This window comes from Phyllostomus hastatus, unplaced genomic scaffold (genome assembly GCF_019186645.2).
Source record: "Phyllostomus hastatus isolate PE091 unplaced genomic scaffold, TTU_PhHast_1.1 phas_contig_148, whole genome shotgun sequence".
NCBI lineage: Eukaryota > Metazoa > Chordata > Mammalia > Chiroptera > Phyllostomidae > Phyllostomus > Phyllostomus hastatus.
This window is the reverse complement of record NW_025333607.1, coordinates 2,630,915-2,765,622: the sequence shown is the minus strand read 5'-3', so window position 1 is coordinate 2,765,622 and position 134,708 is coordinate 2,630,915. Positions and strand designations below refer to the sequence as shown.

At 48.2% G+C, this 134,708-nt stretch overlaps 2 protein-coding genes, 1 long non-coding RNA gene and 1 pseudogene across 9 annotated transcripts; all 4 read left to right on the top strand.

The window, feature by feature from the left end:
- The first annotated feature begins 19,878 nt into the window (after positions 1 to 19,878).
- Positions 19,879 to 23,725, top strand: LOC123804930. Of its 2 annotated transcripts, none has more exons than XR_006783255.1 (3): positions 19,879 to 20,010; positions 21,827 to 21,915; positions 22,696 to 23,725. It is a non-coding gene; the product is annotated as an uncharacterized LOC123804930 (long non-coding RNA). The 2 variants fall into 2 exon arrangements; XR_006783254.1 differs by having other exon boundaries at positions 19,892 to 20,025.
- Positions 23,726 to 41,956: 18,231 nt separating this feature from the next.
- EDARADD (EDAR associated death domain) lies at positions 41,957 to 94,484 on the top strand. Of its 2 annotated transcripts, none has more exons than XM_045858979.1 (6): positions 41,957 to 42,107; positions 51,679 to 51,737; positions 54,876 to 54,915; positions 60,075 to 60,133; positions 78,829 to 78,874; positions 91,307 to 94,484. In XM_045858979.1, exons 1-6 carry the CDS (start codon positions 42,077 to 42,079, stop codon positions 91,687 to 91,689), a joined length of 618 nt encoding a protein of 205 aa, XP_045714935.1. In that variant the 5' UTR covers positions 41,957 to 42,076; the 3' UTR covers positions 91,690 to 94,484. The 2 variants fall into 2 exon arrangements, with proteins under 2 accessions (XP_045714935.1, XP_045714926.1); XM_045858970.1 differs by having other exon boundaries at positions 91,163 to 94,484.
- Positions 44,629 to 44,741, top strand: LOC123805753 (annotated as a pseudogene).
- Positions 94,485 to 104,810: 10,326 nt separating the features above from the next.
- LGALS8 (galectin 8) lies at positions 104,811 to 127,909 on the top strand. 5 transcript variants are annotated; one of them, XM_045860742.1, is made up of 10 exons: positions 104,811 to 105,025; positions 106,416 to 106,561; positions 110,188 to 110,276; positions 112,145 to 112,355; positions 113,675 to 113,857; positions 119,782 to 119,838; positions 120,606 to 120,632; positions 121,351 to 121,439; positions 122,208 to 122,373; positions 126,030 to 127,909. In XM_045860742.1, exons 2-10 carry the CDS (start codon positions 106,520 to 106,522, stop codon positions 126,177 to 126,179), a joined length of 1,014 nt encoding a protein of 337 aa, XP_045716698.1. In that variant the 5' UTR covers positions 104,811 to 105,025; positions 106,416 to 106,519; the 3' UTR covers positions 126,180 to 127,909. The 5 variants fall into 5 exon arrangements, with proteins under 5 accessions (XP_045716698.1, XP_045716675.1, XP_045716707.1 ...); XM_045860719.1 differs by having other exon boundaries at positions 104,813 to 105,025; positions 106,411 to 106,561; XM_045860751.1 differs by having other exon boundaries at positions 104,816 to 105,025; positions 106,411 to 106,561; positions 113,675 to 113,794.
- The last annotated feature ends 6,799 nt before the right edge of the window (positions 127,910 to 134,708 follow it).

Here is a 134,708-nt window from a genome sequence, read left to right as displayed (position 1 = left end):
TTTCTCTGCTTTTGGCCAAAGCTTTTTGCTTGGAGTCCACGCTCTCTGGGGAGACTTTTCTCCTCTGCCCTCTGGTTTATAGGACGCATGCCAGCTCTGCCTTGTGAAACTTCCCGTATTGCCTCGAACTCGACCTCGAACTCGACCTCAAACTCGACCATTTACGAGGCTACTTGCCTAGAAGTACCACCATCAACTCCAAGGACAGACCGCATTCCGGCGCAACCAGGGTCTGCAGCAAATCCCTGACAGTAACCCATCGGACAAACCCAGCATCCTAATGAGAAAATGGGGGGTGGGGTAAATAGACCAAAATACCATATTTGGAATTAGAGAGAGTGGAGTTCATATCCCAGCACCTGCTTTTTTTTTTTTTTTTAAGTAGTGTGACTTCAGACAAATCAGCTGGATTCTCAGAACCCCCGTTTCCTGTATTTCCAAAATAACATTTTTCCTATAACAGCGAAAACTGCACAATGCGCTAAGTATGAGCTCATTTAATCTTCACAACAACCTCATAGACAGGGATTTTGTTACCGGCATTTAACAGCTGCGTTGAGCTCAGTGGTGAAGTGAGCGGGGGAGTCCGAGTTCCAGCGGGCAGTGGGCGGGGCCCTGTGGCTCACTAACCGCAGCAGAGCCTTCGTGGGCTCTGCTCCCGCCCGTGGACCTGGCCCTCACCCCGCACTCCCAGGGAAGCAGCGCTCAAGAAGCCAAGCCCTGTGCAGTGTACGGGAGCAAAGAGGAGTTCGGGGAATACCCAGTGACTTTCACGCTCCTCGACCCCTGGCGGAAGTCCTCTGCAGCTCCCCCAGGATGGCGTTTCCCTCTGGAGGTTCACTGGTGACTCTGGGAAAGGACGGCCTCTGCTTGTTCCAGAAGTGCGGGAGTGGAGCGAGCTGGCCGAGCCCATGACCACGCGTCGTCGTGTGCAGAGTGATCAGGGGTCGTCCACCAGGGGCGGAGGAAAGTGGCCGCCCTTGTCTTCAGACGCTTCCGCTTTGGGAAAAGTGTTGTTGTGAGGGTACCACACCGGTGTCCTGTGGCCTCATGTGGTCCCACAAGTAACCTGTTGGGCTTGCAGATTGTCGATCTACAGACTTTTTAAAAAATGTAATTAGTTGTCAACACTTAGCAATGAGGAGAGTTCACATTTATGTCAAGTTGCTGACCCACTGAAAACCTCAAGATCTGAGAACAGTTCCACACGTCAGGCGTCAGCTGGGGCTCAGCAGATGCTGCTGGCTTGAGACGGGCATGTGCCCCCCTCCCCTGCGTCACTACCCCCCACGCCACATTTCCCTTGCAGCCCATTTCACTAATGTGATACCCCCCCGGACTCCTAATAGCGGCTGAAGCCGCAGCCCCCCTTCTAGCCTCTTGGGGCTCCCCCCCCCCGACTTCTGCCCCATCACAGCTGCCTAGCACCCTTCTGCTTGAAAGCTGCCCCCATCAGCTGATGAGGGACTGTTTCCAGGTTAAACAATAACCTAGCCTTTCTACAACGCAAACATCTCCTCAGAGGCCATTAAAGAAATGGTGTTAATAATGAGGGTTTCAGGCATCCGGAATGTCCATTTTATCGAATAGCCTTTTGGTAGGGCTTGCTTGATAATAAATCATCTTCAGAGCACAAAATATATACATTTTAAGACTACAGATTTTTTAAAGATTTATTTCATAAATGAACCTTTTGAAAAATGAATGCCAAAAATACCAGAATTTCCTGGTTAATATGCTCCAAATGTCATGTCTTCAAAAAGTAAAATGATGATCAGCTTGTAGCTAACTTAGTAAGGGACTGCTTCTTGACAACTCTTGAAATTGTATGTACATGAGGGGATAAAACAGAATCTTTCATAGAGAGAATTTTCTTCATGATCATTTTTCTTGAGAAAATTTTCTAACCTCTGAATGTGGCCTGAGGTTCTTTTATGATTTAACACTTTCTAAGAGACTATTCTACTCTGGATTACTTTTAGACGTACTTTGCTATGCATTATTCTGGGCTATAGTTAAAACATTCAGAATCAAGATCTCTGGAAAATCTGGAACTATAGTTCCAATGTAGTGAAAGTGCATTCAGATGTAAGTGGATGGGAACCAACGTAGCAGTGCCATCAAAGCCACCACTGGGAACATGGCTTCTCCAATTATCAGTCAGTGACTACAGGCTCATGACATGGTCAGAGTCTCTTGGTGCACACAGTACACAGTACAGGAAGCATTATGAGTTATGTCTCCAGTAGGGGCAAGAAAGTGCTGTTGACAAGAAAGAAGTGTACATGGTAGTCTGAAGTTTTATATTTTCTACTTTGGTCCTTATTGTGCAACATTTGACACAAGAGTATTCTCTGTCCTTTTAATATTTATACAGCAATCCATGGTCTCTGTTTACCTTTAGTCTTTACAAAATAGCCACAGTGCACCAGAAGGAATGAGGGCAGCCGTCTGCTGAGGTTTCAGAGGACACTCGACATCACTGGGCTTTGAGGGCCCTGGAGGCACAGCTGCCTGGGGGACACAGTGCCACCTCTCTTGCCTTGGTGTCATTTCAGTTCATAACATAACACGTCTGCAAAATACAACACCCACTCATGATAAAAATCTCAGTAAAGTGGGAATAGAGGAGACATATCGCAACATCATGAAGGTTTTAGATGAAAAACCCAGAGCTAATACCACAGTCAATGGTGGCAAGCTGAAAACGTTTCCTCTAAGATCAGGAACAAGACAGGGATGGCCACTCTCACCACTTCTATTCAATATGGTACTGGAAGCACTAGCCATGGCAATCAGACAAGAAAAAGAAATAAAACCCATCCAAACTAAAAAGAAAAGGTAAACCACTCACTGTTTGCAGATGACATGATACTATATAGAGAAAACCCTAAAGACTCCACCAAAAGCTACTAGAACTATTATACAAATTCAGTAATGTTGCAGGATACAAATTAATATACAGAAACCAGTGGTGGTCTACGTACTAATAACAAACTATCAGAAAGAGGAATTAATAAAAGAGTCCCACTTACAATTCATTAAAAAAAAACCCTAGGAATAAATTTAACCAAGTAGGTAAAAGAACTTTACTAAAACAAACAAACAAAAATAACAACTATGACATTGATAAAAGAAATTGAAGAAGATACAAAGAAATGGAAGCCTCTATTATAACCATGGATAGGAAGAATTAATATCATTAAGATATCCATATTACCCAAAGCAATCTACAGATTCAGTGCAATCACTATTAAAAGTCCAATGACATTTTTCACATAACTAGAACAAATAATCCTAAAATTTATGTGGAACCACCAAAACCCCAAATAGTAAGAAGCAAAAGACCCAAATTAACATTGAGAAAAAAGAACAAAACTAGAGGAATCATGCTCCCTGATTATAAGATATACTATAAGGCTATAATAATCAAAACAGCATGGTACTGGCATGAAAACAAACACAGATCAATAAAACAGAAATGGGATAAAGATAATCTGTTCAATAAATGGTCTTATGAAAACTGGACATATACAAGCAAAAAATGAAGCTGGACCACTTTATTATACCATATATGAAAATAAACTCAAAATAAATTAAAAATTAACTGTAAGAACTCAAACCATAAAACTCCTACAGGAAATCATAGGCAGTAAACTCTGATATCAGTCTTAGCAATATTTTTTTTCAGATACGTCTCATCAGGCAAGGGTAACAAAAGCAAAAAAACCCCAAAAACAAAAATGGGACTATATCAAACGAAAAGGCTTTTACACAGCGAAGAAAACCATCAACAAAATGAAACGACAACTTACTGAATAGGAGGAGTTATTTGCAAATCACATATCTGATAAGGGTTAATATCCAACAATAAAGAAATTGTGCAACTTAACGCCAAGAAAACAATCCAGTTAAGAAATGGGCAGAGGACCTGAATAGACATTTCTCTGAAAAAAGACATACAGATGGCCAACAGACGTGAAAAGATGCTCAACTTTACTAATCATTAGCGAAATGCAAATGAAAACTACAATGAGATGTCACTTTACACCTGTCAATAAATCCACAAACAACAAGTGTTAGTGCGGATGTGGAGAAAAGGCAACATTCATGCACTATGGATAGGAATGCAGACTGGTACAGCCACCATGGAAAACAGTATAAAGGTTTACTTTAATACTATAATACTATAATGCTATAATACTGTGTGTCAAGTATACTTCAATAAATAATAAAAAACTTTAAGAAGTCTGCAGGCACGGCCACATTGAGAACCACTGCTCTGTCATGTCAAAGGATTTCTTATCTATTTGTATAACTTAACAGGGCACCATTGGGTCCAAGTTAGCAATAACTAACCCAGAAAACTATTGACATATATGGCCAACTCTTAGGGTTGGCCTACTGCGTGCAGGCTGCAGTGATAATATTGATAGCTACTCATTTCTCTGCACTCAAAATTAATCCTCTTAGTAAAACACCTTCAAAATCCAACAGATGTTCCCCCAATTTTTGAGAAATAAAGTAGTGAATTATTATAGTTTCTTTTTTCCCCTTCCTACCCTGGACTTCTGCAAACCATCACCATGCTGGGGCTGCGCAGGGACAAACCGGCTTGCGTAGCAGACACCACCTCAGTCACCACCACTGTCGCCACCGCTGGACCTGCCACATGCCAGGCACCGTCCTTTTCTCGTTACAAGTGTTAACTCACTGAATTCTCTCAACACCCCATAGGGTTAGTCCCACATACCAAGAAATTAAACAAATTGCCCCAAATCGCCTCCCAGATGAGGGGCAATGCAGGGAGTGCGGCACCCTTTACTTTGTCTAGTGAAACAGGCAACTCCTGGGCTGACGCACAGGGTGGGGTGACAGGGGCAGGGAGGTGTTCTCTGTCGCCTGAGTCCTCGACCAACAGGAGGGGTGAGGCCTTTGTGAACAGGCAAACGTTTGTGTAATGTTTCCCAGATTCCTTTAATTTGATTTTTTTTTCTGGAGCCCTGTGTACTCCTTGTCCCAACCCTAGCAGATAAGATCATGAGACGGCAGGTCTTTTACTAGCAGTTGTTAGGAAGATGTTCTGAAGTAAGAATACCATTCATTGGTCCAGGGGGTTTTGGGAGACAAAGTTCTGAGCAGTGCACAGTTCACAAAACTGTTAACCAGATGGAGGCCAGGATTCGGGACTGGCTGAGAGGAAGGTCGGACATCCTGACGCACACTGAAACAAAGCACCGGACATGGGGCAAGGGGCAGCCTGGCCGACCAGGACAGGAAAGAGACCGGGGGTGGGGTGACCTCACAACGGCCACGGCCCCTGCCTGCAGCTCTGGATGGGGCTAAGAGATCAATCATGTATGCTTCACCTTTTCAAAGGGATATTGTGAAAATAGGCAGATCATTCCATTTAAAATATATTCAGATCTAATTTCCCACCTACTAACACATACGCAGATTCACTGCAGATCCTTTCTCTGGAAATACCACCCTTTTCCCCTCTTCAATGTTTGCTGTTCCCTTCCCTCCATCCCACCTGGCCCTTGAACTGGACCAGGTCCTTGTTCCTGGGCCCTGGTCCTTCAAGGCCCGCTGTTACCCTGAGATGCAGCCAACCCCTGGACCACAGGCCAAGCACTGTCTCCCTCTCCTCGGAAGGCCAGTGGCAACTGGAGTGCACAGCATGCACAGTGCACCTTGGGAACTTGCATCATCTTTCACCTGATGATTTTTCACAGAACCTAGATGCAGCAGCCAATAAACATTCGTTGACTGAATCGTTAATATTGCTTGAATTTTCCATCCAATCCCAAAGGATATCCCCAATGACCATCCTAGAATTGGTGCCCCTTCTGGAAAGAGAAAACTATAAACCCTAAATACTTGATTTCGATCTTACTAAACTTGAAGCCACAGGCCAAAAAAAAAAATTAGTCCAATATTTCTTTGAGAGGATAAGAGGAGCAATGTTGAAACTTTTGAGGATGCAACATTGAACTTGTCATCGCCCGTGGACAGAGAAAAAGGAGAAGACCAAACAATATTCACTCATCAGTCACCATCGCAACATGAAGAGCATTAGCCGGCGGGGTGAAGGGCTGAATGTATTCAGATCTTTAGCTTTATGAAGCTGAGTTCTTGGCTAATTTTTTTCTATAAAGGGCAAAATACTCTCCTGTAATAATCTAGTTTTAAGTGCACTTATATTCTTTTTTTTCCCTCTCTGTGAAATGTAACCCTTAACCTTGAGTTCAGGGTTACAAGTTGGTTGTAAGATATGCATTTATTATGTGTTCTTGATAAGAAAATAGAATTTTAAATTCATGTGTCATAGAACTTTAATTAACTCAGCCAAGCTTTATGCATACACCATGACCATGATGGTTAGTTCACCATCTATGACCTTATATGTTGTTCTGTGACTTCACCAGAATGTACGTCACATAAATTCACTTTCTAGGCAGAAAGCACTAAGACACTTTGTCTTGACGTACTTTCTCAAGCCTGTTCAGAAAAATAGATTTTATGATTTTAACAGACTTCTTGAAGTAAAAATGTGATTCTTGTTTCTCCAGTATCCTGAAAATTTATTTGTTTATTTTTATTTTTAAGTATATTTTATTGATTATGCTATTACAGTTGTCCCAATTTTTCTCCCTTCTATGCCCCTCCACCCTGCACCCCCAACCTCCAGCATTCCTCTTCCCTTAGTTCATGTCCATGGGTCATACATATAAGTTCTTTAGCTTTTCCACTTCTTATACTATTCTTAGTCTCCCCATCTATTTTGTACCTACCATTTATGCTTCTTATTCCCTGTACCTTTCCCCTCCATTCTCCTCCTCCCACTCCCTACTGATAATCTTCTATGTGATCTCCATTTCTGTTATTCTGTTCCTGGTCTAGTTGTTTGCTTAGTTTCTGTCTTTGTTTTTTAGGTTCAGTTGTTGGTGGATAGTTGTGAGTTTGCTGTATTTTACTGTGCATATTTTTTATCTTCTTTTTCTTAGATAAGTCCCTTTAACATTCCATATAATAAGGGCTTGGTGATGATGAATTCTTTTAACTTGACATCATCTGGGAAGCACTTTATCTGCCCTTCCATTCTAAATGATAGCTTTACTGGATAGAGTTATCTTGGATGTAGGTCCCTGCCTTTCATGACTTTGAATGCTTCTTTCCAGCTCCTTCTTGACTGCAAGATTTCTTTGAGAAATCAGCTGAGAGTCTTATGGGAACTCCCTTGTAGGTAACTGTCTCCTTTTCTCTTGCTGCTTTTAAGATTCTCTCTTTATCTTTAATCTTGAGTAACTTAATTATGATGTGCCTTGGTGTGTTTTTTCTTGGATCCAACTTCTTTGGGACTCTCTGAGCATCCTGGACTTGCATGTCTAGTTACTTCTCCAGATTGGGGAAGTTTTCCTTAATTATTTGTTCAAATAAGTTTTCAATTTCTTGCTTTACTTCTCCTTCTGGCACCCCTATGATTCAGATGTTGGAATGTTTAAAGTTGTCCCCGAGGTTCCTAAGCTTCTCCTCATTTTTTTTGAATTCTTGTTTCTTTATTCTGTTCTGGTTGGATATTTATTTCTTCTTTCTATACCAAATCACTGATTTGAGTCCCAGTTTTCTTCCCTTCACTGTTGGTTCCCTATATATTTTCCTGTGTTTCTCTTTGTATAGCCTTCATTTCTTCCTTCATTTTAATTGAACTCAATCAGTTCTGTGAGCATCCAGATTACCAGTGTTTTGACTCTACATCTGATAGGTTGGCTATTTCCTTGTCACTTAGTTCTTTTTCTGGAGTTTTGATCTGTTCTTTCATTTGGGCCATATTTCCTTGTCTCAGTGCATCTGCTACATTGTCTGGGGTGGAGCCTTAGGTATTGGCCAGGGCAGGGTAATCCACGTCACTGCAATTGTAGCTTTGTCTGTGGGGGAGGGGTCCAAGAGGGAACAATGATGCTTGTTCAGCTCTCTGCCAGATTTCAGTCACTTTCCCCCGCTACCCACAAGCAAATTGGCCCCTTCTGGTGCTAATTCCTGGGTGGGTGGGTTTGTGTACATTGTAGGTCCCTGTGGGTCTCTCCAACAAACTCTCCTATGAGGCTGGGGGTTTCTCCCACAGCGGTAAGTCCCACAGATTCTTATAGCCAGAAGTTTTGAGGCTTTATTTCCCCACACTGGGACAGTGGACTGCATGGTGCATCTTGCTCTCCAGTTATTCTTCCCAGCTTATCCACCCATGAATGTGGGAACTCCCAGCCACCTTGCTGTGTGTCCTTATTGCCCTGGCTGCCCGTCTCTGCCCCTCCTACCGATCTGGATAAATATTTCTTCTTCAACTCCTCGGCTGTTAGACTTCCATGCAGTTTGATTTTCTGGCAGTTCTGGTTGTTTTTTTGTTTTTAAATTGGTTGTTATCCTTCTTTTGGTTGTGCAAGGAAGCAAAGTGTTTCTATCTATGCCTCCATCTTGGCTGGAACTCAATTTCTCTTTTTAAAATAATTCTGTATGCAGTCTTTTAAAAAAAGATTTTATTTATTTACTTTCAGGGAAAGGGGAAGGGGGGGGGAAAGAGGGAGAGAAACATCAATGTGCCAGAGAAACGTCGATTGGTTGCCTCTTGCTCACTCCACACTGGGAACCTGGCTTGCAACCCATGTGCCCTGACCAGGAACCAAACTGGCCACCTTTCAGTTTGCAGGATGCTGCTGAACCCACTGAGCCACACCAATCAGGGCCTAAAAATTTCTTTTAGATGGCTTAAACATGGCATTATTTGAAAAGGCAGTAAGATAGAAACTGATCTTTCATTAACAAAGGATATATGGCTTCTTCCAAAAAGGCCATGAGCCAAATGTCTGAAACATCACCCTGCATGTTGGCGCCAGTGCCTAGAATCTCGTCAGTGCCAGGTTTTCTCTGCAGCACTATTTTTTAAAAATACTTTATTTATTTATTTTTAGAGAGAGTGAAACAGAAGGAGAGAGGGAGAGAAACATCAATGTGTGGTTGCCTCTCACGTGCCCCACGCTGGGGGCTGGACCTGGCCCACAACCCAAGCATGTGCCCTGACTGGGAATGGAACCAGCGATCCTTTGGTTTGCAGGACGGCTCTCAATCCACTGAGCCACATCAGTCAGGCTCTGCAGCAGTATTTTTAATGGCTAAGGGTGTTTCTATAACAGGGCTTCAGAGCTCCTCATGAGCTTACTGAGTGATAAGAGATGGTGAGAGTTAAATTGACTGTTCCCATTTCCGTGACGCCAGCCAGTGGACTGCCATTCGACCATGACTGTTTTGGTTGATTTGTCACTGTAACGAATGAGGAAAAATCTATGTCAACCTAAGGTGTTGCAAAGCGTAATAACACACTTTGTATTTTTAATAGCCAGATGAACTTGTACTAATGAGCCAGCTGGACATTGGGGCTTCCCATACTGTATGTAGAGGATATACCAGGGGTTTGTTCCTTAGACTTAGATCAGTGACTTACATGAGTGATGTTTTGCTTGGCATTAGGTTTTCTGGCCTTTTCTGAAGACACTTCTCGTTCTTTTGAAAAGGAACAAGAACAAAAAGTTACCGAAGTGAAAGAGGCCCTTTTCCTCCTGAAATATATATTTTTAAAATTCTTGTTTATTCTATCACAGTTGTCTCAATTTTTCTCCTTTACCCTTCTCTGTCCAGGCCCAACCTCCCTCCAACCCCCACCCCCGGCTCCTACAGTCTGTCCCCACACCATCGTCCATGTCCAAGGGTCATTCATGCACATTCTTTGACTAACCTGTTCCCCTTCTTTTCACCTGGCCCCTCACCCTGTTTCCGCTGGCAGCTGTCAGTCTGTCCCTTGTCTCCATGTTTCTGGTTCTGTTTTGTTCGTTAGGTTAGTTTGCTCATTAGATTCCTCTTAAAAGTGAGATCATGTGGTATTTGTCTTTCACTGACAGGCTTTTTCTACTTAGTTAATACTCTCCAGTTCCATCCACACTGTTGCAAAGGGTAGGATTTCCCGCTCCTTTCCTTGTGCTGCATAGTATTCCATTGTGTAAATGTACCGTAGTGTTTTAATCCACCCATCTGCCAATGGGCACTTAGGCTGTTCCCAGCACTTGGCTGTTGTGTGCAGTGCTGTTATGATAACGGGAGTGCCCAAGTTCTTCTGAACTGGTGTTTTAGGGCTGTTAGGGTGTATTCCCAGCAGTGGAGTCGGTAGGTCAAACGGCAGTTCCATTTTAAATCTTTTGAGGAAATTCCATACTGTTTTGCACAGTGGCTGCACCAGTCTGCATTCCCACCAACAGTGCACTAGGGTTCCCTTTTCTCCACGTCCTCACCAACACTTGCTGTTTGTTGATTTATTAATGATGGCCATTCTGACAGGTGTGAGGTGATATCTCACTGCGGCTTTAATTTGCATCTCTCTGATGGGTAGTGATGCTGAGCATCTTTTCATGTATGTCCTCCTTGGAAAAGTGTCTGTTCAGGTCTTTTGCCCATTTTTTAATTGGATTGTTTGTCTTCCTGGTGTTGAGTTATGTATTTTGGAGATTAAACCCTTGTCCTGTGTACCATTGGCAACTATGTTCTCCCCTATGGTTGGTTCCCTTTTCATTTGGACGATGGTTTCTTCAACCGTGCAGAAGCATTTTAATTTGACGTAGTCCCATTCGGCGAAAGTATTACTATGTGGGATATCTGAAGTTTTACTGCCTATGCTTTCCCCTTGGACTTATGTGGTGTCACGACTTAGTGTTTGAGTCTTTTATCCATTTTGAGTGTATGCTGATGTATGGTGTCAGTTGGTGGTCTAGTTCATTTTACCAGCCCCTGGAAATATTTCTTGAGTATGAAAGTTTTTTCTCTTTACTATACTTTTACTGAACAGAAAGTTGGGTTCAGCTGCCTACTGTCACCCACAGGAAAACTCCAGAGGCAGAGGTTTGGAAAGAGTGGGAAAGAGGTCTTTTACGTCAAAGCTACAGAGTCTGGGAGGATGGCAGGCTCCTGCCTCAGGACCCATCCCCCCGCCCCCCCCCCCCCCCCCCCGGGAAACCCAGAGGAAGCCCAGCCACGCTCTGCCAGACCAGTGCCCCGCTGTGCTCTAAGTTCCTTCTCCCATTCAAAACACCGTCCTTTGGGAATTGCAGGGGGCCAACACGTGATCATCCAAGCAGCTCAGCTTCTTTCCCGCCACTGCCAGGCCTCAAGCTCCTTCCTGGAGTTTGCGTGTGGGGCCAGTGCCACCAACCTACTGATGCAGTTGCTTCCCACGCCAGGGCCCTGGGGCCACTGCCAACTGCTGTGGTTGGCCATTCGGGGGCTCCACTGTGCACCCACCTCCCAGCCATGTGGCTTCCAGGGCCCGCCAACCGCAAAGCACCCGCCCACGCGTCCATGCTGGTGGGTCCCAGGGGAAGAGAGACTCTCCTCCAAAACTCGCCTGCTTTGGGACCATCCAGCACCCCCCACCAATCCAGTCCTTTTCCAGGGCTAGACAGACGGGTTTTTCTGGGCACAGCACTGCCCCCTTCTGCCACCTCCTACAGGCAGGGAAGGAAGTAAGAGGGCTTTTCCCTTATCAGAACGTTTCACTGGCCTCAGACTCTGTGAAAGGCCTCACCCTGCGGTCTCTGCCTGGGTGGGGAAACCTGTGGACACCACGCCGCAATGCTGGCTTGTGAGCCTGGGCAGTGCGGCTTTGCTTGCTGCCTGCCTTGGGGGAGGGGCGGCATTTCCTACAGCCCCCCCCCCACAATGCCCCACCCCCTCGGTATCAATACAACATACAAAAACATGAAATAATTCAGGATCATTAATAACTCTCAGATTTTATATAATGAGAAATGTCAGGTAGAAAAAGATCTTTTTAATAACCAACTTCCTGTGCTTGGCTAGAGTTCAATGTTCAGGAGTTGTTAAATTCAAAACCCTGGCAAAACTCATACCACCATTCTGGCCCGTTTCTCCACAGTTAACTTCCAGAATGCAGATCTTAACAAGATGAGCAGGCATCGCAGAGTGATGCAGCAGAACCAGCAAATGAGGACCCGTTTCTTACCTCCTACCGGGTGCCTACTCTGGTCCGCTCCACCCAGGCTCCCGGGGAGGCCACAGCCAGGGTTTCCACCACTGAGGTTTCGCCAGGTGAAATGAGTGTCATGGGGAAGGGCCGAGGAAAAGGTCACGCAGAGGGTGACAGTGCAGAGCTGCACCAGTCAAAGAGGAGGTGTCGTGTTGGGACTGAATGTCTCCCCCTTGTCCAAGGCCTGGGGGACCTCCTAATGCTGGGTTTCTGCACTAGCCCCGAACTCTTCAAGTTCAGTGCCCTTTCCCTTGGTTCATTCACAGCCACATTTACTGATTCCTTTTTGCTTTGTGCTGCTGCTTCGCCAAGGGCTGGATCTGTCACCTTAAAGAGTCTGGTGCCTCCTGTGCCACCCAGGCTCTGTGGGGTGGGTTTCTGTTCTGGGCCACCTGTGCATCACATCTCACTCGGGGTTAGAGCCCCTCTGTCCCTGCACTACTCGGGATCACTGGTTCCATTCTCCGATTCCCTTCAGGGACTTGCAGCTTCTCCTTAAGAAGACTGTAGCTTACATGGCCAACAGGAGGCACAGCTCCCGCCCGCGCTGGGGTTTGGAAGGAAGGCAGCAGAGTGCACGTTCTGCACGGCTTTACAATAGTCCTTTCCACTGGGTCCTCGTCAGGGTGCTCACGGGATTTTCATTCCTCAGCGTCACTGATGGGAGTGCCTCCCAGGCCGACCCACACTGCGGGGATGGGCGTGCCCCTGTGTGGAAAGGCTCATCTGTGTCACCCCTTTCCTCCCAGGCTCTCACCAAATGTCAGTTATCCAGCACAGTCACTGGGTGATTTCTAATATCGTGATCGGGCTCTTTTAGCATATTGAAAGTGTGAATTTTTAAAACAAAAATTTTAGTTTGTTTAAGAAAATACAGAAAACAAAGTATCATGATAAAATATAGATCATATCATTAGCTAAATTATCCATAATTACATGTAATTATGATGTATTATTATATGTAGTTCTAATAATTATTACATACAGTTCTCTATGTTATGGTTTTATGGACATATAAATTAAAGCGAGTGCCCTGTAATGCCTGGTGACAAAGACAGCCGCGTGGAAAGTCAGTGCAGGGCGAGGGAGCGGCCAGGCGGAGGCACTGTGGAGGCGCTTGCACACGGCTGGTCCTGACTGCAGGAGAGCCCGTGGGCGACCTGGGCAGTCACCGAAAGCTTCCCGAACGAGGGGCACCTACAGTGCAGGGAGAGGCAATGGCATACCTGGCCCCTCACACTCCACTCTGGGCACAGTGAGGGCAGATAATCCCTGGCCGTGGCGGCTCTCAGCTGTTTGCGTTTCCTGTGTGCAGGGCCCTGTTCTTGGCACTTTCCATGGACCGAAACATGTTAATTCTTGAACTAGCAACCCCAAGCGCTCTCTTTCCTTGGAAGAGTCGGCTTGCCCAAGGTCATGTTCCGAGTACCTGGTGGACCTGGGGTTTGTTCCAGCAGTCCTGGGCCCAAGTCCAAGTGTGTGCTTGTACCTTCGTGTGGGGGCCTCTCTGTCATTAAAACCTCACACAGAGTGTTTCCTTCTTCTCAGGGGGTAGCGTAGGAGGAGGAGGAGGAGGCACTTAAGTCCACAATATCCGTGACTCACGGAATATACCAGCACTGATTTAGAAACAAATTCTTTTAATTGTTGTTTTCTTTTCAACTTTTAGCAAACAGGGAAGAATTTTCTTTGAAATACATGAATCTTGTCTCATGCCTTTAGTGTTCCGCTGGTTACGTCGCCTTAGGCCAGCGGGGCTGTGAGGTGTCCAATTCCAGAGACAGGCTGAGTGGGCGGCCGGGGTTCACGCTCTCAGTCCTCTGCCTCTCCAAACACGTTTCCCTTCACCTGTCACGACAGGTGAAGCCTTTTCTGCTTCCCTGTCTACAGGCGGGACACACACACACTCCCAGGCTGCTATGGCCTCCGTCGTGGTCATCATTCCAAATTCTCAGCCAAGTGACTTTGATGAGTGCAGCACAGACGGGTGCCAGCTTCTGTACCGGAGTCTGGGTTTGGGGCGAGGCCACAGGACCCAAACATGGCCGCTCCCTCAGCAAACCTCAGTTATGATAGGGGCAGAGGTTGGGGGCAGGCACCGGACGAGGAGGAGCAGACTACCCAGGAGGGACCTGCTACACTGAGATTCCACCGACAGGCCAAGGAGAAGCAATTTGCAGACCCATCTCCCCCTGAGCCCACCAACGTAGGCTCAGCTTTATGAGTTCAGAGTAAGCAGTGGTTATTTGATAGCATCCTTTTAACCCGAGGGCTCTGGTGGCCTTCACTAATGCCTGTGAAACGCAAACAGAGGACCCAGAGAGCACAGTAAGCTTTATTAGGTTTCCTTAAATGGAAGGTGATCGTCTCATTCTGTTAGAAACTCAGCTCCCAGCACCTTCCCTGACACACGGAGAGCGCTCAGTGAAGACTGTTTTCATCAGAGCGGAGGACACAACGCGAATAGCAGGAAATGCTGGTGAAGGGGTCGCAGTCCTCTCAGCACCTTTCTAGACCAGGGCCTGTAACAGAGCTAACAGCTGACCGTGCTCAGTGAACGCAGCCTTGTGATGACCTGTGTCTCAGAATAAGAAAACTTAGCACAAGGAGATGAGCATTTAAAAGGCCGAGATTATATAAACCATGTTGTATGTGAAGATGAAACTCCTAGTAGCCTCTACTGGGTGTTTTCTTCTAATAATTTGACATCTTTTCTTTTGATACCTAACATGCCAGTCTTTTTAGTATGTTATAATCTGTTCATATGAATTCCATACAACCCTTATTATTTGCTAGGATCTTGAAGCATTAATGTCACAGTTACTGTCTAAAATTTAAAAGTAAATATTAATTAAAAATATTTTGTGTCTATTTGTACATTAATTCAAATAGGTTACAGACACTTCCCAACGAAGTTCTGTGATGTAGAGCAGGATGAGGCCCCAAGAGGACCTTGCCCGGCAAGCCGCTGCCACTACCCTCGCCCACATCCAGCTCTGCTCCGTGACTGGCATAGGTCCTGGTCAAAATCTGGGTTAGAACAAGGGTGGCGCCTTCTGCCCTGTACTGCTCAGGGATAATGGCCTCGGCCTGCTGGGAACCAGGCATTCCACCACCTACGCCAGGTGAGAGAAAGCAGCTCTTCCTCCACAGTGAACTCTGTTGAGGTAGAGAGGCCGTGGACGGCTGCCATAAACAAATAAATCAAGAATTATGGACACACCAAGGTCACACACGCAGCCAGAGGGCAAGGCAGCACTCTTTGATTGACATCGCAGCACAGAACTTCTCAGCGTGCAGCTGACTCCAGATGTCCCCTTCAGCCCCACAGTCTGTCACTTGTTGGCCCCTGGCCTTCTGGTCACTATTCACTTAGGCATGACCCTAAGTTGCCAACAATTATTTGGGTTTCCCCGAGCAGAGGACTCCTAAATTTCTCTACCCTATCCACAGCCTTCTCAGATATCCTTGCCTATGACTAAAAATTCCAAAACCAAATGCCAGCAAGATCGGTGTATTAGTTTCCAGGTGGGGAAAAACGGCACAGCTCAGCTCTCAGGTCAGAGAACGCTCTGGAGTGCATTATGGGGGCACCTCAGAGCGTGAGGGCTGCAGGGAGGCTGCAGAAACTGTGGGTGCTAGGGTGGGAGGTACAGGGGAGACACCCCGAGAAGAAGCTGGGGGGACATTCTTCGGGAAATCAAGACACTTAAAAGCACCTACATAAACAGGGGTGGGGGTTTAAAAAGCAAACACAGGCCCAGGCGGGACTCATGCCCAGAGAAGACCTGAGAAGACTTTAAGCTTCTGCGCCGGGCTGATGCCCAAGGCTCAGAACGTGCCCTGCTGGTCGGTAAAGGTGAACCCCTGGCCCAGCGCCAGTCTGCAAAGCCTGGGAGAGATGCCTTCTTTCTCCAATGCCCAATTTTCAACAGAAAAATTGCAAAGTATACAAAGAAACAGAAAGACGTGGCCCACTCAAATGAAAACAAAACAAAACAAAATAAAACACCAAACAAACTAAAATCTGGCATTGAAGAAGCACAGACGTTGAACTTGCTAGACAAAGACTTGAACTGTCTCAAATACGCTCAAAAAGTCAAAGGAAAACGTGGACAGAAGCTAAAGGAAAACAGCCAAGTAATATATGAATAAGACAAGCATAGCAACAAGGAGACGGAAATTATTTTTTTAAAGGAGCAAACGAATTCTGGAGCTGAAAGATACAGTAACTGATTTGAAACATTCACTGGAGGAGCTCAGCATCAGACCTGAGCACACAAAAGAAAGAATCAGCAAATATGAAGACACGCCCTTTGAAATCTGAGGAGCAAACGAAGAAAAAGAAGGACGGAAGTGAGCAGAGCCGAGGGACTGAGTCTGCCTTCTCTCAGGGGCTGTACTCTGTGCTGCTTTTGCACAGAGCCTGGCAACGATGTCCTCATATATTTTGTCTCATTTTATAGGATTTCCCGTCGTTGGAAGAAAAGAAGAAAAGAAGCGTTTCTTTTAAAAAAAAAATCCTGGTGAGATCTAATCCTGTCATAGGCTGTCCTCGATATAAGCCCACAACTCTGGGGATATTATAAAAGAAAACAATCCAGTGGAAGAACAGGGATATAAAATGGAAACATAATAATCCAGTATTGTTAGTTCAAGCCTCGCACACCATCTTCATGTGACACTTTTCTACAAGAACATATCTGAGCTTTGGCTGGCTCTGCACGCCCTTGACCTGAAGAAGCCCTGCTCAGGAGGTACAAGCAGGCTGAAAAATTCTGACCTCACCCTGAAATTTTTTTTCAATTTTATGTGGATTCAGAGATTTTTGGTACTGATAGGACTTAGGCTAATAATCACAAATTGCATTTCATCAGTGTTCAGAGATTTTGATTTTAAGATTGATGTTACAAAAGCCTTGAGTAAGACCTAGAGAGTTGGATAATCCTCTCCTTGCTAGTTTAAGCATCAGTGTGGAAAGAGGAAAGGATATTCTATGTGATTATCTGAAGCCTACTCTCATATCTACAAGGTGATTTTAAAAATCAATTCTTTATATATTTGACAAAACAAAGCATCTTTTTCCCATGATGGCTTCTGTAAAAGGAAAAAAGTCATGCTGAATATTTTTTATGCTCTCCTTTGATGTTCCCAGAATAGATGCCTGCTTACTTCTCAGTTATGAGGAAGAGACAGCTAAAATTCCACTTTTCAGACGCCTCGGGTGATCCCACCACCACCATGAGATCCAGGTGAAGACTCTGCCCCAGGAGTGCTTTGTGCCTTGCCGTGGGCCAGGCAGCAACCCAGGAGGGCCTGTCTTCAGGCAGGTGCCCCTTCCACACTGCCCTCAGTGGTGTGGGCACCAGGACGCCAGCCTATCAGGGACTGCCGAGCCCAGAATGGTGATTGAGCAACAACCGCAGACATCTGAGGAAAGCCAACACCACGAAAGGGAGACAGCGATCTAGACTGGGTGTTGAGAAAAGGTCTTGCAAAAGAGAAGTAGTTTTTAAGGTTAAAGAATTCACCAGATGCTCCGGGGTAAATCAGTGAACAGGAAGGTCAAGCGAAGGACTTGTTCCAGAACACCAGGCACAGAGGGAAGATACGAAGGAAAATAGAGACGCAAAGGACGAACCCCGTTGCCAAGAAGTTTTATCGATGTTGCCGTCATTTCCTTCCTGCGTTTCTTCCGACCCCCAAATAAATCACCTTAGCCAGCCCTTTCCTCCCCGCAAGTGTGGGACCCTGCGCAGCACCCGCCGGGGCTGCGCGAGCTGACACCACTTGAACTTCCACTCTAGACCACGACACCTTCTTGTGCCCTGTGGCGCCTGGCAGTCCCTGCCTGTGGACCCCGGTCAGCCACTCGCCTTGCTGGGTCTCAGACTAAAGGTTGCCCCTGGAAGAACACACGGAACTGAAGGTCAGGAGCGCCTCCCTGCATGGCGTCTCCAGAATTTTCCATGTAAAACTCGGCCTGTCCTCAGAGCTGGCAGTCTTAGTATGTGGCCCACACTTTCAAAACTAGGGAGGGAGTTGGATTCCTTCTCTCTCTTTCTCTCCTAATAACGCGTGGGAGCTCTTAGAAGTTCCGTCAGTAACTTCTAGGTGTAGCTTCTGCACCATTTTCCCTGAAAGCCCAAAGGGCTTTTTCCTAATCACCACCATTCAAACACACATATAAGCAAATTAAAATTTTTAAATAAACAAACCAATGTCTGTGAACCTTTGGGGACAGCTCACCCCTCGGAGGCCGGTGGCCGCAGGCCAGGGTCACAGAGCCAGCCCCCGACCTCTGGCACTTTCCACAATTGCAAACAAATGTACCGAAATCTGAGGGACAGCACTCTAACTCTGCAAGAGGGAAAATGCGGCAGTAAGAATGTGAGGAAAGTACTGGAAGAGGAACAGGCAGCGCGGCTGTGGACTAGGTGTGGGGACAGGCTCAGAGGAAGGCAGGGTCGAGCTGCAGCTGCAACACCAGGACTGCTTCTCTGATTAACACCTGCCTTTTCCCCAACGACACTCAGACCTGTGTGCTATCTCTAGGTATCACTGGGGATACCCAGACCCCGTCCTGGGACAGCACCCAGTATGGACTGAATGTGTTCCCCAAATTCACATGCTGAAAGCCTAACCTCCAATGTGACAGTGTTAGGAGGTGTCATCTGGGAGGTGAGGAGGTCATGAGGCTGGATGGAGCCCCCTGGAGGGGGCCAGTGCCCATACAGGAGGATACACAGAGCTTGGTCTCAGGGTCCGCCCCTGGAGACCCTCCAGGCATGGCTGTCTGCAGGTCAGGAAGCAGACCCTTGCCAGACAGCAGAGCTCTCAGCCCCTGCATCTTGAACTTCCGGCCTGCAGAAATGCTTGTTGGTTAAGCGCCCAGTGTGTGGTCATCCATCAGCAGCGGAGTAAGACAGCAGCAAACCTGACAAACCTGCTTCTAAGGGTCCACCTCAGAGACAGCAGCCAGTCCAGCCCTGGGTGGTACGGCTCAGCAGACCAAGCAACGAAAGGTCGCCAGTTAGATTCCCAATCAGGGCACACGCGTGGGTTGGGGGCCAGGCCTGGGTTGGGGGTGTGTAAGAGGCAACTGATCCCTGTTTCTCTCACATGTTGATGTTTCTCTCCCTTTCTTTCTCCCTCCCTACCCCTCTTGCTGAAAATAAAACAAAATCTTAAGAGGAAAAAAGAGAATCAGGCGGCCAGCTCAGAACTGACCTCTGTGTCCCTCAGCAGCCCTGCCTCAGACTCCCCCTGGGGACCAGTCCTCCCAAAGGCGCTGCTCTCCTCCCTCCTGGCAAGCGGCCCTCTGTGCTTTGTCATGTCTCCTTCCCTGTGCCAATCTGTGGGCCTGCTGTTAGCCGCCTGCAGGCCGGCCGGTGGGCCTGGGAGGTGAGGCTTCACCTCAGAGATCGCGGCCTCGGGAACCAGGGCACGCATCTCTGGATCCTGTTCTGCCCCGTCTCCTGGCTCTCCTCGCGGCTTCACGGCCACCACAAACCCTCCCAGGTGCTGGTGCTCACAGTGTTCACCGTTTGCCTTACACGGTCCCCGCAGGACAATTCTGCTCTAATCAGTTCTCGGCAAAAGAGCCGCAGGACAATTCTGCTCTAATCAGTTCTCGGCAAAAGAGCCGGGTGCAAAGTGCGCTGATAAGCAATGCTGGGGGACGGTGTTTGTGCGTTTGCCGAGCCCGGGGGTTAATAAATGTCTGACAGGGCGGAAACATTCAAAACCCAGAACAGCCCACAAAGCCTAAATTCTGAAACAGGCCCAGAGCCCAGGCCCAGAAGCAGCAGAAAGAACCAAGGGCCAGGAGCAGGCAGCTGGACTCCGCACCCGGGCTTACACAGTTGGCACCGGGACAGAATCCTGGTTTCCAAGCTGCTGCAACCTTGTCACGACCTTGGGTAACCTGCTCATCTGTAAGGTTCAGGTGCTTTAAATTAGGGATGTTCTGAATAGAAACAGACTGAGATAGAGAACAGATTGACAATTGGGGGAGTGGGGAATTGAGGGACTAGGTGGAAAAGGTGAAGGGGTTAAGCATAAACAAACAAGAAAAAACTTCATAGACATAACAGTATGGTGACTACCAGACGGAAAGGGGCTGGAGGGAGGTAGAAGAGGGTAAAGAGAGAGAAATGGTGACAGGAGGAGACTTAACTTGGGGTGGTGAGCACACAATACAATACACAGATGATATATTATAGAATCGTACATCTGAAACCTGTGTAACTTTATTAACCAATGTTATTTACTGTGACAATGGCCTTCATTCATTTGCTCTGAGTTTAAGTAATCGTACGAATTAAGAAAATTGCAGTGGGCACTTTCGTCTCCACAGTACAATCAAGGATATTGTTTTTCTATTAAAATGTTGTACGGTTCCTTAGTTAGAAATCAGCTAGTGAACAGTTCTATGTCAGTGTCAAGGTAATGGCATAGAAATGCCACCGACAATTTGTGTGAACTTCTGGGAATAAGGTGGATTATGATTAACAAGTCAGCTGGGCTCTGGTAACTACCGTATTTTGCCGTGTATAATGCATACATTTTGCCCAAATTTTTGAGGGAAAAGTAAAGATGCAAATAAAGATACATGGGTGGTGCTAATTCCATATCTATGTTAATGTTTTAAATTATTTTACTTATGCTTAAGACTGTAACTCTAGAAAGCAATAATGATATCCGTATGCAAGATAATACCCTGGAATATGATAATCGGTTTTGTTTCTACATATAAGTAAATAAATAATTATATTAAAAATTTAAAACAAAAGGTCCTTTTCCCTGAAAGTTTGGACCAAAAATGTGATGCGCGTTGTACATAGCAAAATACGGTAGTTCTATTTACTCAGACTGATAGAGACGAGAAGCTGGGTGAAGGCTTCTGAGGAGGCTGCTGATTTATTTACAGAGAGACATCCTGACTGAGGTGTAAACTGGGATTTGTGCTTGGTGATAAGATTTCTGATATTTACTTTCTGCTTTCTTTGGCAAGTCAACAGGATTAGAAAGTAACTAAAATGAGTCCACTCTTTCTCCTTCATATTCATGGAGCTGTCAAAGCCCAAGTTTTCTTTGCAGAGTAGAGCAGGGTTAGGTGAATCTGGGATATGGCCTGCGTGGCCTGCGTGGCCTGCATTGCTCAGAGGTTGCAAAGTCAGAAACACCAGTTTGAAGAAAGCCCATTTGTATAACCACATACTGAACAGACAGAAGAGTAATGAGTGTTGTGCTGAGAACGGCAATGGTAGTGATTCAGTGGCTGGTAAAACGTGCTCCGTAACTCTGCCCCTCTGTTCACGGTGCTCTTCTTAGATTAACAATGAATCTTTTGGAAGAGTAGAGAGACAATATAAATTAGAGGGCAGTTCTCAAATTCAAGCCATCATTAAAACTCCATAAATCATATATATGCACATGGGGTCTAGAAAGGAAACAATCATTACTCCTCCAAAAAGTTTGATTTGTTGGTGGAGTATGAGAGGAATTTTTACCTTCTTTAGAATTCTGTTATTGGGGTTATATTATCTGTAAAAGAAAAAGACAATAAACTCTAAACCCAGTGCTTCTTTTTGGTGCCGATGAGTGAGACAGAAATGAAGGCCTGGGGGTGGGGGCTGTGCAGGAGGCTATTTACCAAACTTTTGTACGGTCCAGTGCAACCTGCTCAGGGACCAGGCCTCCTTGTCACCATCGGTTCTTTTGTCCCCACTCTAGGAAGTGCACTAACAGGTTGCTGGGATGAAATCCTAAAGCCCAGCGTGCACAACACCGTTACTTTTTGGAGAAGACTCACAGGTCACAAGGTAAGAGGAGCCCTAAGGAAGCCAGAGTTTAAAATGACAGCATGTTCATGGGGGTAAGTTAGTCTCCCCATCCAAGTGAGGGCAAGTCCGTGGGGGAGGAGTAAACAGAGCACTGGTGGCAGATCTACCGGGGTGATGAGCAGTGATGTCACTCACCATCCTCTCTGCAGAGAAGATTCTGGGTCCACAAACCTGAATTCTGGAACTGACCAACAACATCCAGGTTGCTGGCAAACTTCGGACAGGAATCTGACCTCTCTTTTTTCTTAAAATCTCAGTTCTGACATGAGAGTAGAAACACTAGTTCTCTTCAAACCTCAGAAAGCTATTTCCAGAGGAAAAGAATGTAAGACAAATACAGGTAAAAATATTGGTACTATCATCAATGATGTAGTGATCCTGACCTACTGGCCCCTTGGCTCACAACTCCTTTTGTGATGACAGTTTTTCCAATGACCGTTTGCAACAGATGGCACTTACTGAAACGAAATCGTACTCAGAGATATAAGAGCTGGAGACAGTGTTCCACATGGGAAAACCGTTTTTGCCTGGCCTTGAGCACAACTGTATCCCCAGCACCTAAGCCAATTCCAGGAACTTGGCAAGCATTTTCCAACAGTATTTGTTGGGTGCATGATCGAATGAAACAATGGACATGGAGGGGGGTCTGATATTTTTGTACTAGATGAAGCTGACACTGAAGGTCTGAAATCAAGGCTCTGTGTTCTGTCTGAAGTGGAGGGTGTGTTCACATTAAGAAATCCTGTCCATTGCTTACAGGTTCCAAATCTGTATGCAATGCTTTAACACGGAAGCCGTATCATGCCAGTATCTGACAAGGAAATGGCTACAATGACCTCATCTGGAATTTAACTCCTAAGAGAATTACACAGAATTAAGGACTATAGCTCCTGAAGCCCCTGAAGGTGTTGCTATTTGGTATGTTGAACTATACCGACGCACGATGGATGGAAACATCCCTGCGTCTGGCGCAGACTGGCAGTGCTTCTGCTCTCACTTCACTGCTGGGCTCTGGAAAAAAAAGTTCCACAGCAAAGTCTGAGCTAAATGAACCTCTCCATCAATGTTTGAAATTATGTATTTCTAGCCATTAGTATTACTAATACTAATTAGTAACAGCTAATTACTTAGCTATTAATATATTTATTGTATCTTTTATGAATTGGTCAAAAACCCAAATTTTGCTGGGCAGGGTTTTCTTACCTGTTGAAAGAGATGGGGAAAATGGAAACCACAAAAGAATTAAATCTGAGAATGGATGAAGTCTGCTCTACACTGCACTGAGCTGAGTCTGGCAGGACTTCCTGACCTAGGTATCTGCCTACTGCCAGGAGAACAAACGCACAGGCATCCAGTGTGAGGATGAGGCGCCTGCTACGCCTTTGCGCACGGTTCCACCGGACTGTGACGTCACTCTGGGCGGGAGTGCAGATGCCAGCCTCGGTATGCTGAAGCCTTTATATGCTGCTATCATTTAATCATTTGTTTTGCCTAAAACTAAACAAAATCCTTATTGTTGTACCCAAAAAATGTTGAGAATCACAGCTGTCAATGAAGTAAATGCTGAAAAAAAATAGACCCTCAAATGTATTAATTAAAAAAGTGAATATTCAAATTTAAAATGCCCATTAACAACAAGGATTCGAGGCACAGATAGGAGTTAACCTAATAATTGCATATGATCAGTGTTCCAGTTTTATCTTTCTTTTTTTAAGTATTTTATTTATTTATTTTTAGAGAGGGGAAGGGAGAGAGAGATGGAAACATTAATGTGGGGTTGCCTCTCACGTGTCCCCCAGTGGGGACCTGGCCTGCAAACCAGGCATGTGCCCTGACTGGGAATAGAACTGATGACCCTTTAGTTTGCAGGCCAGCACCCAATCCGTTGAGCCACACCAGCCAAGTCTTTTTTTTAATGGATGACATTTCCTTAATAGAACTATGACAGAGTTATCACATAGGATATGAATGACCAACATAATTCCACAGTGCCTCGCTCTACCAAGATATAAAGTGTACAAACATCAATGATTGCCTCCAGCAATTCCTTGTTTAACATAATGTTAATTTTGACAACTTATTTATATGCAATACAAAGAATGGGTCTTTTGCTATTTCTGTGGCAAAGTTATTCCTGGTAATTTTTTCATTCATCTTTGAGAGTTGGGGTGAAATGTGCGGTTCCCTTTTAAGTAATGAAAAAATTATTTAAACAAAATTTGGGAAGCTTCTTCTGGCTACTCTTTCCTACCATCTCCACTTGTACATGTGGAAAGGGGGCTGAACACCTGGCGGGGGGCAGGGGAAACCGAAAGAGTCACTGGCTGAGCTAGTAGAACAGGAAGGTTCACAAAAACATTAACTTCTCAGGAGACAGAAAATGGGACCTCTGCCTCAGCTGTGAGTGCACAGCATGGGAGCTCGGGTTATGGAAACAATGATTACCAGGCTCAGGAGTGATGGGGGTGCCCCCAGGAGACCACTAGGCTACAAATCTTCACTCTTTCCACTTTCATTAGAAAAAAGACAAGACCCCGGCAGCACCATGCTCATCCCCCTTCCCCACCTCTTCCTGCAAAGAGAGTAAAAAAACAGGGAATCTCAGGTACAAAAACAATGATTGAGACATAAACCAGTAATCACAAACATTACAGGAAAACTAAACAATGAAAAAAAACCCAGCTCTAATATATTTTTCCTTTCTTTTTAAAAAAGATTTTATTTATTTTTAGACAGAGAGGAAGGGAGGGAGAAAGGGGGAAAGAAACATCAATGTGTGGTTCCCTCTCGAGTACACCCTACTGGGGACCTGGCCTGCAACCCAGGCATGTGCACTGGCTGGGAAATGAACCCGTGACCCTACGGTTCGCAGGCCAGCATTGAACCCACCGAGCCACACCAGCCTGGGCTTTCCTTTTTCTTGTAAGAGAAAATTTGCACCTGAGAGAACTTTTAGAAAATAATCAGGACATTAAAATCAGTATAATTAAAATAATCATAGGGATAAGCAAGAACATCACATCATGCACTGAAGGCAGTTATGAAAAATATTGACCAGAGATCTTGGAAATACAAACAGCCATTGACATAAAAAAGAAACCTTGCACAGATGGGCCAGGGTAGCAGAGAGGACACTGCTGAAAACAAGACCAGAGGGCCGGAACGGGAGCCAAGGTTTCCCCCATAAGGTCATCCAAGGCACAAAGCGATCCAAGCTACGAATGCCAGGTAAAGAATGATGGGGGACAGAGCTACGCGTTCCGGCCCAGTCCACAGATGTCCATTCATGTGACTGCTGTGTTCCCTGCTCCTCTCCGCCAAATTAAAGCACCTAGCAGTGGGCTCTTCCCAGTGACTGTTGGCCTCCGCCTGCTAGTGTGCGCAGGTCTGGGCCCAGTCTCCCCAGGCCGGGACTCCCCTACAAGCACCTGGAATTTCCTGGGCCTCAGACAGGCTCCCCGGAAAACCCACAACCACCAGCAGCCTCCGTATAACTCAGTCCCAGCCTGCGCCTCCCCAACTGACACTTGGGCACACCCCCGGCGGCGAGGGGTTCAGGGTCAGAGGCCAGACACCAGCCTAACGCTGACAAAACGCGGGCGTTCCAGGATGGCCCAGCCCCGCGCCAGGCCCCGCCCTGACGGCGGGACCACGCCCCCGAGCGCGGGGCCTTGTGGGAATTGTGGTCCGCTTGGAAGGTGACCGGGACCGCCACTGCGGAAGCCGCTCCGCCCCACCCCGCCCCTTCCCCTGGACTCGGGCTCCACGGCGGCCAGTGAGGCCGGACCACGCGGGCCCGAAAACACGGGAGGCGCGGGCGTGGTTTAGGAGGGACCCCACTCCAACGGCTTCCCACGTTTCCCGTCACAGGCCCAAAATGCAGCGCTCCCGAGGCCTGACCTTGCGCAGCCCTGATTAGGCCGGACCCTCCGGAAACTGGGCTCTCTTCTCCTCGCCTTTGTTTTTCGGGCCGCTCACTGACAGGCTCTTACAGGGTACACCCTCCCGACTAGTGGATTCTACGTAGGCGCAAGTGGAGGGTGCGATCAGCAGCAGGGCACTCGCGCGGCCCACGTGCAAACAGCAGCGCTATCTGCAGGGAGTCCTGCTCGCCTGCCGCCCAGGATCCCGCAGGCTGGACCCCACGGGGCGGGGAGGGGGGCGCCCGCGCCAGTCCGAGGCAGAACATTGGCGACACACCCAGTTCAGGTTTAGTTTGTAGAAGTCCATTCCCAGCTGATTTTCCGCAGCTGGCTGCTGATTTTGGCGGGAGTATAGAAAGCGCTCAGAAGCGCTTTTCTGTGTGTGTTTTCCTGTATCGTCCCAATAAACAATCGATTTTAATCAGACTGTAGGGGGCGAAAATACCTTTTCCTTCTACCCGACTAGGGTCTCCAGCCGAGGGTCCTGGAAATTAAACTGATAGAAGACATTAAGTACATTTCACGTGGGAATTCCACAGTGAAATGTACTCAGGATGGTGGCAGTGATTGAGGCTCCCACAGCTCAGCCCGTATTTATTCTACTTTTCTTCTGATATTCCCATGTACATACACGTTAAACTTTTTGTAGTTATCTCCAAGTTCTTGGGTATTTTGTTCCTTTTTTTCTACTTTATTTCCATTTTGGAAATTGCTAATGGCATCCTCAAGTTAAGAGATTCTTTCCTCAGCTGTATCTAGTCTACTAAGAAGCCCATCAAAGGCATTTTTCATTTTAGTTGCAGTACTTTTATCTCTAGCATTTATTTTTTTTATTCTTTTTGAGAGTTTCCACTGCTCTTTTTTCTTATGTTTAACTCCTCACCAGAGGATATGTTTATTGAGTTTAGAGAGAGAGGGAGAGAAAACCATTGATGTGAGAGATAAACATGGATGGGTTGCCTGGGGTAAGCACCCTGACCAGGGATCAAACCTGCGACCTATTGTTTTTTTCTGTACAACAGCCCTTAGTTGTCTTTAACTTCATTCAAAATAATTTTGTTAGGTTGTATTGTGACAGCTGTCATATCAGCGCACATTAAAGAAAACTTAACCAAAATTGGTGAATTTTTGTGCAGCCATTTTAATACTGAAGATGGAAGAAGAAATGCAGCATTTTAGGCAGTTATGCTTTACTATTTCAAGGAAAGTAAAAATGCAACTGAAACACACACACACACACAAAAGATGTGTGCAGTGAACGGAGAAGGTGCTGTGACTGATCAAACATGTCAAAAGTGGTTTGCAAAGTTTTATGGTACTGTTGTTGTTTTGGCCAAATTATTTTTTGTTGTGGGACTCTTATGCATTGGAACATGTTTAGCAGCACCCCTGGCCTCCACCCACTAGAAGTCAAAGCAAGAGATAGCTGACATAGTAAAGTTACTGGTGAAAATGAAAAACGTGTCTTTTATTCAACAGAAAAAAATGTAACAGATGTTTTGGCCAACCCAATAGATATGTGCCCTGACTGAAATTCGAACCCACAACCTGTGGTATACAGGAGGATGCTCCAACCGAGACACCCAGCCAGGGCTCCACTCCTCTGTTTACATTGTCTGTTCTTCCACACCGTGTAGCCAGAGCCCTTAAATTATCAATCATAGTTGTTATAAATTCCCTGTCTTATATTCCAACATCCTTGCCATATCTGGTTTATACTTGTTCTGTCTCCTCAAATTATGTTGTTTGCCTTTTTGTTCTGGGTAGTGGGACGTGGTGTCCTGGGTAAATGAACTGCAGCAAATACCTCGTAGTGATGTGGTGGTGTGGTGGGGGGAGGGGCCCCTCTACACTGCAGGGATCAGGACGGTGCTCTTCAGCAGCTCCTGCCTCTGGACTGAGCTTCACAAATGCTTCTCAGTCCCCACTCCCCCTTCAGTAGGACGGGATTGCTAGAGCCCGCTGGAGTTGGGCGTTTTCTTCCTCTCCCATTGGACAGGCTCTGATAAAACCCCAATAGTTTAGGCTCTTGTGAAATACTTTCTCTGGAGGGCAGGCTGTGTTAAGAAAAACAAAATGCTCTGGGTCTTTTAAAATCGTTACTTTCCCCCTCCCCCTGCTGAGAGTCCTTGGGAGAACCTGGTCAAACTTCTTGAGGTAAACCTCAAAGAAGCGAGAAGTGGCCCTCCAGCCCATGGGCAGCCTTCGGTTTGTCAGCTGCAGCTCAGATTTCCTGCTGGGTCCTGCTCCCCACAGAGGTGTCTGCTTGTGAGTTTCTGTTCTGGGAAGTCGGCTCTCTCTGTATCCACCTGCTAGTTTCTGATTTTGAGGGCAGCAGTTTGCCCTATGACATCACGTCTCTGATGATTCTAAGAAGAGCTGTTGGTTTTTCAGTTTGTTGGACACTTGTCAGGAGGGAGTGATGACCCCAACTTCTTACATGCTTGTCATTGTCAAGTTTTTAGTATTTGAAAGCAAAATAACTTTTATTTATTGAAATACTTTTGTGATCATCATTGGTGTACTATAATGCAACCGTGCTACTTTCATTGAACCATTAGGTGCTACCACTTGTCCTTTTTTCTAACTTATATTTCATTACTTAACATTACTTTTTGTGAACTTAAACTTATTCTTCCTTTGGGTTATTTTTTCTTATATCCAAAACTCAAATCCATAATCCTCAGTCCCAAACTCCATTAAACAGTGTGCAATTTAAACTTCTCTCCATGTTAGCAGTACCAAGTGTAACTTACGAAAAAGCACAGAAACTTACAGTTTCTTTCAGGGTCCCAGCTGTGGGTTTCAGGTACTTCAGGCACAGATTGTCCTCACTCTTATGTGCCTTTAGCGCCCCCTGCCTTCCCTCTTGGTGCACTTCCCTCTTCTTGCTTGTGATTTTCTCCTTGAATGTTCCAGTTCCCCAGAGAAAACCTGATTAAAATAATTGATAACAGCATGAGATTATTTGAATTTTAAAAGGGATCAAAATGTTGGCAGTGGTGAGAATGGCACCAGGTGTTAGACCAGTGCGGTCAGGCCAGACCTTGGTTCAGCAACCTTGGCACTTGAGTTCTGGCTGGGAAATAATTCAGTCAAGACTCAAGCTGTAAGAGAAAGTTTATTTAGAAAGTCACAGAGGTAGAAGAAGTGAGCCATAGAAGAAATGAGCTTTAGAAGACAAGTTACAGAGACAAAAGAAGGGTCCTTGGACCTTGGGAGAAAGAGAGAGGCAAGGAAAATGCACCTGGGGGACAGGGGGTAAAGGGGTGGGGAAGAGACCCGCACTGGGTTTATCTGGAGGTCTCAGGGGAGGATCCCAGTAGACTATTCATCAGTTTTCCAGGTGTGTCCTTCCAGGGTCGTGGTCTCTACTGACTGGTTGGCCCCAGGGCAGGGGGCATTAGTCAGTGCAGCTGGCCCTGAGGTCAGCCATGGCAATGCTTGTCTGGTTTTGCTGCTTTTCTGCCTAGATGTATCTGATGTGGGTCAGAGCCTGACTGTCCTGCAGGCTCAATGCTTAAGGGCTGTTCTTCAGCCCCCTTGTTCATTGCCCCTCTGAGGGGTCTTACCCACATGACTAGCAGCATGCCAGGGAGGAAAGGTCAGGGGGTGTAAAGATCATGACCAGCATTGTGCTGAGGGAGGAAGGTCACCCTGCGGGGGAGATCCTTGTTTTCTCAGTTTTGACCATTGCTGGGCACCTGGGACTTTCCTCCCTGATGACATGTATCTGACCTGTCGCCCTTGCTCTGCTCTCATAACAGCCTACCACAGAAATAGTGTGACATAAAGGAGTATGTCATTGCCATTGCCAAAATGCCATTGGTGTAAATAAGTGAGGAGAAGTCTCAAATCACAGAAAATATACTGTCCACCACTTACTCTGTAAAACAGAAAAAATCAACTGTTACTTTCATATTTGCTTAAACGTTTTATAGTCTGGAAATCTTGTGGGGGGCAAGCAGGTCAAGACTGATTCTATGAAGCAGGCACCTTTGTGAAAATCATTCTTAAATTTTCTATTTAAAATTATTTTAAATAAAATATACATGTATAACTTATTCATATGTAAAATTTTTAGAGCATTGCAGACAAAGTTAAAGTCTCTTTAAGCATTACTCTCTCCCAGTCCCGGCCCTTCCCTCAGTGCTGGTTGATAGCCATTATTAACTATTGTATCCATTCTTTTTTAAAAAGCCACTTTACTGAGGTATAATAGTCACACAACCAACTGCACATATTTAACTGAACAGTATGATAAGTTTCAGCATATGTGCACACCTGTGAAATCATCACCACCAGGTCTGTGTGACAAACATACCCCTCATGGCCCAGGGTCACTCCTTTCCTGGGGTCACCACTCTGTGGTCTTGCTTCTCTCCCCATCGGCAGCTCAGGCCCCCACTGATCTGTCACCGTGGCTGAGGCTGCATTTAATAGGTTCAGATAAATGGAGTCACACAGTATGTGCTCTCTTTTTTCTGGCCTCTCTCACGCATCCAACTGTTTTGAGAGTCATTTGCATTGTTATGGGGATCACCAGGTCCTTCCTCTTACTGCTGAGCCACATTCCATTGTCAAGGTATGCCAGAACCTTTTACCCGCTCACCTGCTGATGGGCATGTGGGCAGTTTCCACTTCGGGGCTATTACAACTAAAGCTGCTGTGAACGTTTTTGGAGGCGTCTTTGTAGGAACATGTGCTTGTAAAAAACACATGTTTGGGTAAAAACATGGAATAACAAGATCATGTGGTAGGCATAGATTTGAATTTTTAAGAAACTGTCAAATGGTTTTCCAACGAGGTGATACCCACGTTACGACCACCAGGGTGTGAGAGTTTCAGTTCCTCCCCATCCCTGCTACACTTGACGTGGTCAGTCATTTAGAGTTTAACCATTCTGTGGTAGGCAGTCAGGCGAGCAGAGCAAGGGCAATAGGCCAGGCACAGAAGGTCACCAGGGAGGAAAGCCCTGGGTGCCCAGCAATAGGCAAAACTGAGAAACAAGGATCTCCCCACACTGGGTGACCTTCCTCTCCCAGCACACTGCTGGTCATGACCTTTAGACCCCCTGACCTTTCCTCCCTGGCATGCTGCTAGTCATGTGGGTAAGACCCCTCAGAGGGGCAATGAACAAGGGGGCTGAAGAACAGCCCTTAAGCATTGAGCCTGCAGGACAGTCAGGCTCTGACCCACATCAGATACATCTAGGCAGAAAAGCAGCAAAACCAGACAAGCGATGCCATGGCTGACCTCAGGGCCAGCTGCACTGACTAATGCCCCCCTGCCCTGGGGCCAACCAGTCAGTAGAGACCACGACCCTGGAAGGACACACCTGGAAAACTGATGAATAGTCTACTGGGATCCTCCCCTGAGACCTCCAGATAAACCCAGTGCGGGTCTCTTCCCCACCCCTTTACCCCCCTGTCCCCCCAGGTGCATTTTCCTTGCCTCTCTCTTTCTCCCAAGGTCCAAGGACCCTTCTTTTGTCTCTGTAACTTGTCTTTTAAAGCTCATTTCTTCTATGGCTCACTTCTTCTACCTCTGTGACTTTCTAAATAAACTTTCTCTTACTGTTTGAGTTTTGCCTTTGAATTCTTTCTTAACCGGAACTCAAGTGCCAAGGTTGCTGAACCATGGTCTGGCCTGACCGCACTGGTTGAACACCTGGTGCCTTTTCACTGCACCAACAGTTTTAACAGGTGTTGAGTTGTAGCTCATTATGGTTTTAATTAGTATTTCCCCAGAGACTAGTGATGTGAAATCTATTCATGTGCTTACTTGCCATCTTACTTAGTGAAGTTTCCTTTGAATGTTTTGCCCATTTTTATTGGGTTGTTTATTTCCTTATGACTGAGGCTGAGGATTCTTTTTATATTTTTAGATTCTATATATTTGCAAATATTTTTTTCTAGAAAAGCAAATTTTAAATTTGACCAAGTCCAATTTTTAATTTCTTATAGGTGTATTTTTTGGTGTTATATCTTACATATTTTTGCATAAGCCAAAGTCACAAACATTTCTTCTATGTTTTCTTCTATGTGTTGCATAGCTTTAGGTTTTACATTCATGTACAAGTCTTTTAAACATGCTGTCAGTGCTCTTGGGTGAATAACTAAGGGTGGCATGGCTGGATCATCTAGTATTTGTACACTTAATTTTTTAAGAAATTGCCTGAGCATTTTTCAAAATTTATTTATTTATTTTTAAATATTTTATTTATTTATTTTTAGAGAGAAGGGAAGGGAAAGAGAAAGAAAGGGAGAGAAACATCAATGTGTGGTTGCCCCTCACACACCTCCCTACTGGGGACCTGGCCCTCAACTCAGGCATGTGCCCTGACTGGGAATTGCCCTGGCCACCCTTTGGTTCACAGGCCTGAGCTCAGTCCACTGAGCTACACCAGCTAGGGCTAAAATGTATTGATTTGAGAGAGAGAGAAACATTGATTTGTTGTTCCATTTATTCATGGACTCATTGGTTGGCCCTTGTATGTGCCCTGATCTATCATCTCTGAGTTCATTTTGTCTCCATTATTGCCTTATTAATTATAATGTTTATTTGTGTTATTTTGTTGGTTGCTTTAGTTTCTTGTCTACATCTTTAATATACCACAGTATGTCTCTAAGTGATAATATAAGAATTTATGCCTAAGAACCTTAGAAGAATATACTTCCACTTTTCCTGTCCAGGCTTTTGAGTCACTATTGACAGTAAACTTACCTCTATTTCTATTATAAACCACACATACATTTTGCTTTAAAATCTATTAGCTTTTCAATACACTTAAATAATATGAAAAATCCTTTCCTATATGACCACATGTTTACCATTTCTGGTGCTTTTCATTCCTTTGTGCGGGTCTGCATTTCCACCAGTGATCATTTTCCATCTGCCTGAGGGATTGCATTTCCTGTAGTGCAGGTCTGCTGGAGATGAAGTCAACTTTTGCACCTCTGAGGAAGTCTTTATTTTGTCTTTGTTTTTGAAAGGGCCTTCTGCTGGGCATACAATTCTAGGTTCAGGTTTCTCCTTCTCAGCCCACTGAAGTCACTGCCCCCCTGTCTCCTGTTGGCTTGGCTTCTGGTGGGAGACCTGTCGGTACCCTCATCGTGTCCCTCCGCGGTGCCTGTTTTCCTCTGGCCACTTTAAGACTCTGTCTTTGTCCGTGGCTTTGAGCCATGTAATGATGCCGTAGCTTGGTGAAGCTTTCCATGGTTCTTGTGCTTGAGAGTTCATTGACATTTTTGGATCTGTGGGTTTAAGGTTTTCAATATATTTGGGAAACTTTCAGGCATTATTCCTTCAAACATTTTTTGGTCTGCCTCTCTCTTTCCAATTCAGGGCATTTGACATTGTCCCACAGTATTTTCCATTTTTTAAAAATTGTTTTCCTCTATAACTTTTATTTTCAGTACTTTGATTGCTATGTCTTCAAGTCACTAATTTTTTCTTCTGCAATGTCTTATTTCCTTTTAATCCCATTCAGTATACTTTTTATCTCAGGTATTAGAGTTTTACTCTCTGAAAGTTCTATTCTCAGTTTTTTAATAATTTCCTTGTCTCTAGTTAGCTTGTGGAACCTATAGAATGCAGTTATAATAAAAGCTCTATGTCCTTAATTCTCACATCAGTGCCGCTTCTGGGTCAATTTCACTTTACTAATTTTCCGCCTCATTAGGCACCTGTGTTTTCCTTGTACTTGCAAGCCTGAAAATTTGCATCCCCGACACTGTGCATTTACCCATTGAGTACTGGGTATTTCAGCATTTCTATAAATCTTCTTGAGCTTGTTAGGATAGAGCTAAATTACTTGAAAGATTTTGGTCCTTTAGGGACTTGCTTTTCAGATGTAAAAGGGGAGGACGCCCGCCCCCTGCCCCACCACTGCAGCCACAAACCAAAATTATCTTCTGGAGGATGGCCCTGTAGTACAGGCTTTCCCCTCTAGGCGAGTGTTCTAGGAACCCATCTGCATCAGTGCACCAGCTGGTGTTGTGAGAGGCTGCGTTCCACTTCAGTGCTCTTTTTGTTTTAAGGCTCGGTGTGTTTTCCCATTTCACGATGGGTGATTTACCAGCGCACCCACACTGAGCTCAGAGTTCAGCAAAAACAGCATGACCTTCATGACCCAACCTCCCTATTTACCTGATCTCACCCAGAGCGACTTTTTTTTTATTTCCCCAGATGAAAAAACTTCACAAATGGAAAACATTTTGTCCATGTAGAAGAGGTGAAGCGATAAATGGCAGAAGCACTAAACGTCATCAAAACCAATGAGTTCAAAAACTGTTTTGAGCAGTGGAAAAAAGTCTTGATAGGTGTATTGCATCAAATGGAGAATACTTTGAAGGTGACTGAAGTTTAAACATGTCAGAATAAATAAACAATTTTTTACAAATAAATTCTGGGTTTTGGGGGTCCCTCCTCGTATTCGGTGGGACCAGGGCAATGCTTGCTCAGCCCAGGTGAGTTATTCCCCAGGACTGAGGCAAGACCTCCACCAAATGCCCACGAGTTAGGAGGTTCTTTCCTGGTCTGGTTGGTAGAAACAAGGATGATTAATGGCACTGAGCGAGCACCGGGTTCTGCTCCCTCTAATCCTCCTTCCCCATCCTTGTGTATTTCCCCAAAATGAATGTACCCATCATTGTTATGCTGAGTGGTCAAGGCGGACTTCCATGCATCACCAGGGGCCTTTCTGTGAAGTCCTCACAGCACTCTGTCCTGTGACTTCTAGCTGCCTTGGTCTCCTCAGATTTTCACATATATCTCTTCAAATTAGGGAGTCTGTTGGGCTCTGCCTGGGGTCCCTCTTTCTGCCCTGCAACCCAGAAATTCCAGGGCAGTAAGCTGAGGCAAACCTAGGAATCAAGTTGTTTATGTCCCAGCCTTAGGGACCGCTATCCTTCTTTGCCAGACTTGCAATGCCTTAAAACTGTTGTTTCATATAATTCTTTTGGGTCTCGTGCTGTTATTGTTTTAGGCTGGAGAGTAAATTTGGTTCTTGTCATTCTAGCCCTGGCTGCATGGCAAAGTTGACATGTATCCATCTGTGATTATAGAATACTCGTATATATAGACTGGTTTGTGTCTACCGCATTCTGCAACTTGTTTTTTCATTGAAAATATTTTTGAGCTTATTTTTCATAACTTCTGTAAAATATTGCATGGCATGAGTATATTGTCTTCATCCGTTCCCCTATGGGTGGACGTTGAGGTTGTTTGAGATCCATCACAGGTAATGCTGCACCCACACTCCTACACATGCCTCCTTGGGCTGTACGAGTTCCTTTAGGGAAATTACTAGGTCAGCTCGCTCTCCACTGTACCATATCAGCTTACACTCTACAGCGTATGAAGACCCATTTCTCTTCAATCTTGTCAATAGTTGATACCGGTGAGCTTTTATGCTTTTGCCAATCTACTAGCCCGTTATGGTTTAAATCTGCATCTCTTACGTTTAGCCGAAGTTGAGTTCCTTTTCATGTTTTTATTGGCCATTTTTGTTTCTTCTAGGAATTTCTTATTTAGGTTTTGTCTAACCTTCTATTATATCATTTATCATATTTTAATTTCTTTGAATAAATTCTTAAGATTTGGGTACTGTCTGACCGGTGTGGCTCTCAGTTGGTTGGGTGTATCCTGCAAAGCAAAAGGTCACTGGTTCTATTCCCGGTCAGGGCACATGCCTAGGTTGTGGGCCTGGTCCCTGGTTGAGTGCATACGAGAGGAAACTGATTGATGTTTCTCTCTCACATCGACATTTTTCTCCCTCTATTTCTCTCTCCCATCCCATCTCTCTAAAAATAAATAAAATATATTTTTTAAATTTGGGTACTAATTTTTTGTTTTACATATAAATTACATAATATTTAATATTCTATTTTATAGCTATAATTATCTTATAATTATGTTATTTAATATTTTATAATTATAAATTAGAGCAGTATATATAATTTATCTAAGTCTATCCTGTTTTATAATTTTCTATTGTGGCATAGCCTTTAAATTTTTGTCTGGTTCAGTTTATCAGATTTTTCTTCTATGTCTTTTGATTCTTTGCCTTAAGAAAGTAATTTCTGTTACAGAAATTAAGAGATTCTCTCATATTCTTTCTTAATAATTTTAAAAGTAAATGCTTTACAGTCATTTGAAGCTTACTTTGTGTATAGGATAAGGTAGGGATATAAATTGTTTTCCTATATATGTCAAAATGTCCCAATGTGATTTTTTGAAGTGTCCACCTTTTCACCATTTAACTGACTCTCACATGGTAAATTCCAAAGGCAGACCCGAGTCTGTGTCTTGAATTTTTTTTCTATTCCATTAATCCTTTTACTCTTCCTGCATGGATGCTCACTGCTTTAAGTACTGTTGATTTACAGTCTCTTGCTATCTTAGAGGGCAAATCCCCATTCTCTGTTTTTCTTTTTCAAAATTCTCTTGGATTTACCATTCCACATGAATTCATAGTCAGTTTCATGTCCCATGGAAATCCTGTTGGTTTGCCTTGGTTTCTGTCGAATCTCAAGATGAAAACATCTTGACCACCTTTACAACAATGACGCCTCTTACCTTCTGACCTCGGACAGCTGTCTGTTTAGTCAGATTTATGTTCATGTGCTTTTGGTGAAGTTCTGTCCTCCTTGCCATGCGTTTTCCACAGTTTAATTAAGTTTGTTCATAGTTACTTTATGGCCGTGTTTGCTGCTGAGACCGGACCACTTCTCCCGGCAGGTTGCTGGTGACAAGGAAGGTGTTGGATGCGGGGCTTTTCCTCAAAGCTGAACCCAGTTACTGGTTCTCCCCGCTTCCCAGCTGGCTCACTGGAATCTGCCATAAGTCCACTTTCTTGTCTTAGCTCAGCATAAATGATAAAGGACAGTTTATCAGGTTAACGTTTCAGTGACTGATGATCTTCTAGACGTCTGGGTGACCAGACTGAGCCTGTGTTCTGCATTCCGGGGCACAAAGCACGGGAAATGGTGCCATTGGTGCCAACACGTGCAGTTTTTAGCCGGTCACTGCCAGCACCAGATTTCCTTCTCATTTGTCCTTTTCTCCTAACAGCAAAGACAGAAGAAAGTCTCCCCCCGCTGACTTCAGTGAACTGGGTTTCAGGTTTCAATACATGAAGTTCATCTCTTTGAGCAGATTTTCTCTCAAAATCTGGAGCACATATACATTGTTACATAAAAAGCTTGTCACTAAGAGAGCACCTGGAAATGGAGCTGAGACCAGGCACCAGGACCCACCGGTGAGTGGTCAGTGTGGATCGGGGAGGCTGGGGGAGTGCTTCTGGAATAAAAGTGCTGCCCGCACAGCGGCACCTCTTCTCCCTGCCTCTCCCGCCCTCCATACCTCCTCCTCCCCACCCCATGGCATTCCGAGGGAGCGGGAGCGTTTGCAGCCACACACCAGCTGGGGATCAATCACCCACATTGCACCATTCTCTCTGTGGGAAGCCAAACGCAGCGCCCAAATGGTGGTTTTCAAGCCCATTGTCTCCATGGGTAAATAATTCAAAGTCGGTTGGCATGAGTGGGCAGGAGAGGTTCCACCTCCTGCACTAGAAGGGCACCGACTGCACGAGTGAGAAGTAGAGGAACCTTCAAGACTGATTCCCGTTTAAACACATGTGCCAGAATGTTGTGCCTGGTCAAACAGAATAAGATTCGAAGCGGCAAAAATGATACTACTATATTTTACTCATTTAAGTTTTTTAGTCCCTCTCTTAATGCTTTGGAATACACCATTGTCATACGTATCTGCAAATCTGCAGGGCAAACATTCCCGGGAAGCAATGACTGCATAAAAAGCCCTGACCGTGTGGTTCAGTTGGTTAGAGTGTCATCTGGCAGACCAAAAGGGTGAAAGGTCACAGGTTGGATTCCCAGTCAGGGCACATACCCAGGTTTAGGGTTTGATCTCCCATCAGAGCATGAACAAGAAGGCAACCAATCGATGTTTCTCTCTCTTGCCCTCTCTAAAAAAGTCGTGAAAAAAGGTTCTTGGGTAAGAAGAAGAAGAATAATAAAAACAGGCAACAAAAGAACATTTTACATTTTCAAATACGCGTTTCCCTCACAAGGATGTAAATGGAACTCTGTAATAAATTACAGTGTATTGTAAAGATAAACGGTCCCTTGGCCTGCATCCTCTCCTTACTCTGTTCTCTCCTACACACAGCTGCCAGGCTAATCCTCTGAAAACACCAATTTTCATATGCCACTTTTCAAAAACTAGCTTCCTGGCTTTGGGTTGCCTGAAAAACCATGGCTTTTCCCAAGGCTTTTGTCTGGCAGTCGAGGCTCCTTATGGTGCGGCCCCTCCTGGATGTTTCATTCCTGCTCATTTCTCCTGCCAGGTACCAGCTGTGTGACCTTGGGTGAGTTACTGAAGGTACCTTGTAACTTCCGGGGAAAGGTTCCACACCCCTCCTACGCTTGTTGCTCATTCAGCAATGCTCTGGAACGCCAATACCGGGTCCCATGACAACCCCTGGAAGTCAGGAGCCAGGTGACGCCGCCACCACCTCACCTCATGGACTGAGAGTGGGAATGGGGCTTTTCCAGAAGCAATCTGGGGCGTCGTTATGAGAAGCTAGGTAGCAAAACAGGGATCCACTGCAACTGTCTTCACAGGCTCTGGGCCAAATTTAACAAAATGTGCTTCCTATTCCAGAGACAAGAAGAGAAACAAGCTCATTAACTCTCATTTGGGCCTCTTCCCCACCACACACAAGTCCACTGGGGTTATCAACCACGGTCACCCAAGGCGCCATCCGAGTCTGGCATATAAGGTGTCTCCTATAGTCCGTATGTGACCGTCGTAGCTTTGGCCACTGTAATGAAGCTCAAACCCTGCCGGGGAGCTCAGTTTGTGGGGTTCATTTGTACCCAATATTCGTGCCTTTTGACGTAATGAACTATGTGGTTCAATAATATAATTTTTATTTCAGGTTGCATAAATTGAAGTAACACCCAAAATGGTCTAAAAATGAACAAAACCAATATATTCCATGATGAGTCAAATAAAATGTATTTTGAGTTGCCATTCTCCTCCTTTGAAGCTTAGCAGCATTCCTGATCATTGTCGTGACCTGTTTGTGAAAAGATACAAAACAGCAGGCTTCCCCCACATAAGGCTGTAGCCAAGCTGTCATGAATGATGGTCTCAGCATTTGCATGAGCGCTATACAGCCAATCATCCTCTGAGGGCAGTCACACCGACCCACTCGTCCTCCGGATGACCTCTCTTCCACACACACCCCCTTCCTGGCTTAAACTTCCATCCCTGCAGTCTATAGTGAAACATTTGCAAATCTCTCTTGGCCATAAACTCCTAGGAATCAGGATCTCTCACCTCAGTTTCCCCTGGGCTGGGTATTTTATTTGGCACGTGGGGGCAGGGGCCAGTTAAAACCTGCATTAATGAATGCTACTGGCCAACCCACTGATCCATGCTCTGCGAACAAGCACTATAATAAACACCAGTTCATTTCTCGTAACAGAATGCTAGGAGCCTCTCTCAACAAACTAAATTGCAAGGAAAGAATGAAGGCTGAAAGATAACTGTTTGTACCTACTATGTCACAGGCACTGGCTTAGGTATTTTGGGGTGTACAGTATTTCGTTGAATTTTCACAGTCCTGTGAGTTCTCACAGACTCGGACTTTGGGTTACTTGCTAAAGTGATACGAAGTCATGACGACGGGCCCATGAGCGAAACGCAGTGCGGGGATCACCAAGTCTTCAACTGCCCTGTGTGGAAAGAGAAAAGTGCAGGCCCCTCAGCGGGCAGTGGGGCAACGGCAGCATGAAATCTAACACGTACCCATATTTGCCGTGTATAGCGTGCACTTTTTTTGCCCAAATTTGTGAGGACAAATAAGGATGTGCATCATACATGGGTATAATGATGACATACCATGGGTATGAGTATAACAATCCCGTGTTGCGCACGAAACCGTGGGTGTGCATTATACATGGTAAAATACGGTAATTCCAAGATGCATGCATATTTAGGTGCTATTAGGAAATGTTGAATATGTCCATTTTAAAGAGTGTTTGTTTTAAAACCCTCTTTGGGCAGCAGTTAGAGCAAGAGCAGAGGCGTAATGTTACAGCAAATAGATTGTGTCAGAATGCTTTGGGAACTCCAGTGCATAAGAATTGTTAAATTACTTTTTTTCTTGTCAATTGAAACAATAATAGCTCTCATTTGAATTATGCTTTATAGTTCACCCAGCCTGTGGGAAAAACAAAGGTAATTGGATATGGTTGCCATGCACAAGAAAGGAGGTACAATGAAATGGAATGTAAGGGACATATAAGTAATATATGTAGTTTATATATAATATATTAATATTAATGTTATATATAAGTATATATACTATACAGCCCATCTTCCTTTAAAAAAATTCACCTTGCCCTGGCGGTGTGAAGCACTATCTTGCAGATTGAAAGGCTGCAGGTTTGATTTCTAGTAGGAGCACAGGCCTAGGTTGCAGGTTCAGTTCCTGGTCCGGGCATGTGCCAGGGACAAGAGATTGAGGTCTCTCTCTCGCATTTACATTTATCTTCCCTCTTAAATCAACTAGCATGTCTTCAGTGAGGATTTAAAAAATCGACCTTAAGATGCCTCTCTGCCACTCATCTTCATTTGACACCCTGAAGAATGGGAGTGGTTCGGTGCAGGGCTTGGTTAAGCAAGCCAGCTTCAGAGCAAGGCTCAGGTCGCTGCGGCTGCGCTGCTGACTGACAGCCGAGCTTGATGGGTGGTTCCTGATAACTGACCTCAGAAATAATTCCATTGTTGAGAGAAGTACACAAAGAACCACAAACCCACCCTCACAGTGGATTGTAAGAAAAAATAACCTTAAAAAAATTTCCCTTCTCAGAGGGCGGACCAAGAGGAAGTTTATCCTCCCACCCACGAATTTCCCAGAGAGGCTTCCTCAGGGAGGTTTTTCTCTCCTTCCACTCGCAGCAGCGGGACTCTGCTCTCAGTGTCTCGCGACTTCATGGCCCATTCCAGACGATAAAGCCAGTCTGGAGCGTGCCATGGGCCTCAGGACCACCAAACAGGTGAAGAGAGGCGCAGAGCAAGACCCTGGCCACCGAGAGGGTACGTAGGCATCTGCTGCTTTCCTGCACTTTTCAGAGCTGAGATTTCAGCTAGAGGCTCCTCCTTCGTGCACTAAAAGCTCTTACTTTCTCTCTTTCAAACCAGCTCCTGTCTTTCTAGTTTTAGATATGAAAGCAGACATAGATTATTTAAAACCCATTAAGAGATTTCTTTTACATTTAGGTTGCCCATCACCTGTGTCTAATAGGTTTGTGATTGATGCTAGGTTTAGTTAAAGTATAACAATTTTAAATACAAGGTGGGGCAAAAGTAGGTTCACAGTCGTGAGTGCACGAAAGTTTATTCTTGTATTATTTATTTATTATTGTATTATTTTCCATACAAACAACTGTGAACCTACTTTTGCCCCACCCTGTACGTACTTAGTAAACGGTGCCAGTCTGTGCTCACGTAAGTAATCGGTATAAAAATCTCTTTAAATTAAAACCTAGTGGTTGTTTGTAAGAACCCAGTCAGTATTTCTGAGAGGCCTGCAGCTGTTTTTCTGGAGAGGCCCTGGGGGTGTGCCGGAGTGGCCTCCTGGCTGTCTGTGCAGCGCTTGCCCTGGAGGCCCCACCGCAGCTAATGCCAGAGAAATCCAGACAGAAGGTACTAGCGTGCGCCTTCCCGCCGCGATCGCCCGCGGGCATCTCCGCCCCAGCCTGCCTAGAGCGAGCACCTGCGGAGGTGCGGGTTTGAGGGTGATGCCTGCGCAGCCAGCCTGGGCAGCCACCGCGCGAGCTCCGGGGACCTGCCCCGAGACCTGGGCGCGGCTGGGAGGGAAAGCGGGCTGGGAAGCAGAGGCCCCGGGACCGTCCCAGCGCCCGGCCCCGCCCGCTGCAGGAGGACGCGCAAAGAAGGGGCTCCGCTAGTTGCCGGAGCAGGAAGTGAGCCCGAGGAGGAGCCGCGGAGAGCCGAGGAGGAGGAGGAGCAGGAGCAGGGACCGGGCGGGAGCTGTAGGAGGGGCGCGGGGATGCGGCGTGAGCTGTGCGCGTCTGCACGGAAAGTGCTCTCAGTCCCCACCGCTTGCTCCCTCCTGGTCGGAGGCCACCGGTCCGGTGCTAGCCTCCCCACACGCCCCCATGGCTTCTCCGGACGACCCTCTACGAGCAGGTAAAGTGCACAGCGCTGCGCGCTCACCTGGAGGCGCCCGGCCGCGGCGTGGGGTAGGGGCCAAGCTTTTCGTGACCCCCCTACAGGCGTCCGACCGGGGTCGGCGCGGGGCTGTCAGGGAACAGTGGCACCAGGTCCCCACGTAGCCCTACCCCGATCACCCACGCGTGCCCCGGACGCGCCCGCCGCTTCCCACCTCCCCAGCGCTTTTGTTCTGGACTCAGCCGCCAGGTTGGGACAAGTCCCTCCAACCCCTGGCAGAGAAGAGCGCTAGGGGCGGATTCCCCTTTCCGGGCTCTCTCTTCCTCCCTCTCAAAGGCCTCGTTTCTCCTCTTCTCACTTCACTGCTATTAAGTGAATTTGCTCCAGATATTGGCCCTCGAGCTATTTCATAAACTGGCATCCCCAAACCAAGACCCGGGTCCTGGTTCAGGACCCCAGCTGTGGGGCCTTTGATTCGATGGGCCTCCAGTCCTGTCCTTGCTTTAAAATACTGTGTTTGCACCAAAGGCCAGAGTCTGGACTGTTGTCTAATCTCCCTTGAAGTGAAAATCCTCCTCAGGCCTTACCTCCCAGGAATTTCTCTGCCCTTGCTTTCCCGGTAACGTGGCCTCTGCGCAGTGCATGTCCTGAATGCAAATGAATGAATGGTGGGGACCCCGAACGCGGAGGCTCTTCTAGTTTTGTGGAGGTTGGAAAGACAAGGGGGATGGGTTGGAGACCACATATCCAGATACAGAAGTGCATATAACTGCATAGGTAAGCGCGTTTCCCAGTTTATTGTGTTGGCCGAAAAGTTCGTTAAGTCTTTTTTTATAAGATTTAAAAAAATATTTTATTTATTTATTTTTAGAGAGGGGAGGGAGGGAGAAAGAGAGAGAAACATCAATGTGCAGCTGCTGGGGGCCGTGGCCTGCAACCCAGGCATGTGCCCTGACTGGGAATCGAACCTGCGATGCTTTTGTTCGCAGCCCATGCTCAATCCACTGAGCTATGCCAGCCAGGGCTATTAGGGTTTTTTGTTTTTGTTTTTTTTTTTGGTAGGATGGCTAGTAGCACTTAGTTGTCTTAAACTTTATCCAAAACAATTTTGTTAGATTGTATTGTGTCAGCTGTCATGTCAGCATGCATTTTTTTTAAAAAACTTGTCAAAGTCGGTGAATTTTTGTGCAGCCATTTTAATATTGAATATGGAAGAAGATATGCAACATTTTTGGTGTGTTATAATTATTGTTTCAAGAAAGGTAAAAAACACAACTGAAATACAAAAAAAGATTTGTTCAGTGTATGGAGAAGATGCTGTGACTGATCGAATGTGTCAAAAGTGGTTTCTTGGTACTGTTGACATTTTGAGCAAATAATTCTTTGCTGTGGGGCTGTCTGATGCATTGGAAGATGTTTAGCAGCATCCCTGGCCTCTACCCACTAGAAGCCAATAACGGGACATAGCCGACATACTCAAAATGTCCAAATCAATAAAGTTATTGGTGAAAATTAAAAACATGTCTTTTATTTTATGGAAAAAAAACGTAAAAGACTCTTTGGCCAAACCAATACTTCTTGGGCTGGAGCAGGGACCAAGCTTGAATGTTCCATCGTTAATTTGTGGCTTGAGCTGTTAGGAGACAGTTTCTGCGGACTGACATGGTGATGTGCTGGGTTCGGGAGCGTTTCCTGGACATTCTAAAGAAAGATCTAAACTCTTCTTCAAGTGGGGGACGATACACATTTTACCCATGGGAGATGGAAAATACACTGTCTGGCTGGCCTCCCCCACCCCATGCCCCTCGTTTGGAAAAACAGAAGAGGACTGAAAGGGAGGAGGCCTCCCACTCCCCATCCTCAGCCCTCTCACCTTCTGATCTGAGACTCTAATCAACAAGGTGCAGGAGGTGTCAGGCCAGACTCTGCTAACTGTGGTTTCGGGTCTCGTCCAGCGATGGCTGGAGGAATTCAAAAAAACGATCTTGACAGGGAGCCACTGAATAGGGATGAATGTAAAGTCTGCTTGTGCCCCTCCCACTCCCAATCAGCTGGCTCCAGGGGGGCGGTGCTGGCAAACGCAGCTCCCTCCCACAATGTATGAAAAGCCTCGGTGAGTCAGTCGTGTGAGGAGGCCACCACGGTGACTAATACGATCTGCGATGACAGTAAATGCCCCACAGAATCTAGATTCCGTTATGGACTCTGAGTCGGCTCTGCCCAGCCAAACCGGGGCTCCCAACCTGGAGCCGGGGCGCTTGGACACCCCAGCACAGGAGGCGTGATGGCACACGGAGAATCTGGTGACACCAGGGTGTCTATGGAAGGTATGTCTCCTTGACTTTGAGAAGCAGCACCTGGAGGTGAAATCTTTTTGGCTCCTACCAAGAGGGGGGAGGCCTCCCAAGGCAGACCTGTTCTTGTCCCTTGCAGTCATGCTGAGGAACTTATTCAGGCATCTGAAAGATGGCCTCATGCCCAGGTCCACTCTGGAATTTGTCAATAAGATGACGGTTCCTCCATTTAAAACAGATTTAAAATCGCTTCTCGGCCTTTCGGCTAAGATCAAGTGTAGCATCTGTTCTTATCAGTTTGAAATGGATTTAAAAATGACACCCCCTTTACTATCTCGTTTAGTTTCTGTCACCCCCAGGGCACACCCACGTCCCCTTTCCACTTCTGTGACAAAGCCGCAGGTGGTGCCCCTATGTGGAACTTGGTGAAAGGAATTTTCACGTCTCCACCCCACACGAGGTTTCTATCCTCCCTCGTCCGAGTTCCTACACTCGTCTCCCAACTGGTGCTTCGCGCCCACTCATGCCTTCTACCGAACCCTTCACCGAAAGGTGGCCCAGAGTGATCTTCTCTCCACTTAGAAGCCCGCACCAAATTTCCAGCAAATCCCCAGTCCTTGCTTCGCTTCCATACTCTGCACACAGGGCTCTCTCACCTGGCCCTTCGGCCAACTGCTGCCCTCTCTGCCCTACAGCCGCGCTGTCTCCTCGGGTTTTGTGCCTTGTACCTCCTGCCTCCTGGCCTTTGCACCGGCCGTTCCTGCTGCCTGCAAGGCTCCCTTCACCCGCCCCCCGTCTGCTTACCCCCTTCAGGTTTCAGCTCAAAAGTCATGTAGATCAAACCCCACATTATATGCTCTGCGGTCCCCAGACCTTCCCTCCGGAGCACGGTCACAGCCTCGCTGCCCTGTCAGACTCTGTGCCCTTGGACAGAGCGAACGCCTGCTTTGCAGGGCAGGCCCCTGAGACACCTGTGCAGCACACAGCACAGGGTAAGTGCCGGCCAGCCGCCCGCTGCCTCAGGGAGGGATGAGAGAGCAAGTGTAACCGCACATGCTTCCGGCTCTGAGGAGCTCATTCACCTGGTTAGATGCGTGAGCTGAGGTTACCTTGTAGAGTTAGAAAAGACATTTGTCTGTCCACATGCATGTAACCAAGGCGTGTATGTATGATTATGCTGTTCTGCGCTTAATGAAGTCAACAGCTTTTTAACTAAGAAAGTTGACCAGATTGCTGAGGTCACAGAGGAGGAAATGCTGGTCGCCGTGCGGCCCTCTCTCTCTACCACTGGTCAGCAAGCCAGCAGGGAGGGGGTCAGAAGTGCCTGTCCAATGGGAATAAAGTCTGGTTCGTGTTTGTACAAAAGTGAAGTCCAAGAGAGAGGCTTTGAAAGTCTGGCGTCCTTGCTGTGAGCTCAGCGCCCAGGGCCAGGAGCACCCGCCCCCTTCCGCACCCATCCTGGCTCCAGAGACCAGCTCAGCACAGCCCCTGGGGGACAGCTCAGCCCTCACCGCCCCTCCCAGCCCCACTTTGGGCGCAGGTGGGTGTGAGGTGCCACTCTGGCCCCCTCACACACACCCCTGAGCACAGGGAGCAGGGGCAGGACCCCAGGGGAAGCACTGGCAGCAGCACCCACATTTGAAAGTGGACCATCCTGCCCTTCTCCAGATCCAACGTAGGGTGGACGGCTGTGGTTTTCCTTTCCCCTCCTTCTCCCCCGCCCTCCCCTCCCCACCCCTCTGCATGGGTTTCTCCTGTGCCCACCTCATTTCTTTCCCGTTCTTAATGCCTGTGTTTTCTAAGCCTTCTCCCCTCTCCCCTCCTCTGAGCCTCTTCCTGGGACCCTCTGCTCTGGCTCTGCCCTCCTCCTCCCCTGCCTGTGCTGCTGCCACCAGCATGCACAATGCTAGGAGCCCCGTGGCTAGATCCCTGGCGCTTTCTCAGCTCCTTCAGCCCCAGCTGTGAGGTCTGAGGGTGACAGAGGGCTGGCAAAGAAAACAGAGGATAAAATAAATACCTTGGTGTCAGCACCGCCCAGGGCGGTCCGCCGCCCTGAGAGCTTTTGTAATCCCGAGTCTGGTTAGCACGCTCCAAGTCCTTATAATCAGGAATGCAAACAGCTGTGGCTCTAAAGAAACCCTATCGTACACAAAATAATAATGTGAGAGATACATTAACCCTGAAATCGCAAGGTCAAAGAATCGCCTTTAATTCTTCTCTAGAAAGCATGAAAGCCCCGCCCCCCCCACACCTTTGGATCAAGATGTTGGGAATTTGGGGAACTCTTGCCTGTTTCCCCCTCTTTTCTCTGCGAGGACACCGTTAGAGCGGATCTTTGAACTTCTTGGAGCAACCGTCTCCAGGAGCCAGTGGCCTTTATCTAACGTGACTAGCAGAGAGAGATGTCGGAACTTGACCGTGTGGTGGCTGGACGACTCAGCAGAGCCGGTGCTGGCCGTGTGGGATTGTTCCTCCCGGGGAGGCTGCGGGGTGTGCATGCAGTTTCTACGGCCCGGAGAGATGCTGACCCTGTGGATGATGGGACTTGGGTCTCTGAGTGGATGATCAGTAGATGACATCGTGGATGGAGGGTGGGTGCTGGGGTGATGTGGGGAGAGGCTGAATGAATGTATTCACACGTGGGAGGGATGTGAATTTGAGGGGCCAGAGAGTGGACCGTTATGGGTTGACTGTGTTCTCCCCACCAAATTTTGTTGGCATCCTAACCCCCAGTGCCTCAGAACATGGCCTCATCTAGAAACAGCGTCTTTACGGAATGAATCAAGTTTGGAACGAGGCCATTAGAGTGGGCGCTAATCCAGTGTGACCGGCACCCTAACTGAAGGGACGTTTGGACACAGAGTCTCCGAGGGAGGGAGAGTCTGCTAGGAGGACTGAGCAGGACCCCTGACGGCAGTGGGACAGAGGCAGAGTCCCAGATCCACGTTCTGGCTCTCCCACTACCGCATGACCTTGGGCACTCAGTCTGTAGAAATGGGGACACCTGTGCCTTTCCCAGGGTCCCCCTAAGGATGAACCGAGACTGTGTGCAAACCGTGCAGCACAGGTGGGCACCAGGTGAGCGGGAGCTGTCCTTGTTACTGATGAGGCACGTGGCTATACTCGTGGACAATCAGTAAGTGCCGTGACGGGGGCTTCTTACCTGACAGTGACCCTCTAACTGACAGGCCATTACTTCTCAGCACGCTCCCTCATGGACTCTCCAAAAATCTTATTTGAGAGAAAGAGAAAGAGAGAGATCGAGAGAAAGAGAGAAACACTGATTTGTGGTTCCACTTACGCACGGGTGCGTCACTGGCTGCTTCCTGTGTGTGCGCTGGCTGAAGATCCAGCCCACAACCTCGGCGTCTGGGGACGACACCGACCAGCTGAGCTACCCGGCCGGGGCTCATCACTCACGGACTTTTAGAGCTGGACAGGCACATGGGGGCTCTCTGTCTGTCCCCAAGCATTCAGACGAGGGACACCATGCCCGAGAAACAAATGACTGTGCAGCCTGCCTCCTTGCTGTCACCCGAGGCCTCAGAGCCGGGCCGGGTGCCCTCTTTGGGCATCACATCACCGTGGGTATCCCCGGTGCCTTTGAGAATCTCCCCAGAAGATGCTCACGTGGATGAAACATCGCCCGCACTGCCGGCAGCGAGGTCCCTCGGTCAGTTCATTGCCAGCTACTCTGCGGTGATCTGTGCCTTGTTTATTTCTTTATTTTTTTCTTTATTCTCATAGACATTTGGGTCTGTCTCTAAATTCTCCATTTTATTTACTATATCTAGGCTAGGGCCAAGCTTTTATTTAAAAAAATTTTTTTTAAAGATTTTATTTATTTACTTTTAGAGAGGGAAGAGAGAGAGAGAGAGAGAGAAACATCAATGTGCAGTTGCTGGGGGCTGTGGCCTGCAACCCAGGCATGTACCCTGACTGGGAATCGAACCTGAGATGCTTTGGTGATTGAGCCCACGCTCAATCCACTGAGCTATGCCAGCCAGGGCTAGGGCCAAACTTTTAATTGCTGTAGCTTATTTTTGAGAATCTTTTGGTTTATTTTTTCATATAAGCTAAGAACCTGTCTCTCCCTACCCCCACCATGAAAAATCCAGCTGTATTTATCTACCTGGCCCTCACAGGGCTCTTATTGGGCACACTTGTGAACAGGTTAAATGTACCAGCTAGTGTAAAAACACCCCTTTATAGTTTTTACTCTTCCCAACCAAGAACACGTGTGCATATCTGTCTGTGTGTTTCTATGCCAGTGGCGACACCGCCACCACCTCGCCCCAGTGCTTTCCGCCAGGAGCCCCCACCTGCCCCTGGTTTTAGCCCCATAAATCAATTTCCCCGGGACCTGATGGTCTCTGGATGAACCCGACTCCACATCTGGGCAGAGGGAGGCCCTGGCCCTGCTGGGGCTGCTGGTCTTCACTGTGGAGGGGGCATGGCCTCCTGTCAGTTTCCGCTCTTCCACGCCCCGTGCCCCACCTGGTGCCGCAGCATTGGCTGGGGGCTCAGCCCGTTCCCTGGGGCCTGTAAAAATAAACAGTTTAAAGCTCTTAAATAAACTATTGGGTTTTATACTTAAAATATTGTGAACACACAGCTCCCAGAGCTCTCGGGGAACTGTAGGACTTCCCGCTTCCAGACCAGCCTCAGACGCCGGGGGTCAGCCCTGTGGCGAGTGGCCGCTCAGCCGGAGGCCGACACGGTCTCGGGAGTGAAGATAACACAGTAGCAGCCCCTGCTGCCTGACCACCCGCCCCTGCTACCCAAACGCCGCCGTGCCTTTCCTGACGGCCCTCTCACTGTGCTGTCATGCCGCAGAAAACCTAAATTCTGCATCCCTCCCAACTGCACCTCCACTTGTTCTGGAGATTTCAGACCAGAGCAAGAGCTGGGTACCTCCAAACCCTGCTGCTGTCCACCTGTGTCTTCCCGTTCAGCTCAGAGCCCCCCGGGACACGCTGAGCTGCCACAGAGCTCGGTCAGCCAGCCCCAAGGGGCACTGGGAGTTCATCCCGCCGGGTGGTTCCCGACGCCGACCAGAGTGACAGTGATCTGCTGAGGAGTGTGGGCACCAGAGACTGGGCCTTCCCCCCCTGCAGAGGAAGAGGCTGAGGCTGTAAACACTTCTGTGAACCATCTGAGGTCACGCAGCTGGGCTTGTCCCCAGCCGGACCGCGGGCTCTCTGGCATGTGGTGAGACCCAGGCGCTGCCCCGAGCCCACGGTGCCTTCCTGTCAGCTGTCCTGTTTGTGAGCTGTCCTGTTGCATCCTCTCTGCTGCCTTTGGTGCAGTTCTGCCTCCCAGCCGTCTCCCCTCCTGTCCTCCTGTGTCTCTCTCTTTTCTGCCTCTCATGCCCATTTGTGTGTAGGAAACAGGCCTAGTTTGTCATGGACGCAGTGGGCATAGCTGCCCAGGGTGCTGTCGGGGTCATTTAGAACCCCACCCCACCCCAGCACCCCAGTGCTACACAGCTGTTGGCCTGAAACCCCATTGTTCATGCCCATTCCAGTCCTGCAGCGCTGGCTGCTGGCAGGGAATGCTGTGAAGTGTCAGCATCCAGGTGCACTTCAGTGAAAAGGAAGCGGTTGAGAGGAGGCTGTGATAGGAGGAGGGAAGAAGGGCCTGAGGCTGCTGGGTGGTGGCTCCCCCACCCTCTGCCCAGCCAGAACCAGAAGGTGAGAGGCAGGGAGAGGAACTGACGGCAGGTGTGGCTGGCAGAACCTGTCTGAAGCACATTGATTGTTACATCCTTTCCCATCTCCAGGCCTTTGCCCATGCTGTTCCCTCTGCCTTGTGCTTTTCCCTGCCAGCCCCTTTTCCCAGTGGGTGGCAGTACATGGGAATTCCCCCCCACGCCACCCTGTCCACCGCACCCATCCTGTCCCGTGTGTTTCTCTGGTGTTGGGCAGAGTGCTCGTGCTGTGATTAAATTTCCTGTTACGTGGGCATCAGCAGTTCTGTAAACTCAGGGTGCAGCTAACAACACAGTTTGTTCTTATTTTCTTTATGTTGATTTAAATCCAAATCTGAATCTGTTTCTACGGGGCTGGCAGGAATTCCATTTCAGCCCAAACTGGGGGCCCGGCCCCTCCTTAGAGCCACACAGAAAACTGGAGGACGGATGAGCTTTAGAGGTTTTAGTGCACTGGGGTGGGAACAATGTCCTCCTGGTCCAAGGTGAGGCGACCCTGAGCTCCGGCAGCCCTCTGCTCCTGTGCCGGGCACCAGTCACAGTCGTGGTTGGCCCTCCATGCCTTCCCGCATGTGGTCTCACCACCTGCGGGCTCTGGTCACGAGGCTGCAGGCCACTGTCCCTGTCCCGGGGGAGGGTTCTGGCCACGCCCTCCCCGTTCGCCCCACTCATTGGGTCACCCTCTCAGTCTCCCCAGTGACAGTAGGCCGTCACGAAACACACAGTTCCCTTCACACCGCCGTCCTCTGGCACTGTCACGGACCGTGGAAAGGCCCCTCTCAGATGGGAGACCTTTGCCTATGCAAATGATCTCAACCAAGTGTCCTGGTCTGCTGGTTTAGGTCTCCAGCGGCGGCCCGGGGCCCGGGGCGTGGTGTCTGCTCCGTGAGGACTGGGGAGAAGGTGGAAGTTGCCCTTGGCCGGCTGAGGCTGCTGCGTGGGGTTCGGCAGACCCCGTGCTGCCCGGCCGAGGGTCCCACTCAAGCCGATACGGTCGTTTATTAAAATAGTTTTATAGATATGGTCATTTATTAAGACGGTCTTCTGGCAGATGTTTTGTAAAGCATTTCGGAAAGAGGGAGCTTTTTCTAATTTGTACAAAGTCATAAGATTTAGTGGTAGTCTGTTCCATTCTCTACATTTCCTCATTAACTTCCTTAACTGTCTGCTTGATAAAGATTCTGTGAGTATTTTCGACTTGCGAGCCACATTCAGATGCTTAATGTTTTAATATGGTAAAGATAGATCACAGAGGAGAGGGCAATAGGGAAGAGGCAGATGCCCAAACTAACTCATTCCTGCTCAAAGTTACAGTCAAGTCCAATGTGCAAGAGAGTCATTCATGTCCTGTCTGCGTGATTTGTGGCTATTGGTAACTCTGGGTATTTGTAGGTATTTATAAATAAACTGTTCTAAATATGGATTTTTTTAAAAAGTTTGTCTTGATCCCTTTCTCGTGCAGTCTGACCCACCCCTACTTACTCTCCGCTGACAAAAGTAGCTTGTCCCTATGCGGAGACGAATACCCACGGATGCCTCTGAGCTTTCGCGTTAAAGGAGACTCTCCATGTTTGTTTCTCTGCAGGTCACATGGCGGAGGAGCCCGTGGAGGACACGGACCCCAGCACTCTGCCCTTCAACGTGGTAGGTTACAGATTCCGCCCCGTCGGCGTGACTCTTGTTTTTCCTTCCTCCCTTTGTTATTTCTTTATGTTTTTTATTACTCATTACTCATTATTACCAGGAAGATCAGAAACCCCCAAATGATATTTTCCCAAGATAAGTTTCTTTATCATGGGAATCTCTGTGACCAAAATAAGCTTTGGGTTTCTCCAGGCTGAAAGCGGCTAAACTCAGCTCTTGTTTTGACACCTGGCGGAGTGAACTTCTCAGATGTGGGAGGGCTTTGTTTGCATGTCCCCCCTTAATACTGTCCCTGTGTAGTTGCCCCCCTCTGCAAAACGTCTGATTTGAGATCGAAGGAAAACACAGGACCACCTTCCGGTGATGGAGTCCCCACAGGCCCCGGGAAGGTGGGTACTGCCCTTTTTGTAGAGGAAGCTGAGGCCCAGTGGGCCTGGAGGGACTCACACCTGGCCTCCACGTTCGTGGCTCTGCATCCACCTGTGAGACGGCGGGGCAGGCACTTGCATCCCCATTCTACCCACGAGGAAGTGGGAGCCAACAGCTGTGTCTGAAGTCGCCCTGCTCTGCCCTGCGTGCCGCCTGTGGCTCAGGGACCGCGTCAGGCCATGACAAGGGGGCATGTGTTACTGGCCTACAGTGTGAGGCACAGTCCTTTTCCCGGAGTGGCTGGAGGATCTGGTTGGGTGCTTAAATGACAACAAATGCACTGAGTGTGATAAACTTCAATGTCTGTATGTCCGGTGAGTCACGAGGCCCGTTGGTGCCTTGAAGACCTGCAGTGCTTGTGTTCACGGCCGCGATAAGAGTGGACAGTGGAGGGGATCGAGCAGGGACACCCAGTAGGGATTTAGGAGGAGCAGATGCCTTTGTCTTCAGTCCCATGAAAACAGAAAGCAGATGCCCCTGTGGCCATGTCCTGGGACCTGCCCCACTGCCCCACCTGTGGCTCCCTGGGGCCCCACTCACTTCCCCGCCCGAGGTCTCCCTCCCTCAGAGCCATTCCTTCTGCTTCTTCCCTCCACTCACTGCCTCTGAGCATTTCTCCAAGCGCCCTCTCTAAAGCACGCTGCATCAGTTTGCTAGGGCTGCAATAACGAGGCCCCGCAGCCTGAAAGGCTTTAAACTGCAGAAACGTGTTGTCCCGTGGTTCTGGAGCCAGAAGTCCAAGGCCAAGGTGTCTCAGGGTGTGCCTCCTCTGAAACTGCAGGGGAGAATCCCCTCCTGCCTCTTCCAGCTGCCGGCAGCTGCCGGCCGTCCTCGGTGTCCCGGGGCTGCCTCGCTCCTCCTCTGTCTTCTCTTCTCGCCGTAGCCGCGTGTCTGTCTCTCACCTCTCGTGAGGACATCGGTCACGTCAGGTTAAGGGCTCACCCTACTCCAGTATGACCTCATCTTAGCTCATTATATCTGCAACGACCCTCTGTCCAATGAGGCCACATTCTGAGGTACCGGGGGTAGGGCTTCAGCACACCTGGCGGGGGCACAACTCATCCCATAACATCCCTTCGGCCTCCCGGGCTAAGTCACACTCCTGGGTGTGTCCGGCGAGGTCAGCATCCCTCTGAGATCTGGTCGTGAACAGCTATTCGCTGCTTCTCAGATAGCGCCTCGCCCTCGTACCTTCTCAGGGCACCTGTGACACGGCCCCCTCCCTGCGTCCTCAGCCAATGGACTCTTGCGACTCTCCCTCCAGGTCAAGGTTTCCTGATTATGCGGCCTCCTTCACTTTGTCTTTAGGCGTTCGGATGCTCCCTCCTGGTAACTCGTCCCTGCTTTCTACCAAGCTGTGCTGGATTGCTTGCTTGTCTGAGTTCATGCAAGACTGTGCCAGCCATTGCCCCCTGTGCAGAGCTGGGCTCAGGCAGGTGCGGTGAGCTCGGCTCTCACCTAAACCCCTCTGCTTCCTCGTAACCGGCCCCGTTGTGTGGTATCCATCCGCATCTTCCTCGTCTGCCTCCTTGTGCATCTCTGCTTCCCTCTGGCCGGCCTTCCACACCTGCTGCGACACTCTGCCCCCACCTGGCCTTGCTCCTCTGTGCCACTGTCTGCAGTCACCATGTCCTTCCTCTCAGTCCTCCTCATCCCAGCATGCCCCCCTAGGCCCAGCTCAGATGTCAGTCTCTCCGGGAAACCTCCCCTCCCCAGTCCGGGTGTCCATCCACGCAGGCTTGCAGGTGTTTAGCGAACACAAATCAGAACCTGGGCCATTCTCTTGTCTCTCCCAGGAAACAGGCAAATACCGTACAGAGAGCCTGGGAAGTGTTGTCCTACAGGCGTGTTTTTCTGGGGAGCAGAGTGTCGGGAAGGATTTAGTCTGGGGGAAGACTGACTCCTAAGTTCTCTGTGATTGATGATTGATTGATTGATTGCTTTTGTGGAAAGGGATTGGAGGCTTCTAGACATCCTAATATTTTACTGCCATGCTCCAAAGAACCTCCAAGGAAAGGCATTCAAAACAAAATCCTTTGTTCCAGGCTTGTTTGTTTTTGTCCTCTGTCCGAGGGCGAGGCCCCTGGGAGGACTGGAAGGCACAGCTTAGTTAGGCTGCGGGACGGCGGACCCCCCGGGTCTGGGGGTTGGGGGGGTGGGGGAACTGGGCACACTCTCACCCTACTCATGGAAGTCTTCAGAGAACGACTACTGGTATAATCTGAATCCAGGGCTTCCAGAACGTTCCATACCTGCGTGCTTGTGGGCGCCAACAGAGGAACGCGTGGTTGTGAGTGCACTGCCGCAGTGCAGCGCTCGGCGAAGGCGCGGGGCGCTGTGCGTTGACCCAGACGAATGCCACGGAGACGGTGGGACAGAAACGAGTGCATCCCCATAATTCATGAAAACAGATGCCCCTCCGTTTTCAACTGCGGGAAGTTCGCGGGGCAGCGGCCAGAGCTCAGGGAATTAGGAAGGCTGTTCTGCTTCCTGTTCCAACGTTAACTCCTCGTCAACCTCGATCTCCTTTCTGTAAGCCGACAACACAAGCCGGCTATGGGTCAGCCCCAGTGATAAGTCCAAGGCTAACAACGTGCGAAGTTCTCAATTAAAAGCATGACTTTCCCAAGACAAAGCTTTCTTTTACTTTGATCTTGTAATTGACTGTGGCATTTAAAAATAACTGTCCTCTCTTGTTGGTTTCTACAGCCAGACAAATACCCTATTCAAGACACGGGACTCCCGAAAGGTACGCATGGTTAATGTAACTACTTGAGCTTGTGATTATTGCACTGTCATGAATGAAGCACTAGTGAAAGTAACTTTTCATTAGTTAAAATCGTAAGTGGCTTTTTTGGATGATTATCTAGGTGTGCATTTTCTTATTAAAATACATAAATTAATTGATAACACTATACATGAAATTTCTATGGTGTTTTTCGTGTGCATAAAATGAAGACACTCCCCAGGACCCCGGGTTGCAAGTGACAGACGCCTTGCTGAAGTTAGTTTTAGAACGTGGGGAGAGACCTATTGGCGCAAGGTCTTCTGGTGCTGCCAGCTGCAGGCACTCAAAGGGTGGCTCTGTCTTCTGTCCTCAGGCTGGCTTTCCCCAGCAGGGGTGGGGGGGTGGGGGCGAGGGCGGGGGTGGGGGGATGGACATGATGGTCCCCAATACTGTTAGCTTCACACTTGGTGCTGCTCACGATGGTCGATGGTCGAGAGAGAGGGACCTTCCCCCACCGGTGCCACCACACAAGCAGTTTGGCGGTGTGGCCGCCGCAGAATGAGCTGTGGTCACCAGGGCCGAGCCTTGAGATTGGGTGGGTGCAGAGGGTACACCGTCATTTCCACCCAGACCACAGGACCTCCGGTTCTGTTTCCAAAGGAGGGCGGCTTGTCAGGCCCCAAAGCAAAAACAGCTCTCTTTCACAGCCCATACTCCGATGATGCATCGGGGTGGTGCAGACCACAGAGGGGGTGAGGCTCTGCCTCTCTGGGTTGCCCTGCACCCGAGGTGGAGGCCAGGCTGCTGGTTGCTGCCCTGGAGCCTTTACTTGTGCTCTGCTGACAACCCAGAGGGGAGAGTGGGGAGTGGTCAATCTGACCAGCTCCGGAGCTGCCCTGCCCACACCCCCGCTTCCCGGAGAGAGGACTTCCTAGCACACTCTGTGGGTTCCCAGCAGCGTGTGCAGTGCCGGGTGTCATGGGGTCACTGACTGGAGGTGGTCAGGGAACCGCCCCCCCCGGCCAGGGCCCACTGCCCTCCCTTCCAATCCCTGCTTACCAGACTCTTCCCCCGGTCCCTGAAGGTACAGCATGACAGGGTTCTTCCTGTGCATGTCCCGGGAATGGCAGTGGTGGAGGAAAGACCAGGTGTGAGCCCCGCTCCCGGCTATTAGGGGAGGCTCTGGCGAGCTCGCTGCTCCCCCATCCATAGGTGACCTCTGCGTGTCCTGAGTCCCCAATCTGTGGTTCTCCAGTTCTGTAGGAGAGTGGGTGGCCTTTGCCTGGCAGCCAGGCACAGCTGGGACGGGACACAGTCTTGGGTGACAGTGAAGACTTCAGTGTGTGGTGTTTGTTTAAAATGCAGATCCTAGGCCCCGGCTGCCCTGAAATCATGATGGGTGGTCCGGGGTCAGGCCAGGGAACCTGCATTTTAACACTGACTGAGTGGCCAGGACCCAGACCTCGCTCTGAGAACCGGGCTGGAAAGCTTCCAGAGCTTGGTGTGCCTGCCAGCAGCACGAGAACAGAGTCAGCCCTCGTGGGCTCAGCGGTGGCTGCAGGCCTCCGGGGCTCAGGTTCCCATCTGCAGCACAGGCAGGACACATGAGCATCCACCTCCCAAGTGCTTGTGAGAAGGCAGGGGACCAAGCCTGGGATGGTGCTTGACACACACGAGCCTCAGCCAGGTGGAGGGGACGTGGCCAGAGAACTGTGAGCAATCACGGTTGAGGACTGTTGAAAGCTTTCATAGCAGAGTGGCCTAAAGTGGGACTATTTCATTATTATTATTATTATTATTATTATTTTAATCCTCACCCAAGGATATATTTGTTGATTTTAAAGAGGGGTGGAGAGTGAGACCTTGATCAGTTGCCTTCTGTACTCGCCCTGACTGGAATCGAACCCTCAACCTTTCGGTGTTTGGGACGACACTCCAGCCAGCTGAGCTACCAGCCAGGGCCGGAGGGGCACTATTTCAGACAAAGGATGAGCTGCAGTGACTCAGGGAAAGCACTGTCATGGTTCCATCTGTCTCAAGATCTTTTCCTTACATGAGGTTTCCTGTTTTGAAAGAAAAAGATTGTTGCTTAGTACCCGATACTACAGTAACCATACTGTTGGGTTTCTCCGAGAACTTATGACAAAACTTTAATAGAATGGTGATGAGTTGGCAAGAAATGTGGCTGTAAAGACCCTATCTTCTGCAGAAATAGTATTTGTAAGCACATACTTTCTTATCTCCAAAGAAATCTATCATCTTACATGTAATGGACCATGCCCAGAAGTTTAAACACTCACTCAATTCAACATTTGCTTTCAATAGCGTAACAATGTAAAGTCTGCTAGTATTTTTTTAACAATATCATCATCGAATGTTTATGGTAATTTTCTCATTGACATTGTTTTTAGGGAGAGAAAACCCATATGAATTAGTGAAGAGATTAATTTGTAGATTTAAAAGTAAATGTGATCTAATTATATTAAGCACAAACTCAGTCCCCGACATTTTAAGTGAATTTTAGGGAGGCTTCTTATTTAGTAAATGAGCTATTTTTAATTAGCTTGAGCAATTTCCATGTGGTTAGAAAGTCCTCAGAATTTATTTTCTTTAGCAGATTAATCATGTTTCACAAAACCCTTATTATATTTCTAGTATATTCCTACTTTATTCATCGACAGTAGAAAACTAATTTCTCAGTGCGGTCCAAACTGGAGTGGTTTTGAGTGATGTGGTTTTACTGTAAATGAACTGTGGAAATCCAGTATGATTTTAGTGATCGGCATGTTTCTGAGGTGAGACATGTTATTGTGCCTGTTTTCCGGTTGGGAACAAGTGTGTAGCTTCCGCCTTTCCTGGTGGCAGGGACTTCACGGGTCCCAGTGCCAGGCCTCGTTTCCGGTGGGACACACGTCCCGTGAGCATCCGAGGTGCTGAGTTCAACTCGGGACCAATAGACAGAAGATGGAACAGGATAGCTTGTCTCGTATAAAATGCTGGCTTGCGTGTTCTGAAGGGGATATGACCCCACGTTGGAGAGAAAAATGTCTTTGGAGAAAGAATCTGATTTTTGAGCCACTGTTCGTAGTGAGGAGAAATCATACATCACAAGTCAATCTCATTTTATTATCTTTATTTTTTCTGGTGTTAATGCTCTTTTCTTTTACCATTCAAAAATTTATATAGTGAATTTAAAGTTAAAAGAGAAGTAAAGTAGACTGGTTTTGTTGTTAATCATTTTGAGGAATTTGAACTTAAGCATAGATGATATTTGGGGGCCTTTTAGAACAATTGGTTAACTAAATGTAGCAGTAGTAGCTCAATTTGAAAAAGTTTGGAGAAAATAACAATGTACTAAGGAAATCTCTAAAATAATTCAGAAGTAAAAATGTCCGCCCTGAAAGTAACAAGCCGACCTATGTTGGTCTCCTGTGCGTTCTCACCTCACATGGTGACAGAATTCCGTTAACAGGTTTTCTTGTTCAAACTTGAAACCGAACACCCTCCCACCCACCTCCGCCAAGGTGCTCTCCAGGGCACCTCCTGTTATAATAAATCAAATACCAATCCTCTCTCACAAATTAGGACATGAATAGAAAGTTGACCGCTCTGCAAATTTTTTTCTTTTGCGGAGAGCAAAGGACAGGGAGATAACCTTAGGAGTGTTTGGGGTACCACATAAGGAGAGTTGCCATTTAAATTCAAGGTTTCATTGCATTGGACAAAAATACCCCACTTTTGCAGAAATGCTGAGTTGACATTATGACCCTAGCCCCTTCTTATGAGAAGTTGCATGGCTGAAATCACAGGTCTGCAACTTTTCGCTGCGGTGGGATCCGTGGAGTGCTTGCTAGATGTCAGTTTTCAGGGGTCTCTGAGGTGCCAGGTGAGGCCTGGGGCAGAGTCCAGGAATCTGCTTGGTTAGGACGCAGCCCCGATGACTCAGGTGCAGAGGACAGGGGACTGTGTCTCGAGGAACACAAGCTGAGGCAGGATCTCTGCCGCTCTGCTGGGAGGATATCACACAGACTCTCAGCAGAAGACCATGTTTTGTTTAAGTTGTGCAGGAGGGAGTGAGTGTAGCCCCTTGTTTGAACAAACCTGGCAGCCAGCCCAGCACACAATAGGTGAATGAATGTTAACGAAGGTAAAAAATAAACAGATGAATCAATCTGTCGTTCAGTCTTCACTTTCGAACCCTGAGTTAAATGATTCTCTGTTTAAGGCTTTATCACTCTGAAAATGTACATGACACCAAACATTTCTTTTATAGCGTGCTGTGTTTCTGTCAGCTTTCAAGTTCAGAGTGTGGTGTGGAATTCTGAGGTTAAAGATAAAAATCTGACGGAGCAAAATCGTTGTTTAACACGTCGGCACCACCCTCACCACATGCTGGGGACCCGTGAAGTTAACACACGTAGGACAACCCGAGGGTGGAAGTTTTACCCTAACCATGAACTTTGAAAGGTGTTAGATGTTTTTTCATGTGTGTTCTGTTCCTTTGACCTCCTGGCAACCCCCAAGTTCACAAAAGAACTAGAACGGCTGGGCGTGGCTTTTGGGAGGTGAGCTAGCAAGCAAGTGTTCCCCCCGCCCTGCTCCTTTGGGTCTCTGAAGGGCCAAGTAAAACATCAGACAGATGGATGACACGGTGCATTTGGCGCGCTGTCTGTCAGAGGGGAATGTGTTTCGAGTGCCTCTTAGTCACCTGGTCTATGAGGAGGGGCCCTGCCCTGGGGTTATGGAGGTGGCCACACACAGGACACCTGACACTGGATAGGTGACTGGGTAGGTGACACCGACAGATGTGTATGAGTCACCTGTGCTCGCAGCCTCCGGGAGAAGGACCCTGAACACCACATGGGTCTCTATGGGGGCCAGAGTGAACAGCCAGGTGCTGGGGGAGACAGGCCCTGGTCCCCGAGGGAGCATGGGGTAGTGTCAGAACAAGTCTGTGGCCTGGCCGGGGATGGAGCCCACCACTTGGGGGTAGGGGGGCGGGGACCGTGCTGGTCCCCCTGGTTAGGAGCGCTGTTTTGCAAGGGGCCTCCATGGGGCAGGTACGATCCGGCCATCCTGACCCTGCCAGGGGTCCAGGCCGCACGTCACGTGGAGTCTTAGGCCTCACCGCCCGCGGATTGTGTTCTTTTCACCAAGCTTTGTGTCTCTTTTTTTCCTAGTTGAAGAGTGTGATCCAAGCCCTTTGGACTGCCCTACAAACCCGGATGTGCAACATCAGGTAAGAATAACTTCGATTATATTCTTACCTCCATGTATGTACACTCCAGCTGGGATTTTTGAGAAATTATCTTCTAGAGCTTTAAAAATAAAGAACAGGAGTTTTAGGTAATGAAATGGGTCTGGAAATGATCTTGGAGCATCCCGGTGTTGTGGCCGATCCATAGAACTCGCGTTACTTGCAGTCTCTGTGGCAGCCTGGATCCGTTCTGTGAAGCAAATCTTCCCTGCGGGCTGAGAAACAGTCCCCGTCAGCGGGTTAGCGAGGAGAGCTGCCTTCTTTCACAAGTAACGTGGGTAGGAACTTCTTATTATCCTGCAGCAAAACCGGGTCATCCAAGAACAATTCTGTAATGTGTTATAAAACTTTCACCCTTTTCATGTAGCAGAAGTAGAACTGTAATGTATTTTTTATTGCCTTTTTCCAAAAAGCAAGTGCATTTATTGTTCTCTGGTTATAAAGGAATGGTTGTTATTTTCATTTCAGATGGGATAAAAATGTACACAATAATCTGAAATTGCCTGTCATTCCATTGTTCGTGTGTTGAGGTCCATTCTCCCAGCACCTTCTCTGGGCTGCTGTGTGCTTCCGTTGCTTCTTGTACCATGCGGTGCGTCTCTTTCACCCGCCCAGAGCTCACCAGCAAAATTGCACCAAACCTCACATCTGCTTAGTGTAGGAGCATCGAGGGTCTCAAAAGGCACGTCTCGACCGGAGACCAGTCCTGCTCCTTCCTTAATGCCAGGTTAATTTTTAAACAAGACCAATGTGAAGTTGTGTTCAGTCTGACTTGTAAAACATCCGTCTATAATGAATCATTAATAAGGGTATTCTTGGATGTCCAAATCACTTTTGTAAGAAAGCAAAGTTATTCAATACAGTTGATGAAACAAGTAATGTAATTATGAACACAGCTCTCTTGAAAGTTGTCCGTGATGCTATTTTAACTTTCATCTGGGGGTCTTCGGTCACCCACTGTGACTGTCTTACTCTTACCTGTTCCTTTTGATAACTCAGCATTTTCCTTGGAATTACAAGCCAATGATTGACTTGGGCACAAACTGAGTGTGAAACATTTTAGTAAACCTAATGTATACATTTTTCCTTTCTTACAGTTTCTAATTTGTTTAACAAAGTTTGGTTCTTCACATTTTTGGGTGAATGGTATAGACTCCCTTGAAGACACAAGAATGCTGCATTGTTTCATTTTGCTTTTAGGGATTTTCCCAAACCATTTAAGATTAGGTACATTTACTGTTAGGATGCTGGTCAGCGTTTTCCCTAATTTTTGTGTTATAGTTCTTTTCTATGGGAGGTAAAGACTGTCCTAAAAGATGAAAATACATTTATCAACTGAAAAAAGGAGGGGGGGAATTTGTTTGAGTTTTTATATTCCTACAAAAAAGTAGGCCTGTATGGGGCCTTTTCAGTCGGTTATTTCTTTGTGTAATCTATAGGATTTGTTCTAACTGCTAGAAATCCAGAAAGAGTCTTTGAAACCAACTTGGCAGTCAGAACAAAGGAAACTCACTAGGGGAGAAACGTTAAACACACACACACACACACACACACACACACACACACACAGCACAGAAACCCTCACTCCATTTTCTGTAGCTCAGACATTACAAGCAAGCTGAAAGCATGTTCTTTAAGATACTGAATATTTGCTGTTTCTGTGATTGTTATAACTTAGAAACTAAAATCCTCCTCTACGAAGACTGACTTTTAGCTGCTTCGTTTGAATGAGGCAAAGGAAGAACATGGTGGGGTTTTGGAGGTCAAACACTGAAGTCTGACGTCTCCAACAAGGCTTCATAAAGAGCTCTTCCCTTTTAGTCATTGAACAGCAACACCCCATCTACCAGGGTCTCCAGCTCCTCTGGTTCGTGGGCGCCAGGGTTGGCTGAGTTCTGAGACCAGCTGGGCTGGGTGCTCTTGAGGGAGAGAGGCGGTGGGACCCCAGCTGAGCTCACAGGCTTTTCGAGAAGGAGTGCACGCTATCATGAGTTAAAAAATTCCCATGGTAAAAATTCATGAGTTAAAAAATTCCCATGGTTCTTTATGTTAAAGAAAATATTCCCTAGAACCTTAAGCAACAATAACGTTTTTACTGCTTTACATGCACACACGTATGGCTAGTGAGAGTAAAACGAACTTTGTTCCAGTTTGTCGCCAAGAATCCGCACCAAGAAGAGACTAAAGTGATAAGAAAAACGGTAAATATTTGGACGCTAAGTTGGAATTAGCAGTGATGGAAAGAACGACGTTTCCCCAGTTGATGTTGTTTACGTGGTTCTGCCAAACTAGTGTTGTTATTTTTTTTAAGTTTCCAAAGCCACATTCAGTTCTTGGCTCATTTAGTTGCGACAGAAATAAAATGCTCATGCGAGACGTTGATAAGGGACAATGGGCAGAGGGGAGACTGAAACTCTATATTCCCGTCAAATTGTAAATCTAAAACTATTCTAAAATAAAAATTAATAAATAGAAAACTACACTAAGTAAAATTTAGAATCTAGGAAAATGGAAAAATTCACCCACAATTCCACTACTCCCTTGCGCAGTTTTATACGGATGCTTATAAAAACCGGAACAACTCTGTTGCTGTGTAAAGCCGTTTCCTGAACGTGGCATCCAGTTTGCTACAAGGTCTTCCCCCCGCTGCAGTGGCTGCGTGGGGTCTTCTCTGACACACAAGTAGGTGCTAGGGAGTGTGTCTGAGGGCAGGGGAGGGCACCCCTGGGGGAAGGGACTTCTCGGCAAGACCCTGAGGACCGTCGGTGACAGAGGGAGCTTCCCTTGCGGCGGCAGAAGTGTTGGGAGAGCATATTCAAAACGTGAGTTGGGCCCCAGAGCCTAGGATGCTGGGGAGCGGTAGATGGAAGGTATTGGGGCTTTAAGGGACAGCCCCATGACTGTATGTGGGGCCCTGGGGGGAGGGGGCGCTGGGGGAGAAGACTGCTGTAACCCGGGACTGGGAGACGGTTGCTAGGAGCCATGTAGGTGGAGAATTCTGGAAGGAGACCCGGTTTGTGTGTAGCTGTTAAGATTGCGTCGGTCCGCTTAGGCCTGTGGAGTTTGTGGCGTGGGAGTTGGTGACGAGGTCTAATTAAGTGGTTGACTACGATGACGCAGCCCCGGGTGTTGGCTTTGGGCTCCCGTGAGTGACTGGGGTTACCGGGGAAACCCTAGGAGCGGAGGAGACCGGCAGGGATGAGCCCTTGCGGAGCAGCAGAGGGAGCCGCGGGCGGGGCTTCCTGCTTTGCCCCACGCAGCCAGCAGCCACGGTCAGAGGCGGCCCAGAGGCGCGGAGGCAGAGCGGCAGCCAGAGCGGAGAGCTGTCGGTGGTAGGGCGCTCGGCTTCACTGCGCCTCGCCAGGTTGTAGTTACGTGTTTGCTGATGGTTTGTTGCACCGCCCCTCCCGGGGGTTACACCGTGACCCCCAAGGGTAGGCCTGTAGTGCCTTTCTGCTCAGAATTCCATCCTCATTGCCTAGCACCTCGTGAGTCTCAATAAATATATATTGAATAAAGAGAGAGAAAGGCCGGGACTGGGCATTGCTTGGAGCGCCAGCAGAGGACTGCCAGCATCCTTGGGGCCCAGCGTGGCCGCAGGCGAGCCGCAGAGACAGCCCTGGGTTTGTCCACATGGATGCTCCTGGGGCCTCAGGGAGGAAACCCATCACTGGGATAAGAACGTAATTGCCAGGCCTAAGGGATGAGCGGGTCATAGAGACTCTGCAGTCCTGTTAGACTTGTTAAGGCAGCAAGGAAAAACATTACCCTCTCGTTGGGGAGTGTCAAAAAACACAGAAAACCTTTCTTTCGTAGGGCGACAAGCGTCAGATTTTAAAGGGCAGGCTACCGCGGAGTGGAGCGTTCAAACTAAGAGAGAGAAGTGGGATAATGAATAGTTAGTGGGTTTGTGTTCCCTGCAGACAGTAGAGAGGATTCATTTTCTCAGCAAATGTTTACTGGTGCCATTCTTGGCAGTGTCCTGGGGAGGGCGCACGGCACACGGATCTCCCTCGGGGATTGGTGATCTGGCGGGGCCGACGCGATACGCGCGCAGGGATGTACCGAGAGGCGAGCTGGTATTTTAAAAGGATGAACCGCCACTCTTCGTCGGAGGCAAGACTGAAAGAGGGCTGTCGCGTGAAGACAGAAACGTTCTTTTTAGCTGTAGAGACAAGCCGTGGACGTAGCTGAGTTCCAGTCTGAGCTGTGCCTTGAGTGATGACCTGTAGATGGGGCGGGAAAGGAGGAAACCCAGCGAAGAGGTTTGGGATGAAGCGTTGGTTCTGTTTCTCCAGCAGGGAGGCACAGGCCTTCCGGAACTAGGCGGTGGGGTGACAGTGCTCGATGAATTGGCAGTGGTTGCGAGAGGAGAGAGGACACGAGATCCGCACATCCATCCGTCCACCAGGTGGCTGAGAGCCGAGACCGCCTTAGCACCACTGCTTGGTGCGGGGACACAGGGGCCAGTGCTCGGAGCTGCGGTCAACTGAGCATGACAGTCTCTGCCAGGAGGGCTGAGCAGGAAGGCATGTGGGTGCTCCAAGAACAGGGGCTCCACAGGCAAGGAAGCTAAGAAACACTCCCTCAGACTCCTAGGGAGTCTCAGCACATAGACGGTAAGCCAGCTTCTGTGAATGGAGACTTGGTTCTGCCCCTGCCAGCCCTGTAGCTGTTAACTGTACCCCCCACCCCCACCCGGCCATCCAGGGCCTCCTCTAAGTCTTCGGGGCATGGGCTGGGCTCTCAAGGGCCCCGACAGAGGATGGGACATTCCTGGAAGAGTCTTCCCATGGGATGACGGGGTCGAAACAGAGCTCTAGAAAGGTCACCCTTTGTCCTAGCTGTGGTTGCCCATGGCGTGGATAGGAAGAAGCCTGAGGCTGAGGGACAGCAGGGGCTGCTGCCCCTGACAGCCTGGGTGCAGGGGCCTGGGGGCAGGTGCTAGGGGGAGAATGAACAGGTGAGTGCAGTTCAGACATGTGGATTGGGGCACTGGGGCCTGGGGCAAAGGGCCGCACACAGGGCCTCAGCTACAGAAATGCGTCGTGTCCCAGGTCTGAAGCCCATGACTCTGAGACCTGGTGTCTGCAGGCTGGCTCCTTCCAAGGCCTTGAGGGGTCTGCTCCCGGCCTCCTCTGTGGCCTGTGGCCCCATGTTCCTGTGTCTCTCCACATCGCCTTCCTTCTATGTGCGCCTGCCGCTGTGTCCCGATTTCCCCTTCTCCTCAGGACACAGGTCATATTGGGTTAGGGCCACCCCTTGTGACCTCTCTTTACCTCGATTACAGTCACGCTCTGAGGTGCCGGGGGTTAGACCTTTAATGCATCTATTTCAGAGACTCAGTTCAACCCCAGCAGCATTTGAGATCAAAACAAAACAAGAACTAAATAGGCTGGACCAGCGTTGCTCAGTGGGTTGGGTGTCATCCCACAAAGCCAAAGGTCACTGGTTCAATCCCTGGTCAGGGCGCACACCTGGGTTGCGGGTTCCATCCTAGTCAGGATGTGAGCGAGGAGCAACCCAGTGATATTTCTCTCCCTCATTTTTCCCTCCCTTCACCTCTCTCAAAAATAAATACATATATTAATTAATTAATTAATTAAAACAAGAGAGAGAACCTAGCCTTGGCTGGCATAGCTCAGTGGATTGAGTGCGGGCTGCGAACCAAAGTGTCACAGGTTCGATTCCCAGTCAGGGTACATGTCTGGGTTGTAGGCCATGACCCCCAGCAACTGCACAATGATGTTTCTCTCTCTCTCTCTCTCTCCCTTCCCTCTCTAAAAATAAATAAATAAAGTCTTAAAAAAAGAGAGAGAGAACCAAACAGCAACAACACATTTTGGAGAAGAGATGAAAAAGATTTGGTCTGACAGGATGTGGGACTGACAGGAAGGAAGGGTGGTGGCCAGGTGAGGCCACTGTCACCAGCTGGACAGTAGCCTGTCAGGGCAATGGGGGCGGGGGTCTGGGGGAAAGTGAGTTAATCTGTTTTAAGCTCTTAAAAATGTCACGGAGCACATCACAAATGCTCTGTGGGGAATGATGGAGAAGTAAGACAAACCTGAAGCAACCTGTGCAGTACAGCGTTTCTCACGGCGACAGTGCTGGGCTGGTGGACGGGGGAGTTGCCCTCTGGGGTGGGAACCGGAAACAGCCTGAGTACTGCGTCCTTCATCCTGCATCAGGGACCAGAGCACAGCGGGGGCTCTGGGGTGGCGAGAAAGAAAGCAGTGAAGGCCGTGGGTTTGGAGAGTCCCCAGGAGCAGGAGGTGGTCCTGCTCAGTGCAGCAGCCTGGCCTCTTCCCCTTCCAAGGGCCGAGGTCGGCAGCGTGGTGTGCAGGGGACCCACAGGCCAGGCTCCGCCCTCCAGAAACCCTCAGGAGCTAGAAGCGGGGACACACCCGACTGCTGGCCCACCAGGCTCCGGCTGGGACCCTCCTGCCTCAGGCCTGTCATTTGGAGGAGGACTGGGCAGTCCTCAGAGACCCCGAGCTGCTGTTGGCGAGAGGCAGAGAGTGCAGGGAGGATCTGGGCTGGGTTTCAGGAGCTGAGCTTCTAGAAGAGCAACAGGAAAAGCAGGACCTTCCCAAACTGGGGGTGGTTTGAAAAGCGCCCAGGTGACTGTCACAAACCCTGCCACCTGCCCACAAAAAAAAATCACTGAGTGGGAGGGATAAAGTGTGTGGCCACGGGTTAAATTTGCCAGTCAGTCCACAGCAAGGTTGGCGTCAGGATAACTATAGTTAACGTTAAGGTAAGTCTCCTACTGTGAGATTAGTCTTTGTCTGCCGTGTGCTGTCACCACCCAAGCCTCTCGGTCATTGTGGGATAATCCAGAGGCTGGCATTTCATGTTGCGCATGGAAAGTGCTGGAAAGGGGAGGCCCTTCAGGTGGCTGCTGTGTGATCTGGCACAATAGGCAGAAATGAGAATATTTTTTTAGATTTTATTTATTTGTTTTTAGAGAAAGGGGAAGGAAAGGAGAAAGGGAGAGAAACATCAATGTGTGGTTGCCTCTTGTGCGCCCCCTGCTGGGGACCCGGCCCACACTCAGCCCATTGAGCCACACCAGCCAGGGCAGGAATGAGAATTTTTAGGGACAGATGCTGCAAACAGAGAGCACCTATTAGTGGCCCAGGGATCACTAACATTTAAATCTTCTCACTAACAGTTATTACTGCCCACCTGTGATTTGCTTAGACCGATGGTTCTGGGTCCTGTGTCCCACACGCCGGAGGCTCGAGCAGAAGTGGTCTAGGGTAGGCAGCACGCATGCACTACTTCCAGCTCCAGGGCCGCTCCTGTGCAGCCAGAATGAGGACGGCAGGGCTGGACCGCGTGTCCTCAGGGGGCGGGAGTCAGACATGCCCACGGCACCGACTCTTCATCGCCACACGTGCCAGCTGCTCCCGCCTGCCGCCAGGTGTGGCCCGGTTGGCTGACACAGAATTGGGGCAGCCTGGGTGGGCCCGATCCTGCAGCCAGCCCCTCCCCGTGGTCAGAGCAGGCAAGGAGCGGGGGGGGGGGGGGGCGGGGGACAGCCTGCCGCTGGTGACCAGTGTGGGAGGGAGGAGCCTCTGACACCCCAACCCGGTTCTCTGCCTCTCAGGCTTGATAATCCCAGGAGCACACATTGGGAAATGCTGATGTATTTCATTGGAGTTCAGGCTGTTTGAGGTTTGTTCTGGCCCTAACCTGCACTTGGGGTCCAGAGGTCATGCAGACTTTCATGGGCTGTATCATTGATCCATTTCCCACTTTATAGTTACAAAAACAGGGGCCCAGAGAGATTTCTTCCCTTTTCAGAAGCAAGGACCAGGTCCAAAGCGTTACTTTCCTGGGATAACAGGGTCCCCTGGTTCGGGCAGTCTGTGGTGCCCCTGGTTTATAGACGCACGTTGTGATTTCCGCCTGTGTCTTCATACAGCACTCGCCCCGTGTGCGTGCCTGTCTCCAGCTTCCCTGATTGTAAGGACAGGGGCTCCATGAGAGGAGGGCTTGCCCCGATGACCTCACTTTAACTCGATTGCCCCTGTAAGGACCATATTTCCAAATAAGGTCCCATTCCTAAGATGAGGACTCCGATGTCGGAGTGTGAGGTCAGGAGGGGACACAGTTCAAGGTGCAACAGCTTGCCTAGAGTTGGCGTTGACTGTTGCAGTCTGTATCTTGGAATCTAACACCCAGCAGCATTGATGAGTGGCCCGGGTGGATGCTAAGTACCTCCAAGCTCCCGGGCACGCGTGTGCTGGCGCTTCTCCCGTGTCAGAAACACACCCTGACGGCTCACGCTCTTCTCCAAGCACCACACCGGCGCTTTCCTATCGAACTCGCCTCGACGGTCGTGGGTGATTTTGCTCTATTTGTCACCCGTTCTGCCTGCGTAGGTCGCATGTCCACCTTTTCCTGTGCATTCTCTGTGGTCCTGCTCACCGGATGGGACACGGCTGGCTGTGTTTACTCAGCCGTTGCCACATCGCAGCGCCTTAGATGGGACGGGCACGCGTGCTCTGTATAAAGTGTCAAATGTAGCCGTGAGCTGGGGGTAAATGTTCTTTCTGTTGAGTGAGTACTTTTCCATGATAGCAGTGTTCTTATTGAAAGAAGATGAGAGGCATATTATTTCCTCTGTCTTTCCTTTGCATAAGAGTAACTGTTTTCCTTTCTTAATGCAGTATCATGAGCATTTTATATAAGCAGTAAATGTGATGTAATCAAAATAATAATAATAATAATTATATTTAACGTGTTTAAGGCTAAGTGTTGTTCCGAGCACTTATGTGTATGAACTAATTTAATTTTCAAACAACCCTCTGTGGGATGATGGTTATTATGCCCATTTCACAGATGCACAGAGAGGTTGAGTAATTTGTGTAAGGTCACACAGTTCTGGGGTAGCAGAGCCACAATTTGAACCACGCAGGCGGTCTGACTGCAGACTGCCTGCTTGTAGATGCTTCCGGCCTCACCGTGGGCGATGGAGCTGGGGAGAACTACTAGGCCCTGTGTCCTGCATCACCTTGAACTAGTTACCTGACCTCTCTGAGTCAGTTTCCCTTTTTTGTAAAATGGGTGTAATGATACATCTCCTAGCACACAGTAGGTGCTCAATAAACATCTGGTTAGTATTGTATTTAAATGCTATGAACCATACACAGTACTTAGATCTCTCATCCAGTCTAAGCTTCTCTCCCCACCTCTAACTCAGGCCTGGTCTGAAATTTTTATTGTGTACCTGTTACCTGAGCAGGTGGATGTCTTGAGCAGATGGTGTTGGTGCATTTCCCACGGACAACTTGCCCGCTTGTCCACCACTGGGTTCCCCTGGTAGCTGAGGGTTGGACCTGGCATATCTGCACATCAGGAGGCATCCAGCCGGGCACTGAGAGGCTCCCCCAACTAGTGCTCTCTTGAAGACCCCTCACCTGGCATGGGTGGGGCAGAGGCCCACCCCCTCCTCCTGATGGGCAGGGGAAGAAAAGCAGCCACAGCTCTCATTTCTCCCACTAATCCCTTTGAAGAGATCTCTTCCTCTTACAAGTTAAAGGTGGGGTTGGGGCAGGGGTCATACTGCCGCTTGAGGCCCCCATGTAGCTGGTCTCTTAGGGTTTAACCTAGCACCTCTCTAGGGGGTGCATGCATGCCACTACCCTCAGCTTGGGGCCCCAATCAGAGCTCGTAAGGCCCTAGGAGAACACCCCACCTCATATCCTGTTACATTTCATTCTGTGCCACTGAGTTGCTTGGAGAGTCTCCCTGCTATGGGACTGAGGTGGCTTCAACTCTGTTGCTGTTGTGAATACTGCCATGGGGAAGGTGCCCCCACCATCCCACTCCCCCGGCCCCACCACGTGCGGCTGTTGTCAGTTCATCTCTGCTGTGAGGCAAGACCCACCCAGCAGGCCAGGCTGTCCTTCCTTTTCCCAATGAGCCCATCAGAAGAGCTCACAGTCAAATCCTAGTGATAAATGCCACCAGATTAAAACAACAAAAAGATGCTGTCTTATCTGGGAAGGCCTGTTAACAACAAATTGATTTCTTTGAAATTAAACAAGACTTTCAAAAATGAAGTTCCTGCATTGTGTTACCCGGAGTAACTGGGGGGCTGGGTCACCCAGGCTGTGAGCCGTGGAACTGCGAGCATGCCGGGCTGTCGGTAGTGTGATAGGAAGTAGGTGTGGAGGCCGAGACGGGAGTTCGCAGCCCCTTAAAAGCCAGGCCCCCATCTTAGCTGATGATTGACGCCAAAGGGGCGGCCTGAGGAACTGTGGCTCATTTTGCATCTTGCTTATGCACCAAAGAAGCAGGAGTCTTTTGTTTCCAAGGACACATGTTTAGTGTCTTAGGTGGGACTCTCCCTGTGGCCTTGACCCTCACATGCCCGTCTGTACCTTCTCTTTGGATGTCCAGGTTCCCCCTTCCTCCTAGCTCCCGCACGCCCCGACATTCCGACAGAGGCCTGAGGGCAAGGCCCCTCCTACACTCAGTGCCACCGACACCCCCTCAGAGGGAGGCTCGGCCTCGCCACTCCTGACAGCTGAGAAAGTGGGTTGGGGCCCGACGCCCACTTGACGACTTGGCCTCTTCAGAGCTGAAGGGGGTCAGAGGAAGCTCGCTGTTGGTGATCTCAGTGGGAGAGCTGGGACCTGGAACCGTGTCCAGTGTCACCCTCCACCCCCCAGCACGGCCCCAGTGCCCAGTGTTTCTCAATCGGTAGCAGCTGGGTGGCACCAGTTGCTGCTGGGCCTGTTGCTTTGCCTAAATCTAGGGAGATTTTAGGCTTTTCCGCATTCTGATGATAACAGTCTGGCAGGCGGGCATGGGAAAAAGCCACTGGAACAAAATTGGTAAATGGAGGGTTGCATTTTTCGGTAAAAGGACAGAGAAGTGGTTGGCAGAACGCAGTCCGTCAGCCGCATTGCCTCGGCAGAGCCTGCGCCGCCAGGCCCCCTGCAAAGCTCAGGTGGTTCTGAGCTCTGTAAGGGTGGGGAAGGCTCCGTGCGGCGCCTGCTGTGGGTGACGACGACTGCTGTGAGTTGGCCCAGCGCGCCCCTGCCTGCCTTCTCGCATGTGGCAGCCAGCAGGCCCTAGCAGGGTCTGTATGACAGGCCAGTGGGTCTCTTACGGCGTTAACACTCCCGGAGAAAATCGGATTGTTCTGGGTTTAGGAAATTCTTGGTGGGCTCTTCTTCCCTGATACGGAGTTTGAGGAACAAGGAACCAGGGTGACTGGCTAATACTAGGAGACTCCCCCAGAGCCTGCACTTGGAGTTCTCCCCTCTGCCAGCGCAAACCCATGGGAGGCCTCTGGACACACGGCTGTCTGGGCCCCGAGAGGGGCAGGAGGAGTGTCAGGGCTAGGCTCTGCCGGGGTGGAAGTTTCCTCTCCAGTTCTCTGAGCTCCTCTCCAGCATCTCCGGGCCCGAGTTCCTCACGCTCTCTGTTCTTCTGTCTCCTCCCCTCCAGCTTCCCATCAGTCTGTGGAGGTGACCGTGTCACCTCTGGGAAGGTGAGGGACAAGGCCACATTAGAAAATAGGTGACGAGATACACTAAGCACCAGAACGTTAAAAATAAGTGTATAATCCCAGTGGTGCTGATGAGGGTTTTTAAAAGCCATAGATCTTTGCTTTCTGTGTTTCGATGCCCTGGCACTTTCACCTATAACAGGTAAAGATCCAACTCTATCCATTTGGCACATCACTTCCTTGAGTCGAGTCATCTTCCCTTCTGCACACTAAGCTGATTATCCCGGACGGTGGCCTTCCCATCCTCTGGTCCTGTGTCCACGCCTTCTCACAGCGCCTCCCCCCTGGGTCAGACCCCACCCCAGACTCTCAGGTCCACCTGTAACCCAGGCTCACCCCTTCTGCCTCCGGGCGTTGGGGTGGAGCTCTGCTGATTGGGGCAGAAGCTGCCCTGCTGAGCCCTGACCAGGACCACCTGCCGTCTCCATGTTTGATTCTTACAGGAAACAAGGTGCCCCCCCACCACCACCATTCATGCCACCCACCGCAGCCACAGCCATCATTTCAGGGCCTCGAAGACTTTGTTCCATAAAGGACTTTGCAGAAATGAAATAGTACTCGGATTGGTTGTAGTCTATTATGCCTCTGTCTTTGACTTCTCTGTGCTTTTGGGCCAAGTCAAAATAAAATATTCATGCTGAGACTTGTATAGGTCAAAGGGCAAAATGCCTGCTTGCTGGGACTTGGTAGCTGTTTCCCTAAGAACGGCAGGAGGGAGGTTTGTTTATGAACCAGTGAAACCCTCACAGTCCTCTATTCTGCCAGCTGTGTTTGACTTTGTGGCTTCTCATTATGTAGCGTACTCTCTTTTGGTCCCACTGAGTGTGCGATTGATTGTGATGCCTTCGAGTTTCACTGGAACTTCCGGTTGGTGCTGGGCTCGGGGGCAGCCACCTCACACAGGTTGGGAGTGTAGATTGGTAGAACCTCCGGAAGACTATTTGGCAGCCGCTGTGACAGGCGGATCCAGCAGGGCCACTCAAGGACTGGATCCTACAGAAGTCCGAGCAGCGTGTGTTCGAACGGGAGGTGCCTGGAGGGAGCAGTGCGGGAGGACGCGGGGGGATCAACGCTGGCACTGTGACAGGTGTGATGCTGTGAAACCGTGAACAAGAGGAGTGGCCACTGACCCCTCATGAGTACTGCCATATGTCACTGCCATATTATTAGACAAATAAAGCAAGTTGTAGATGAATATGGTTTGGGCTAAAAGACATCTCTGTATAGGTTCCACGACTGAGGAATCAGCAAGAATGGGTTCTAGATTGTAGCCAGGAACCTCTGGGAGGGAGACGTGCCAAAGTAGGTGCCACACCGAGTGTTCCATATTGTAATGCACCACAGGAAGGTTCTAGACCAAAGCGATGAGTCCACGACCCGGGTTCCTGGCCGCTCGTCCTCATAGCACCTCCCTCCCCTGCCCCGCCCCCCGTGGGTCTGGGCTCCAGCAGCGCCGCCTCCCGACACCGGACCGGCGGCTCCGGAAGGGGGTGAGCACCGGCAGACTCCTGCCTCTGCGCATGCGCATCCTCCGGGCCTGCTGGCCCGTGCGCCGGCAAACCGTAATCTCCTGTAAAGCACTGGTGGTGTTTTTCAACAATACCCGGCGATCCTTCGCACAGAAAGGGAAACCACCCGGCTTTCATCCCTGGAACCAGACAAAAGGAGTGAAATTACACCTGAGCCCGGCCGCACAGGCCGGGGACAGCGGTTGCGCCTGACCCCCGCTTCACCTCCGGGAGCGGCAGGGCTTCCTTGTAATCGGATAGAGAGCTCGTTGAACAGAAGAAAGGGCTGAATGTACACAAACCTGCCGGTTTGCTCTCATCCTGGCAGAGCACCGTAGCATTTAATTCAAATTTCTGTTCTTCCGCGTGTTGTCCTTTCATCCCAGTGAAAACTCCCCCTGCGCCCTGAGGTCTCACCTGAAGCCTGGCTCACCTCTGCGCCCCTCGGCATCTGTCCGTGCCTGTCTAACACGTTATTCCTTGTGGCGCTCGTATCTGTCACGTCCTTGTTCCATTGATGGCCTGTAACCTGAGGCTGCCCGGGTCTGTCCCCTGGGTCCCCACAGTCCCGGACTGGAACGGTCCCTGACGTTGAGTAGGTACTTGATAAATGGATCCTAGATTAGATTCACTTCTAAACGCCGGTTTTCTATGTGCATATTAAACTTCGATGAAAAAGTAAGTGCACACCGTTATTACAATAATAGTAATTACTTTGCAGAGAAAACTGGTATAAATTGCTTTAGAAAGACCCGACAGGATCCGCTGAGTGAGACAGTTAAGTCTGTGCTTGTCTGCTCCCTGTTACCGTCCACACCTCGGCGTTTAAACTCCTGTTTTCAAGGCCCTCCACTCAGGCTTAAGCGTGGGCGGTCCTCGGGGAGATGCTGGTTTCCCGCTCTGACTGGCTGGGGCCCCCACGTCCCTCCAGCAAGAAGTCATCTGCAGGAGGCGTTGCTTCTCCGGCTATCTGCCTGCAGGCTCAGTTGCCGGTGCCGGGTGAGCTGGGACGATTCGGTTTCCAAGCAGACGCCTCTCAGTTTGCCAGTAATGAAGGTGGAATCCTGGGTCCGTTCGCTGAGTGTAGAGAGTTAAGGGTGGGACAGTGGAGCGCAGCAGAAGACAGCCCCTTGGCATCGGCTGCCACCTCCCCCGACCTGTGTCAGTGTCTGGGCCCTCTGTCAGGCCCCACGTGGACTGCAGTGGGGTGCATGCCCGCTCCGAGTGCAGAGGGTCGCCAGGGTGTTTCCTTGGCCCCGGGGTCTCTCGGAGCCGGTGAGAAGCCAGCAGGTGTGGTCTGCAGGGGGCTCTCCAGCACCCAGTGCCTGCTGCTCCCTGAGCAGAGGTGGGACCTGTGAGCAGAGTGCAGATCGGAGTGACCGCCCACCTCTCTCTCTGCCCAGAGAACTCCAGGCAGCAGTCACCACATCTCCCCAAACATCAGGTAGTCCCTCGTACTTGCAATGGGAAAGTTTTACAAAATGGGGCTTGTCTTTAGCCTACTTGAGGATATACAAAACGTTGGTATTAACTTTGTGATACCCTCAAAGTTACTAAGGAGGTGAGCATTTCTTGTTGTGATGTGATACATAGAACATGTGTTTGCCACTGGACCACTTCTGAGTGCACAGCTCTGTAGCATTAACGACATTCACACTGCAGTGCAGCCGCCACCACCGTCACCTCCAGAACTTTCTCCTCTTCCCAAACTGAAGTATAACTCCCCCTCTCTCTCCCCCAGCTCCTGGCAGGCCCTGTCTTACTTCCTGTCTGTTCAAACTTGACTCCTCCGGGTCCCTCACATAAACAGGGTCTTACAATAGTTATCCTCTGTGACTGGCTTCTTCCACTGAGCATGATGTCCTCAAAGTTCATCCATGGTGTAGCAGATGTCACAGTTGCCTTCCTTTTTAAAGCTGAATACTATGCCATGTGTTGTTAAGCCGTTCGTGTCTCCCACAAAACCAAGGCGCAGCCGGGGCCCCGCTGAGATCTGATTCCTGAGCTCGGAAACACTCAGGGCGAGGCTGAGGCAGGGGAGTCCATCCCAGCGCTAAGGCAGCTGAGGGGCCCACAGTCGGCGCACAGATCTAGGGTGTTTTCAAACATGTCACTAACGTGCTGACTGTGACTGAGTGTGCAGGATCCAGGTGAGGGATGGCGTGGATGAGGATCCAGAGAGATGAAGTGGGGTGGAGCTCGAGCAGCTGGTACCTGAGGAGGTGAGGCCAGAGAGCAGGAGCAGGGAAAGGTGGGCGTGGTGGGGGGAGTCCCTCCCCAGGTGCCCTGTGTCTCCTTTCCTCCCCACCCCTCACTCAGCCTCCCTTTGCAGGTGTGTGGTGGTACCTGTCTCAGGTGTACAAGTCACCCCAGCACCAGGATAAGATCTTTGCCTTGTAGTTAGAGTCTAGAGCAGAAGAGACACTTCAAACCTCTACACTCAGTGGAACCAGGGCCTGGTGGGGCACCCATACGGGATGCTGTGGGCACACCTAGGGGGCAGGACCAGACTGGGACTTGGGAGACGGTTTCCCAGAGGTGGTGCCTAAGCTGAGGGCTCAACAGAGATACAGGAAAGCTCAGCAGAGAGAAGGGCTGGGGGAGCTCGCCTGCAGCCGTGCTTGGGTGCCGGCCATCTCTTTGTCCCCTCTGGCCTCCTCCATGTCCCCACCGCCTCTTGGGTGGAAGCCAGCCAGTCCTGCCTTCAGAAACTACCACTCACTCCTCTCCTCAGAGCCTCCAGCCTTCCTGCAGCTTTTGACAGTCACCTCTCGCTGTGACCCCTTTTGTCTGCCTTCCTCTCTCCTTCCTCCCCGCGCTGAATGTGGGTGTTTGGCTGTGACCTCACTCCTGGTTCTCCACCACCTGTGCCTTCTCCCACAACCACCGCACCATTTCCTCTCCTGCGGGGGCCTCCCCACCCCAGCACCGTGATTCAGCTGGGACAGACCTGCCCTTCACCTCGCCTCCACACACCCCGGCCCCCACCCTGCCTCCCCTGCCCCCAGTGGCTCCACCTCTGCGGTGGCCCCAGCCTGGGCCCTTCCTCCCCCAGGATGGTGGTTTGGGGTCTCATCCACCCTTGCCTGTGAGTCAGTCCTGCTTTCCCCACCGCACCCCCGGTTCCTGGCCTCCACGCTGTCCCTGACCACCAGGGACCCCCCCTCCCCTGCAGCCAGTGGAGTCTCCTCCCTGCCCAGAGCTCTGAGGGGCCCCTGCTCTGCTCAGGGCTCTGATGAGGGTGCCTCATTGGCGCGATGTGCAGCCCTGCTCCTCCGACAGGCCTCCAGGTCTCCCTCTGGCCTCGGTCGCCTCCACCATCTCATCGCCCTCTGGCGGCTCCCTCGCTGCCTTTGCTGCGACAGAATGCCCCGCGGGGCCCCAGGCTACTGCCTGCTCACGTGGGCCTCTGGCCAAACGCCCTTGCCTCCCAAGTCCCCACTCCAGATCCTCAGCAGGGCTCCTCTCAAGTGTCTTTGCTTCAAAGAAGCCGCCTCGGTGGGTTTTTTTCTGTCTGAAGAAACCCCTGCTCTCTGAGGAGCTCCCTCTCCCTCTCAGAGGTCACATCCCTGCCGGTGTTTTAGTTACTCCTGTGTCTCTGTGACCCCAGTGTGGCAGAGGGCAGGCCCTGAGGTCGGGGTTCAGGGCGTTTCTCCTTTGTCTGCCGGGCCCAACGCGGGAACAAGCTGCTCAGTAGACAAGTGTTGGGAAGAGGCAGGGATTCGGTTTCTACGAGACCCTGAACACCACACAGAGAAGGCTTTTCCGATTCCACTCCCGGAAAACCACCGGAAACAGGGATCAGAGCAAGAACAGGGGTCATAGATGCGACCCTAAGTTCCCTCATCATCAACCTTCACAAGTACTTTTCTGCGTCGGGTCCCTTGTCTTCATCATGGGGACGATGCCGGCCAGACAGCAACTTCGTTAACAGTTTTCTCCCGACTGTGCAAGATGAAGTCAAGTAGGCCGTGTTGTGTAGCCTTCAAGGGAAGTTCCTGTTCAGCAGGGACCTCGGTCATACCACAGACCCTGCCAAGCTGAATGTTTGTGCCTCACGCCTCCGGAAGGTTCTGTTTCGGTTCCTGTGTCTGGTTCAGGGGGCAGAGTGTGACAGTGGCAGCAACAGCGCGTCCCTGCCACTCCTGCCAGGGCCACGCCGCACTCACAGGTCTCCGCACGACCCGCTGCGCAGTGAGGAGGGAAGCTCAGCCTCGTGAAGCTTCTGGACTTGGCCTTGTAAATGTAGGGAGGTTTTGTTCTTTCAAAGGCTTCCGCTCTCCTCTCTTGCAAACGGTAATAGGTGTGGGGGAGCAACTGGCTCTTTGTTCCAGGAGAGACAGTGGCAGAGACTCAAACAGAAGCAAGAGGTATCGAGTGAGGGGAAAACCCAGCTGGTGGGATGGAGGAACGTGAAAAAATTAACTTGTAATTAGACAAGTGTGTTTACACAGCCGAGACACGGGCGTTTATGAGCTTGCCGTGAGGAGAAAGGCTTCTTAGAAGCAGAGAGAACCACCAGAAACAGGAATCAGAGCAAGAACAGGGGTCATAGATGCGACCCTAAGTTCCGTCACCATCAACCTGCACAAGTACTTTTCTGCGTCGGGTCCCTTGTCTTCATCATGGGGACGATGCCGGCCAGACAGCGACTTCGTTAACAGTTTTCTCCAGACCGTGCAAGATGAAGTCAAGTAGGCCGTGTTGTGTAGCCTTAAAGGGAAAGGAACATGTTTAAAATGTTCGACACCAGGGAGTTAGCACATCTTTAAGGGTGAAACGCACCGAGATCCGAGGACTCAGGGCACTTGGAGACGGTTCTCGCCTGTCCTCCATCGTGCTGTACAATCGAGGAATGGAGACCAGTGTGGGGACGCCACGCGCCTGGTTATAAGGCAGCTGGAGGGAAACCGGGGCTTCTGACCCAACTCTGGAGTCCCTCCGCAACGCAGAGGGTGTAGGGGTCGTGTTAGCTGAGGTGTCGGAGATGGGTTAACAGCAGCACAGACTGGGGCTGCGGTCTGCTGACAGGGTTGTAGACACACACACTCATGCACACATGCACACACGTATGCACACACGCCCTTCAAGGTCAGAGTCCATCCCTCCCAGGGCCTTGGTCATGAAAATGAGCCCCATCATACAGGTGGAGACATGGTCATCTCTCGAGATTTGGGTGCCGCTCTTGCCGAAGTTTCTCTTTGCTGCTTCCTAGTGTGTATTTAAAAGGTACAAGACACGAAGAAAGAATTATCACCTGGCCTGACACACAGCCCGCCAAGAAGTAGATGAGAAGCACAGTAAGGGAAATGATGCAGGAGGTGAAATACAAATAAAACAGTGGCACATTGTTGCAAACATCAATATACTTGTTAAAACGGGGGACAGCCATTCATTTAACAAACATTCGCTGAGTGTCCTCGGCGGGCCGGCCGTGCTGGGCACTGGGGACCCAGCCGAGGGAGCATGCAGCCTTACCCTCTGAGTGGGGGGCGGAGTTCATGGCCGTCGTAATACCATTCTTCTCACCAATCACCCCACCCCAGGTTTTGGTGGACATTTAACTAAATTGGAAAATTGGTAATACCTCCATTTGTGCACAAGTTTGATTTTAATAACGGTTGCTCTTTGGTTTCCAGGGAGAAGAAAATGGCTTTGCAGACAGCACTGGAGATCCCCTGGCAGGTAAGTCGCTGACACCACCGACAGCTTCGGTGATAGCTGCAGGGGCAACATTTCAAGACCATCTGAGGCCGTGTTTATCGTTACCTTTAGGTCCCTGTTACAGAGTAGAGACACGTTCCAGCCGCATGCCTTCAGAGAGTACCTTCTCTGCCTTAACCCTGCATTGCTCGTGAGGGGCTCAGCAGGGTTCTCATCGGACAGGCTTAGGGTTGGGCAACGGTTAGAACTGCGCAGACCCCCCCCACCCCCTGCCCCAGGTTCTGGGGGCTGCAGTGTTGACAGAGAACTTGGCAGGTGGCCTGGGCAGGTGGGGGACAGCAGTGGGATGCATGCAGGGCCAGCCCAGCCACCCTCCAGTCCCTCTGTGTGCCTCGGACACATGGGGAGCCCAGGCAGCCCCTCTGGACATTAGCCCTCGAGTCACCCCCAACCCCGCTCCTGCTTTTAGTGTATTTAACCAAAGAAACATTAAAGTCTGTCTCCCCCCACTCCTTTTTTTTTAAGACAGAAACATGGGTAATGTTTAGATTTTTTACTAATCTTGGGGGAAATATGGAATGAGCATTAAAATAAGTTCCCGAGCCCTGGCTGGTATGGCACAGTGGGTTGAGCACTGACCTGTGAATTGGAAGATCAAGGGTTCAATTCCCGGTCAGGGCACAGGCCTGGGTGGCAGACCAGGCCTGTGAGAGGCAGCTGATCGGTGTTCTCTGGCACATCGACGTTACTCTCCCTCTACTTCTCCCTCTTTATTAAAGACTGAGTGTGTGCCAGGCCTCATGGCCAAAGTGCAGCCGTGGGAAACAGAGGTCATGATTCTGGTCCCAGCCCAGCCACTGCCCGGCTCTGATTAGAAAAGTCACGGGAGAAATCGGACCAGATGGCCCTCCAGTGGAGCCCTCCCAGCAGGTCTCATGCTGGGACAGGCCCATGACCGGGTCCCATCCAGACACCCCACGGGAACTTGCCTTCCTCGGGCCCTGGCTTCCACGAACTCCGCAGCGGTCACGGGCTCACGAGAGAAGGGCCTGGCCGGGTGCCCGGAGGTGGGGTGGCGTCCGGGTACAATTTGGCTTCCTTCCCGCCATCCCATGCCGTTGTTTCACGCACTCGCCACTGTAAACCTGCTTTTGCCCCACCCTGTATTTTTAGAATTTCTAACATGAGTGGGTGTCAGAAGGATCTGCCCCCAAACTGTAATCTGCACCACCGCCGTGTCTGTCCCACACGCTCAGACACGGGCGGCCACATGGGACCCTGGAGGGCGAGGCCTGGCCTGGTGGCGAGAGCGTGAATGGTTTTCCGCAGGCTCGTCTGAAGTTTTAGATTTTCCGTGACAAGCACACGTTTCTATTCCGGTTTTTAAAACCCTCGTTTAGCCTTTTTGTGGATGTCCGTGTGAAATGTCAGCTACAACGGAACGGAAGACAGAATGCTATTGAGGAGTGTCTATGAACCCTTGAAGGACTCTTACGAGTTCAGGTCATTGTTTATTCATGGGTTGGCCACACTTCAGGTTGTCTCTAAGAATGTCACCAGGTCGAGATGAAATGCAAGGCCGTCGGGGAGAAGGGGCTTCCCTGGTGACAGCGGTGGCGGTGCAGTTCGAGTCACCCCACACAGTATGGGCGGCCGGTGTGGGCTTTGTTAGGTTTGCTGGATGGACTGGCCGCAGCAGACGTGAGTTATTTCATCTTTGAGTGAGAGTAGCCACTTAGGTGAGACTTACTTTATTGTTTTACATACTAGCACTAAGTTCGCATCTAAGCACTTTCCAGACACGCTTAGACAGGCGTGCTCACGACCTCTGTGGGCAGGCCCTGCCGTTTCTCCCCAGGTGCATGTGGAGGGACAGCCCTGGGTCACGTGGCCGGAGCTGGCTAGCAGCCCGGAGAGGGATTCCAGCCCCGGCCCGACCTGAGCCCATGCATAGCCGACTCACCGGCTGCCTCTCCCGGCCAGCACATCAGCTGTGTAGCACATACTGCGTGCTTAATGCCCCAGGGCTGAAGGTCAGACCGAGTCTTCGGCTGGAACAAGCCCCTGTCCAGCTCTGCCTCCCACCCCAAAGGCAGCCCCTGGGCTGCTGGGCAGCCATTCCCAGAAGTTCCTGTCCCCGATCAGGCCCTTAGCCTTAACTCAGCCTGGTTGTAAGTGATTCTCGTAATTTGAGGACCTTACTTTGTCTGCGATCCAGTTTATGCTGGTTAAGATGAACAGGATGGGAGGCTGCAGGGCACTAGTCAGACGGAGAGGGTAGGTGGAAGAATGACAGCCCACGGTTGTAATCCAGGAAGAAACAGAAGGCAGGTCCCAGGCACTGAGCTGGTTTGTGGAACTCCTGGGCAGAGAAGCAGCTGCCCGGGGCAGGGCACCATCTGTGAACCCTGGTCACGGAGACATTAAAGTTGAACGATGTTTCCATGCAAAGTTTTAAAACGAAAACATTGGAATTAACGCAGTAAGGCCCATAAAAAAGTAAGGCCCATACCAAAAAAAAAAATCTCCCAAATTGGAAAATATGAAGCCTCGTCTCCTGCCCCCTTCTGGTGGCCGGTCCCGGGGGGACCACAACACCTTGGGCACCTGCTCTTAACAGCAGCCATGTTCTCAGGGATGACTTTCCGATAATCCCGTGTAATCCAGCACGTGCCTAAGCAAAACCTAATTTCCACATGGAAATGAAGGGAAAAGAGGATTTTTATTTGTTTCAAACGAGGTCCATGAAGTGACACTCTGTTAATATGTTTGTATCTCATGCTTTCACGATTCAAATTCACGTAAAATTCTAGGCTGCATTTTAACCTGGGTTCTTTCTCATGAAAGAGTTTGTTTCTTTTTCTTTCTTCTCCTTCTCCTTCTCTTTTCCATGCCTTCCACATTCCAGTTTCGTTTGATGATAAAATTGAGATTCAGCCCGATTCAGCAGCCTGGAGCCATTCAATCTGTCAGGCCGCCCAGTGCCGCTGCCAGCATGGAGTCCCCTTGAAAGGGTGTTTTAGGGAGAGAAAATGAAATCGCATTGTTTTTCCTGTTGGTTGAGATCAAACGCCCACCAGAAAGCCCTTGAGTCAGTTTCTTAGGAGATGAAAATACTTCTTCATAATTTTCCAGCTCCTAGCATTTCACTGACTGCCTCTGCTGGGGAGGGTGGTGTGTGTGCACCCCAAAGATTTATCAAAGTCATAAACTGGCATTTTAAATTCATTTCCAACCACATCAGGAACCACACAGAAAGAAACATGAATTTACACCCTTAAGAAATGTAACAAAGAAGTACTTGACTCTCCCATGACACACGGTGATTTTGCAGGTTCCAGATCTGATAATTTATAGACGCCTGGGGTGGAATTGGTTTCAAGACCACAATATTTTGCTATTGGCGAAGTTGCCAATATAAAATGTTTACTTGAGACCTAGTTATCCTGGGGAACATTCTTATAAACCATCTGAGAGCTACCAGTGGGACTGAGCCCATGGAGGAAAACACCGAGTGGTAACAGCTCTTGAAAAACCCACCGTACAAGATAGAACGCCACTTCCCCCCACCCTGCTCCACCGCCCCCGCAGGGAGACCCATTAAGTCAGTCTCTGATCCCCTGCCAGCACCCCGACTGGAGCCATTCTCTAGGCTCAACTAATCACAACCTTGGTGAATTCTGCATCGTGCTCCGGTTCACAATTAACTGTTAGCTGACCGGTAATTTATAGCCCACGGAGCCCCAGCATCGTAGCAGGATGCCACACCATCGGCCTTTGGACGGGAACCCTTTCTTACGGTTGTTTGAATGACTTGGGCGCACGTTGTCCAAGAGCCTGCCTGGCTCCGGCGCTCTTCTCCAAGTGCAGCGTGAGAGGCGTGTGAGGGGGGGCGGGAGGGGCAGACACGGTGTCTCTCAAGGAGAAGTCACTGGCATGCCGGAATCCGATGTCTGCAGACCCTCTAAGGCTCCCTCTGTAGACGTCTTTAAGGAGATGGTTTTCAGTTCCGGCCCCACATTCGAGTTCTCAGGGGAGCTTTTAAAACTTCTCTCATCCTGCCTGCCCCAACCCACCCGGTGAAATGAGGGTCTCAAGACATTAGGATTTTGTCCATCTGTGAGTGGGGGCTGGGGGGTGGAGTCCATTTTGCAGCCAAGGTTGAGAGCCACTGCTTCTATTTTTTTATTTTTATTTTCTCTTATTTTTATCTCCTTTATTTTTTATTGTTGACATAGATGCCCCCCACTTCCCCCTTGCCTGCCTGTACCCAACACCCCCCACCCCCGGCCTTCACCACATCGTTGTCTGTGTCCCTGGGCTTCGCACGTGTGCGTGTATGTTCTCTGGCTAGCTCTTCCAGTCCCCGCCCTGAGATCTGTCCGTCTGTTCCCTGCGTCCACGCCTCTGGGTTTATTTTGTTCGTCAGTTTATTGTATTCGTTAGATTCCACATATGAGTGAGGGTGTATGGTATTTATCTTCTTCCAAAGGCTTGTTTCTGCTTTTAAAAAGGCCGCTGGTCGTGATTTCTCACCCACAGCTACGAATTCTCAGCTGCTTGCTCATCACGCGCTAGGATGATGCTTTAATGGATGGCCTCATCTGAGCCTCTCAACCACCGAATGAAATCAGCGTCCCTATCTCTGCTCAGAGTGAGGGCGTGGCCTTAGCAAACCCCGTTACCTGTCCACACTGCACACCTGCACGGTGCCAATGGGTGTTGACAGCTGGCAAGCCTCTAGCAGTCCCGTTGTCGGCCTCGGTGGTGCCCAGGGCTCCGTAGCCGTCGGCAGGCTCCCTTCCGCTGCGTCTCTCAGCTGTAAGAAAGGCCTAGTGGACTCAGTAGTTTCCAGATAGTTCCTGAGGGGCTGCCCAGAGGTTTCTCACTTGATTATTTCTCTGTGTCCCCCTCTTCATTTATTTTATTTACTCAACAAGTGTTACTGAGTGTCTACAGTGTACCTGGAACGAAGCGGTGACATCAGACACTAAAGTCCCTTTCCTCGCGGAGCTTGGATGCTGGTTGGGACTGACAGACAATAAACACAAACAAATAAGTAATCACACGTGGTGGTGCGTGCCTTGAGGACGATAAGTGAGGGGCAGGCTGCAGCTTTAGGTGCATGCAGACCTGAGTGGTGCAAAGGAGCCAGCCACATGGAGGGCAGCGGACAGAGGACCAGCCCGTGCCAAGGTCCTGGGGCAGAGAGGAGCGCAGCCCTGCAGGGACAAGCGTGGGCCCCTCAGGGTCACAGAGAAGGAGTGGGGCTAGGGCTGTGAGCAGAGGCCAGGCTACAGGGGGACTCTCTTCTCCCCGCTCCTTAAAAAAGTGAATGCAAAACCTAACGTCTTCAAATAATGTTACGTGAGAGTTGACAAAAATGCTTCCACATCGATTATTTGATTTAATTCGTGAGATGAAGGAATCATTATCATCCATATTACAGACGCGGAATCTGAAGTCGTGAATGTTAATGCCATGGGAGCCGAGCTCTTGGAAGTTGGGGCACCTGGGCTTGATGAGCACCGTGTGGCTCAGATCCAGAGCAGGTGGGGCGGGGCGGGGTGTGGACGTGGAGGACGCAGTGCAGGCCTGGACGTCTGCTGGGCGCTTGGTAACTGACGCTCGGATGATGAAAAGCTCTGAGAAACCTGGCCCTTCCTGCCTGATCCATCTTCCTCAGGGTGAGCCCGGACTCCGAGGGGCCTGCTGAGAGCACCGCCTCCAGGGGTCTGGCCTCTAGAATAAGAAGTCATCCCACATTCACAGAGCGGGCCACTCTTGCTTTGCGTCCATGGAGAATACACCAGTGAAGTGTCAAAATGTGGCATTCTGGGACCCTAATTATTAGAGAACCCAAGTAAATTTTTGTACACAATTCACTTCCTTTTTTCAGTGGCCCTCTCCTTTCCTTCCCAGATCTAGAATTGATCCATCTTTTCCTATCTCAAGACCAAGTGTGTACTCTTTCCACCAATATCGGTTTACTGCCGGCAGCCACCAACGCCATTCTCTCCTTTCCCAGTAATTCTCCGTCCAGGGCCTCTAACTCACCACACACCCGTAACACACCTGCCGTCTCCTGAGGAGATAGCCCGGTTCTGGTTCATTCAGACGGCAAACGATTTCTGAATTTCTACTGCACAGCGACCCTGTGCTGCTCATTGCGAGGCATCCAATACTAATCCCTTTCCCTCCAGAAAACGTCTTTGGTCCTGAGTCTCTCCCTGGGACGGCTTCCCCCCCAGGCAGGGCCTGCTGCCCCCGCACCCACTGTGACGTGACAGGTGTTCACAGTGGGCAGGACACGCGCATCGGACAGAGAACAAACCAGTTTGCCTGCTCTGGTCCCCCACCCTGAGAGCTAATTACAGTTTATGACTCAAACGGCAACTTGCAGTTCACTAACGCTGGCAGTGGCGTAGATCCCAGCTCAGGAAGGTGTCATTTGTTTTGTTGAAAATGCAAAAGGGAGAAGGCACCCGCAGACAGACCTCAGGCCCATCACTCACCGATCACTTCGCCAATGCCATTGTTCCAGGGAACGCGACCTCCTCGTGCCCTGGATGGCGGTTTAAAGGAGCTTCAGCGAGGCCTTCCCAGTGTTTTTCTTCCTCCTGAGACTGGAGGAGAAGAAACTGCCAGCCCCGCCTCTTACCGAAGGGCCGCTGGCGAGGCCGTCAGGCCCCGGGGCGCTTAGCTCTGGGCTCAGAGGGCACATCTTACTTCACTTTCCTGTGACGTTTAAACTGTTTTTAAAGTACCCCAATAAACACGATGATTACAGAGGATTAAGAAATATCCATTTTTGGCAGACATACTGCCAGGTTTTTCTCTGTGCCTTTGAAGGTGTGTACAGTATCCTTCGCATGGATGTGAATGACTGTACTCTTTGTTTTAATGTATTTTGTTGATTATGCTATTACAGTTGTCCATTTTTTCTCCCCTTTATTCCCCTCCGTCCTGCACCCCCCCTCCCACCAGCATTCCCCCACACCCCTTAGTTCATGTCCACAGGTCATACATATAAGTTCTTTGACTTTTCCATTTCGTATTCTATTCTTAACCTCCCCCTGTCTATTTTGTACCTACCATTTATGTTTCTTATTCCCTGTACCTGTTCCTCCATTCTTCCCCCTCCCCACTGATAAACCTCCATGTGATCTCCATCCCTGTGATTCTGTTCCTGTTCTAGTTGTTTGCTTAGTTTGTTTTTGTTTTTGTGGGGGGGTTTTTTTAGGTTCAGTTGTTGATAGTTGGGAGTTTGTTGTCATTTTACTGTTCACATTTTTGGTCATCTTCTTTTCCTTAGATAAGTCCCTTTAACATTTCATATAATAAGGGCTTGGTGATGATGAACTCCCTTAACTTGACCTTATCTGGGAAGCACTTTATCTGCCCCCCCCCATTCTAAATGATAGCTTTCCTGGATAGAGTAATCTTGGATGTAGGTCATTGCCTTTCATGACTTTTAATACTTCTTTCCAGCCCCTTCTTGCCTGTAAGGTTTCTTTTGAGAAATCAGCTGAGAGTCTAATGGGAACTCCTTCGTAGATAACTGTCTCCTTTTCTCTTGCTGCTTTAAGATTCTTTCCTTCTCTTTAATCTTGGGTAATTTAATTATGATGTGCCTTGGTGTGTTCTTCCTTGGGTCCAATTTCTTTGGGACTCTCTGAGCTTCCTGGACTTTCTGGAAGTCTATTTCCTTTGCCAGATTAGGGAAGTTCTTCATTTTTTTTTTTCAAATAAGTTTTCAATTTCTTGCTCTTCCTTTTCTCCTTCTGGCACCCCTATGATTCAGATGTTGGAACGTTTAAAGTTGTCCCTGAGGTTCCTAAGACTCTCCTCATTTTTTTGAATTCTTGTTTCTTTATTCTGTTCTGATTGGATGTTTATTTCTTTCTTCTGTACCAAATCGTTGATTTGAGTACCTGTTTCCTTCCCTTCACTGTTGGTTCCCTGTATATTTTCCTTTATTTCACTTTTCATAGCCTTCACTTCTTCCTCTATTTTGCGACCATACTCAACTAATTCTGTGAGCATCCTGATTACCAGTGTTTTGAACTCTGCATGGGATAGGTTGTCTATCTCTTCATTGCTTAGTTCTATTTTTGGAGCTTTGATCTGTTCTTTCATTTGGGGCATATGTGTGCCTGTTAGGTAGTAAGGGGCAGAGACTTAGGTATTCGCCAGGGCAGGGCAACCCACATCACTTTGGTGGGGTGGTGTATATGGGGGAGGGGTCAGAGAGGGAACAATGCCACTTACTGGGCTCTCTCCCTGCTTTCAGTCACTTCCCCCACTACCCACAAGCAAATTGGGTCCTTCTGATGCTGATTCCTGGGTGGCTGGGCTTATATACATTCTAGGACCCTGTGGGTCCTCCAACAAGCTCTCCTGCAAGGCTGGGGGTTTCTTCCACCACTGCAACCCCCACAGGTTTTTACAGCCAGAGGTTTTGAGGCTTTATTCCCCCCTGCCCATGCTGGAACCCTGGGCTGCATGGTCTGTCTCGCTCCCCCGTTGTTCCTCCCAGTTTATCCTCATGCAAATGTGGCACTGCCCACTCCCTTGCCAGGCTGGCCCTCCAGCTGCTGCCTTGCTGCGAGTCCTCTCCACCCCAGCTGCCTGTCTCTGTCCCTCTTACTGATCTGAATGAATGTTGTTTCTTTAACTCCTTGGTTGTTGGACTTCCATACAGTTCGAATTCTGGCAGCTGTGCTTGATTTTTGCTTTTAAATTTTTTGTTGTTCTTCTTTTGGTTGTGCAAGGAGGCAAAGCTTATCTACCTGTGCCTCCATCTTGGCCAGAACTCTGAATGACTGTATTATTTATTTTTACAAAAACTGAATTTTGTGTACTGTATGGTGATCTGCTTCTTTCCCACTTGGCAGAATATCGTTCATTTGACCCTATCTTTAAGCAAGAGCAAAGAAAATTCAGGCTTGCCCTCATATACCCCTCTTTCAGCAAGAAGCTCCTTTCACCCTTAGAAAGGTGTTCGTTTTTTTTAGATGAATTAACTCTTCCCACCATGCAGCTGAAGTCTGACTGTTTGGCACACCATCCGTGTAGCGGGGGAACCACTCTCTGTGTATTATGTAGAAACGTGTCTGCATCTTAAACAGACATGGGACGCAGCGCAGGGCTTAGGGTGGCACAGTGAACAGGAAGCCTGTTCAGTCTCCTGCACGGAGTCAGGAGGTGCCGACACAGCAGTGGGATCCCTAGTGAGGCCTTCGGCAGGAGCAGGAAGACTTCCTGGAGGAGGGGGATCCGAGGTGGGTTTTATAGAATGGATGAAGGTCACTAGTGGAAGGGAAGTTCAACAGAGGAAGTTCAGGGAGGGGGAAAGAAGAGAGGAAACACCAGAAAGGGCATGGAAGTAGAAAAACATAAGGTATACTTTTCCACCTATGAAATTGACAAAGACCTCTAAAGCCTAGTGCCTGGTGCTGAGAAAGGTGACGTGCCGTGAGGGAGGTGCCACCCCCAGCTCTGGTTGGAGTGTGAGGGGGTGCAGCGTCTGTCTGCGGGAGGCAACTGGGGCAGAGACTCCGGCAGCTGAGGGGTGCTGGCGCTGTGGCCTGCAGATTCTCTGACCTGGGAGATGCTTAAAAATGTATACGCAGGGGTCTGCATTGAATTACTACCCATAGCTGTGAAATCGGGAAAACTCAAAGTGTCCATCGTTGTATATAATTTTTCAATTTTCTATACTGAATTTATATTAATATTTCTTTTAATTTAATTGAGCTTTAAAAAACAAAACAGGAAATGTGAGCTCTGGGAGCCCAGTCCTCCGGCTTGTCTGGAGCGCAGGCCATGCTGGGGGCTGTCCTGGGACTCACACGGGCAGAGTGGCCAGAGCTTCCCCGGGAGTCCACGGCAGTGGGGACAGGTCGGGGGAGTGAAACTTACCATAGCTGTGTAAGTAATCCAGGTGCTTTGGGTGCCCAGGAGGAGAGTGTCCAGTGCGATTAGAGGTCCCTTTCGTGGTGGAGGCCCTCTAGATGTGCAGGGGGCTCTCTGGCGGTCATTCTGGAGCCTGCAAAGGTGGGCAGGGCCAGGCACCCAGTTGTTCCATGCGCCCGGCCGCTGTGGGAAGCACTTGCTCTGCACCATGCACTGAGCTGGGTCCAGCACTTGTGCAGAGCCAGAGGGGCCTTCCTGTCCCATGAGAGCTCTGGGAGTGGGGGAGATGACCAAAAAGAAACCGTGGAGTGGGGATCTCAGGGCCAAGGACAGAGCTGGAGTGCCCCAGGTTACTCCCGAGGACTGGGCAGTGGTACAGCCTGGGGTCTCAGAGGGACAGGCTGACAACGGAAGGGACGCAGTCTCCATGTGGTGGGAAGTGCCTGGGGGATGCGGCGTGGCGGTCAGAAGGAACCTTCAGGGAGGGTGCGGCCTGCAGTACAACCTGCAGTGTCCACAGGACCACAGAGTCCTGGGCACAGTTGCAGCACCAGCAGTACCCAGGGGAACTGGTGTGTTGGGGACCTGGGCGGCAGCAGTGATCCTGAGGGTCAGGTGGGGACCCACCCCTCTGTCCTGGGTTTTCCTGCCGGGTCACAGCGGCACTCTGCCAGCAGCTGGGGTGGAGGGAACTGGGACTGGACTCCACAAGGTTTGGTGGAGATGAGGAGAGGTCAGCCGCTGCCTGAAGCCCGAGAAGGTGAAGGATGTGGGCAGGCATCAGAGGCAGCGGGTTTTGAATTCTTCTAGCAGTTCAACCGTGAATTAAGAAAAGAGAAAGGGAAAGTGGCTTCAGCAAGTTATGAAATCAGAGGAGAGTGGCTTTTTGTTTGTTTTTTGCAATAGAGGAGCCCTTATACATGTTTGTAGATAAAAGAAAGGAAATAGTAGAGCTGGGGGCTAGAGGTGAGGGGATGAGAGGAGATGTTTGAGGAAACAAATCTTGGAGAAGGCGGGAAGGGAGGCTCACGGGTGTCCGTGAAGCTCGACAGAGAGGAGCGATGCTGTGCCCATGAGTGCTAAGTCACCTCCTGCACAGCCAAACAATGTCTCTGTTAATAATGCAAGGCATTCTTCTGGTTGCTACAGAAATGTAACACCACTAGAGAAAGTTTGGGAAATAGCAACATGATCCTACCATACTAACGCAATGGCTATTGTTATTTTTTGTACATTTCCTTCCACAGTAATACTATTAACACGGAATCTTCACATAGTCTAAGCACAGGCATTTTTCACTAAACATTACAGCACAAGCGTTTTCTGGGTTGCTGCCTAGTCTTCATAACTCCTTAAACAATATTCTGTCAAGTAGTTGACATGTGAGTTGTTGAAAAAGTGGATGAGACTGTAACAAAAATGTTCGTGGGCACACATACTTCAGACCGTCTCCTCGGGCAGGACGCCCAGAAATTAGATCAGTTTGGTCATGGCGCCCGTTACCTTTTAATGTGTGCTTGCCCCGAACCGCTGGTTCTCTACCCGCCACCAGCAAAGTGACTCCCTTTTCCCAATTCTTTACTTTTCTAAATTGGGATGTCCACAGCTTAGCGTGGTAAAGGTCACTGTAACTTTCCAGAATTTCCCAGGCCAGGGAGGGGTCTCCCGCGTGGCCCTTGACTGTTAAACTCCCCCCACGTAGGGATCAGGAGGCCCCTGCTAGCGCAGAAGGGAGGTCGCTCGGGCTGCTCCGTGGCAGCGCAGACTCCGCTCACCACCCGCGGACTCCCTCCTCCTAACGCGCCCTGAGCGCGGACACCGGCCAGAGCTGCCTGGTGGGGGCGCACTGTTCGCCCCGGCTGGGCTGGGCTCTGCGCGTCTGCCCTGCGCCTGCGCACTCCTCGAGGTGTTGGCTCCACTTCAGAGGAAGCCCCGCGGGCGAAGAAAACGCAGATGAAGGCGAAGCGATGATAAGGTGACCGCAAATTTAAAAAGTTAGCTTTCAGGCATTATCAAATATCACTCACTTTCAAATCTGTGTGTGGAGTGGATATTCCAGTTTTCAGGGTGTGTGTGTGTGTGTTTAAAGACCTTTTACAGAATTGTGCAATCTGTGCACCTTAACGTGCTGTGCTTGGCACGAGGCGGCTGTCAGGGCAGACTTGTAACTTGGAAGGGATAGGGGTTGAGGTGCAGGCAAGTAGGGGCTGGTTTGCTCTTGGGACGGCAGTCTGACCCCAATACACTGGTGATCTGCCCCCCTCCCCCCACCCCCGCTGATGCCCTGTCCCAGAGCCCTGGGTCTGGCTGGTAGCCCCACGTTATAAGACATAGAGTCTAAGGAAGGACGGGAAAGGGGCTTTATTGATCAAATCTCACTACTGCTTCCAGCACAGCCACCTGTCCTGGGCCGTCAGAGCCCACCGTTGCGTGAGTGTGGACACCGAGCCTCTTGCCAATTCAGACAGAACATGAGGGACGGAAGAGCTGAGGCAGCCCGTGGGCGCTTGCTGACACGTGTCCTGTCTGTTCCAGATGTGAGCGAGGTCAAGTCCTGCCGGGACAACTGCACTTGCTCCTCCTGCTCGCCCCGGGCCGCCACCATCAGTGACTTGCTCAATGATCAGGACTTACTCGACGTGATCAGGATAAAGCTGGACCCATGTCACCCGACGGTCAAGAACTGGAGGAATTTTGCCAGCAAATGGGGCATGCCCTACGACGAGCTGTGCTTCCTGGAGCAGAGGCCCCAGAGCCCCACCGTGGAGTTCCTGCTCCGAAACAGCCAGAGGACGGTGGGCCAGCTGATGGACCTCTGCAGGCTTTACCGCCGGGTGGATGTGGAGACCGTCCTGCGCAGGTGGCTGGACGAGGAGTGGCCCAAGAGGGGGTGTGGGGACCACCCCAGACACTGCTAGACCTCTGCTCCTTCTCCCTGGCCTCTTTGGAACGTTGAAACAACCCAGGTCAGGGCGTGGCAGGAATCTGTTCTTTCTCAAGAACTGAGGATAAGGACGTGGAACGGAGGTTCTCCCGACGCTGGTGGTTGCGGGGGAAGGGTGCATTATGTTTTGGTGGTGGATTTTTGCTTGTTTAGTTTTGCACATGTTTTAATTTAATATTTGAATCTGGAATTGGCAGAAACATTTCACAGGCTCCTCTAGGGACCCAGCCCGGGCCCGCAGTCAGAACAGATCCGTGCCACCATGAAAGTTCCCCCCACGTGCTGCTGAAGGTCGAAGCAGGAACTCAGACGGTGATGGCCCCACACGGCCCTCGCCCACGGGCTCCTTCTCGGCCAGTGGGCGCTGCTCCGAGGCCGCGGCACAGACAGGGCGCCTGTGGGGTCTGCTTGTGACTGGTTTGTTTTAACGTACTTGGGGAATGAACAGGACACTGGTATTACGTGGTGATACCTTTCAGAACACCTGCACCCTCCTTTTATTCCAATGCTTTTATAGTCTGTGCGCTATCAAAAATGTCATTTGCTCAAGTATTTTTGAAAGAGATACAAAAAATCAATGGTGACTGGGAGGGCGGAGTCGGGAATCAGTAGGTGAAAGGGCCGTGGGACTGGGGTTGGCAAAGAGGGTGCAGCGTGCCCCTTGGTCACCCACAGCCTTTAAAAATTAGCTTGAATGGGACTTTGACATCTTCTGCATGAGGCTGGCTGTCTCGCCCGCCCGAGAGGGAGCTCTGTTAACAAAGAAACACAAATCACCTGGCCCCCAGGTGAGCCGCCCCTTCCAGCACTTACTGTCTCAGCTGAAAGCCACTTACTTAGCCAGCAAGGGGTGGGGGGAATCTTTAATCTTCTTGCTGGAGGGGAGGATATGCGATAAAATCCAAATTTTAAACCAAATGAAATATTGGGTCCAAAGATCTAAAGTTCTTACGTGATGCTTAAGGGGAAAGGGAATCATGGCAGACGGAAGTGTTTGTTATTGGACAGACCAGATTTTCTAGGATTTGGTGGGGGCGGGGGTGGGGGGATTGCAAAGCTTTAGTGTGCTTGACAATTTCATGAAAGTGCTACTTGGATTTGGCTGTGGGTTAGAAAATTAAGGCACTCTGTTCAATTGGGGAGATGCCGTATGTCTGCTTAAAATAAGCAAAAGTGATGGGTTAATATTGATTAGAGCAGTACAAGAAAGGTTAGTGTTAGCTCAAAAGAAAACAACCAATGTTTTTTGGACTAATGGTTACCGTGGTTTTTGTTAGGTTGCTGTGATGTAAAGTCAGCCTCACCATCAAATGTAAACTCCAAACTAGCAAATCCGCTATTGCCTCTCACTCAGAGACTCATGCCTCTGATTCAGCTCACCCGCCTTTGTCAGGGTTATCAGATCAATGTCAGGATTATTGCAAGATGCATGCAGAGTGACAGCCAGTAGTAAAATGTAGAAAGTTTAAAAATATATATTTTTAAATATTTTTGCAAAAAGAAGTCCAGTGAGGTGATGGTTAAATATTTATCATCAGCCATGTCCTGGGCCCTGGGGAGACAGACTTCCGAGGGGCCCTGGTCTCCTGGGAAGTAGACTTCCCATGCCATGTCCTCATGAGGCAACATGTGACACACTTGTGCATGTTAGTCCAAAACTTACTGTGGGTAAACATAGATGAGCTTTCGGTGTTTGTGATCAACATTTGAGGGAATTGGAACTAAAAAGGTTGTGATTATTTAGTGCCACATGGTACTGGACCCTGGCTGTCTGATGGTCATCGCTCAGTGTGTCCTGACACCCCCTTGGGATGTAAAGAGTGGCCAGCCTGACAAGTGTCTTGCTAACTGCTGCCTGGCCTGGTGCCCCTAGAAAGTCCCCCTTCTGTCCCCAGGATGCTGGGAAACTCCCTCCACTCCTTCCTTTCATAGTTCCCTCCCTCATCACCGCCCGGGGGAACTTGTCGCCCCCACTGCAGGGCAGCCTGCGGGGCCCATGACCAGCTGAGGCAGTGGGGGAACCCCTCTCTGCTCCCATCCTCACCCTGCTCCTTCCTCCTCCCACTTGGGGCCCTGACCTCCCCTACACAGAGAATAGGAGGGCAGGTGGTACCTCCAGCCCACCCAGCCATCACTCCCACAGAGGGGGGTGGAGAGGGTTCTGCACATCCGGAGGCTCCCTCCATGTCCACTGACAAAGGGCAACCCGAGGGAGGAGGGGGCGGAAGTGACACTCCCAACACCACCCTGGCCTCCCCCTGCTGCCGAGCCAGCCTCTCTGGGCTCCTCTCCAGGTCCCAGCTCAGGGGAGGCCCCGTGTGCCTGAGAGCCACTCTGGGTGGTGGGACAGCAGCTGGCAGAGGTGGGTGTCTAACCCTGTCAATAGGACCACAGCTGCAAATAATTTTTCTTTAAAGTTTCTACTATCCCAGATTTTAAATCTGGAAAAAAGGCGGGAATCTCCCCCCTGGAAGCACCGCTACACGCGGTGAGGCAGTTCCACAGAACCATCCGTTCTCCGAGTCGCAGGTGTGTGACTCAAGAGTGCTCTGTGGGCTGTGGGCTGGCGTGGGCACACAGGTCCCTGCTGACCCCTCTCCTATGGGACATGTTCCAGAATTCCAAACTCAGGATTTCAGTCTCAACACTGACTTTTTAAAAAAGATTTTATTCATTTATTTTTAGAGAGGGAAGGGAGGGAGAAAGAGAGAGAGAGAGAGAAACATCAATGTGCAATTGCTGGGGGTTATGACCTGCAACCCAGGCATGTGCCCTGACTGGGAATCGAACCTTCAATGCTTTGGTTTGCAGCCCGCATGCAATCCACTGAGCTACGCCAGCCAGGGCTTCAACACTGACTTTTAAGTGAATGTATCATCATAGGTCTCTTGCATGTTGCTGTTCCTCCTAAGTGTCCGCCGAACTTACCTTTGAGTCGGACGAGAAACGTTGACACAGAATTCAGGTGGGTCCGTGTGGGCGGAGCTGAGCGTGCTCCGTTATCTTGAAGCTCAGGAGATACAGGAAAACCATGTGACCGCACAGCACTACCTGCTCGCCTCTCCATTTGGCAACATCACTTCCAAAGTCCTGAAGGCTAATGATTTCTTCCCCTGGCCATGAAAGCTTAAAATTCCTATCACAACTGCAGGGGGAAATGCCAGCGTAGAAGGGATTTTTAAAAATCGGAGAGCTGATGTCAATGTGCTGTTTCAGTTTGACTCTGCCATCGTCTGCACAGACTGACGTCTGTAGGGACTGGCATTTACTTTATGAAAAGTTTTGATTATTAGGGGTATGATATGAGTAGAGAGAAATTCAGCCAAAAGATTTTAAAACATAAAGTTCATTCAGACTCTAGACTTCGACTTCATGCTGGGTGGCAGCGTAATTCTCTACTGAAGTAGAACTGTAACTCAATTGTGTAATTACCCAAATACTTTAAAAATTTTAATTTATAGCAAACACTGTAATGGGGCAAATATGCTGATACTGCACAAGGGCAAGAGTGAGGAGGAAGAAAATTGTAACTAATCGATCAAGCTGTTAGAATGTAAGGTCATTAATACACAAGAGCTTTGCTGGTATGCTGTCTGCGGGAGTCTGCGTTCAGTTGGCCACACTGGGAACTGAACTGCTGGTGCTGAGGTCCTTTTGCTATTGGAAGGATGAAATCTCTCAGCCAAATTCTGAGGCACGCACTTTTAAACGGAGAGCCCACCTGCAGGGTTACAGGATTGGGTGCTACGTAACAGGCATTTTATTTGGCTGCAGTACATCACCACATGCAGCGGGTGAAAGCTAAGCCGCACTGACTCCACACACACAGGACACGGACTCACATAAGCTGTAAGATTTCAGATGATTAGGGCTTCAATTGTTCACCAGGATTGGCATCGATATCATTCAGTGTTAGAGAAAGCTCGGCGTAATAGACAAGATGCTGTGCCAGTTCCTTCACTGCAGTTGTGTTGTGGTGCTGCCCTCTGCTGGAGGATAAGGTCCACACACCCTTTCTGGCTGGGCAGCGCCTCCCGGAAACCAGCCTAACACCAACTTCTATTAATTGATTGTATGTTTAAAAGCTTAGGAAGTGCAGCACTAAAATAGCCCTCCCAGTTAGCCCCCCTAAAACTGGGAGTGCACAGCTATTTCACAAATGGGCAAAGGTACGTAGAATGAGGCCGGCATGAATGAGGGCCCAGTCCCCCGAAGGTGCCCATACTGCATCACCCATCATTCAGGTCTGGGGGTGGGGGGAGAGGGGGGACAGTCCCCTCTGCTCCCAGGTCCGTACTCTGGGAACCGGTGGATACTTGGTCTCTCCCTTTCAGTTTAGCACTGCCCCGATCCTCGCGGTCACAGCGCCTGTGGACCAGGAGCACCAGCGCCCCTCCCCTCTTAGACACACGCAAAAAAACATGTTCTTCTGACTGCAATATTAGTAAATACGGCCCAGCAGACTTTTTTCCTTCCTTTTCTAGATGAAGAAATGTTTCGTTTTCAGCCACGACTATTCCCCGTGTAATACTTTTCACTTCTGCGCTCCCTGTGGTGTGATTTTCCTCTCCTTGGTCCCCGTTTCTGCTCTTTGTTTTGGTTCTCTGAGAGCCGTTCGCCCATTTCTCAAGTCGGACTCCCCCCCCCAGCCTATGGCCTTCTCTCCCCCAGCTACCGGCCAGCCTCTGCTGCTTTTCTTCACTTGCACACACACAAGCAATCTGTGGGATTGTCTTTCCTATTTAATGGCACTTGGGACGTAATAACATTAAAACTGTTTTCTAACCGTGTGACTGAAACTACATAATGATGCGTGCCCAAAGAATTGAGGAGACTGATCTGTCTGCTCGTGGGAGTTCAGGCTCCTCTGGACCCTGTGCAAGAGGCTCTAACTGCAGGGGGGTGAGTGTCTGGAGAGCGCTGTGGCCGCTGCACTAAGCCCCGTGCTGGGCCTGCTGGAGGTCCATGCAGTGGGTGCACACCTGGTGGGACCCATCACTGGGAGGAAGATTCACAGCACAGGTCCTACTCAGCCTCCATGCCGTCTAGAAATCAACCCTGCAGTTGCACTGAGGTGCAGCTTGGAATGCCTGAGTTCAGCACCCCCTCTGAAAATGGAAGAGAGGGTAGCCTCCCATGACTTCCTAAGCCATCTTCTGTGGTAGTGACAGCCCTGGAGGCAACCCTCACAAGCCTTGTGGATGACGTTTCTCCAGCCATTGAAGGCAATGCCTTTAAACTACCGAATTTTTGTGATACTCTATGTTTATATATCATAATGTTGTACTTCTGAAGCTGCCTTCATTTTGATCGCCTGTATGATTTTGTATTTTTCTTAGAAATAAAGGTTATTTTTATCTATTATAATGGGTGCTACAAAATTAAAGATTGATGTCAACCACCATGTCTAATTGGTGCTTTTATGTAGATTCCAACACAGTCATTGATTCAGGTGTTTTGTGGGTCAATCAGAAACCTAGTGAGCTTATAACATGTGTCCCGGGCACTGAGGGGGCAAAGATAAACAGCACCTTCCACTGTCCTAAAGCCTGGGGACTCAGGAGAATCACCGCGCACAGGAGAGGTGCTCCTGGTGTACAGCTCAGTAATTGCATAGTCACTGTTGTGCAACAGATCTCTAGGACTTTTCATCTTTCAAAACTAAAACTCTGGGTCTTGGCCAGGTGGTACAGTTGGTTAGAGCATTGTCCTGGTACACCAAAGTTGCAGGTTCGATCCCCAGTCAGGGCACATACAAGATTCAACCAATGAATGCATGAATAAGTGGGACAACAAATCGATGTCTGTCTGTCTGTCTCTCTCAAATCAATGAAATAGAAATTTAAAAACCCTTGAACTCTGTACCCATTAAACAACTCTCCATTTCTTCCTCGTACCCCAGCCCAGAGCAACTACCATTCTTTCTGTTTCCACATCTTATTTAAGTGGAATTATCTTATTTGTCTTGTTGTGACTGGCTTATTTAATTTAGTATAATGTCCAAAATTCACCCCTGTGGTAGCATGCATAGCAGGATTTCCTTCCTCTTTAATGCTGAATAATATTCCATTTTATGTATGTATCATCACATTTTGTTTATCCATTCATCTGGAACAGACACTTAGGTGGTTCTTACCTCTTGGCTACTGTGAATAATGCTGCTATGAACACAGGAATAAAAGTATTTCTTTGAGATTCTGCTCTTAGTTCCTCTGGATATATGCCCAAACGAGGGATTGCTGGATTCTATGGCAGCTCCATTTTTAAGTTTTTGAGGAACTGCCGTACTGTTTTCTCCACATCCTTGCTACACTTGTTACTATTTTTATAAAAGCCATCCTAATGCGTGTGAGGCAGTATGTCACTGTGGTTTTGCTTTGCATTTCTCTAATTTAGTGATGTTACGCACCTTTGCATATACTCGGTCACTTCTATATCATCTTTTGCAAAATTTCTGTTAAAGTTCTTTGCACATTTTTGAATTGGGTTACTTGTTTTTTGTTGTTTTGATTTTGAGTTGTTATAGTTCTTTACGTGTTCTGGATATTAACCCCTTATCAGATAAAGACTTGCAAAATGTTTTCTCCCATTCTCTAGGTTGCCTTTTTACTCTGTTGATTGCGTCCCTCAGGTACAGACTTCTTAGGTTCGATGTAGTCCTATTTGCCCACTTAAAAATTTGTTATCTGTGTTCTTGGTGTCATTTTGAAGAAATCACTGCCAAAATCCAACATCAGGAAGTTTTCCCTCTATGTTTTCTTCTAGAAATTCTATAGTTTAGATTTTATGTTTAGACACGTAGTCCATTTTAAGTTAATTTTTGTATGTGGTATAGGTAAGGGTACAACTTAATTCTTTTGCATGTCGCTACCCATTTTTCCCAATTTTGTCTGTTGAAGAGACTTTCTTTTCCCCCATTGAATGGCATTGTCACCCTTGTGAGGTGACTTCAGACCAGGGGGTTATTTCAGAGTTCTGTGTTCTGTTCCGTTGGTCTATGTGTCTGTCGTCATGCTAGTACTACACTAATTCGCTAACTGGCTTTGTAATATGTTTTGAAATCAGAAAGTGTGAGACCTCTAACTCTTTTGTTATTTTTCAAGATTGTTTTGGTTATTCAGGGTCCTTTGAGGTTCCCTACCAATTTTAGAATTCTTTTTTCTATTTCTGTAAAAAGTGCTGTTGAGATTTTGATAATGATTCCAATGGATTTATAGATCACTTTGGACAATATTGTCAAATTGTTTTAACACATAAACATTTGATTTTCTCTTGAGATGTAGCCTGATGACAGAAAACTTCAAATAAACCTTGATTTTGTTTTGTAATCTTATCGTTATGATATTTGCTTTTTATCTTGAAACTATATATAATAGGGTAAAGCAATAAGTAATTATGTTAATGTTGTTAGAAACCAAGATTTCAGAAGAAAAATGAGGTACAAATGTAAAATGTAAAAAGTTAAATGAAAGCATTGTAGCTCTGTATTGAATGAAAAGAAATAAGTAGAAACTCTGATATTTAAAAAAAATTTGTTTCCTCTAGCTTCACCCACTGAGGAAGTTATGAAACCAACCCAGTTGCCAGAAGTATCCCTGGTCAAGGTTTGGTCTTTAATTACTTCTGACTGACAGCTCCTATGGAGAAACTGTGAAGTCCAGATTTGGTAGGAAATGAAAGTGACAGCTGGGGACATCTTGTCATACCAGTAGGCAAGGAAACTCAGATCTGTGTCCAAGGAACATCAAGGCCAGTCAAAAGGGTCCCCTCTGGTTAAGGATAGGATAATTTAAGTATCAAAAAAAAGAAACACAATAAATATATTCATATACATGAATTCATAATGATGCTTTTTAAAAGCCAACTCATGGCTACCTTTTGCGTGAGAACAAAAAGTGGGGAACCAAATTATTAAGAAAATCCCCAAATACAGGAAGAGGATCAAGACCTACCCTTTCTTTTTGTCATAAACTTCACCTTGGTGTCATCAAGTAGTTGGTGAAAGAAACATTTCCCTATAGAAGAATTCCAACTCATAAACACTGCGGGATGATGGAATTTATATATCACCACTTTTCAACCCCTAACGAAATAATGGGTAGCAATGACCATGGATAGCTAGCTGCTAAAACCTTGATCGAAATGTGACAGAAACTTTGTAATGGATGGACCAGGCTAACAACAGCTGAAGCCACTGATCAGTCCTGATACCACACAAAGAACTGAGGAGATTTCAAGCGCCTCCTGGTGACTCGCCACTGGAAGCACATACCACCCTGAAACTGAACCCAGGTCTTATTAAACCTGTAAGTCTAACCACCAGTTTTGAAGTTTTTACAAATTAAATGAAGTCTGAGATTTGCTTTAAAATGAGTCATTCATAGGAGGGTGCGGGGGTGATAGATGACGCACGTAGGACCACTGATCACGGCTGGAGCCGGACCACATGCAGATGCGGGGGGGCGGGGGGGGAGGGTCCATCACCGTCTTTACTTATGTGCATGCTTCGAAACGTCCAAAATAAAAAGTTTTTAAAAGAGTATTTGATTTCAATGACTTCTTTTTTTAATTTGGAAAAACCACCTGGATTTCTCGCTTGCTCCAACCTGTCACAAATTCTTCCCTTGAGGTTTCACTTGTCACTTTTATCATGAGCTGTGTCAATACAAGCTGGCCGAGGAGCACTGCGTGCTAACAGGCTTGGCTAAATCCTGAGGCGGCTGCTGAGGGAGGCCTCCACTGGTATCGTGGATCTCGCGACTTTGGTTATGGGAACCGAGATTATACTGAACATTAACAGATTTAATTATTGTATTATTTATTTTTACCTTCTTTTTAACTATTGTATTATTTTGTATTATTTGTATTAATAATACAATATTATATTAATCGTATTACTTTTTAATTATTGTAGTATTATATTATTTAATTATAGTTTTTAATTATTGTATTATTTATTATTACCTACTTTTGCCCACCCCTGTATTTATACTTTTTTTTCCCTATTCTGAGGTATTCCATTTTGTTTGGACTTTTTTTTAATCCTCACTCTAGGACATGCTTTTTGATTTTAGAAAGAGAGGGAGGGGAGAGAGAGAGAGAGAACCATCGATGTGACAGAGAACCATTGATTGCTTGCTTCCCGTATGTGTCCCGAGTGGGGAACCCACACACTTTTTGGTACACAGGATGATGCTCTAACCAACTGAGCCACCCAGACAGGGTTGTTTTGATTTTTAAAATTTACCCAATTTCAGACATACTTTTTCTCATGTGAAATAACAATGCATATTCTTTGGTTAACATACCGTAGTCTGTCAAACCATTCAAGAAAAGTAGTTAGCCCTAACCAGCATGGCTCAGTTGGTTGGGCATTGTCCAGCAAACCTAAAGGTCACTGGTTCAATTCCTATTCAGGGTACATGCCTGGCTTGCAGGTTTGGTCCCTGGTTAGGGCGCATATGAGAGGCAACCAACTGATGTTTCTCTCTCACTTTGACGCTTTTCTCCCTGTCTTTCTCCCTCACTTTCCCTTTCTCTAAAAAGTAAATAGCTTACAAAAAAGAAAAGTATTTTTAAAAATAGGACAGCATCTCATTCTTTGATCCATTGGAATGAATTAATTTAATTCGCATTCTGAAGGCCTCTTCCATCTCTAAGTTCTTTCGTATTATGACAAAGCCATAGTTCTAGAAGCTTGACTCTCACACCTGGAAAGACTAGATTTGGGATATGATCCTGTGGAACATAAGAGGTAAGCCTGGCAAATCTGAACACAGGGGGTCTGGATGGCAAAAAAGAGGTTGAGCGTTCATGGGTGGTGCTGATGATGGACTTAGGAGAGGACCACTCACGTGAGCACAGTTAGTAGTGTGTTGGTAAATGTTTAACATTTGGGGGAGGGGAGTCCTAAGTTGTAGCAGTTGCCTATTTCCATGGTGTAAATACTCCCATCCCATCCAATTTCAAGGTGCACAATTGGCTCTCGTAGGTTGTATGAGCCACCTCCTGTTTGGCTAAATGTGTTTTCCAAGTTAGGTCATAACCCATTGGTGGGACTTGCCAACATTTTTGTGGGTTATAAGCAGCATCTTTTAAATGAAAAGTTAGAAGGCTTCATGCATAATGAGTATTGCTTTGCAAAATTTTGGTTTCTGTAATTTTAAGTATGTGTGTAACAAGTCACAGTGTAAATGTAGTCCTTCTTGTGGCTTGGAAAAAAGTCTAAAAGGTACCACTGTGGTATCTTCTGTCTTTAAAATAAGCACAAATAAAAATAAAAGAAAATCAAAATCTTCTCTTTACCCCACTGTTTCCTTGGCTTCCGTGCTCTGTTCCTTTTCAGAGCAAAACTTCTTGAAACATTTAATCATTATTTCCATCACTTCACCTCTCAACCCACCGTCATCTGTCACAAACGACCTCCATGTTTCTAGGTCTCTTGGTTGCCTCTGTGTTCCTTGACCTCTCGGCAGCATTTGGCATAATTGGCTGTTCTTCCTCCAGACTTTCTTGGGCTTCTGTGTCATCACTTACAGCAGGTCTTCATGGCTGCCCCTCCTCAGTCTGTTATTGGTTTTTCTCTTCTTGACTTATGTCCTGTGTCAGTTGTCCATCTAGCTACTCTCCTAGGAATTTGACCTCATCAAATTCCATGACTTCATCTCATACCATTTTCTCCTTGTCTACTATGCTCAGTCACGCTGCTGGCCTCTCTTCCCGAGGGCACTAAATGCGCTCTCAGGAGTCTCAGGTTCCTCAGCCTGGAAGTCTCCTCCCCAAGATCGTCATTAGCTTCCTTTCTTTCACTCACCAGCAACTTAAATGTCAGCTCTTTTGAGAGGTTCTCCCTGGCATCCTACTAAAGTAGCCACTCAAGTGCTCACAATTCCATCATTCTATCTTAACCTTCTCCAGACACGTTGCTGTCTGCATCTTCTGGTGGCACACGAGCTCCATCAAGGCAAGAACTATTAAAAGTCCCCGGTCTCCTGGAGCTTATACTCTGGTGGGTGAAGTCGAATAAAATGAAAAGGTAAATTATGTAGCATATTAGAATATGACAAGTGCTCTGAAAAATAGAGCAAGGAAGAATAATAGGGATTGTGTGTGTGTGTTAAAACTCTCTTCAGGAGAGTTTTAAAGCAATTTTAATTCTGGTGGTCAGGAAGCACCTCAGAGGACTGATATTTGGGTAGATGTGAAGACGGCAAAGGATCAGATGCAAAGGTTCTGAGGTACAAGGCCAGTGTGGTTGTCTCAGAATGAGGGAGGAGGAATGCAGTAGGAAATGAAGTCTGAGCGTTGGGGGCGGGGGACAGGGGCAGACCAGCAAGTGCTTGCAAGAACTTAGATCTTTACTTGAAGGATGAGCAAAAGCTAAGGGAAGGTTTTAGCAGAGGAGTAACATTGTATGGATTATGCTTTGTTATCATGTCTCTCTGGCTGCTGGTTGAGAACAGATTGTAGGGGGGCAAGGGCAAAAGCAGGGAGACCAATTAGGAGGTGCTCGCAATAATCCGAGGAAGTGACGTGGGACTTCCAAATATTTACGTCTCTTCTCTGCATCTGGAAGCATCCGTGAGGCAAGTACAGTCTTCCCCCCTTACTTGTGGTTTCGTTGTCTGCTGTCGACTGTGGTCTGCAAATAGTAAATAGAAAATCCTAGAAATATGATTGATGAATTTTAAATTGCATGATGTTCTGAGGAGTGCTGGAAGGTATCCACAAAGCCTGTTGTATACTCACAATCCTGATCACTGGGCCTTGTTGTGGCGGATATTCAGTATGTATGTATTGATTTTAAGTTATATAAAAAACATACTGAGCTCATTAAACAAAACAGGGACCCCATAAGGGGGTTATTTTTAAAAGAATAAGTTCTTGGGATTTGTGCATCTTTTAATCAGGAATTACTTCACCTATACTGGATTTCTGGCTCTTTCACTCAGATCCATTTGCACCTAAGTCCTATCTACCAAAGAAATAGAACATCGATGTGTATTTGTTTCAACCTAGTTTGTAAAGGAGAGGTGCTAAACCCAGGCAAAGTTGCGAAGAGATTCAATGGCTCAGTAACCTAATACTTCCAGTGCCTAGGAATCCCCACTAGGCACTATTCCTCATACTAGACTAAAGTGGTCTTCTCAATTTGCAATGGAGTCGGACAGACAGAACACGACCCACGGAAAGACGAGTCCACGTCCAAGGCAGTGTGTGTCAAGGGCTAACACAGCAATTTAAGTTGGATCCTGGTAGTGAATCCAAACTTGTAAAGAGAATGGAAGGGAAAGAGAAAAGTAAATGAATCACACCTGAGTTCACTGGTGTGGGATGTGTAATGAATCCGCCAATTTAAATTTTAAAACAATGAAAACAAAAGCTACAGAGCAGAGAAGGCTGTAGCAGTGACACCGAAACGTGTCTGTCTCAGCAAACGTGGAAAAAAATAGTAGCGACAGGCAGGAACAGAAAATGAGCTGCGAGCCCAGCCACCACGACGGCCCACATGACCGTGTGTCTCTGAAGCCTTCCCAGCAGCAGGCCGGTCAGGCTCGCAGTCATGTGGTCCACTCATGCTCCGTGCGTCTCCCGCAGACGTGCACAGTTTAGCAAACACCTGCCATTCAATGAGACGATGTGGACGGGCTCAGGGCTGGGCACAATCCAGGACACTGGAGCCAGCCCCCGACCTCCCATTTCACTGACGCCCAGAGAAGTGGCACAAGGGGGCACCTCCAGTCGGGTTTCCCTTGACCGCAGAACTTGGACTCCGATCCCAGGGAGACGAGGAAGCGACCCCCGAGAAACACCGGTGACCTGCGCGCCCAGGGAAGGCCAGAGACGAGCCTGGAGTCCAGCGGGGCCTGGGTGGTGTGCACCCCGGCCCTAAGAGCCCTCCCTTCGAGACTGGAGGCCGGCGACACGTAGCGGATGGGACACGCTGGACTGGGAGCCGAAGACTTGTCCTTTTCTCCCCACATTTCCCTCCCCTCGCCCCAGCCCGACGACTGGGCAGAGGCGGCCAGCTCTGGCCCGGGATTTTTTAAAACAGTCTTCCCTCGTTCCAGCCGTCCGGCACCGAGTCAGTTGCAGCCCAGAGGCTGTGCGGGAGGCGGGGCTGGGTGGCGGCAGCCGGGAGGCGGACGCGGACTAGTGGCCAACCGCGACGTCCCTAGCGCGAAGTCGGACACGGTCAGCGGACTGACCGCTCTCGCGTCCCGTAGCCGCGCGCGGGCGCCGAGCCGCAGCTGGACGGAGCGCCGCGGCAGATAAAACCCTTTGCGTGAGCGCCTGGGACGCCTGCCCGGGTGAGTCGGGGGCGCCAGGGAGCCGCGGCGGTGGGCGCGCCGGCTGCCGAGGGGCTGCGGCAGTCACTGTCCTAGGTCGGAGTTGATGGCTGGGCCCATCTCCCGTCAGCCCGCCCGGTGTGGTGCGGGGCTCCTGTCGCAGGCCGGCGATCTGGGGTGGCTTACTCCCCCGCCGCTTAAATGACAGGGTCTTAAGTTTAGTGACAGACCCCGCGGGTCCCCGGGTTCGCTCTGAACGCGCCCTGTGAGAAGCCGAGTCGCTGGACTGCCTGTCAAACTTTAGGAAACGCAGGTTTTCCGAAAGGCGCCGATGCTCCTAGAAAGGTAACACTGGCTCCCTGCCCCGGCGGCCGGCGTTGCTGACACTCGGGGAGCGACGGGCTCCAGAAGCCTCGGGGCTGGGCACGGAGTGGCCCTGGCTTCTCTGCGTCCTAGTCTGTCTCCTACGTGTGGGTAAAGACAGGCCTGCGCTAAACCAGGAGGATTGCAGTTTTCTCACCCGGGACCGAGTGCCGGCTGCGTCTGCGCATGCTCCATGCGGCGTGGGCGCCGCGGGCGGAAGTCAGCTGGCGAGCTGGAGTTTCGTTTTTCTTCTAGCTGTTAGGTCATCGTCTTCCCTGGCACTGTGAACCGTCCCCACGCATCCTTTTTTTAACATTATATTTGAGCTACGGCATCAGGTTAGTTTCAGGTGTGCGGCACAGAGACTCCTCACCTTTTTACCTTACGAAGAGATCACTGCGGTAGGTCTGTCCATTGGTTATTGCGGTGTTATTGATTGTGTTCCCTTTGCTGTTACCTCCCGTGGCTTATTTACAACTAGAAGGTTGTCTTTAAAACTGTGGTTGATGCTCCCTCACCACACACATCTTTTATTTCTTTTTGCCACAGGAAAAACTCTTATATTTAATATTCGAGGCAGGATTTTTTCCCCTCTGACTTGTTTAAATTCGGAGGAGGAGAAGGATCAACCTTTTCTGTTAATCATAATAGCTAAAACTTACAAAGCACTTGCTCTGTCATGTTTTATTAATTCATTTAATTCTCAGAACAGACCTGTGAGGTGAGTGCTGTTATTCTCATTTTACTGATGAGAAAGTTTGTACAGGAGTATTTGCTACTATTTTATTATAGTATTTTAATAATAAATTTCATGTTAGAAACTTTCCAGTGATGTCATTTTAAACCAACATTTCCTGCATTAATAATACAACACTAGTTTATAAGCATAGTACGTAAGAATTGGGGTCACATCTTTGATTGCAATAGCATCTTGCTATTTGGTAAATGTCAGTAAAATAATTTATAATCATTTAAATTTAAGAGTAGTAATGATGTGAAGAAAAGTGACACATTTTCTTTCCCTCTGTTTTGATTTCACACAGGGCAGCTGCCTGAGTTTCGATCTGGGAAGCCTTTCAATGAAACTTGCTTAAAGTCTGAGATCGTACACAGCAGAGAGACCCCCCGTCAGCAGCACAGCAGAAAAGAAGGATGTTGTCCTTAAACAACCTGCAGAATGTCATCACTAACCCGGTAACTGGTTTCTCCGAAGTCACTTTTTACTTTGGCAGGATTGACAGCAAATCCAGTTGGATAGTAATGATCTGTTGCTGGGGGAGGGGGTCAAGCATAAAACTCAGTGAACAGGTCACAGTCCCTCAGGGACTGTGACAACCGATGCAGCCCTTGAAGCTGCCCAGTTGGGGGCTGGATCCCATTGCCCCACAGTGGTGGGAACGAGGACAGTGGAGGGCATGCCAGCGGTGGTGGCAGGAGGGTGCAGATAACCATAAGACATCATTTTAAAAAGAAAATGGACTTCTTACTCTACATGCTTTAAATTTTCTTTTTCCATTAGACCTGTTTATGAGAAGTTAATGTCTCAGTTTTTAACCCCTCTGCCTTTCAAATGCTGCTTGTCCCTTGAGCAGGGAAATGTCAGAACCTAGTGGTGAGATGAAAATGAAAAAAATTAAGGGTCTTGTCCCAGCCTGAGGCTGGTCCAAGAATCCCTGAATGACGGTGATTGCTCAAAGTTTCAGTGTACCCCCGAGAAGTGATGAATTTTTAAGTAGGGATGCAGTTTCCATGTATCTGGAACTGAATCCTGAATTTAGGTCTGAGGTAGAGTTGCTGCTTTTTTTGTAAACACTCCCCACTCTGCCAAGAGACTCTTAGGCAATAGGGAGGGTGAGGGTCCTAAACCAGTCTTAGTGTAAGTGGGTTCAGTTTTTTTGTTACTTATTTTGTAACTGTAACTCTTTTCCTCCTAAGTTTTAATGTCAGTGTGCAAGAATAAGGTGTGACCACCATGTTAAGCAAACTCAGCTTTGGAGGACATAGCCTTCAGTAGTACTAGATTTAAAAAAGATTTCCCGAATTTGAAGTCAGAGATACTTAAATTGATTTTGTGTGTCTTAGAGTTAAAAGCATCTCAAAGCTATAGACTGACTTTCTGCAGAGATTTTAAAAAAAGATAGGCTGCCTGCCAAGGATGACTGAAGTGTAACCTTGACTGGAGCCAGGAGGCATGGGCCATCCGGTCACTCTGGTCAGTGCTGGCCCTCATGCACAAAGATGCCTGATTGTAATGGTGTTTGGAAAATCATTTTCTAGGTTAAAAATCCCTGCATATCTGGACACTGTATATCTTAATGATTCCTGTGATTTCTGGGGTTAGCACCCTAAGCTGATGAAGGGGGCCCGAAGCCACGCTGCTTTAGAGCAGGAAGTGTGCTACAGGCTCCCAGAGGACCTCACTCTGTTCCGTGGTTACTTCATGGTAACAAGTTTACAAAGTAAACACTTTTTGGCCCTTTAAGTTTCTCTGTTTTGTAGTCAGTTCTCACAAGTAGAAAAGGGTAGGTAAAGAGACTGACCTGAATGGCAAAAATAACACTGGGATGTCTTTAAATTTCCCTCACTGTTAAACACTCACCACACTGAGTCCCTGTATTGCGTGTCAGCTCTCCTACCATGTGTAGCTAGTGTTTGAAAGCCCAGGGGAAAAAAGAGGCCACAGATAACTTCAGTATTATAAGCTAATCAATTAGGAAATTGTACAAGCTGGGAAGTTTTGACAGAGAACACCAAACCTAACTAGGGCTTAAGCTTATGGTATTGTCTCTAGTGTGATCATATCTCTCTTAATTTTTTTACACAAGTAATTCCTTGTGAAACCGAAAGTATCAAAGCTTGCATTTGCCTAGAAAACAGTTTCTTTTTCCCTTTCGACGCCCACAGGCACACAGGAGCAGACACCTGTGAGTTAAGTGAGTGGGCCGCAGGGCATTTTGACGCACTCTCATGGTCCCAGAAAGCTGAGTCTTACTGATGTGATTTAGGGCACTTTACCAAGCAGAAAGCATTAACCCAGACAACTAAAACAGAAAATGGCCAGAGTTTTCAACACAGCTGTTTCTCAGACTGGAACAATTTATTAACAATTGTGAACAACTTATTAGCAGTGATGGTCTCAAAAGGCTCTTTGCAGCCCTAAAATTAAATACATGGTAAAAACACCTGTGGTTATAAAAATGTAAATGTGTATTATAGAAATTATTTCTGGTTTATTTCTTTACAGTGTTTTCTTTTTAATGTTTATTATAACTTAAGATAATATTTAAGATTACAATGTGTATAGTTTTGTAGGCTACTTTCTTACTGATACTTGTATCACAAATATTTTTGTGTTGTTGAATACTCTGCATACATGTAATTAGAACATACATTAAAGTTGAAGTTACGAAAATTATTCTCATTTTATGAAGATTGATTTACCCTGTTGAAGATGCTGCTACCTAATCTTGGCATTGGCTGTGGTCCAAAAGATCAGCGTGGAGGCGTGACTCCTTCGCATTGTCTGCACACAAAACCTGACCACTCCGCTGTGTGTCTGCAGCCACACTCTGTGCATCTGTTGAGCAGAGAGAGATTCCTGGTGGCGTGGGCTCTGTTCATGCCACCCAGCCAGCCCTCAGCAGTTACGACTCCAGATGGTGACTGGTCTGGGGGATTCTTGTTGCTGAAGGCAGCAACACTTGCTGTGCAGCGGCCGCTTCGTCGCAGCTCATCTGCTTGCCAGAGGCTGGCCACAGCCATTTCCAGGTGGCAAGAGCTCATTCATTCACCATGCAATGGCTGATCATCTCCGGACCTTGTCCTGGGGATGTGAAGGTGCTGCCCCCTGCGGCACAGAGGTGTGGACCACAGAAAGCGCGCAGTGTGCTTTGCTGGCTCTCAGAGGGGCTCACTCAGGGGGCCCAGGGAAACTGAGACAGGATCCACAAGGAGTGTCCTTGAGCCGAGAGCCACCCATTGACAACAGGCCCCTGTGTTTTATTTATGTCTTGACAACCAGCACTGCCTCGGATAAATTGCAGCATGTATGACATATTTGGGAGAGCCCGGCATGCGGCATGCTGGTGTCTGGCCAGGTGCTCCCAAGTGGAAGAGGGGAGGTTGTGAGGCAGGAGATGCAGCCGCATAGCACGGGTCCCCAGCCAGTGCGGTCACCTGAGGGGAAGGGGAGTGATAAGGTCTGAGTGTGTCAGGCTCCAGGTGGAAAGGCTGGGTTCCAGCTGTTGAGGGGACAGGTTGAAACCCGAGTGCTGTGTGGTGATGCCAGTTGGAGCCCTGGAGCCCAAACCCGCAGATGGACCAGGCGAGGGTCAGTGGACGCTGTGCTATGAGAGGCCCACAGGCACCCAGAGCTCACCCCTCAGATGCAGTGTGGTGTGGGTTGCGGTCAGGAAGCCCAGTGTGGCCGGGGCCTCCCCAGGCGGTGAGCGTCCTCCCCCCGTCGGTGCTGGCTCGGTGCCGGCATGGGGCTGTGCAGAGTCTTGATCCTGCTGTTGTGAGGAACACTTGGGTGGGGAGAGGTGATGTTGCCATGAATTGTTTTTTCTATTATCAGGATAATTCTGTTAAGTGGAAGTTTTATTTCACAAAATCCCTAGCCAAATACAAAATATCATGAACAGTATTTATCTTGTGTCTTCCCACATAACTCAGTTTGTAGGTATTGTGTAGCTGTGTGAATAGTGAGGACACCTTGGAAGGTGCTGGGTTGAGCAGGTTTCTGTGATAAAAATGCAGTGCTTAAAAACAATAGTCTCAATTTTATGTAAAAGTACATTTGTTAAATTTATTTTTCCTAGGTAATCCCCTATGTTGGGACCATTTCTGAGCAGTTGGAGCCTGGAACTTTGGTTGTAATACGTGGGCATGTTCCTGGTGATTCAGACAGGTAAAATTGTTGTGTTAGGCGAAAAAGACCGTGAATAAACTGTCTCTCTGTGGCTGTGGGACAATAACAAAAACTAGTGTGGGAGGGACATTTTGGTATTTGAAGCCTGATTTTGCTTTTGTCAGCTTCGTGGCCCAGGTGCTGAGATTGGAATGAGTGACTGAAGTAAATGTTATTTGGGTTTTTATTTTATTGCTATAAGTCTGACCTCATTATAAAGAATTGGGTCTACAAAGGCCTGTCCAGAAGGTATCCAGCCATGTAAATATGAAAAACAGAGACATTTATTGAAGAAGATGCAAGAAACTTTGTACATAGGACAATGATACCTCAGTCCCCTTCAAAGTAGGCCTCTTTTGCGGCCTCACACAATTCTCCCAGTCACCATCAGCTGCCCCGTCGTATTTTCCTGAATCTCATCAACGATGTTAAATCTATTCCCTTTCAAAGGTGATTTTATTTTCGGGAAAAGCCAGAAGTCGCAGGGTGCAAAATCTGGGCTGTAGGGGACTGAGTCACCTGGGTGATTTGATGTTTTGCCAAAAAACTCTGCACGAGATGTGATGCATGAGCAGGCATGTTGTCGTGATGAAGTTGCCAATCACTAGTTGCCCACAGCTGCGGCCTTCTGGATCATCCAAATAGTTTCTATGGAGCAATGTTCAAGCTTAATGCAAAGTTTGATGCAGATTCATTGCTGTACTTGCTCAGTCATGTTGAATGCGATGGACACACAGCACATATGCTCACTCTACAGTGTCCACTGCCCCCGCTGACTAGTACAGTGAAGTTGTCACTGTTCACACCAGTTCATTCCGGCCCACTCTCCCTGGCTGCCAGGTTACAGTGATGTTGTGCAAACTATTCTCATTATATTAACAATGGCTGGACTTTTTCTGGACAGGCGTCGTGTATTAATGAGGGGAACTGTGATCAGATGACAGGGACAAAATCCAGTTACAGGGTCACACTCCCACAGCATTTCTCTCTCTCACCTGAGGATATGTTTATTGATTTTAGAGAGAGAGGAAGGGAGGGAGGAAGATACAGACAGGCAGGCAGACATCGATGTGAGAGAGAAACATTGATCTGTTGGCTCCCATACATGCCTCAACCTGCGATTGAACATGCAGCCTATGTATATGTCCTGACTGGGGATCGAACCCACAACCTTTTGGTGTGTGAGATGATGCTACAACCAGCTGAGCCACCTGGCCAGGGCTTGCACAGCACCTCTTAAGGTCTGTTTTGGGGTGGTATGCGTCCTTGGCTACTAACTGTGGACAAGGCCATACTGTTACGGTTGGGCTCAGGTCAGCATGGCCGCTGCCCACACAATAGTGGTTTAAACGAGATATGAAAGTCAAGTCTAAAGGAGACAGTGCAGGCATTTTAAGGCAACTCCATCAAGTCTTAGAGAAGCAGGTGGCTTCTGGCTGTCTGCTCTGCTGTGCCAGGGTGAGATCCTCTTTCCCTTGATTCTTGGCACGGTAACGGCAGCTGGGTGGGCTGTTTGGGGGTGGGGCAGGGGCAGGGGGTGGACAGAAGACAGAAGCCACCTCACTTACAGCAGCTCCCAGCCATTTCCCTAAACACTTGCCTTCCACCTCAGCAGAGCTTTACCCCATGAGCATGCCTGCCTGCAAGGGAGGCTGGAGAATGGAGGCTCCTTCTGCCCAGATGGGGCCCCAGCTACAGCTCAGGGGCCTGTTCTTAAGGAGGAGGCCAAGGAAGGGTATTCAGGCTACAAGGGTGAAAGAGCAGAGGGTCAGCCATACGTTACTCAGCCTGGGTTTTCGTGCTTTTGGGCCCTCCCTGCAGCCTCCCTCTCCGAGCCTTCAGGCGGCCGTGTTTCTTTCCTCTCACAGATTCCAGGTGGACTTCCAGAGCGGCAGCAGTGTGAAACCCCGAGCTGACGTGGTCTTCCACTTCAATCCACGTTTCAAAAGGTCCAACTGCATCGTGTGCAATACTCTGAAAAACGAAAAGTGGGGGAGGGAAGAGATCACCTACGACATGCCTTTCACAAAAGAAAAGTCTTTTGAAATTGTGATTATGGTGCTGAAAGACAAATTCCAGGTAGGCTTTGGAGACTGAAAGTTGAATCCTCATTGATGGGAATCTGTGCACAGGAAGCTTGTTCACGGCAGTGAGAACTCTTCCTCACGTTTCTTCCAGAGAGTTTGGCTTTATAGTTTTTCTCTAACATAGGGGCCAGGCAGGTCCCTGCAGGTGAGGTGGGTGCTATTTCTCCTAGCAGGGCCGAGCTCGGTTCTGAATTGGCACAGCACCATGCTAATATGAGGTAGTAAATCAGAACGACCATGACCCAAAGTTTGGGGGACCTGGACTAACGGAGAGGTGGGGAACCTGAGTGAGAAATCAGAGTCCAGTGTGAGGCTAGGTCCTGTCACAAGAGGGCTCTTTGGGATCATGGCATTTTAGACCCAGAGATCTCCAAAATCCTGTGTGTAGTTTTCCACATGCATTTCACACCTGGGGTGTGTGTGTGTGTGTGTGTGTGTGTGGTGTAGAATTGGGCCCCAGTGGCTCTTCCCCTGCTTGCTCTTCGAGAGAAGATGCTCCCTTGCCTGGTGCAGGTCCTTCCTGGCCTCCAGGATGCCGCTCCCACCAGAACATTGCCCCTCAACCCCCTGAACTTCATCACCCCTTCCTTCTCTGGCCTTTTGAGTATTTTTTCCTGTACTGTTGTGCTTTGGTTTTTTCCTGTGTTTATTTTGCCTGCCCCTGGCATTTGAGCTCCTGTAGCGTAAAGACCCTGCTGTGTTCTGCCTGTTTTCCCGACATTCTGCAACACAGCACCTGGTGTTTGGGAGGGAGGGAAAGGAGCTGCGTGTGCTGGACACCTGCTCTGTGTCAGGCCACACTGGGACTAAGCAGTGGCCTCGTCTCCTCGCAACAGCAGTCCTTTGAGTGACAGCGTTTTCCTGCCCCCAAACAGCAATCTCAGAGAAGTTGGGGAATTTGTCCACGTTCATTCACTCAGCAAGTGCAGCAAATACAGGCTGAGCGCCTGCCCACATGGTGGTCCCTTGGGGAGCAGCAAGCTTGCAGAGCAGATCTCTCCTGGGCTCAGAGTCCATCAGGGTGTCGGGAGCCTCTGAACCCCAGGATGTCTCCTATTTCTGTCCAGATGCAAGCATGCGTATGCACACGTGTGCATGCATGCACGATTGGTCTGGAGGTGAGGAAGTCAAAAGAAAATAAATGCCGTTGGTTCGTGATGCTTTCAGTCCCCGTCTGGTCAGACACATAAAGTGGAGCCCTGTGGGAAAAGGGATAAGATGACACCCAAGTAGACAGATTCCAGTTGGGGTAAATTAATGAAATTAATTTATTACCTCTTTTCTGGGGGGCTGTTTTCTGTGTCCATCTAGGTGGCTGTAAATGGAAAACATACACTGCTCTATGCCCACAGGATTAGCCCAGAGAAAATAGACACTCTGGGCATTTACGGCACAGTGAATATTCACTCAGTTGGTTTCAGCTTCAGCTCGGTGAGTGCCCTTCCCTCCTTCCATAGGGTGGGGCCTTCTTCGATGATTTCTGATGACATGGGAGTAAGTATCTTTACTTAATATCTCTTAAGATAAAGTAAATATCTCTTTCATAAAGTAAATCTTTCAGACTACTAGGATTCTGTTTTTTTCTGTGAACTTACTTTGTGTGAATGTCATTTGGGAAATTGACCTGCCGCTCTGTGAGGCCTATTTTTAAAAATAGTTTTCAGTTCTATAACCCAATCTTGCTTTCTTTACCACTTGTAAAAATTATTTTATTTTTTATTCCCATCCCCCTACCCACCTCCCCTTTGGCTTGCTCTCTCTATGGGTCTGTTTCTGTTGTGTATTCTTTATTCATTTGTTTTATTTTTAGATTCCACATGTAAGTGAAATTGTACAATATTTGTCTTTGTCTGACTTACTTCACTCAGCATAATGCCCTCTAGATCCATCCATATTGTCACAAATGGTGAGATTTTTTTTTTATGTCTGAATAATACTGTGTCATATATATGTACTGTTTTTTCTTCATCCATTCATCTATCCACAGACACCTAGGTTGCTTCCTTATCATGGCTGTTGTAATTAATGCTTCAATGAACATTTGGGGTGGATATAACTTTTTGAACTAGTGTTTCGGGTTTCCTCAGATAAATACCCAGAACTGGAATTGCTGGGGCATGTGGTAGCTTTATGTTTAATTTTTGAAGACTCTACATGCTATTTTCCATGGTGGCTGACAAATTTACAATCCCACCAACCGTACACCAGGGTTCCCTTTTCTCCACATCCTCGACAGCACTTGAATTTGTGGATTTACTGATGATAGTCATTCTGACAGATGTGAGGTGGTATCTCATTGTGGTTTTAATTTGCAGTTCCCTGAGGATTAGTGATGTAGATAGAGCATCTCTTCACATGTCTGGTCCTCCGTATGTCCTCTTTGGAGAAATATCTATTCAGGTTTTCTACTCATTTTTTGGTTGGATTGTTTGTTTTTTTGCATGGAATATCTTTTTCCATCCCTTCACTTTCAGCCTGTGTGTGTCTTTCAATCTGAAATGAGTCTCTTGTAAGTGGTGTATAGATGGGTCATGTTTTTAAATCTGTTCAGCCACCCTTTGACTTCTGAATGGAGCATTTAGTCCATTTACATGTCAAGTAATTATTGATAATTACTTTTTGCCCTTTTGTTCATTGTTTCGTGGTTGTTTCTATAGTTATCCTCTGTTATTTTTTTTTCCTTTTTAGTCTCCTCTTATGTGGTTTGCTGTTTTTCTCTAGTGTTTTGTTTGGGTCTTTTCTCTTAATTCTTTTATGTCTTAAGTAGGTTTTCATTTTTGTTTACCATGAGGTTTATGTATGTCATTCTATACCTACAGCAGTCTACTTTAATCTGATAGGCATTTACGTTCTAATATATTCTGTAAGGACTACCTTGTTACTCTCTGCCCCACACTTTATGTTATTGATGTCATGTTTTAGATCTTTCTATGTTGTGTATCTCCTAGTAATTGTAGTTTGAGTTGAGTTTGATACTTTTTTCTTTTGGCCTTCATAGTAGCTCCTTAAATGTCTAATTCACTGTGTTTATTAAATAATTGGCTTTATCTGTGAGATTTTTTTCCTTTCTCATTTCTGGTTATGGCATTTCTTTTTTTGCTTAAAGGAGACACTTGAACATTTCTTGTAAAGCTGATTTAATGGGGATGAAGTTCTTTAGTGTTTGCTTGTTCTGGAAACTCTTTTTACTCCTTCAGCTCTGAATGTTAACCTCACTGGGGAAAGGCCGTAGGTGCCTCTCTTTCAGCGCTTTAAGGATGTCCGGCCACTCCCTTCTGGTCTGTAAAGTTGCTGCTGAGAAATTGGGTCTTAGCATCAGCTCTTACGGGGTTTCCTTTACATGGAACTCATTGTTTACCCCTTGTTTCCTTCAAGATTGTGTCATTATCTTTGACTTTTGCCATTTTAACTATAACCTGTCCTGATGTGGGTTTCTTTGGGTTCGTCATGTTTGTGATTCTCTGTGCTTCCTGGACCTGGATGTCTGTTTCCTTACCTGGGTGAGTCAAGTTTTTAGTCATTGTTTCTCTAAATAAACTCTCTCTTCCTTCCACTCTTTCATCTCCTTCTGGAAGCCCCCCTACAATGCAAATATTTGAACAATTGATGTTATCCCAGAAGTTCCTTAAACCATGCTTATTTTTTTTTTTAATTTTTTCTTTTTGTTGTCCTGATTGATTGATTTCCACTTGTCTGTCTTCCAGGTTGCTGATCCATTCCTCTCCATTAGCTGATCTACTGTTGGTTCCTTCTAATGTGTTTTTTTTTAATATATTTTACTTATTGTACTTCTCAGCTATGCTTGGTTCTTTATTATAGTTTCTAACTCATTTAGAAACTATAATACTTGTTGAGACTATTTAGAACTTGTTCAGACTATTTAGAAACTATTTAGAACTTGTTGAAGTTCTCCCTCAGTCCCTCTATTCCACTCTCAAGATTGGGGATAATTCTTATGACTGTTTCTTTGAAAATATCCTTAGGGTGTTTTTCTGGAGGATTTTCTTGTTCCTTCATTTGAGAGATATTCTTCTGTCTTTTCTTTTTGTTTGACTTTCTACATGGGTTTATATGAATTAGACAAAATACCTCTCTCTTCCAGTCTTGAAGGAGTGGCCTCATGTAGATGCGGCCTCCATGTGCAGGCTGTGTGTGCCGGGTGGATGGGCAGGTCAGAGCTGGGTGGCTGTCTTGTGTGTCAGGGCACTGATCTTTGGAGCGGGAGTGGCTCCAGGCAGTGAGGCCGGGTGAGCGTTGTCATGCCCTTTGGTCCTGCTCGCCCCCTTTGTTCAGGGCAGATGGGGCTCAGGTGACGTGTCTAGGAAAGAGCTGCAGTGATCTTGCAGGTGGAGCATCTGGATAGAGCCCCTGTCCATCCTGTGGAGGTGGACAGGGACACAGTGGCACTTTGGGGCACCTCTCACCTTGGAGATTTCACATAGTCCTGGAGAGTTCCCATGGTTCCTCAGATGCCTCTCTCCACAGACTCTTGTTAGTTGTACAGAACGTGGTCTTGTATAGCAGTGACCTCTCTGTGGCCTTTGTGTGCCAGGTAGTTTTAGAAGCTGGTTTGTGCCAATTAGTTGCTTATCTGCACCTGACTGGCTGGGTTGGAATGGTTCTCAGCAGAAAGGCCAGGTATATGTGTGGCACCCTGCCGTGCCTGCTTGCTCCTTTTGTTCGGGGTTAAGGCTTGCGGCCTCAGTAGATGGGAATTTGCCGTAGTGCTCCCACAGGTCGGCCAAAGCATCCCAATACAGCTGTCGCCCTACCACTATGGAGGGGACATAAACAATGGACTCATGGGCTCCTCTAGAACAGAGTCCCTGCAGCTCCTGGAGGGCACCGCTGTCTCCCAGCCTTTCTATTCGCTGTCCCTTTCTCTTCTCTGTTCAGAAGCTGTTCGTTCTGTCCCCAGTTGTCTCATAGGAGTCACTGCTTTCCATGTACGTATATATTTGAGTTTGCTTATGGGAGGTGGCAAGTTCAGCATCCTCCTATATCAGTACATAGCATCTGGACCGCCTGGTGCTATTTATCGACCAGGGCTGTATTGTCTGTAGAATCTCAAGTCTAATATGGTTCTAGCAAAAAAATCCAAACAGACTTCTGGCCAAGATGGAGGTGTAGGTAGATGCACTTTGCTTCCTTGCACAACAAAAAGAAGGACAACAACAAATTAAAGAACAAAAAAACAACCAGAACTGCCAGAAGATCAAACTGTATGGAAGTCCAACAACCGAGCAGTTAAGGAAGAAACATTCATCCAGACTGGTAGCAGGGCAGAGAGGGCAGCCAGGACAGAGAGGACATGTGGCAAGGCAGCAGACTGGGCAGGTGAGGTGGCAGCTGGTAGACTGGGTGGACCTATGTTCATGTGCTAATAAGCTGGTAGGAACAATTGGGGAGTGAGGCAGACAGTGCAACCCAGGGTTCCAGTGTGGGAAACTAAAGCCTCACAACCTCCTGCTGTAAAACTGGGCGGGGAGGTTGTGGTGGTGGGAGAAACTCCCAGCCTCACAGGGGAGTTTGTTGGAGCGACCCATGGGGTCCTGGTTCCTAGAATGTACACAAGCCCACCCACCCAGGAATCAGCACCAGAAGGGCTCAATTTGCTTGTGGGTAGCAGGGGAAGTGACTGGAAGTGGGGCGAGAGCCGAGCAAGTGGCATTGTGCCCTCTATGACCCTTCCCCACATACAGCACCACAGCGCAGCAAAGTGGGTTGCCCTGCCCTGGCGGATACCTAAGGCTCTGCCTCTTACTATGTAACAGGTGTGCTGAGACAAAGAAACATGGCCCAAATGAAAGAACAGATTAAAAGTCCAGAAAGAGAACTAAGCAATGAAGAGATAGACAACCTATCCAATGCAAAGTTCAAAACACCGGTAATCAGGATGCTCACAGAAATGACTAAATATGGACACAGAATAGAGGAAGAAGGGAAGGCTATGGAAGGTGAAATTGAGAAAAATATACAGGGAACCAACAATGAAAGGAGGGAAACTGGGACTCAAACCAATGATTTGGAGCAGAAGGAAGGAATAAACATTCAACAGGAACAGAATAAAGAAACAAGAATTAAAAAATAAGAGAGGCTTAGGAACCTCTGGGACAACTTTAAATGGTCCCACATTCAAATCGTAGAGGTGTCAGAAGGAGAAGAAGAAGAGCAAGAAAGGGAAAACTTACTTGAAAAAATAATGAAAAAGAACTTCCCTACTCTAGTAAAGGAAATAGACTTCTAGGAAGTCTAGGAAGCTCAGAGAGTCCCAAAGAAATTGGACCCAAGGAGGAACACACCAAGGCACATCATAATTAAATTACCCAAGATTAAAGAGAAGGAGAGAATCTCAAAAGCAGCAAGAGAAAAGGAGACAGTTATCTACAAAGGAGTTCCCATTAGACTCTTCAACTGATTTCTCAAAAGAAACCTTACAGGCAAGAAGGGGCTGGAAAGAAGTATGTCATGAAAGGTCATGAAAGGCAAGGACCTACATCCAAGATTGCTCTCTCCAGCAAAACTATCAGAAGAATGGAAGGGCAAAATAAAGTGCTTCCTAGAGAAGGTCAAGTTAAGGGAGTTCATCATCACCAAACCCTTATTATATGAAATGTTAAAGGGACTTATCTAAGGAAAAGAAGATGATAAAAAATATGAACAGTACAATGACAACGAACTCACAACTGTCAACAACTGAACCTAAAACAAACAAAAAACAAAAACAAACTAAGCAAACTAGTAGAACAGGAACAGAATTGAAATGGAGATCACATGGAGGGTTATCAGCGGGAAGGGGAGGGGCGGAACGGGGGAGAAGGTACAGGGAATAAGAAACATAAATGGCAGGTGCAAAATAGACAGGGAGAAGGTAAGAATGGTGTAGGAAATGAAGAGGCCTAAGAACTTACATGTATGACCCATGGACATGTACTAACGGGGGGTGGGGAAGGAGATCTGGTGGCAAGGGTGTGCAGAGTGGGGGGCGGATAAAGGGGAGAAAAAATGGGACAATTGTAATAGTGTAATCAGTAAAATATACTTAAAAGAATCCCAAACAGTAAGAACAAAAAAAAACCAAACCTTTTTAGCTAGGTGGGGGTTACGTCCTTGACATAGGCGTACCTAGAGGTGGAATGTGAGCCGGGGGTAACTGCATTTTAAGTTACGATTGATAACCGCTGACTTGCCCTCCAGAAAGATTAAAAGAGTTTGCACTCTCAACAGCTGTGCCTACTTGCTCACATTCTTCTTGACATTAGTTCCTAGTCTCTTTAATGAAATATGTTAAGTGCTATTTTGGATCATAATTTTCAAGCATATTTTTATGTTTAGTACCATTTATTCTTTTTGATATTTGAAGCAGGTTGTATTGGGAATTCTGATGGATATTAAAATTAATCTTATCCTTTCTTCAGGATTTAAGAAGTAGCCCAGCACCAACTCTGGAACTGACAGAGATACGTCCAGAAAATGTAAATATTTAGTCTTCTTATGAACCACCAGTTTAAAAATATTCATTTAGTTGCCATGTCAATCAGGTGGCAGGCAGGCTGAGTTTTTTATAATTGCGTTCTTGGTATGAAAAATTGTTTTTAATAGTAATAGGCTGGAAGTAATCATTTGAAAACTGAGGCCACTTTGGTGCTGCCAGGCACCGTAGGTTTTTCTGATACTTAAGCTGCAGTGTATCTGACCGCCACCTACCAGTCAGTGCAGAAAGAGCTCTTCTGAGGTGGAATAGCACTGATGCAAGGTGCTGAACACTGTCAGTGCGTTAGGGAGGGAGCCTCCACATGTCTCTTCTCCCCTTCAGGAAAAAGTTCAGTGAAAACATTGAGTTTTTGCCTCTGTTAAAGGAACAGGTGCGGTCTTACTGAGTGCAGCACATTTGCACCTCTTAAGAGTATAATCTCAGCATTTGGAAAGCACCCTGGAAAGAGCAAGTAAAATGTGTTTGAAGCTCCTCTGAAACATTATTAGAGTTTCAGTGGAAGAGACAGGGCTCGGGCTGCACTTGCAGCCTGAGTAGCCCTCAGCAACTCTCCACCGTGCCATCATGGAGCTCTGGTGCCCAGGTCACCCCCAGGGCAGAGCAGGCGAGTCTCCCCAGGCTGTGGCCTGGGTCAGTATAGCCAGTAAGTCCAGCTGGCTACTCACTGGACTTACTGGCTATACTGACCCAGTATATATACAGCTCTTCCCTTTCAGATGCCCTCATTTTGTCTTTCTCTTCTAACAGGTACAAAATGCTGGCATGTCACAATTTGTAAGTATTTTTGCCTACATTATAATATGTGGAACATTTTATAAACTGGCCCAGGAAGTGAATAGTTTAAATGTTGGAAGACAGCTTCATTCCTTCCGTGCCTTACTGCAGAACTGTTTCCCCGCAGCCTAGTAATAGAGGAGACACTGGTAAAATCGTACCCAGAACTGTCTGCACCAAGAGCAGGGATTCGACTGCCAATCACACTTTGACTTGCGCCAAAATACTACCTATCAACTCTTTGTCAAAGGTTTGCGGAGCCCAAAATTATCTTAATTCTATATGACAAGTTTAATTTGCTGGTAAATTTTACCTCTACCCTCAGTAGAAGCTCACAGCACCACCTCCCATTTTCTTGCTGTCCCTGAACAATTAATTATCAGTCGTCCAGGCTTTGTCTAGGAGCCATGAATGTGTTTTTTCCTAACTCCTTCCCTTCAGGCGGAACAGGAGCAGTGCTTCAGCCCGCAAGCACAGATCTTTTCAGAGTTTCACTCACGTGAAGGGTGTGAGGTCCCACTCCACCTCCACTCATTTCACTGCTATGAGCCAGGCACGGTTTTTACTGATGGGGACCCATCTCGGACCAAGGCAGACACAAGCAGTCCCTTCATGGGGTTCAGAGTCACGGCCTTTAAACATTCCCCAGTGTTTGGACAGCTTTCCCACAAGATCCCATTCTGCAGGCTTCCGAGGACCAACTTTCCTTTCTTTTCAGACTCTGCCATTCGTGGCGAGGTTGAACTCCTCCATGGGCCCTGGGCGGACTGTCGTCATTAAAGGAGAAGTGAATGCAAAAGCCAAAAGGTTGGTGTCACCGAGTTCACAGTAACAGTATGAATTCTGTGTGTTTCTCTTCTTGCCTACACCCCACAACAGTCTTGTGAGATACAGTAGGGCTAGCGCCACAATCCTTATCTGAAAGGGGAGAGTATTAGCGCGAAAGGAAGTCAGACTGCTAACAACTAGTTGGTGGCAGAACCAGGATGAAATTCTAATGTTCTGACCCAGGCTTTATGTGCCCAAGCAAAGGCTGGCGTTTTTGCCCACGAGGTCCCTTCTTGCCTTGTAGAACTTCAGGGCAGCCCTGTGAGTTCTCCTAACTGTTGTTAGGGCCCCTCTTGTCATGGGACTTATAACATTTCTGCTTTAAAAAGCATCTTGAGAGATGTTCAGACTTCTGAAAGCTTGAGAGTAGAGGTATTTCCTAGAAAGAAGTCACTTCCAAGGGCAGAACACATGTAAACCTCAGAAGAGAATCCCTTCTTGAAAGGCCCTCACACTCATGCAGCCTGAAGAGGTCACTTGGTTTATTCTTCTAACCTTTCAGTTTCCCCCCAGCCAGACTTGTACCTTCAACATTGATTTCAGTTTCTTAAAATTTTTATTTTGCAAATGACATACTTCTATTTATGAAGTGGTAAGTTGGAATTTAAAGTTTCGTTTCCCTGTGTTCCTCTGTGCATGTGCGTTACTTACATTTTCTGTAGGTGTAATCAGAGCTCAGTTCTGATTGTCAAAATTTCAGAAAGTGCACTCTTTACTATTTGAATGTTTTTCTTTTTCTCTTAAAAGCTTCAATGTTGATCTAATATCAGGAAAATCAAAGGATATCGCTCTCCACTTGAACCCACGCCTGAATATTAAAGCTTTTGTAAGAAATTCTTTTCTTCAGGACTCCTGGGGAGAGGAAGAGAGAAATATTACCTGTTTTCCCTTTAGTACTGGGATGTACTTTGAGGTAAGATTATATTTTTTGAAAATGGGATAGGAAAAATCATCCTGGGAGCAAGGGTATGATAAATGGTCCATGCAAATCGAGTCCTCCTGTGGAGATTTGTGTGTGTGTGTTTGTGTTTTGTTTGCTTATTTTGAGATTGTATTTTGAATGCCCCCTTTATCATATTGTGCAAATGGCAGAGCCAGTAGAGGACCACAGTATTTGCCTGAATTATTTGATATTTGTTGTTATAGACAAAACCTGTTGTTTAATAGGAATTGTAACAGGAGCCTCATCTCAACTGGAGTAATATGTTTGAAAGCCAGTGAGCACGAGGACATAGGAACCCTAACGCCACCTGCACTGCTGCCGTCCATGCTGGTTACGCACAGCCGTGGGTGGCAGTCCTTTCGGCCAAGGACTTAGTCCTGTTCGTGTGCATTCAAGAAAAGCTACTTCAGGCCATTGGAACTTGCAGGCAGATAGTCTCGAGTACCCAAGTATGTGAATATTATGAAAGCACAACTTGCCCAAAATGTTTCTGGAATGTTGAACGTGTAGATGCTGAGTCATTGGCTAGATTCACCCATTACTTAGGTGACTCACTGCCTCACATGGCATTTTAGGGTCATTGATTTAGGCGGTTTTTATATCTTAAAAAGTCTTAGGCTCTGGACCATTTGAGTTATTGAGGAATCATCAAAACTAATTTTTAAAAGCATAAACATCAAGGCTGAGTAGAAGATGGCAATTTGACATTAATATGTATTCCTTAGTTGTAATCTAGTGCATTGTATGTGGAAAAACAGGTGTGAGCTAATCATAGAAGTTGAGGATATAGGTTTGGAATTGAGGAGGATGTGGAAGGTTGAAGGTCAGGTTGGGTTTTCCAGATTTAGGGGATGATTTGAATGAGTCACTGGAGGAGAGAAGGGTGGCGTAGGATTTGTCTACTTGGCAGGAGAGAGAGAGGGGTGAATGCCGCAGAAGGAAGTAAATCCTTGTGGTTGGTGGTAGGAAACTAGTGACATAACTTGTTTTTTGACCTATTGAGCCCCCAAGTTTTGGATTACTGTAATAAAATGTAAAAGGACAGTGATAATAAATTCTTTTAAATAATCATCTTGTCCTTTGGTTAGTGTTCTACTTCAGACACAGTTGTCCTCGTGTTGGATCGTTTTTGTCAATTTTCTGTAGTGATAGATTTTTTCCAGTTGCTTTAAATTTTTGCCTTTTTAATGTATTTTCATCAAAATCCTCAAATCTTTCCATTATGCCATTACTTTGATTTCAGATTTACTTACCAAAATACCTTTACTTTGTAATTCCACCTGTGAGCTCTTCTTACCAGTTTCATGTTCTCAGGAGCTGTCCTGTAGCATCAGATCGTTGTGAGGGATTCTGTTGTTCCACGTATTCTTCCAGGTTACATACTTTGCTTCTTCTGAGTTGTGACAGCACGTTCACCCAGGCGTGTGCCGTTCCTCGTGCATTTGTTGGCCACGCATTGGCTCTGCTCTTGCTCTGACACACCTGACTCTTTCCCACTACATCCAAGACCAGCTTGGGTTCCCTTCTGAGAGCACGAGGCTGTGGTCTTTGGTCTCCTGAAATGTTGTAAACTGTACCTTACCAAAGGTTCCTTCCTCCCGGTTGAAACTGAGATTTCCACCATTGTTACGGATATTTTTTTCCCAATTGTCTGTGCCCTCAGAGCCTTCATCTCTGTCAGCTCTAGTATTTGTGGGATTCCCCATCAGCTGTTTATACTAGTCCCGTCAGAAGAAACACACTCAATTTGCTTCTTTGCAGATGAAGATTCTGTACATCAGCCTGGCCTGTGGGGGAGGGCAGGTGGGCAACAGTGCTGCTGCCCCTCTCTGGTTTTCCACAGCCCGGGTGCAGGCAGGGGCCACACGGGCTGCTGTGCAGGCTCACCGGACGGGCCTCTTCAGTGAAGGAAGGAAACACCTGGCAGAGCAGGGGCCAGGCTGGCACTGGGATGTGATATCACAAACGTGAGGTTTAGGTGTAAAAGTGATCTAAAAGGTAGTGGTTCCTTCCGTGCTTTTACTGTTTTGAGTTTTAGGCAAAGGACTCTGAAGGGCTAACATCAGTGATGAATCTGAACCGAACCTCTGCCAGAATGTTAATTACTCCATGGATTCATAGACTGTTGAGCTGTGAAGAGGTTTTGAGAAATAGATGGAGGCCAGGATGTGCCGAGATTGGGTGGGAATCTGGGCCACCAAGCAGTGGTGCATTTCCAGCAATTGCCCTAAACTGCTGAAATTTCTTGTTGTCAAAGATCCTAGAATGTGAGGCAGAAAAGTCAGGATACTTAGTCCCTTGGTTCCCAGCCTTTGAGTTAGAATCCCCTCCTCTGTTAATGAGGGTCGAGTATCAGCAGTTTTCGGAGGTCCAAGATGGCGGCAGCACAGGACAATGCTGAACCTACCCCCTTCCCTGAGCAAACACAAATATACAAGAGTGGTTACTCCTGAGAGACAATTGAGGGCTGATTGAATAGCTTCTGACCAGCAAACGAGAAAAAGAAACCAATCAGAGAGGCTAGAAAACTGCAAGAACCATCAAGGAGCTGTGGGAACTCTCCTGGCTAGAGGAGCTGGTGAACCCCCTTGTTTGTGCTCCCTCCACTTCAGTAAAGCTGTGCTTTGGCCACCTGCAGGAGCTCTGCACCAGCTACATTGCCTGGAGCCTTTCGCCTCCAAAGGGAACAAGCAAGCACAACAGGGTGTTAGCAGACACACCTGGCCTTCCTGCTGAGAGCCGTTCCATCCTGAACGGCTCTGAACGGGACCTGTCAGAATGGCTATCATCAATAAATCAACAAACAACAAGGGAACCCTCTTCACTGTTAGTCACATTTTAAATTGGTGCAGCCGTTATGGGTAGCAGTATGTAGATTCCTCAAAAAATTAAAAATAGAGCTGCTATACAATCCAGACTTCCAGCAAAGTCACTAATTCAAAAAATTATATTCACACTACATTCATTGCAGCGTGACTAGTAATAGCCAAGATATGGAAGCAACCTAGTGTCCTTCAATAGGTAGTATATACAACGGAGTATTATTCAGCAATAGAGAACAAAATCTTGCCGTTTGCAACTGAATGAACGGACCTAGAGGATATTGGGCCTAAGTGAAACATCTCAGACAGAAAAAGACAAGTGGTATATGATTTCAGTTATACGTGGAATATAATAAAACTAATGAATAAACTAAACCCAAAGGACTTATAGAGACCAAGTTGATGATTGCCAGTGGGCAGGAGGGTGAGGTGATGGGAAAATAAATAAAATTAAGAAAAAAATAGCAGCAGTTTTTCTACTTCATTAGAGGTCTGAAACATTGACGGGGAGCAAGGAGCAAGAGAAGGCTACAGGTGAGGGAATGTGTATGAAAGGTAGGCCCGCCAGGCGCTGGAATAGTCCCTTTCCCGGGTGGGACAAGGCAGAAGGTGCCATCTCCAGAACTCTTCAGTGAGATGAGGGTTTAGCAGTCACAGAAGGGAAGTCAGCAGCAGCAGGCTGTAAGAATTCTCTTTGTGTATAGAGCAAGGCAAATTATTTATTTTACTTACTTTACATTCTTAGTATACAATAAAAATTTTTAAACAAGGGGAAGAACTAATGTGTGTGTCCTTTCCTTTCAGATGATCATTTATTGTGATGTTAAAGAATTCAAGGTCGCGGTAAATGGTGTTCACTGCCTGGAGTACAAACACAGATTTAAAGAGCTTAGCAATATCGACATGCTGGAAATTGATGGCGATATCCACTTGCTGGAAGTAAGGAGCTGGTAGCTGGCATGACTGCAACAAAAACTAAAATACAGAATGGCTGATATGACACTGGCCTTGTACAATGCATCGCACGATCATATTGTCTATATATTGTAAAAATGAGCTCATACAACGTTAGTCCTGCTGGGTGTTCTCAGTCATGCAGTTGGGGCTTTGTCTAGCACGGGAGGAGGGTATTCCAGGCAACAGCACCTGACCCATTACTCAGGCCTTGCCGCTCTCTTCCCCACCCAGTCTCTCGGTTATAACCCACTTCACATTCAGGAAGTACTTGTGAGGTGCCTACTCTACTACAGTAGCTAACACGCATTGAGCACTTACCTTTGTCAGCACTGCACTGGGAGCTGGGGACGTACATACGGTGGTGCCCAAAACCATGTTCCCCATACTCTTGAGCTTGGAATCTTCTGTGCTCTGCTCTCGTGCCACTGTTTCTTCAGCAGGCTAGCATAACCTCACCAGGGACTTGGAATTACTCAGTTACTAATTCACCTAAAGACTAATTTATAGAGGACACCACTCCTGTCCTGGTGGCCACATTATTAAGGAGGCTTCTTTCCTGTCCCCATAGATGAGGAGTTGATACTAATATCTGGCAGTTTCCTTTAGCACAATAAACATCTAGCTCTGCTAGCTATAAGCATTACCAAAGAATGAACACTGAAATCTGAACACAGCACAAAGATTAATGCAAAAAAACAAAATAAAGCCCCAACAACAACAAAAACAAGCAAAACCAACAAAAACAAATGGTGCAGATGGTGTTGAAATTAACTTGATGTGTATCACAAGGCCATTGACTTCTGTACCAGTGAGTGATTATTTTAGAATGTATGAATTTAGGGTGTCCAAGGTCTGCACATACCTCTATAGAGAGTTTAAGGTAGAAACAAGAGGAATTCGATTTGCAAATGTTTATGGGTAACAAAGCGAAATCAAGCGTTGATTTAATGAGTACTTATGAAATAGGCACTATCAGAAAGTAAAATACACCAACCGAGACCAAAGTAGAGAGAGGCAACATAAACACCTGTTGATTCTCCACATGCAAAGCAGCACTGCCTCTCCACTGTTCTAAAGATTAGTCCACGGTCATTAGCCTGGGATCAAAACATTGTTCTACTTTAAGTGATTAAAATCAAACTTGTATCAGCAAGCTAAATTGTTGCATTTCTGTAATTTTTTTCTGTTATTCTTTGAAGCGAGTTGGCAGAAGTTCTTTGCAGAATTCTTACAGGTCAGATCTTGTTACAGGAAATTTCAAAGGCCTGGGAGTGGGGAGGTAAAAAGCCAAGGCAGCCAGATCATTCTGTCACATTAGCTTGCTGGGCTGGACTCTGCCAGGCTTTAGGAGTATTTTCTTAATAGATGTTGGTTATTTTTTGTGTCCATATACTGAAAAGAATACTAGTACCATTTTAAAAGTTCTCAGTGGTAGGAACTTCTAGCACTTCTTTCCTACCTTTTCATGTTAATTTATTATTCTGAGTCTTTCCAAGCTCAAAAAACCATTGATAGGGTGGGGAGGGGCCGTGTTTGGGAAAGTTATAGAAGGGGAAGGCTCTAGAATCCCTCAGGGTTATTCTTTTTTTCCTAAAAGAACATCAGATTGCATGACTGAGATTTCCCTCTAAGTCTTAAACATAGTTCATTTTCATTTTTGTTTTACATGGAGATTGTAAAACAAAAGACTGATTCTTTGATAGAATAAATAACACAGTCTTAAAATACTTTTGAAGTGAAGCTGTTAGCATGTATGACTGAATCTTACTGAAATGTTTTTTAAAGAGAAATAGGCGTGTGTCTAAACTGTAAGACAGCCCTTTGTTTCTGTCACAACTCGGTGCTGAATTTTATTAAAGTAGACTCGATTTCAAACTCAGATTGAACCTTCTATGGGACAGCTCCTAGATGCCTTAAATTTCCAAAAGGCAGAAATAATAAATAGTTATAAAATACAGACAGAGTTCATTTAAATTGAACCTCACCTTTCAGCTTCACCATGATACAGTATACAGATTAGAGAACTTCAAACCTTTGGGAAAAATCTGTCCTGTACTTTCTTACACAAGTAATTCTTGGTTAACCACCAACAGAAAAGTTAACCTGGGCGCGGCTCCTTCATGCCACCTAGCGTCCTGGGCCCTTCCTGCCTGTGGGATCAGTCAGGTGTGCGCTGACAGTTCAAACCTCTGGCCGTCTCCCCCAGAATTTCCCCCTCCCCCCACCACCAAGGCAGCACTGTTTTTCACCCAGAATTTTTGTAAATCCGATTGAAGAGTACAGTTACTCTGAAAGGAGGAAATGCCTGTGTGTGCCAGTATTCGGAGACAATGCAGAGCTGTGCCCAAGAGCCTCAAAAGCCTGTAAGTTCCTTTAAAAATAAACCTGCTTTATTACACCTGAAGATGAACATGCAAGTGAATGAGTTGCTCTAGTTCTGGAATGATACCGACCTCATTCCACCTGGGACTGTAAGTAGGGTGCGTGTTGTTGGGGCTGAATACGCAGGCAAAACCAACCCGCAGAACCCCACCCCTTTCTGATGATGCCACAGCCCCGGTGAGACCAGGGAACAGGGCCTCAATCCAGCGTATTCGCAAGGAGTTACTCTGGAATACTCTGAAAGAAATGATCACTTGTTGCTTGTCCAGCCCTCCTGGAGCCTGCCTGCCTAGAGCCATTGTCAGTTGGCACCCTGGCGGGGTCAGCTGTCACCTAATCCCCAGTAGTGCAGCCCCTTAGGCTGGGAGAAGGGAAACAGGAGGGGAAGGAGGGAGGAGGTGGGCACCATCCAATGTTCAGGGCCGTCGCATGCTCTCGGCCCCTCTGAGGTCCAGCTGGCATTCCCTGCCCTCTGTTCCATCCACCAGCAGTTGCTTAGGGCCTCGTGCTTCCCACACGGTGCTGGCCAGTAGGGATGTGAAGATGTATCAGGTGTGGACCTGGCCTTCAAGGGGAGACTTACAGTAAAGAAGATGCCACCGACTGGGAACCAGAGGAAGAGGAAGAAGTAAGAACCGAGTCTGGTGGGAGTGAGGAGGGTTTGGGGGGCACCTTTCCAGGGTGTTCCTGTTTGCTCTGCCCTCTGTCAGGGCCTGTGAGGACTCAAATCCCTGGGGTCTTCCAGGGGCCTTGCGTCAGGGTCTGAACAGTTCCTGGGGCACTTCCTGGCCCCAGTTCCTGGGGTGCAGTTGGACAGGCCCAAGTTTGTGGAGACAGGTTCTCACGGGGCACTCTCTCCCCCTTGACGTGAGACCGCGTGTGCTGCAGGGTGTGCTCGTCTTGTCCCATTTCCTGCCTCGATGTCCAGACCGGGTTAACTTCTGGCTGTCCCACTCCACGATATTCTAGTCCTCTCACCTGTAAGCTGGGGGTGGAGCCTCAGGGTTAATGAGGTGTTAAAGAAGTGCACTAAATAGTAGGAGTTAGCATGCAGAGGGGCTTGGAAAACTGGAGTCGGAACAACAGAGTACATTTTGGAGGGAATTACCTGAAAGTCTTGTGATTGGGTCTTGAAATAAGCCTCCTCTCCTTAGCAACATGACCTGAGCAAGGGTTTTCTTCTCCGGTAAAATCTGTTTCGTGCCCCAGACACCTGAACATCACGTAAACGTTGCCTCCATTGCTCAGGATGCAGCTGCTGGGATGGCGGGTAAGAGGTCTGCTCACCTGTCTGACTAGCAGGTCAGAGCACACCTGGGATGTCCTCCACTATCACAGGGCAGATGGGAGGGGACCAAGTGGCCTCAGTTCATTTGGTGGAGGGTGCTGGACAAGCTGGGGGAGGGGCTGGCTCGGAGAGAATTTGGGACATCAGGAGACTATCTTTGGAGACACAGCTGTCTGTCATACAAGAGAGAGGTGACGTGGACACCCCTGAGAAGCCAGTTTTGGCCCCTCCCCAGGGACGTCCTGCAGATCCACGGTGCTGCCAGAGCTTCCTGCATAGTCGGGTGACTGGATAGTGTGGTCCTTCCTTTCCTGCTCAGCCCTGTGTTTCTACAAACTCCATGCCGTGCCTGCTCGTACACGTTGCAGGTGGTGATGTGAACGTGAGTGGGAGGAAGCTTGTCTGGCCAGCCTTTAAAGCCAAATGAAATGAATGGACAAAAGCAATGCCATGTGAGCAAAATCAAGTCCCCAACCCCATGGGGTTGGTTTGTGGTTCACCACTCCCTTGAAACCACATTGTTTCTCATTAATTTCTGAAAATCCTTTTTAAAATGTGAAAACAAATGACTGCCAGAATCCCAGAACTGTGGAAAGTGTGTTGAGTGGGTCACTCAGTACTTCAATCCTTTGGTTGCTGCCTCTGTCAGAATTGCCAAGTTGCTTTCATGTGAAATTGGTGACACTGGGAAGAACTTAGAAATTTGGAGTTTCTATGTGAATTTTCCATTTGCTGTGGAAAGAAGAGTCAAGAAGGAATCTTGCTTTCTGAGTTTAGTTGTGACAGACACCGGGCAGGACCTGAGCTCAGATAGAATGGCGCCAGGACCAGATCTACGTAGACTCCCACAGCCGTGTGAGTTACAGAGCCCAGATCATTCACCCAAAGAATGAGTCAGCTGTGTGTAGGGAAGAGTCACTAAAAGACACAGAATTAGTCATCAGGGCGTTTTTGGAAATCCTCTGTAGCTTTTTGAAAATCAGGTTAATTTGAGAGTGTACAGAACAAGACTAAGGAGAATAAAATCCCGGGCTCTTCCCTGGTCTCTCAGACAAGCACGTGTGTAGGGCGGAGACACCTGAGTTGCTAGAGGCCCCGAGACCCGCGCAGACGGCAGCCTGGTGGCATCTGGGCTGTGCTTCCCAGTTTCCGGAGCCGTCTTCAGGCTGCTTCAGGGTGGTGGTCCTGGTCTTCTGGGCACAGGCATCTCTATGTGCCCCGTTTTGCAGGCAAGAAGACAGGTTCAGAAGAATGCTGCCTTATAGGCAGCATATATATGATTCTTGTTTTCTTATCCATTCAGGTACCGTGTCTTTTGATTGGAGTATTTAAGCCATTTACCTTTAAAGTGATTATTGATAGGTGCATATTTATTGCCATTGTATTTGTTTAACTATGTTTCCTCTGCTTTTTTTAATCTTCTTAAAGCAGACTTTTAACAGTTCTTATAATACTGGTTTTGTGGTAACAAACTCCTTTAGCTTTTTCTTGTTTGGAGAGCTCTTTATTTCTTTGGATTTATTGTTTCTTAAAAATTTAATTCATTAATTTTAAAGAGAGAATAAGTGAGAAAGAAAGAGAGCAGAACAGTGACTTGTTTGAACCATCTCTACACTTACTGGTTGATTCCTGTATGTGCCCCAACTGGTTTTGAACCCTCAGCCCTGGTACACTGGGACTACATTCCAACCAACTGAGCCATTGGGCCAGAGTTCCTTCAGTTTTAAATGATGGCCTCGCTGGGTAGAGTAGTCTTGGTCGTAGGTCCTTGCTTTTCATTGCTTTGAATATTTTGTGCCAATTTCTTCTGGGTGCCCCAGGAACATCCCTTGTAGGGCTGTGTGTGCCCTGTTGTTGTAATTGAGTATTGATTGCTATTGGCGCATTCGTGTGTGGGGTCGGTCCTTAGGCTGGCTGACTGTGAGGCCCAACAGCAACCACAACGTACGACCTGCTGGGCAGGCACTGACCATGTGGAGTGGCATTTGCCTCAGTGAAGTCGGGCACCGGTCGGGATTCCCCGTTGGATATGCTTCTTTTGAAGTTAATTGGATCTCGCTCTGATGTTGTCCAAAGCTTGCCACTTGTGGGGTTGGGTCTGGGCTTCTTGAGAGGGACAGCCCATGCCAGATGCTTCCCACGACTGGCACTTGGCGACCTGCTGCAAGCTACAGAGCAGTCCACAGTTTGTGGCTGCCCTTCTGGGCCCGAGCGAGCACAGAAAGTTCCAAGAAGTGCACTGTGGCTGCTTCTACCAGCACCAGGCCCTGGGGCAGCTCAGCAAATGTCCCAAGGTACCGCGAGACCCACCTCCGCATGCCTCCACCTGTTAGGCTCAGTCACTGAGAGCGCCTCTGGCAGCACTCGAGTTGCATGAGGTAGGTTCTCAGTGAGTGACCGGGGAGGGGCGAGTGGTGACCTCCAGACTGCCACAGGTTGAACTCATGTCAGTGCTGAGTCTGAGGCCCCTCTGCCCATGTCCCAGGTAACCGGGTCCAGCTGCCCCCCCGTCTGGGTGCCCACGCATCTTTGAGCAGTGTGAAAGGCACCCAGACCTGGCTTCCCCTGTACGAGTGGAATTAAAATGTTGAGACAGGTGACATTCCAGGACTTAAGGTGTCCAGGATCTGCGGTCTGAGATCAGCCGGGTGAGCTCCAGGGCTCCGCAGAGGGCCCTGGGCTCTCAGGGCCGGGGAGCTGCCCCTGCTGCGGGCGGTCCATGGGTCCTCTGGGCTGCGGCGAGGGAACCTGGTGGGCTCATGCTTTGTGCTGCTGCGGCCCCGTCACCAGGTCGTGAAGACTTCAGACCCCTCGTGTGCGGCTCATCATCCTAGCAGACGCCTCCCTCCGTTTCTTTCCTAACTCAGCTGCAGTTCTGTGAGACGTCGACCAGACGCATGTTCACTGGCTGCTGGGACAGCACCGTCTCAGCCTCATGCCCCAGCTGGGAGGGCCGGGGGCAGGGGCGCGTGAAGGTTTCTCAGGCGGGTGGGAAATGCTATGAGAACCTTGAGGTGTAAAAAACACTCCGTGTGCCTGCGTGTCTACTCCCACACTAGGACTGAGCAGCCAAAGTGCACGCTCGGCCCACTCCCAGGGAAGCGCAGTTCCGCCTGCACCACTCACTGCCAGGTGCCACCAGGACAGTGACAGGGGCTCCGGGAGGAAGAGACAGGCCCCTCGGCTCCCACAGTGTGAGCCCCTCCCAGCAGGGTGTCCGTCTGCACCGCCGACTCTGGTGCAGCCAGCAGGGCTTTAGGCCCGAGAATGACACCATCTGATTTGTATTCTTTAAAGACCACTCTGCGTCACCGTATTCTGCCTTGTATAATGCGCACTATTTTGCCCAAATTAGGGGTCGGGGGGAATAAGAATTCATATCATACATGGGTAGTACCTGAATTACCGAGTGTCTCTTCTTGTGTTTTGTAATTATTTGTTATGTAAAATTTCTTCTACCATAATATGTTCAACAATAAATGCTAAAATTCCTTTATAATACAAAGAACAAGTGCCTAAATATAGATAAATGAAAAATGGAATTAAAATATTAAAATATTTTTTCTCTGAAAATTTGGATTCAAAACATTTGTGTGCATTATACACAGCAAAATACGGTATGTCTTTATCTATTTTAAAGTTATTTTTATTTCATTTCATGTGTTTTTATATTTTAATAATTTTTCCAATATTTTTAATTAGAGTGCACATTCAATATTCGTTTCAGGCATACCACATAGAGGTTAGACATTTATATAACTTACAAAGTGATCCCCTCCATAAGTTTAGGACCAGGTGACTTTCTAAAGTGTATCCCCCTTCCTGAGGGCTCCACCCTCATGATCTAATCCATCTCAAAGGCCCCACCTTTTATCTCTTTTTCACTGAGTTTGCTGGGCTGACACCGGTTCATGAAATGACATACTCGCAGGTGCAGGAGTACAAGCTGTGATTCGTCGTCTGTACGGCATGTGCTCACCACCCCGAGCCTCGTCCACCCCCGTTTCTTCTCCCTGTTCCCTCCTCTGCTCCCCCACCCCCTTCCCCGCTGGAGGTAACGCTGCGATTGGACATTTGGAACAACGGTTGAGCCGTGTCTCGAGAGCAGGTAGGATTCAGAGCAGTGATTTTCAGCCAGTGTGCGCCCCGCGCTGGTGTGCCGCCGGAAGTTTGAGAACCTGCGGTGTCCGACTGGACAGTAGGGCACGGGTCTCTCTCCAAGGCTTTCATCATCTCTTTCTTTTCTATTTTTTCTTTCTGTTTTTCTCATTTCGGCTTTCTGGCTCTTTTCTCTTTCCTTAGGTGTTTCTGATGAATTGGCCATTGCACTTCCTAAGTTCTCAAACGGCCAACAGGCCTAGAAAGACGTTTCTTTAGGCTCCTCCCTGAAAGCAGGTCGCCATTTCTCGTCGTGGGCAGTCTAAGGGAAAAGGGGCTGCGCCCCAACTAGAGTCAGACACTGCACGTTGTAAAAATCTGCCTGGCACGCTGGAAGAAAGTGGCTCAGGTGAAGAGGGGGAGGTGGGCTCCAGGCACAGAGAGTGGACTTGCAGCCAGGAGGCAGGAGACATGAAGCCAGCAGACCGCAGCGCCCGCCCCTCAGAGGCCTGCGAGTGAGGGACAGGCAGGGGGGCAGGAGACCTTCCGTGATGGAGGGCAGGGGGACAGGGGGCCCTCCATAGTGGAAGCAGGACAGGGGAACAGAAGACCAGGAAGGAGCAGAGCAGGGGGACAGGGGACGAGGGGAGGGGCAGGGGACAGGGGAACCTCCATTGAGGGGGCAGGACAGAGCGGGCAAGGGACCTCCATGATAGAGAAGTACCTCCTGTCACCTGTCCCTCATCCCACATCATCCC

What these genes read in the sequence shown, in the direction of transcription:
- EDARADD (XM_045858970.1), top strand. Translation starts at nt 42,077, where the DNA reads ATGGCTTCTCCGGACGACCCTCTACGAGCAG. An exon ending in AGACACGGGACTCCCGAAAG is followed by an intron (nt 54,916 to 60,074) that starts GTACGCATGGTT and finishes TTTTTTTCCTAG; the next exon opens with TTGAAGAGTGTGATCCAAGC. An exon ending in ACCCGGATGTGCAACATCAG is followed by an intron (nt 60,134 to 78,828) that starts GTAAGAATAACT and finishes TTTGGTTTCCAG; the next exon opens with GGAGAAGAAAATGGCTTTGC.
- LGALS8 (XM_045860742.1), top strand. Translation starts at nt 106,520, where the DNA reads ATGTTGTCCTTAAACAACCTGCAGAATGTCATCACTAACCCG. An exon ending in GTTCCTGGTGATTCAGACAG is followed by an intron (nt 110,277 to 112,144) that starts GTAAAATTGTTG and finishes TTCCTCTCACAG; the next exon opens with ATTCCAGGTGGACTTCCAGA. An exon ending in TGATTTCTGATGACATGGGA is followed by an intron (nt 113,858 to 119,781) that starts GTAAGTATCTTT and finishes TCCTTTCTTCAG; the next exon opens with GATTTAAGAAGTAGCCCAGC.